General features: G+C 35.4%; 1 protein-coding gene across 7 annotated transcripts; it reads right to left on the reverse strand.

The window, feature by feature from the left end:
• Positions 1 to 20,145: 20,145 nt before the first annotated feature.
• PABPC4L (poly(A) binding protein cytoplasmic 4 like) lies at positions 20,146 to 118,160 on the reverse strand. Of its 7 annotated transcripts, XR_013766313.1 has the most exons (5): positions 116,499 to 118,160; positions 115,251 to 115,290; positions 110,218 to 110,282; positions 87,289 to 87,424; positions 83,757 to 85,063 (listed from the first exon to the last, which is right to left on the reverse strand). XR_013766313.1 is itself a non-coding variant. In XM_079154537.1 (3 exons), the coding sequence occupies exons 1-2, from the start codon at positions 117,468 to 117,470 to the stop codon at positions 115,273 to 115,275; spliced, it is 990 nt and encodes a 329-aa protein (XP_079010663.1). In that variant the 5' UTR covers positions 117,471 to 118,160; the 3' UTR covers positions 20,146 to 20,162; positions 115,251 to 115,272. The 7 variants fall into 7 exon arrangements, 4 of the variants coding, with proteins under 4 accessions (XP_079010663.1, XP_079010661.1, XP_079010662.1 ...); XR_013766312.1 differs by lacking the exon at positions 110,218 to 110,282; XR_013766314.1 differs by lacking the exons at positions 83,757 to 85,063; positions 87,289 to 87,424 and adding an exon at positions 106,308 to 107,172.
• Between the last annotated feature and the right edge of the window lie 26,019 nt (positions 118,161 to 144,179).

The raw sequence follows: 144,179 nt of genomic DNA on the forward strand, positions 1-144,179 counted from the left end.
TTCTCTGGTTCCTGCTTGAAGGCAGTTTGCAAGTGATTTGCTCCATCTTGGGAACCAGGGAAGGTCTAAGTTTCCATCTGGCCTTGTGGCACAGTTGGGCCATGATCACTTCTACGGTAATCTCTATGTACAGGATAATTGTGTAAAGTACTTGTTTTGCTAAGATGATAGCATAATGGTACTTTGCTTGCATGTACTTTTGCTTTGTGGCTGCTGTCTTCTTTAGCTCCAACTCTGAGACATATGAGACAAAAGGAATCCTAGGAAACTCACCACCACATTGCTCCTCAAACCCCAAGATATCCAATTCATCTGTATTCTCTCCACAATCCAGAGTCTCCTAATGATGTTTATAAACAAAACTGAGGGATTTCCACTATATTTTGGGGAAGAAAGGGGAAAATATATCTATTCTGCTATCTGGAAGTAAAAGGACTAGATTTCTTCTGTGGGGAAGTAAATCAAGTTATCCCTTATGAGACACAGAAAAAAAAAATAGTGTTTAATTTTAATCACATTAAACTTGTAACAAAAAATGTCATTTTCTAATATGAACTCAGGGAATGAAAAATACTAGGATTCAAGTATTCATCAAGGAATAGAAACATGTTGCTCAGAGAGTGGAATGAGACAGGGCACATTAACTCAAAAACTGCATAATGCTAACTAGCTAATTGTAGAAATGGTTGTGATTACAAGAAATGGACTTGGAAGAGGTAAAACAAGAAAAAATACAACATTTTGATGATAGTCTCTAGTGAAATTAACAAAGAAAAGCAAAATTATTTTTTTTCCAAATCTATGTAAAGATATGAAATCCTATTCTTTTACATTCTTCTGTGAACATACTTTCATAAACATGTAACAATTGATAAACACTTCTTTTGATGAACTAGGATCTTTGCTTTGAGAAACAATAGCCACCATATTTCTACTTATTAAAGAAAAAAAGATGCAATAAGCTTTATAAATGTTAGAAAGAAACCACACACACACACACACACACACGCACACACCACTCATATATTGTAATGACTGAAACAACATGGAAATAACTGGGTAGTCTATTTATCAATTGATTTTTATATTATGATGTGCTATTTAAGGCGTTTGATCACAAGACATCCTGAGTGTGAAGATAGATTAATTCATTTGAATATAAGATTCATTCAGCTAATTTTGAAAATTAACATGTTTACTCCATACATCAATAGCATGTAAGTATCCTTGGTCTTGCAACCAACTTTAATTCTCTAGATGAATAGATTGAGACCCATATTTAGTATTTCTTCTTCATGAAACTCCAGCCTGTTGCCAGGAAAGGCCCATCACACTATAAACCAACAACAATCAGATCAAGAGAGAGGATGACAGCAGATGGAAGATGTCACTGAAACGGTGGCAGACTGAAGTAGTGTAGAATGGTAACTAAGTTAGAAAAGGAAAGAACATTGAAATTTATGTGCTAAAGAAAAAGCTACAACCCCATGCAGCTTAAGAGATAGGGCGAAATAAATGGTAAGGATAGTAATGTTCCGTCCAGTGGTACCGGCGCGGAGAAAGGAGACACCACCAATCTTTAGTTGATCAGATTTATTGCATCCTCCCTGTTTTCCTGCCTCCTTTGTTCTGCCACTATCTCCCTTCTTCTACCCTCTCCCTCTCTCCTCCCCCAGGCTCCTAGCTTATCAGCCAATTATAGCAAAGCTTTCTCTCACCAGGAGAGCATGCAGAGGAATGTCAGCATAGCACTATGTGGATCTCCAGCTGTCCACGCGCGGCATGATATTAGATAGCCAATCCTAGAGCCTGGCGTTAACACGTCATAAGTCTCCAAGGAACTAGTAGGCAAGCAACCTTTTTGGGTACTTCCTTATTTTGGTATCCGGTGCCCTTTGGCTCACTGCCAGGCACCATCTTGTCTAAGACGGCCCTCAACATAGTAATGGGATAAATAGTCAAAAGCCAATATAAGAACAGTAGATATCCTAGCAATTCTTTTCTGTCTTCCAAAATGCAGAGAATTAGCACTCTTCAAACTAAAAGAATGATATCTGGGTTCTGTTCCAAGCTTTCCTATGCTGCCACTAGGTTGTTTACAATTTCATCTACACTTTTCCATGCAGATAAAACACCATGTTTTACTTAAAGACCCACTTGAAAGTTAAATTGTCTTCTATCATAAAGGCAAGGGATGAAAGAAAATAAACAAGAAAACAAAATTATCAGAAGAAGCATAAATAATGCAAGAAACATAATCTACACACACACAATTATTCAGAGAACGAGTAATTGTGTTCTCTTTATTATTATTCTCAGAGGATAGTAATAATGAGACTCATCATTATTCTCAGAGAACAGAACATATTGCAATCATGAAATATGAATAAGCAATAAAATTAAGAATAACCAGAACTAGAAAGAATTTGTGAAAAGTTAAAATCTGAGGGATTAATTTTAATAAAGTTTAATAAAATAGTTTAAAGGTGAAATTCAACAACAACAAAACAACAACCAAACAAATAGAGATCAAAGAAAAAAAGGAACGAAAAAAAGAAAAACTTAAAAAAAATAGAGTTCCGGACTTTAAGTAATAGGAATCTTAAGAAAAAAATACACAAAAATAGAACAAAGAAATGACAAAAGAAAGAATTCAAGAAAATTTTCCATGATCTCAAAATGCATTTTTATGCCCAAAGAACCACAAAAGCAGATCAACAAATGCTGAAAGGCACACTCCCAGGCTGTTGTGAAATCAAAATAGTGGAAAAAGGAAAAAATTCCAAAAGATAACAGAACAGGACAATATTAAAAATCAAAGAAATCTGAGAGAAACCGAAGGGTAAGCAAGAAACACACAACAGGTGTGCACACACACACACATACAAACACCTACACACACTCACGTCTTTAAGAAGAATCAAGAAGCAGAGTAGTACCAGTCTGCAATATACTAGAGAGAATGAGAAAGAAAGAGAAACAAATATAGAATATATTGAGCAATGTACTTTTCTCAAAGGTGGAGTAATTCCAGAGAATAGAACAAATGTGATTGAGTTAACCAGGATCCAAAACAGGAATAAGTAGAAGTGGTCATGCTTACTGATTATTGTCAAATACAGAATCAACAAGACGCTTTATAAAAAAGAAGACAAAAGTAGAAAAGAAGGAAGGAAAGAATCAAGAATAGAAAAGGATACAATTACATTTAAACAATTCTTAACAAATCTTAAATGTATGGAGTAATGAGTCCTTACAGGAAGACTGTTGTGCATCAGGATAAGTACAGTCAACTTCTGATTGTGAATGCAAGCCACAGAAGGTCAGTATAGTACTTATAATGCTAATGGGATATCATGAATCTCTTAAGGATTTGTATGACTTAAAATGAGAAGTATATGGAAAAGAAAAAATTGTATCAATTCTACCTTGATTTGAAAGTTTCAATCAAGGTCTAGCCAATAATACTTTCTAATATCTTAAGGCAAAAAATGATTAATCTGCATTAGAGCTTACATGGTTTTAGGTCATGGTCAGCTTTCTCAGACGCAGGCAATAATTATTTGGGGGCATATGTCATGGTTTTCCATGGAAACTCATATGTATACACTTTGCCAAATATTCAGTTCTGATCATCCATTATCACATTTATCTTCTAAATTGACCTGTCTAAAAATTTGCAGTAATGGTAGTAGTTTCCACCTCTTCTGCCAAAGTCCTTCTGCTTCCTTTGGAAAAGAAAGACAAGCCCCTCACTCATACTGAATTGTTAATAAGGTATATTGTGTTAGCATGTACAAACTTCAAGTTAGTAAGCAAAAGGGCATTTACAAACATGTTGCTAGTGTGAAAGCTAATGGCAGGGTAACAAAATCTGTTATAATTCAAGAGGACTCTGATTTTGAGATTTCAACAAAATCGATTAATGAAGTTGGCATATGGTATATCATGAAATCTATTTTTATGATATTTTACTATGCTACTTTGACTGCAAAACTTTAGTATAAAAATAATTGAGTGTATCACTGTAATGGAATTCTGACAAGTACTACCTATCTTTATATGTGAAAAGTAGTTCTTACAAATTCTATAAATTATAAAAAATAAAATTGATGACAAATCTTTATTATCCTACTAAAAGTAATCTTAATTCAAAGAGAGCATGTTACTTACAGAGGGGAGAAGGTAATGATAATATTTCCTGTTTTAAAGTAATCTATCAGGTTTCTACTTCTGGCAATGGTGGAGAAAGTAATTCAAATTAATTGTCTTATCATTGAACAACTGGATAAGGTAGACAAAATGTAATATTTTGAAGTATTTTCTTGAAGATTCCATTTGAAGTCTCTAGAGATCAACCAAGACTGTGACGAACTATCCAACCAAGTTCCAGAATGGGAAAAAAAAAAAATTCCCAGGGAAAAGAGATTAGCTTTTGTGGAGAATTTTCAACCACACACGTCTGTTTCTATATTGAAAGGAAAACTATGTGAGAAATGCTAAGCTTAGCAGAGTTTTAATAGACTCTCTGGTTAGAAAGATCAACATTTAGATTCCAGGGTCTGAGAAAGAAAGAAGAGGTTCCTTTTTAATAGCTTTCTTGAATCTCATCTTCTCTTAAACATTGAATTCTTTTTAATTTCTTGATGTGTACTGTCAACATAAAAAATCACAGGAAGTTATGCCAAGCCAGGACACCATATATTGAGGGAAAATAGAAATGATGAATAGATCGACAATTCTGGATTAATATATATTCTATGAAAGATAACAGTATGAACAGAAAGAAAATAGCAGATATAAAATACAGTCAACACATACAAACATTGACCAATATTGACTGGATACTTGGTCACAAAAGAGAACTTAACATTTGTCAAGGTTACAAATCATAGTAAAATGTATGTATCATTCATTTTTTTTTTTTTACAGACTGCATTTTGATTCATTTTACACAAATGAGGTACAACTTTTTTTTCTTATGGTTGTACACAATGTAGATTCCTATCATTCGTGTAATCATACATGTACATAAGGTGATGATGTCTGTCTCATTCCATTTTTTATAGCCCCACACCCTCCTCCCTCTCATTCTTCTCTCACCACCCCTCCCCCCATTATATATCATCTTCCACTTATCAGGGAAAACATTCAGCCTTCTGCTTTCTTTGGAATTAGCTTATTTCACTTAGCATGATATTCTCCAATTCCATCCATTTATCTGCAAATGCCATAATATTACTCTTCTTTAGGGCTCAATAATATTCCATTGTGTATATATTGTTAGTTTGGAATTTGGGCGACTATATGACTGAGAGTGGAGCAACTGAGAAAAATGGCAACACGCTACACACTGTCCAATCAAACAGGCAGGAAAACTCCACTGAACCCTTACCTCCACCTATCACTCAGCAGGACCCCGGCCCATTCCTGCCTATAAAGACCTTGGGCAGCCAGGGCCAAGAGCGATCGTCTCTGGTTCCCTAACCTGAACTGTACTCCCAGGGGCTGGGAATTTTCCCTGAGAGTCAAATTCCAATAAAACTTGCTTTGGCAGCTTTCTGTCTGATTTTATTTGGCCACTAGTCGTGCCTCTAAGCTTACATATATACCACCGTTTCTTTATCCATTCATCTGTTGAAGGCCATCCACTTTGGTTCCACACTCTGTCTATTGTGAATTGAGCTGCCATAAACATTGATGTGGCTGCATTTCTGTAGTATGCTAATTTGAAGAATTTTACATTCATTTAATATCTGAAATAATATTAAGATTTAATATTAAGTATTCAAAATGAGCATACTGGTAATTTCTACCTTTAAAAAATGAATGGGACATCACTGGAGACTTCACCCACCCACCCCCTGCCACTTCAGTCATTTTTTAAATGTAGAAATTACCAGGATGCTAATTTTCAATACTTAATATTAAATCTTAATATTATTTCAGATATTAGATGAGTGTAAAATTTTTACAATCTTGGTGATAAATGTAGATGTTATTTCAGAAAAAGAAAATAAAAATAAACACGTGGTTACTTATTTTTACTTACCATAACAAAATTTGCTAATTTTCTTACTATTAGATATGAAATAAAAATTTATCTGACAAGCTTTTTCTTCTACTTCAATCTTCATATCAGTGCTTAATCATGATATTATGAACCCAAAGACATCTGAAAATTCCTCTTAAAAATATGTGTGGGGCTAATCTTTGATTTGAGACACTAGTGCTCTAGCTGCTTAACTTATTCTGAGGAAAAAAAATAGATATTTAAAGAAAATAGCAGTTAGCAAATTTTTTTCTATTAATAGATATTTTGTAAATACTTAGGCTATATAATATAAATTTTGATGGGATAACATCTAAATCCATTGGGCATTGACTTGTCCAAATCTCAGTTGGACTTGTTTTCAGTGAAAGAGGTCAGGGGAAAATAAAATGCCTGGAAAGAAATTAGTCAAACAATTCCAGAGTCGGAGTTTTGAAATTTGAGCAAAGTGTTACAGAGAGGTTGGGGATACTTTATATTATGAAAGTCTAAACTGTCAAAACATAATTAAAAATTCTCACATATTTTTTTAAAAATTATTTATTGTGCATACATGGGGTAGAGCTCTTGTTTCTCTGGTTGAACACGATCACGTATTGTTTTATAGAGGGAAAGCAGGAAACCAAGATGAGCTCCACTTGGTTCATACTCATTGATAAACAGTTATATAACTGGCCTAGTTGGAGGGGCTTAGGGGACTGGTAACTCACCATGTAAGTACGGTTTCTTTAGAGAGATAAAGCCTCTCACCACTCTCAGCAGATGCCATTATTTCGATATTTCAGTATTTGTGATCATTTCCATAAAGTGGTGAGGACTTCCCCTTTCCCACATGCATTAAGGAGTTTACGTGAGTTAAGAATAACGTCATCACAAACCTATGAGGTTACTGCTACAGTCTCTATTTACAAAATGAAACCCGTAACAGGTAAGTGAATTATTTACTATCACACAGCTGCTGGGACAAGTGGCATTTGAATATTTTTTTAACCACCTCCAGAACGTACCTTATCTTCCTAAAAACGGCAGCACTGGAAACATGAACCAAGCATGTGGTCTCATCTCTCTGGTGGCAGCAACTGACCTTAAATATTGTCAGTCACCCTAGCCCCCAGCATTAGATATTACAGCACAGAACATTCAGAAATACCTACATGTATGCATAGATATATGCATATGAATATACACAGGTTTACGTATTAGCATGGACATGAAGTAGGTTAAAATAGAGGGTTTTATTTTTCTCAGTAATTTAGCAAATACAGTAATATGCAAAAATAAAAGCAAGGTGTTTGGGTCAGATATTTGAAGTTAATAAATATATTAAAAGAGTAAGTACAGAAAAATAGAGTAAAGCAATTTAGAGAAATGGTGGGAATTTTTGAGCAGCTTAATGAGCCCTGTTAAGTATAATGAGGATAACTTTATAGTTGCCTGGTTGAGTGATGATGTTTAGTAATCCTGGAAACCCAGATGCAAGTAAAGACAAAGTGAGCAGGAATTTCTTTAGGCTGCTCTGGGAATGGACAAATGGGTACAGAAGGTTCACATATTGATTTAAAAAAATACAATAAACGTTGAATAAATAAACATGAGTATATTCAAAACATTATTGTTCTAGGAGCTTCAAAATTAGATATCAAAATCTTATTTCTGTTGGAAAAACATGAAATGAATAAAGAATTGAGGGACAATGGCTGGCACGAAACACACAATGTCTTCCGGATTCTTTTTCTCCCTCTCAAGTTGATTGTCCCATAATAGTGAGGTCTTGTCCCCATTGGTTCCCACACTCTCTACAAGGATGCAGTTTTCCCAGTTTTTTGGCCTGAGTTGACAGACTTCTTCCTGAGCCTCTCAGCCACCTCACTGCATATTATCAGACCTGGGACCAGGAGCAGACTCAGTGTTCACATTCAGGTTATGCTTTCTTTCTGGACATAAAGTATATGGCTCCATGGGAATACCTTGTCCAACACTTTTATACCTTCTCAGAGTGCAAAGGTAAGTTTTGCATAACAACTGGGAAATTGGGGATGTACAGTTCACCCGAGCAAGAGTTTAGGCACAGAGGCATAAAGACCTTCCTGTGGTTCTCCTAGATTTTTCTCAGGAAGGAAACTCGTATATCTTTGTTAACCATATTTAAACAATTGGACGAATCATATCTGGTTGAGTTGTTTTGAATCAGGGAAATATCGTATCTTGTTTATGTGAAGCAGTATTAAACCCCATGTGGAAATTTAATGTTTCCTATAATGCATGGAAGACAAAAAGTGCCTAATGGACAGGAAAAATGGACAGATGAATGGATTGTGTTTTAGACAGCTTTCTCATTACTGTGGCCAAAGGACCTGAGAAGAACAATTTTAGAGGAGGCAAAGTTTATTTGGTGTCCGTGAGTCAGTCCAAAGATGGCCAACTTCATTGCTCTGGACCCAAAGCAAGGCAGAAGAGTGGGGTGGAGGAAAGCAGCTCAGAACATGGCACCAGGAAGCAGAGAGTCTGTAGAATAGGGACAAAATATAAAGACCAAAGACATGCCCTCCGCAATGACCCACCTCATCCAGCCACACCTTACCTGCCTATAGTTACCACCCAGTTCAGCTCTATCAGGGGGATAAAGCACCAATTAGGCTAAGACTCTCATGTCACAATTACTTCACCTATAAATTTTCTTGAATTGTCTCAATCATAAGATTTTGGGGGACCCCTCACATCTAATCCATAAAAGATTACACATTCCCTAAAGCAGCACAGTCTGTTGGGAGCTAACATGTCTCTATTAGTGCAGGGGCACTTTAAGGCGACTGTATCTCAGAGGGTGTGAATGTAAAAGTTGATGGCAGATGCAGAAGAAGAAGATATTCACAGTGGAAGAGAATGTCAAAGTGTTCAGAGGACAGAGTCTGTGATTCATCCCTGTCTTGTTTTCACACAGTCTATGGAAGCTCTTAAGTTAAAAAATTCTTTGACTGGTATCCTCAATGAGTATGAATGAATGAAGGGTTGAATTATTGATTCATTCAGAAAAGTCACTTGGATTGTAGTCTATTGAATCAACCTACTTTTTCTTTTTTATTACTGTTATTAATTATCTGAAAATTCAAATTATGTCCTAAGTATACTGTTCATCCTTTTAGCCTTTCCCCACAGTCTCCAAAGTTGCTACCTGTGTTCCTATTGTAATTTCTTATGATTTTACATTTTGAAAAGAACAAAAGTCAATGCCCTCAACAACCTGGTTCATTTTCAATTTTCCATTATCATTTTTCCCTTCCTTATGTCCCCATAAAATATCCGTTACTTTATTTTAATTCTGTGTAAATTAGGGAACATTTGTGTATTTCATAGCATTTTCTTTTATTGTTCTCTTAGTATTTCTAGAACATGGCTCTGCAAACATGCATCTATTCATCCAGAAATATGAATTATTAGTCTATAACATTCTTTGCTCAAACACTAGAGACAGATTGACTTAAAGAAGCATAATTTCCCAGGATAAAGGAGTTAAGAAATAAATAAGGCAATCATTAATTATGCTAGGGACTAACAAAAAATAAGTAAGTACAATGGAAGCACTGATATAGAATATAGTAATTTATGGAAGCATTTATCTACATATCTAATTTCAGTAGAGTTTTAAGAAATTCTTCTCCAAAAAGGCAAGTTAGTTGAACTATTAAGTCAAGGACATTTAGAGAATGAAATTAGAGCCATAAAATTCCAAAGAAGCTTTGAAGAAAAAAGAGAATCTGAGGAGAGAATCTGGTGGCTGAGGATGTAACATTTGAGTTCATGAGATAGGCTGGGTTAAGACAAGACAGTTTGGATGTTTAATAAAAGTGAACTCAAATGTACAAAGGCACTTTAACAAATGAGGTACTGATTCACTCGTTGCAGTCACGTCCCTTGGAGAGTAGAACGTGGATGGACGTGTGTGGCAGCAGTAGGACCAGCTATGTCGCAGTGAGGCCCACCAAACCTGCTGATGGGAATGGGCTCCAAGATGAAAGGCTCAGTTGTGCCTGCCTTGGCTTAGCGGGGGGTCTGTGAGAACACAGCAGTCAAGGAAATGAAGGTTCCAGTCTTAGAATGCTTAGTGGTAACTTTTGAGAACATGACATGAGGGAATCTTGGGGTAGGTAGTAAGTCAAAGGCTCATCTTCAGACATGCTAAATTTGAGATGTCTGTGAGATAATCAAGACTTCTTGCGAAAGTAAGTGGGCATGTGAGTCTAGGGCTTAGATGGAAAACCTGATATATGTATATATGAAACTACATATAACATAAATTTATATACATAGTTTCATACACACATGTAGATTTATGTATGTCTGTATGTATATACTTTGCAGAAACAATGTCATCATTCAGATGACATTTATATCCACAATAATGAGATTACCTGTGCTATCCATATAGCTCATCAAGTATCAGTGTTTTTTCCATTTATAACTTAATTTATTTTGGAGGGAGTACTGGGAATTGAACCCATGGCCTTGCACATGCTACACAAGTGTTTTGCCACTAACCTATATCCCCAGACCCTTTTGTAACAGTTTTATAGCACTAATACTTTATTAGTATTTTAGTTTTATTTTGTTAGTGTTGTTTTCTCACATGGTATCAAGTTTATAGGGAGAAGATTTGTTGTGTTATTATTTTCTATATCTTCCAATTTCCTAAATTGTGTGTGTATATGTGCATATATTTTGTGTCCTACGTGTGATTGGATTAAGTTTCCTGAAATTTCCGATCTTCTGCTTCTACATAGCTATGTATAATTTTTCTGCTCCATTCTTTGAATCTTGCCTTCTTTATATTCATACAGTCAATGTGGTCATAAATTTGGACAATCTGGACATGTACACTACTGTCTTCTCCCCATAAAAAAGATTTTTGATGAAAGCTTAAAAAGAGCATTTGTGATCTTTGCGCTATAAAAATAACCACTGATTCACTCAGTGCATTCGGGTTACAGAAGAGAGTAAAAGAAGTTTATATACATTATGCAAACCAAAGAGCCTTAGATAGAATTATTTGCCTGTGTTATAGGGATTAACATGTGGTGGGTGAGATAAATAAGATATCTTTCTTAGGGTAGTAGATTAGCAGCAATTCAGAAGTCGTAAGTACTGATACAGATTTAATCGATCGCCAAAGCATGATTAAATTCCATATTACATAGCTGTAAGCATGAGAAAAATCAACTTAAAAACTGTATGAAAATACATGGAAGAGTAGGTTGAATATAGTTAACAATAATTTGCTGCATATCTGCAAAGAGCTAGAGAAGATCCTGAATATACACACCAAAAAAAAAAAAAAAAAAAAGAAAGAAATTATCAGACTATGAGGTGACAATAATGTTAATTAACCTGATTTGATCATTACCAGTGTGTACATGAATGGAAACTCAGATTGTACAATTATTATCTAAAATATGTACAAATATTGTATGCCCTTCAAAAAAATAATTAGAACACAGACAACTGTAAGAAGTCCTGTGTTCTCTGGTGTTCTGTTGTCTTCACTGACTTCTGTGTGTCCCATGCGCCCCTCCATCACTCAGTTGATTTTCCTATTTCCTATATTCTCTTACCATATTATTCCCTTGGAAGGTTGTTTCTAAGGTAAAGCATCAATCTACTTTCACAGAGTTTTCACGTTCCTTTCCATCATACTTGCAACTATGTGACATGTGGAATTTGATCATGCTTTGGCAAACAATTATATCTCTAAGAGAATTACAAAGAACATCAGTATCTAGGTAAATACCCATGAGAAAAAGCAAAGCCAAACAAAACAGAAGTTCATAGGTTCATACTTTCCAGACCCAGAGACATAACAAACTAGGAGCATGAAACTAAAACAAAAATATATGCAAAAATTGCAGCAGGTGAAAACTAACTGAAGCCCAGCCTTTCGGCATGTAAAATGACCCCTTCTACTTTCAATAAGTGACACTAGAGGAACATCTTATGTAAATGTCACACTCACACCAAACTCAGGAATTATTTACATTAGTTCCACCGTCTTCACGAATCTGACTCTCCAAATCAAGGTATAACCTAGTCCCTGAAATTTTCCATAAACGGAATAATGAACACCAAATTCATGTGCATAAAAATAACAGACATGGGTTGCCTTCATTTCTGGTTAAGATCACCTGTGTCCCCACACACTGGGTATTTACAGGGATTGAAAATCCCTGCTTATTCTAATAGGAAATAATAAAACTACTATCACTAGACATGAGCTGGATTTATTGCTCAGCATTAAAAAAAATGTCAAACAAAACGGAAGGAGGGTGTGGTAACCTCATGTTGGTGAGTCTCCCAGAAAACAGAAAAATTTCAGTTATTACATTCTGATAAAATGAAGGCTCCATTGAAGGAAAATACTCATCGCAATACTAGCAGTACGTGGAATTTTCTGTATAGAGATACACTTTGTAGCATTCACCATTTACATATTTATATTTATGCATCTTTTCAAAGTGTTCATAAAAATGTATGGGTGTGTGTTGAGTGTGACATTTGCCCCAACTCATAAACAGATAAAATAGTTCTAGTGAACTGCTGGACAAAATAAATCTGGGGCCCATGGAACAGCACAGTAATTCTCAAATTTAATATCTGACAACTTTTATAAAATGCTGTTTATTTGTGATAGCTATGCCAGTGACAGGTTTTCAATAAAGTTAAACTATACAGAAAAAAAAATGAATTAACAAGAAAGATACAACTGACAATATGAATATAAAAGTGGGTATTAATTTTTCGATTTTTTCTTTTTATGATTTATGATTTGTTTTTCTTTTTGTCTGCACACGTTATGATCCTAATACTATAGTAAGATTATATACCACTGAGATTTCAGGAAATAATAGTTGCGAATATGAAAAAAGTTTAAGTGATTTAATCTTGTGTTCTAGAATATATTTGGAGAAATGTTCTTTGTTCTTAAACTTGTGTCTATTTTGAATTACAGGGTGTGAGTGAGAAATCAAAATTCGATCTCTTATTTGTACATCAACTGCTTTTGCAATGCCGTACTTCATCTGAGAGTATGGCATGAGTCTGTCACCTCTCAGATGCTGCCTTATGCAGCTTTGCTGTTACACCCAGAGAAATGTTTCCTTGTCAGTGGTAATTTGCATCTGGCACTTTATCAGACATTGATTTTCACTTCTCTTCCCAATGCAGCAGTAAGACTTGGAATGCCTGAGTTGTGTTTGATATTTCATTTGGGAGTTCTTATAGTCTTTCATTGCCACAAAAATCTATTTTCTAAAGGCCTAGAGTTAATTCTTCAAAGGTAAGTCTAAGGTTTTTATTGCTATTGCTTGGAAGTGAAAGGTACAGTCTCCTTCAATGTGGCTTCTGAAATAGGAAAGAGCCATCCAATACTTTTGACTGATAAAACAGCATTGTTCTATACTGAGGGAAGACTCAAAACTGGTATTTTCATAAGCATTGTAGGAAGTGACAAAGAAATAAAATTAAATTCTGAAAAAATCATGTTTTGTTTTAAGAAATACTTTCTCAATTTTCAGGAGTTAAAAAAATTAATATATTGAAAATGATTATAGATGATGAATAGTAGTCTGCTTAATCTACATAAAAGTGGGTCACAAACGCAAGATACATGGCATAGAATCGTGCCATAGCATACATCTGCATAACATCTGCAGACACTTGGTGAGTTCTAGGGCAGATTGAGGAACCACCAAAGTTTTGAGTTAGACTTCAAAGCAATCCCTTTCAGTCAAACTATAGTAAATTTAATATAAACAAATTTAAGCATTTAGTGTCCAATATTTATTTTAAAATGCATGTTCATTAAGGCTCAAACTCGAGTAATAAGGAAAATCTGAGAAGCAAAAATTGGCGTTAGGGAGGGCTGTTTCTATACACTTAAATGATGCTAAAGTCAAGACTTAAAAATCCAGAGAGAAGTAGAAACTGAACTTTTAAAAAATAGATATCTTGTAATAGTGTTTATATATGTACTTTTAAAACCTCGGTGCCACTCTACTACCACCTTCTTGATAGAAAAATGCCAATAAAATAAAATAAAGTTTATAAAATAAAAATAAACTTAAAAAAAAACCTGTATAAAATGACATACAGTTCTGATTCCCATTAGTCTCTAATGACCCTCATTACAACCCTAACTGCATTTTAATGCTGCAATGTAATGCCTCTATTCATCATCAGAATGGAAGTTGAATGGTGACAATTGACAAAACTTAATAATACTGAAGAGTTCACAAAATTCAAAACTCCTTGTGTATATTTTGAGCTTGAAAGTAAATTCATGATAGATGAGCCTCAGCCCAAGAAAAATGAAACAACGCTTTGCGAGAGAGGAAGTAAAGATAACGTGATCTAATGAAGCTAAGTGGCATTGCTTGCTTTAGCAAGTAAGCACAAGACAGAAAGCTTCTGAAAAAAAAAGTAAAAGGGATGAAAAGAATTTGAGATCAATTATTTTTCATCCTGAGGAGATTCTTATAAACAATGTTTTAATAGCCCTGAATCCTCAGGGATCCTCTAGCCTCTTTCATAAGCCCTATTATCTTCGTTTGTAACTGAATCTGTGAATGTTTGTGGGGTTGTTTTCTTTCTCGGAAAATGAAATTCTTTCTTCAGAGCATCTTGTGTAGAGAGACAAGATTCAGACATGGAGTCCAGTATGAGTCTCAGGCCCAGAGAAATCAAAGGTCAGTAAAGGTCAAGTGGTCCACAGGGGCAGTTGGTTTGCGCTCTCTGTTCTCATGGTTGAAGAACCGCCAACTGCCCTGAGAGCCATCCAGACACCAACTGTCCCATTTTTATTCTGTTGGTCAACTCAGAAGCTAAATTTTTAAAGCTTTTAAAAAATTGTACTTGCTGTTTATTATTGACAATTTTACGAATAGTAAAACTCTGCAGAACAAGATAAACATCCTGATGCTCTCATGTGCTGAGCTCTCCCTCGCGGAGACAGGAACACTTCCCTGGGCCCTCTGTTTTGTATTTAATGGGCTCATCCCTCTTTTCGTAGTGGTTTTTTTTTTTGTTTTGTTTTGTTTTGTTTTGTTTTGTTTTGTTCAACATTATATTGTGAACATATTTTTCTGTTCAGAATTCAAAAATAAACCCCATATTATTTAGTCATATCCTACTGAAACCAATACTGTTATTGAAAATATAAAACAGTCTATCCCCAAGTTTGTCCTCCTTAGTGTGCTGTGAGCGTCGCACAGCCTAGAAGTTGGCTGAGTCTTGTGAGACTGACCTAGGTTAGCGCAGCCCTGGGGGACTCTTGCTGGACTACAGGCCCTTGGCCTTCATGACCATTACCCCAGCTCACCAGAACATTCCTCTACCCCTCAGCCCAGCAATGAGTACTGGCAGAATTGATCTCACTCCATTTCTCCTTATAATCTCCATTTCCATTTATTCGTTCTGTAAATATTTCTTGAAAACCTAATATTTGCAAAACAATAATAACAAAGCAAAAACTCGCTTGCCTTTCCGCATGGATCACAGGACTCATATTCTGCATGACTTACATTGACTCCTGAATTGGAAGATCTGACACTCTTCCCTTTATCTTCTGCCTGTCCTTTGAAAGTAACTAATGCATTTTAACCTATACTCCTTAGACATAGCATCTCTTGACCACTAACTTTCCTAATTGAAGATTAGACCATATTTCAAATATACTTATGCATTTTTTTCTTAAGAAACACATGTTCAAAGCATCTTGTAAAAAATTAGCATTTTTTACAGGAGAAATAGATCCTCACATTCTTCTCACATACATTATTAAAATGAGGCATGTGGGACCATGAATACTTTGAGCTATACAAGATCATGTGTGAACACACACCAAGCAGGATGTCCATAAAGACAGGATTCTGTCGTTGTTTCTAGCCAGACGTATGATGTGCAACAACTGACATTCATTTGACCATATCAGGTGGAAGGAAGGAGGATACCAGTAGCCCAAGTGCTGCTGTGTTTGGCTGATTTGAATTCACCTGCAATATTCCAAAAAGTGCTGAAAGGCATTCAGACTGCTCTTCTAATTTTATCAATTTCTCCATGTAAAACTTAGTTTTTGAGAATAATCCTAAAAACACATCTACTTAGATTTCTTTATGTTCACAGGCAAATCCATGTTTCCAAATCAAAAGGTTATATCAAGAAGATAAGTGCATGTGATACGTTACAAAACTTAAAAAAGTATATTTTGATGTTTCCCATTCTAAATTTATTCATGTTGTATTTGTTAAATGTGTTCCTTAGGAAGCAGTGTACCTATTATTCCTTAAACTACTTATTTTATTTAAAAAGATTTTTAATTTGTTCCATTATGAGAATACTAGAAGTGATTTTGTCTGATGTTTTTGTCATTTAAATGTCATCATTGACAGATACAGCAGGGACGTTTTTCTGTTGATTTCCCAGTTTATTTGATTTTGACTTTCTTAGTTTCAGTATTCAAAGTCTTACAATCATCCTGTTGTGAGATAGCAAAAATGCCTTTTTAAATTTTTCACTTACAACATTGAATTATCTGAAAAGGCAAATCGCATGAAACTTATCCTTAAAGGAAATGGATCTACTAGATATGTTCCAGTTGCTGATTAATTACAGTAAGGGAGAAGGGTTAAGAAATAAAGACAAGGGACGGGAACGAAAGGAAAAGAAAGGCTTCAAGAAAAAATAGAGGGAAGAGCTCAGAAGGAGGCACTCCAGAATTCCAGTTTTTAACCCACACTTTATCCAGTGTCTCTGACTCTTCTTATACCACAGGACATGGTTTTTATAAACTTTTTTTTTAAATCAGACATATGTAACATATGGATATAGACACGCACACGCACATGTACTATATGTGTGTATATGCAACATTATACATACAGCTTATATATAAATAATATATAAACACAGTCACAAATCAAGTGCATCAAGGTGCATCGTTCTTCTATCTGACAAGGGAAACGTGCTATTGAAAGAGGCAAGGAACAGACCCCTGGGTCTGTCACACCCACTGCTGTCCTTCTCTCCTGCAGGAACCTGCTCCCTTACGTCTCACCCCCACCCCCGGAGCCCTTTGTGCCTTTTGTTCCCTGTGTCTGGAGCAGACCACACAGCAGGCTGCACCCTGCACTCCCCCCTTTCACTCACTCAGCATCACCTGTGAGAGCCACTGCTGTGTGTTCACCTGTTCACTCTCTGCCTCAAGCCCCTCTACTGAGTCATAAGTCACAATTCCTCTGTCCCACTTCCCATGCACATCTGGGATGGTTCCAGAAGGAGACTCTTTTGAATAACTGTGCCAGTGTTCCTATAGGGTTCCTTGGGTGCGGATATGTACGCGTTCCTGCTAAGTTCGTGACCAGGTGGCCTTTCTGTGTCATTGAGTAGAAGTATGTCTTGTTTTAAATCTTATTGGGGACGATTTCTTTCGAGTGATTATAATAATGTATAACCTCAACAATAGTGATATATTTAACTTTATCTCTAAACTCGCTAAAATATTATTGGTCTTCTTAAAATTTTTCATCATTCTTTGCATACATGGTAGCACTTCCTCAGGTTATTCCTAGTCATTTCCTGATAATTTAAGAAGTTGAGGATTTCTCTTGAATTTTTTCAACGTTATTGGCAATTTGAAAGGTAGATTTCTGCTCCCTTATTGAGTTACCTGTCTGCTGCCTATTTGTTGGTAAGCACTTTCCTTTCCATGCAGATGTGGCCTTTTATCATAGTTTTGCTGGGAAAATATTCTTTCCTACCTGGTGTCATTCATGGTTCTTCTTCTAAGGGCAGTGAGCTGCTCAAATGAATGCTTCATTTACTCTGTGGTTTTGCTGAGATTTAAACTTTCCTGCACTATAGGAGTGTTCTCTCTCTGAGGCCTTCGAGTTTCTCAGTGATACAATATATCAACACTTCAAATCTGTGTATTTAAAAAAGTAAACATTTTATTCAAAGAAAATTTTCCATGGGATTCAAAAAATGGACCAGATCTTTTGAAGTTGATTGTCCTGGAAGCATCTTGGCCAAGACTCACCCTAATCTCCTACCCCACCTGCCACCAACTACTGTCAGAGAGACCTGTGGGGCACCTCCATGAAACCTAAAGTTTCCCAGAGAAAAGCTTGGAAATCCTGTATTAGTCCTCAGTCCTTCTTTGATTAAGTTCTCAGAAGTACTTGACCCTATGAATTCTTTATTTCAAATATTTTTATCATTTGTTATTTAGGGATTTTCATGTCTATTATCATCTGCAAATCAAGATTAGATCCATCGAATATGTCTTAAAAATGGAGCTTTTCTTTTCTTTCTTTTTTTTTTGCCAAATTTTAAGCTTCTAATTGACATCTTCCTTCTTTTTGTATTAACCTAATACCCCAGAGCTGTAGCATAGATAAAATGGTAGAGGAGAGGGTGGGCATCCCTGAACATTCACTGGAAATATTTCTGTGTTTTCTTGTTAAGAAGATGTCCTGAACACTAACCTAAATAAATGATAGAAAAGTGAATACAGATATGTATACACACACAGTCATGCCAAAGAAAGACTCATCAATTCTTGAGTGTTCTTTTTTTTAACAAATTCAGAACTGATGGTAATTTTTGCTGAAGATATTTTCCATATCTATAGAAATAGTAACTTTATTGCATCTATTAAATCTGATTGTTACATTAATGTTTTTCTGATATTGAACCAGCCTTGAAATCATGGAAGAAATGCTACATAGTCATACAACACTACTTTCCTAATGTATCACTGCATTCATTTTGCTAATAATTATCTAGTACTTTTACAACAAAATGATATTGCTCTATGTTTGAGTCCTGTCTGTATGAGATTTAAGCATGAAGAGCATACTCACCTAATATTTTCAAGACTCTGGAGCAATTTATGGAATATTGGGACAATCTGGTCTTTGAAAGATTTAAAAAATTCCTCTATGAAATTATCTTGCCTTGGTTCTTTTTGTGGAGCAATTTCTTCATAACTTTGGTTTTTTTCTATGGAATGTGGGTATATAAGACTTCTGTGGAGCAGACACAGATAAACTGTATTTACTCTGCAGCTTATTTATTCAACTCTGTGACTAGACCTATAGAGTATTTGGATAATTTCTTTAAATACCCTCTATTTAAATGGAGGATTTTTTTTTTTTTTTTGCCATGTTTCTTTTTCTATTTTATGCTTTTTCTTTTTTTCTTGATCTCATTAACTAGTGGTTTGTTAGGGAAAAAATGGGACTTTTTAAGCAAGTTTGCCCTTTTTCCACTCTGATTCATTTATTTGTCTTTATCATTTCTTCTTTTGTGATTTCTTGCAATTTATTTTATTGTTCTATTTCTAATTTGGAGTTTAAGTATAACTTTTCATTTTGTTCTTTTACTTTTAATGACAAAATTCTTTAGAGCTATCCATTACTTTCTGATCTATTCAAATCCAATGAATTCTATTATTTTTGTTGTCCTGAAGTCAGCTAGCATTTTCCCTTTAATTCATGAATTGTTTCATAGAATCCATTTCTGTTTATGACATGGTTCTTCTAAATTGTTTTTCTTCGTGGTTTACCTGTATTTTATGGACTTTACAGAGAGATGTTAAGGCTGCTAAAGAGTAGAACTATTTATTTGTGATGATTTACGAGACCACCATCAGAATCACAGGAAGTTCAAATTGCTCCTGCACATGAGCTCATTTTAATTGGTTCAATGGTAAAATTCTTACTTTGTTTTGGAAGTGGGTTGCTATTTTCTCTCTTCATTGGCAACAATGTTTAGATCTGTTAAATATTGGAATCTATTTTTTCTGTTTCTATTGTCCTATATGTAAAAGATTTATTAATTTTGATATTTTGAAAGCTAGCAACAGTTCTCAGACCACATATATATTTTATATTTGTGTATTTATCTTTTAAAATACATAATTATGTAGTTACAATTGATACTTACATTTTGAAAAAAATCTTGTTGCATGGCACAGGGATTCAAATTGCTTTCCTTCTTCCTTTCAACATGACACTGTGCAAGTTGTCTCTTGGGAATTCATTCCTAAAGAACGGCTTCTCATCCACTAAATAAAAGTTATTTTAATTTTGATAATTTTACAGGCAATCAATTTTGGAAAATAGAAATTATAAAATAGCAGTTATGTCTTTTTAATGAGTTATTGACTGAAAAAAATGTTCAAGATAACTCATTTCTTTTTCTGTATACATATTATTTAATTTTTCCATATTTTTGTCAAAAGTCATCCTAAATTCCCAGGTCAGTCCATCATTTATAACTGCCCCACCTTACGTAACAATACATGATTTGCTACTAAAAAATACATAGGTGCAAATGTATCAAATATAAAAAAGTTTTGATATCAAAACTATTTTATTGGATATTTTGTTCCACCTTGGTCAATAAAGATACTATGGCTGTACTTACCCTTTCTATATAATTTTGAAGCAATAAATTCACTTAAGTCAAAATATTATGGTAATTGGAGGTATAAAGCACTTCATTTGAAATGTCAATTTAAATTATATTAGAAACATTGTTTTTTTCAGCTATAAAACATGATTATAGTGTTTCTAACCTAAAGATTCTATAAATATGATTTATGCTTGTGATAACAGATTTTTGTGCCATTTGCCAAATTACTAGAAAATATGTTTATATCACTTAAAAATACATACCAGGTATTTAAAAATTTTCTATTAAAAAAATCATAGTAAAGAGCATCTTTAAAAAAAATAATGATACCTATAAATTAAGCCATCTGATTCTGAACTAATATTCAAGAAGGTAAAATATTCCTTTAATTTAATTTAAAAAATGGGAAGTATAAATTACTTATGAGAAAACACTGTAATTTTTCTTCTGTAGCATCCTTTATTTCCTGGACACACACAAAAAATAGCTAACCTATTTAAGAAAACTGCTAAGTTAAACAATTTAGGGAATTATATATGAAAAACTAAGTTAACAGTTTGCATTAGAATTGCCAACATTATTTAAGAAAAGTCCATTAAAATTCACACTCTCCCCTAGTTTATTATTTCAAGGTAACACTTTTTTCTAAACAGATTGTTCTTGCAATTTTATCCATATTCTTGGTAATGTTATTTCAATAAACATGCTTTTTTCTTCTTTATCTCCTCTTCCTAATTGCCTCCTGATTTTAAGAGAGATCTGTAATATAGAGCTTGATAATACACTCCAGATGTCTTCCATCTGATGATATTGTTCTGAACGTGCAACATACTTAACAGTTCTCTGTAACCTCCGAAAAAATATTTGCCATAATGTAGTTCCATAAAATGAACTATTCACTGAAGTGTTACCCAATAACTATAGATTGAAAAGAAATTTAAAATGGTCATAACATGTTATCTTCATATAAACAGATGCATGTTTATCCTTATGCATATTTATTTTTTTGATCATAATAATCTCTTCCCTGCACAAAATAACACAAAAATAAAATAATGACGTTCAGACAGCCCATGAAATATTAAGTTGATCAAGTTGGATCCACAAGTTGTCTGCCCCCACCAAGGGTCACACATCGAATCCTTGGCCTACTGGAACTCTAATATCCAACTGCCATCTTCTAAGCCTCTTGAAGTTTTTCAACATCTTGGAAGAATTTCACTTTTCATAAATTACTCAATATTGATTCAACATTACTTCCTTTGGGTTGTTTTATTACCTTTTTGAGGTATTCATAGTCATTGTTATTAGGCCAATGTCTATATTATACAGAAAATAAAAATGTGAAAAGACTACTGCCGATACCGTAGAGGTGGGAGAGTATAGAGAAAGGATGAAATTCTCAGTGTTGTGGAGCATCAAACCAATGAATTGCAAGGTGGAGATCATATCCCTCCACCACAAAAATCTCTCCAAATTAATAATAACATTCAAATCCTTACCAAATCTGAGCCACAGTGCTGCATGGTTGTCTTAGAGCTACGCCTTCCACCGTTACTTCCCCTTCACCCACCCTCCTGCCTCCCTCTTTCCTAAACATCCACACGTGTTCCCATCTATACCTTTTCCACTTGCTCTTTCCTCGGGGGGAAATGCTCTTCCATAGGATGTGCCTTCAGCTACCTTGATTATAGTCAGGATAAGCATAAAAATCACCCCCTACTTCCAGAGAACTCCTTCAGATCACCTTCTTTAAAACAGCACTTCCAGTCACTCCCTATGGTTTTACTTTGAATATGTTTCTTAATTTCATTGACCACTAATTGATCTATTTTTTGAAATGCTTATTAACAGTCAGCCCCATGAGAAGGAACACGTCTTGAGGCCTGGGATTTTGTCAGTTTTGTTTATTATCATAACCTATTGTCATAAAGATATTCTTAGAAAAATATAAGCGCCCATTAATTTCTTTTCAAATAAATATTTGTATTACTCATTATTTATTTGCTGATTGTACTTCTAGGTAGAAAATATAATAAAGCAATCTGAAAAGAAGTAGGATATCTTCAGAGTTAGATACAGTGACTCAATTGAAGGTAAACTCCTGGGAACTCAAGATGTTGGTGGGGCACAGTACACTTTTATTTGGAGTTGTGAAATTGTTAATTTTATTTTGTAGAACTTTTGCTTTGATGGATCTCTCCTTGAAGCCTAAGGTCAACACTGGTCTAAATTTTGGACTTCTGGTTACGTATGGATAAGCAAATGCAAGAATCAAACTAGAGCCAAATCATTCTCGAAAATCTTGGAAGCCTGCACATTCTTATGCCTCTTGCCATTATGGAATAACAAACTCATTCTGGATATTACATATTTTCAGTAGTTCACTATTAAAAAGGAGAGATTAGAGAATAAAAATATATCTCCCATTTTCCAAAATGATATCTCATCTCTACCAATGCCACAAAGCATTATGAAGCCTCCCTTGAGATATCGGCATGCTTTTTGGTAAACATTTCATATACTTTATTATGTCCCTAAGTAGGGACTCTGCTTGGATTCAAGGAAAACAGGTTTTTAGAAACTATAAAATATATGCCAAGTCAGGAGAAAAGATGTGAAATATATTTTTGTCAAATTGAGCTTACATTTTTAATAACACATTTTACATCACATTTGGTTTCCAGCAACTTTCAGTGAAGCTCTATATTCTTAAGCAGATTATGTAAAAAGGCTGCTTGCATAACATTCTGGGAAGAAGATTTAGAAAGTGTTATCTTCTAAAGATCATTTAAATATAAGAGTATGAAGCAATTATCCATGGATGCTTAAAACATCAGATGGTGTAAAAACATCACCTCATCCTGTTCAATGGGAGCAATCTGGAGGCAAGCGGTGTGTGTTGTAATTGTTTTATTATTTTTAGTTGAGGAGAAAGTGCTTGTCAGAATTTGATTACCTGCCCAGGCCTATATAAGCAATTATCAAAAAAAAAAAAAAAAAAAAAAAAAAGAAAAGAAAAGAAAAAGAAAAAGAAAAAGAAAGAAAAAAGAAAACGCCATGGTGAATGTTGCCTATTAGTCAAAGAAATGCTTAATTAAAATTTTACATGATGTCGAAAGATGATTTAAAATTAGAATCTTAGAGATTCTTGACATACTTTTTAAGATCCAAAGATTACATGAAAGAAGATAACTCAAAAGAAACTCATGTTGCATCCACTTAACAGCTGAACATCCGACTTGAGAAAGAGAAAAAAAAGAAATTTTATTCTCAAGCTGCTTTATCTTACAATCACCAAATGGAAAACAATTTAGTCATATTTTACCCTCTGCAGACCAATCAAATATATCAGAGAGCAGAAAGAAAGAGAACCTAACCTTCCAAAAATGTTTTCTCCCTATAGATGCTATGTCATAACTTAGCTTTGGATTCTGGGTTCTGTTTCAACTACTCCAAAAGAACATAGAATGAATGGGCAATTGCATGCTTGGGGTTGAAATTCATCACTGCAATGTTTCATTCATTCAGCAATGCCTGAGTTCCTGTTAAATGTCTAAAATTTTTCTTAGTTCTGTAGATACAGCAGAATTCAAAACACCCAATGACATTATCCTAATGCAGTTTCCATTCCAAGAGGTTTTGATGCTCCGTCGTATCTAAACCACGATTCGCTTAATATTTCTATTACTTTTTCTTCTTTGTTTATCTAACTTCACAATTTATATTACTTCCATTTGCTACTGCTCTTATTTTTTGTATCACTGTTCCTGGGAAACTAGTTTGTACTTTCTATCATCTTTTTGTCATCAGAAATCTTGATGACTGATAATGGCTAGACTTACTTCTGCTTCTGATTTTGCCTGAAAGGGCAAATTTCAAAAATGCATTTAATTATCTCAAATGATGTTTTTCACTGTTTACCCTTCTACAGGATCTGAAGAATACATGTGCAACGTACACACTGGGGTTTTGTTGTACCTATAGCAGTCTTACATATGTTATGCTGTTAATAAAGGAGATCAAAGAATAGCAGAGGCTGGAGGATGTTCCTTCAAGTGTAACTACATTTGCCTATGGTCGGGACAAGAGGCATAGACATACATTGTGAGCATTATTTTATACCAATACAGTGTAATGCTTATTAAAGAAGTTTACTGGCAGGCATAATACTAGGTATGATTTGCTGACTTATGTGCAATCTGATTTTCTTCTGCAAATGAGTTAATAAGAGTTATTTCATGGACATAATATTTTATATTTTAAAATATACGTTAATTCTCAGAAAATAGAATCTTAAAATTATCCTGCAATTCTAAGATGATTCTTATTATTTTAATGCACTATTCCATTATGAATGTGTAATTATGGTGGGGACTTAACACTTTGACTCCCTGAATAGTGACAGCACTGATCTCTAAGTAGAATTGGTTTCTAATTCTATATGGATCTAATAAAATGTGTAAATATTTTTTTAAATAAAATATGCCTGAATATAATAGTCCATCATTTTCTTTTTACATTAATTTTGACCTGTGATGGGGAATAAGCAAAATATTAGTAGGGAAGAGAATGAAATTAAGATTTTGGTTGGGTCTTGAACATGTTAAGTTTGAATTACATATTTAGAATCCCAAACAGAATTTTCCGGCAGTTTGTCTCTTCACGCAAAACTCACCAGGGATACCCACATTTTAGATATCCTAAAGTTAGGACTTACGAACATAGAGACTGTATTTAAAGTTCCAAGAGCATCACTAAGGAGAGAATGCAGATGCATGTGGGGGTTCAGACTCCTGAAGGGTCTAGCAGGTGGAGAACCAGAGAGCAACTAACACCAGAAGAAGGAGAAAATGTTACTGTAATGGGGTAACTGTACCAACCAGGAGGTTGTTATGTCCTTAAAGGCACACGGAGAATTGTTTCAGAAGAAAAGAGAGAGTCACTGCATCAAAAATGTGAGATGAGACCTGAGGACTGACGTTGGCCACATGGGCTTTGTGATCATCCTGCAGAGAATATTTAGATATGTCTAGGAATAAAATAAAATAAAATAAAAAATAAAAGTGGGTTTTAGGAACGAGAAAAGGAAAGTTGAAGCCAGAGAGCACAGGCAACTCTTTCCACTATGAGGCACTGAAGGGAGATGGAGGAGAACAAGGTCATTTATACACAATCTGATTTTCCTCTCCAAACAGGAATTATAAGGACTGGACACAATACTCTATTAATATTTTAGAATATAACTGAGAATGATAGTCTGCATTTTTTTCTTATTTACCATGGAACTCACTTTTCTATTGCAGAAAAATAGAAGTTCTTTTCCTGAAATAAATACAAATGTTTTATATAGGTTTTATTTTAAAGCATCATTCAATACCAAATAGATTGTTGTCTCCAGAAACCACTAAGTTTTATAACTATAGGCTAACTAAGTGTGTGAATCTTGGAAAAAAATACACCTGACCTTTCTATATTTCATTTCCCACATTTACAAAAATCTGCTGACAAAATTACTTGCATAAAACTAGTATGTAAATACCAATTACTTGGCGCTCGCACAATCTTTCAAGAATTCCAAATGATACAAAAACACAGATTTTTTTCTGCTGCTTCTTTTATTTCCTCTGAGTTTTTTTATGCTTATTCTGAAAAAAAATGATTTTTCTATTCAAAACTTTTAAAAATCAATTACATAACCGAGATTTCAATTTCTAAGTCAACTCTACAATTGTAAAGGAATTTCATTTGGAAGTAAGCTTGACATTCAAACCTCATAGTATCGGTTCCAGTGCTGCTTACCACAGAGATGTAATCCTCTCAAAAATACTGTTTGATCCCAGGGAGGGGAAAAAAGCTAATGGATTGCCCCTCTGCAAGAAACCATAAAACAGAGTTCTGGGTTGCTGCCATTCAAATGAATAGAAACCGGCAGCAATTCCAACACCTATCCAGTTTCAATTTTGTAACATCTGCAGGCATCATTCTGGAAATGGTAAACATTTTAATGGTCAGGTCCTGTCCACTTATGCATTACTATTTCCATTATTATCCCCTATTTCTATCTGGAAAGAGAAACTAAAAGGTGACAGATTGCTGTGAATGAAATGAAGGGAGACGCCATTTGAATTCATTCCAGCAGTCACAAAGTTGCTACTTTCCCTTTCCTTTGCTGTCCTTCAGAGATCACTCTTATTGTTTTGGAAAATTCAAGAGCCAGACACTACATTTTAATAATGCAGCCGGAACTCTGAGCAACAGTACATGAATTAAGACCATCAAACAACTTTGTAATTACAGCCCACCTCTTCCCTTTAAATAGTAATTCATTCTGATTGAATTAGGATCGAAGCTCTGCCTTATCTGAAAATTAAATTTTTATAAGTATAAAAAACTCTGAAGTGTCTAGTGTGCACCCACCAAGATACATAAAATGAACAGCATGTTATTTGCTTTATAAACATTTGAGGTTTGATTAACAGAAACCCTCACATTTTGTTTGGATTACTTCATTAAAAAATAAGTTGCTTTCAGTCATTTAGCATCCATATCTAGAAGTGTCATATTTGGAAGATAGTTCAATGTGTCCAGTGAACATTTGAATATGATAACGCAGCCTGGATGCATATACACATACTCTAGCTTTCAAAGGGGCTAAAAATGAGAGAGCTGGATTTTTTACTATTTCTAAATGGACCTTCAAACATACATCAAATTTGACTCTGGATGTAAAAGTGCTGGGCACTTTGCTAAAGTATCTACTCTCATTTGGTTGACCAATTAAAGGTGAGCCCTTAACACAAAATCAAAACAAATGTGACTAGTTATAATGTCAGGTCATTACACTGTGGTTCAAATTGTTGTCTTGCAGAGTTTTCTTTTGCAATTTCAGAACAAGACAATTTGAGTATCTAAGTTATAGCAAATAAGCATTTGAGGAAGAAATAAACATGACAAAACCTTATTTGGGAGCTTATTTATAATCAAATTGAAGGAATAAAATAAGACTCTTACTGATATATATCCTTTAATCTGCCTTTTGTCTTCTAAGGAAAATAGGCATTTCCTGTCAAAAACAAATTTGTGTGAAGGAATCATTAGGAAACTAGTAATAGATGATCTATAGGATTAGCTTAGAAATATCATTATGATTCATATAGGAAGACCTATGTAAATAATTTTATAACAGACATTATATCATGATAGTTTCTAACTGCAGTTGAATATTCCTATTGGCTTATTAATGTATTTATAGATTCCCAAAATTGAAGTGTCCAAGTATGAAAGCAGAGGACTCTCAGGTATCCTGGTCAGTACGTGCAGTTTGAAGTGTTGGATTACAGGAAATTTTAGTACCAATGAGTACTCAGACATGGTCTCACTGAGATTTTTAACTTTACATAATTAACACAGTTCAGAATTATTTCCTCTGTGTTTGAGAAACTTGCCCAAAATTCTGCTTCCAAACTTCTCAAATTTTGATTGACAATCGGCTTTTTATTGGTTAAAAATTTTGGTTTGGATTATGTGAAATTGTCAGGGGTATTTTTCTCAAATAGGAAAAGTTAAAAAATCGCAGAGGCAAGGATCTTCCCTCACCTTTCTCTACACAACACAACGAGAACAAAAAACCCAGACTCTCTCGTGAAGCCCCAAAATGTCAATTTCTGATGATAGGCAACAGTCTTTCATTTTGTACAGCTCTGGGAATTAACAACCAACCAAGTCAGGGAAAGGAAAAGCAGCAGTAGCCACCTGTGTGGCAGGTCTCAGTCATTTGAGTATTTGAATTGATTGGTAGAATTATAATAGTGTCACTTATGCAGGATGTGTGTGCATACAGTATGAAACAAGGCCAATAATTCCTGTCCCAAATAAATATATGGTAAGACTTCTATCAGAGCTAAAAATAGAGCATTCCTTCAATTCACATTTGATTTTGTTATATAAAAAGTATATGTTTCATTCAATCTATATTTTAACTTAGAATGTGTCAACAATTGGTACCCAAATGAGCTTTTTTTTTCATTTTATAGAATTAAAAGTATTCCACTCCTCCAAAGTTGTGTTTAAATTGCTTTCAAATATGATTCAACCCATGCACACATAATTTCACTTAAAATTTTTATTTTTCCTGCAAAAACTAAGTAATGCTGTGCCATTTTAGTTAGGATATCAATAAACTCTCTAATCATCTGCATGTAAATTTATGTATATTATCAATGACTAAATAGCCAAGATCATTCTATGCTATTCAATTGTCCCCAAATCAAATGTATGTATCCTTCAAAATATATTTTATTTTACCTGAGTATGATGAAGCAAAATGACCTTTAAATGTATTAAAATGATGTTAATAAATTGATAACTTAACAAAGCTCATAAATATAACTAAAACCCCCAAATGATTCTTAAATTTTATAAAGTACAGTATTTGTTTATTCATTTGTTTTGTTTTCTCTTTAACTTTGGCTGAATAGAAGAATCACCTGGAACAGTTTAAAAAAAAAAAAACATGAATGTCAATGATAGAATACAGAAAAAATAAATCAGAACATAAACATAAGTGTGCATAGACGGAGAATTCCAATGCTTGCGGCATCCTCTGGGTAATTCTAGCATCCACCTGGTTGGAAAATCTGCCTCATGGGAGGAAGGATGGATTGGTTTACCTCAGTGACATCATCTGTTGGGAGCCACGGATGAATCGTGGGCCTGTCTGAGACATCTCTACTTGGAGGTGTGCCCCTCAACAGCTTTCCGTGTCATCTCACTGATCTGAGATGGCTTCATTGACTTGGCGATGTCCTGCTCAAAGAGAATTCTGTGATACTGGTGAATTTTTTGGTTCGGACAGCCATAGGTTCAAATGCAACACCCTGGAGGTGAAAAGAAATAGCAGTGCCCCCAAATAACCTTGAGGTGTCAGCTGCCTGAAGAAGAAAGAATTACTGTGCAACTGATGAGTCTCCAATCAGGCCAGTTTCCTACAGCCACTCCCTTCTCGTTTATGTAGAAAAAGTTTTTCTTACAATAAATCCCCCTTTGATGTGTTTCACTATAAATAAAGCATGCATGGGCTTTTTCCTTTGTTAGGATCAGATCCAGCCAGTCTTTTCCACCTGTCAAGCCCCCACACTGTATATTTCTTTTGTCCTTTGTTTTAATTTCTTAATACTATTCTTTCAGCCTTTTATTTTCAGATGGCCCACACCGCCATATGGTTTTCTGATTCCCTCTCTGTGCAGGTCAAGGTGAGAATCATGGACGTTAACAGTTGTAAAATAACAAGCAACCATAGGATAGCTCAAATAAATCAGTTAAGCATTTTTTCCTGAATTTTTAAGTGACCTGCTTCCTATATTACAGGATTTCAAATACTTTAAAGATACGAAATGTACGTTAAGTCTCTAAGAAGGCAATAGGCAGACTTACAAATTAATACACTATGTGTGTGTATACATATATGTATATGTGTGTGTGTTTAAATGTATTGATGAGCACATGTGTAAATAAAATCTATCTACCCATCTATTTATCTATCTGTATATGCAATCTCTCTATACATAGACTATGATGAGTCATCAGCGGACACATGAAACATATTTTTGGAAATATATTGAAACATATTCCTATCACTGCATTGTTTTTTTTTTTTACCACTATATTGATAAGATTTATAATAACTCTTGGAAACTGTTCTACACAGTTTATATTCCTCTAATTTGAGACATTTAGTCAGACCTGGAAGAATATTTAGGTTCTTCAGTTTCTACTGCAAGGTTGAACTCATAGATTATGATTTATCATACAATAGACTATTTTCTGCATCACTTTTGTATCCCTCAAAATCTCCAGATATATTTATTAGCTAAGATATCACTACTATAGAGTAGCAAAGAAAGCCAAAGTTTCATGAAATGATGTTTTTGTGAAATATTTTTTACACTGATGGGTGGTGTATTAATATTCTGAGACTGCCAAATTACCAAAGATTGGGTAGTTAAAAAAAAATGGGAAATTTGGTTTCTTGCAGTTCTGGAGACCAGTAACCTAAAATCAAGGAATTCTAGTTTTGATTTCTAAGGACTCTCCTGGGCATAAATGTGGCTATCTTTCCTTTTAGTCTTCATGTGTTTGCCCATGGGTCTGTGTATGATCTCTGCCCTAATTTTCTCATCTGATAAGACCAGCAATAATATACTACTTCATTTTATTTATTTATTTTTATTTTATTCTTTTTATTTTTTTTTTATTTCTGTGCATTGAACTCAGGGGCACTCAGTCACTGAGCCACATCCCCAGCCCTATTTTTGTTACTTTTTTTGTTTAGAGACAGGGTCTCAATGAGTTGCTTAGGATGTAGCTTTTGCTGAGGCTGTCTTTGAACTTGTGATTCTCCTGCCTCAGCCTCCCAAGCCACTGGGATTACAGGTATGCACACTGTACCTGGCAAGTACTTCATTTTAAATTAATTACCTCTTCAAAGAAACTATCCCTAAACACAGTCACATTCTGAGGTATTAGGGGTTAGGATTTTGTTTTAGTCAGTTTTTTGCAGCTTCAATCAGAAGATCTGACAAGAACAATTTTAGAGGAGGAAAAGTTTATTTGGTGCTCATGGTTTCAGAGATCTCCATGCATAGTCGGCTCTGTTGCTCAGAGCCCCAGTTGAAATAGAACATCACGGCAGAGGGAGGTGGAGGAAAGCACCTGAGGTCATGGCTCTGGGAAGCAGAGAGAGCTCTACTCACCAAGAACAAAATACATACATCAAAGACTCACCCTGCCCCTGAAGACCCACCTCCTCCAGCTATACCCTACCTGCTGACCATGCAGTTAATTCCCATTAGGGGATTCATGAAAACCACCCAATTAATTAGTATTAGGAGATTAATGCACTGATTAGAACCCTCTAAGAACCCAATCATTTCACCTCTAAACTTTCTTGCATTGTCTTATACCTGAGCATTAGGGGGACACCTTATAGCTGAACATTAACAGTGTTCAACACATAAATTTTAGGGGGGACAATTCAGCCCATAGGAGGTAAATTTATGGAGACAAACTACAAGAGCTATTCAGAGAGATGAAACTTAACCTGGTTTTCAGAAAAAGCAAGGTAATTGACTCTGAAAACAGTAGTTAGGTTTTTCTTAAAATATTTTCCTAAGCAAAGAATATAAAAACCTGAAACAGTTCAACAAATAATGAATCAAAAGTTAACTAGAGAGGAGAGGGTAAAAATTCGATAAGATAATGACAATTGGGGATAGTTTCAGGTGGGTGGATTTTTTTGTTTTTTTTTGTTTTTTTTTGGACCAATAATTACAGCCTGTGGCCTGTTGTCCTTGTCATTAAGAGTACTTTGGGAGATGTCAGAATAGGAGGGCAACATGCTTGATTTAGAGATGTTCTTACCTAAATCTGTTAGTACTACATATGAATGGAGCTAAACACCACAGAATGAAAAGATCCAATGTCTCACGTTCACTTAAACTGTTCATACTGTAGAATTGCAAATTACAAATGAATTTTGAAATATTTTTATATCAGTTAGGCAATGCCTGACTAACATCTATGAAAGGTAGATTGGCTCCACTGTTCCCAAAAATCCTAGTAGGTACTTAGCTGTGAAGCCATTTATTATGAAATTTATTTGGTCTGTTTTTAAGTACACTTAATTTTAAGCAAAGAATTTCCTATAGTGAATTGAATTTGCCTTTCTTCTATTTACTATTTTATTCTAAATTCTTCTGTTTCCATGACTACTTTTAAGGGATAAATTCCAACACCACATCAGGTAATAATATAATTCATTTAATAACCCAAAAGTGGCATTTATTAATAATCCAAAAGTGGAGAAAGAATTAATTATTTTTTTGGATGTTGCAAAATGTAAACCTTGCCTTTTGTTTTTTGTCTGGTGCAATTGCTCCCTGAGCTGCTGTCCACTCACGTGGTTTTCCACCCAAGACTGATATGCCACCTCACTGTTTTCTAGGATCATCTATATGTCTCATTTAGCTGGATGCTTTGGGCACTGCTGTTTTCCATATTTGTCTGGTCATCTGGCTTCTTTAAATCAGTGTTCTTCAAATTTAAACTGCAATTTTCTGCAAATTCCCAAAATAACCTTCATGAATTCTGATTCTAGTTACTACTCCAGTCTTATCAACTGGAATCAAACAAACCATTGGTTTTGTCTGGATTTGAATCTGTGTGCATCCTCAAACTCTGGTCCCTACCCACCTGCCCTGCAAGTGGACCTGTGGTTCTGGGCAGGCATCCACAGAACACTGAAATTAAAGTGCCTCCACCTCTTCTTTTCTGACCCTAACCACCATCAGGGAAACAAAGGCAGTAGGTAACTCTTTGGCAGTCTTTTAACTGTTGTCTCTGGGTCAGCAACCTTGATGTAATCTAAGAGTTTGTTAGAAATTTAGCATCTCCGGCCCCACTCTAAACCTACTGAGTCAGCATTCTCACTTTAACAAGGAGCCCAGACAATGTGTATGCACAGTAAAGTTTGGGAAACTCAAATCTGGAAGAACACCATGTCTCTCTGTAGCTAAGCACCTCCTATAAGTCTGGTAGTTAACCCATTGGGCGACCTACCTGTTTGCAATAGATCTTAAATGACATGCAAATATATTATGTAGATGCCAAGTGTGTGATGCTGAAATATTTGAAAATATTATTATGTATCTTCGATTATTCTCTTCTCAAGTCAAATTTGTGGAGTTCCTTCAACCCTTTTTCTTGAATAAATAATTTCAGATACCTTCAAACCTCAGCCATTTTCCCTTCCCCTATGGCTAACTTGTCAATATCTAAAGTACACTGTAAAACAGCATCTGAAGGAAATATCTACAGCAAAAGTAGCGCACAGAAGTAAACACAGAGAGATAAATGCAGATGGGAGACAGGCATGACCAAGTACACGTTATCCGTGTGCTCAAGTCTTATAAAAAAGTTAAGAAATCAATTCCATGTGTAGCTTTTCTGGGAGAAGTACTACCCCAAAAAAGTACAGAATGATGGATGTTGACCTCCTAAAATCACTAAGGTATGAAGTGTAACAAAAATTATTAATACAAGTTATGATTAAGTAGATGTTTATCAATGAATCACAGTGATGGGACTATGCTAGACTATCTGCAGGAGTGAAAAATTAGGTTGTTAGTGAAAACAAAATGCAAATATCATCAGATTTTGGAACATTTCTCTTTCCATATAAAAAAGAACCTTTTTGATTTGCAGAGCTATACACACTTCAGTTTTAAAATATTTCTCTATTGCAAATAAAGTTTTTTCATAAAAAATCATGGGATTTGAAATCTTGAAATTGTTTTGTTTAAAATTTGTTTGTATCACAAAGCAAGTGAAAAGGAGCCTAAAATAAAAATTTAAAACAAGACTATTAACACTATATTTTTCAATTATTTTAAATATGTTATTGATTAATTTGTAATAGTTCAACCAAGTTAAAATATTCCAGATTTCAAATATTGCTCTATTTTTGTCAAAAGTTGACTTTTTAAAATGCAAAGCTTTGCATATCAAAACTTCAATGTACTTTTCTGAAAGATTTGAATATCTGTGTGTCCTTTATACACATGCTTGATTTGAGAACCTATTGGGTTGAGTTGTTCACTTCCTTAATATGAGTAGAGATCCTTACTAGCAAAGTGCAGAGAAAGGGCAATTCTGGACACTTGTCTTTATGGGTAAAAGGATAGAGTAATAGATTAAAACCAGAAAGGCAGACTGGAAATTTGTTAGTGGTCTTTATTCCATAGTCAATGGTGAGTCTAAAAAGTTACTGAGAAGAAAAATTATATAACCTATATGCATTTTAAAATATTTTTTTCTTCCTTTGTCTCTTCCTCTTCCCCGTCCACCCCCGATACTGGGGAGTAAAGTGAGGTTGCTCTACCACTGAGATACATTTTCAGTGTGCTTCATCTTTTGCTTTGAGATATATTTTTACTAAATGACCCAGTCTGGCCTAGAACTTGTGATCCTCCTTCATGAGGTACCAGGATTACAGGTGTAAAATACCACCCCCAGGTGAAAAATTTAATCTCAAGGAAAAGATGAAGAGACTTTCAAATAAATGAGTCAGGAAGAAGACTTGCTAAGGACTGCTGTAGTAATACAGGTGAAGGAGTTCGCTCTTCCTCATATTTTCCTTCATATACACTTGTGTAGGTACTGACTCCATTTCTCTCTACAGTCTTGTTATCTCTACTCATTGCCTCTTTCAGATACATTATGTAGCTATTCATTGTTCCTGTTGTATCATGTTAAATATTGGCAGGTAGCCTAATTCTAAAATCTTTACTGAAAACCAGGATTATTCAAACCTTGTAATTTTGTTTATATTTAATTTGCTTAAGATATTTGTATGTTCTGATTTGATTCCTGTTAATCCAGCCTCACTCTGATGGAAATTGTTTACACAACTGTTAGATAATTGAGTATTCATATAGAATAACTCTGATAAATAAAGCTCAAATTAATTTCGAAAATGGAAAAGTAAAGGAAATCAGTCCATTATTCCATATACTAAAAATAAAAAGAAAGAAAGAAAGAAAAAGAAAAATGGAGTGCTTGATGCCAAAAATGTAATAGAACAGGAAAATAAAATTAAATATATATAAATAAAAATAAATATAAATATATATATAAATTAAAAATAAATATAAATATAAATATAAATAATATATTTAATTTAATAAATTAAATATATATATTACTTTATTTACTTTAAAAGATGGTATGGAAGGAAAGCATGAAAATAGGTTATTTAAAAAAACTTTAGGAAGTGCTTTAAGAATGGGAAATATGGAAGGAACTTCACTGTTGGTTAAGAAAATGTATCAAGAAAGAATTCTGAGGGAGAAAAAATGTGATGGGGCTTATAGAATAAGAAAGAATTTATGTGACATTATATTTTTTGTCTAATTCTTTCTTATCATCAAAAAAAAGAAAAATAGCCATAGTCCTTATTTATAGGTTTGTGGGGAGATTTCCTCTGCTTTGTTATAGTATCATCAAAGGAGTTTTCAATTTTATACCCTTCAAGTATAATAAGTTAGTGAGAGGGTTGGGGATGGTGATGAGATAAACAAAACGTACTGTGGATGTTGCTCCATCTCCTCAAAATACTATTTATAAGACAATGCTACTTAGCATTCTATTTATAAATACTAATTACTTACATGGACACTGTTGACACCCCACTGATTCTTCTTACATCCATAACATCACAACAGACTATGTCCTTTATTTGAGAATCAGCCTGAATGATTTTAGAAAGGATTTTGGTTCACTCATTGAAAAACATGTGACTTGACCCTGACTAGGGTTAATTTTTTTTTCTAATATTTCATGCAAATCAAATAAAACATCATTTACATTTAAAACATTTTATTAATGGTCAGAAAATTCATGTGGCAGAATATACTTTCTAGGTCAGAGAATTCTGAAGGAGAGTATTGGGTTGGGTCTTTAATGGCCCCAGGGCTTATCTTATCTATGGCTAACAGATGTTGGATACAGTTTGTATGATATGAAAAACAAGAAGGCTAAACATATTTGTCTCAGTTAAATTTAAAGCCCTTGAGTGTTAAAAATTTTAGTTGGGGCATTTGAGCTAAATACCACAGACTATCATGAAATAGGTGCATAGGAACAATATATGGGGTCATCTTTAACACATTTATATAACAAGCACATCACACATTGGCAAAGTTTTAACACTGCTTTTTGCAAGTCTAAATGACTTAGTCTAAGTGGAGAATATACCTGGTAGGAAAACCTACCATTTATTGATAGTAACATATTCATTTTGTGACTTATCTCTGATATTAAATAAGATTTGTTACCTCAACTTAAATTGTTTTAAGTATGCTTAACATGAAATATTAAATGGTTTTCATCTAAATATGTTCTCTAATATATTTTAAAATCTGTATAGACCTAAAGACATATGTATAATTTTCTTCCCATTTTGAAATCATGCTTTTATAACAAAAGTGATGCAATTTACATTAAGGAATTTATTATATTAGAGCTTAAAAGATCAATTTAGGTATTTCAAAGAACAAAGTAAAAGAGTACTTTCGTATGCACTTCTAACATTTTTATTCAGGTTCTATTAAGGTCTCAAGTTATATTCAACATTTAAATGCTTTTAAAAGAATATTCTACTTCACAGCTTATTCCATATTTTAAACTGCTTTGAAAAATCTGCATTTGTGGTACAAATAATTTGCCCTTCATCTCATCAGTTGTAGACACTGAAGTTTGTATGTGATATTTCACATACAATGAAATAATATCATTATTTTCACTTTTCCTAACCATTTGCAAATGTGAAAACATTCTTAACTTTCGAAACAGGAAAATATATAGCCAGCAAGATTAGACTACTAGATCATGGATATGAACTGTATAGAGCTGTAACTCTTCTGTGTCAGAGAATATTACTCATTTTTAGTCGAACCATCATTCTCCTTAGGTTAGTTTTCAATTATGAATGACAATTATTTTTGTTTTAAATATTACATGAGTTATAAGTACATAAAACTGATTTATTACAAATAACCACATGGTGTTATTAACATTTGACATCATGATCTAAATATGTGTGCATAAACACTGATTTCACTCTAGGACAAAAAAATTGTAAGGCAAATAATCCAAAAATGTGGATTTATTTTCCAACCTATAAAATTAACTTTTACAAAATTTTTGTTACTCTAGCCCAGTTGGAATGACATTAAATAAAACTGAAAAAATAGTTAATATATTATAAAAAGATACACTGGTATTATTTTTCTCTTCTCATAGGTCTTATTCATTTAAGCCCCTTTAAAAAAAAGAGGCACAGCTATGCATGGGGGTTCAGGCCTCTACTCCCAGCCACTCAGGAGGCTGAGGCAGGAAGTTCAAGTTCAGCCTCAGCAACTTAGGGAGACCCTGTCTCAAAATAAAAAAAATAAAAAAGGACTGTGGATGTGGCCCAGTGATTAAGCACCCCTGGGTTCAATCCCTGGTATCAAAAAACAGAAAACAAAAAACAAAAAGAGACACAGTAATTTTCATGCGCACAGGAATTGATAATTTTAATGTAGACTATTCCTCCTGATACTGCCTAATTTTTTCTCTTGTTTGTTTGACATTGGCAAAAACCAGTTGTCACATTTAATAAAAATGATAATCTAATGAAGTTGAACAGAAAATTGAATCCTTTATTTGGTCATAACCTTCACTCAGCTCCAAGTGTAGAAACAGAATTCACAATTGGCATCTGTAAATATTTTCAGCAGTTCCCTTTAAGAGCATGTAAGTTCAGGCTTTAGGTCTAAGAGCCCTTATTCCCCTGGAGCCTGTGTTTTCATGACTACCATGTATGAACTTTGATGGTCATTGGCTGGCTCTTGTTTTTACAGAGAGTAATTTTCTGGGCCTCCTCAATTGTCCTGAGCTAAATACTTAACTCTGACCTCCTTTTTTCCTTGATTTGGGGAGGGTGTTTCCAATTCTACTCATCTATAAATACTGATCACTTTGACATGATCACTTTTGTACAAGTTTAAAAGCAGTGAAGACAGTATTTTTACATAGCTGTTTAAATATTATGTTTTAATTTTCTAACAGTGCGTTCAGAAAAAAATTTCAACTGACTTCCAGGCCATATATGAACTTTACCTTACTGACATTTTCCTACTTGAAAAAAAAAAAAAATATATATATATATATAAATATATATATAAAAATCACAGTTGAGAAATAACCATGCTGAACAAGCAGTTCAGCATATTGAAGTTTATCTAAATCAAGTTTTATACAGCTCACAATCAAAATGTTTAAAGGTGTATACTAGTTGACTTGAAAAATTTATTAATTTCATGTACTTACATATTTCATGTAGATAGACATGTATGCACTTACATACAGAATGAGCATGTTAATGTATACATATATTGAAATATGATTTTCTTATAAAATAATTTGGTAACTGGTGGAGAATAATTAAAGTTGAACATGAATCGTAGTCATTGAGTGTCAAATAGAAGCAAGAAGTTGAAGAAAACAGGAGGGAAAAAAATAAAGACATGAGACTTAAAGAAGAAAAAATAAAACATAAATCCAGGAGATGCACTATTTAAACAACAGGAGAAAAATAAATAAATAGGGATGAGACAACAACTATTGCAAGAAAAAAAAAATAATATGCCCAAGATCTGAATGATCTGATTATGGGAATGACTGATATTGGTCTGGGTGAGATTTATGAGCTAACAAGACAAACAGAAATTCAAATTTTAAAAGAAAATCTTAAGGATTCCTACACAGAAAAAAAAATTATTAATAGTAATAACAATAATAATAAAGATTTCTCTTCATTAGTATTAAAATACAGAGAGTGCATGTAATATTGACAGCTACTGAAAAAAAGAGATTCCCCACAGATTCCTGCAAACAACAGAGGCATCATTCATTTGACAGGAGAAAGAAGTTAATTGTGTTTGTAATAAATACATAAAATACGTATTATATACATGGTATGCTGTGGCCTGCTCAGGGGGTGAACAGTTACCCAAATGCAGGCTGTGAACTCGATTGAGAAAATGAAAGTCAAAAGAAATATTAAGAAATAAAGACAAATGACACAAAAATGGAGATGCAGAATGATCCTGAGGGTGATCCAAGCTCTAATAGAGACTGGATCAAACAAAGGGGAAAAAAAAATCCCATGCATTTATTATGTAGGGATGAGCATTAAAGGGTTTCAGTGTGAAAAACCTCTGAGGTAAAAAGGAGGACGTTAAGAAAAACAACATGGTTGGGGCTTAGCAGGTTATGACCATCTCTTCTACCTCCAGGCAGCTGGGATTTGAAATCAAGGCTTTTGAACTAATGGATTCCATGACAAGCAGGAGCCACCTGGCATATGGGTGTTCACCTGGTACTCTTGCACAGCAGGGTTCCCAGAAGCAGCTTCTCACTGCCCAGGGTTAACATACTTCAAAGCAATGATTTATGTACTGCTCACAACAACAATATATATTATGTATTACCTGTATTACAGGTGCATCTATAATGTGTGTGTGTGTGTGTGTGTGTGAGTGTGTGTATGCATTACACACTCTCCTGAGAAAAAATATTTGACAAAGAACCATGGCAAGGTGAGGAGCATCTGTGCATGTGTGTGTATGTACACGGTTCTGTTATTCATGCTGCTACAATAGTGTACTTGAGACTGGTAGGAATCCAAGATCAAGGAAACTCCAAGACACCTGGAGTTTCAATTGTCTGGTGAGGGTCAAGTCTCTCCTTCCAAAACGGGTTCTCCAGTGCTGCGTCCTCCAGAGAGTAGGATTTCTCTGTTCTCATGTGGAAGAAGCGAGAAGAGCACAAAGCAGGAAAACTTCCTCTGCAAAGCCTTTTTATAAGGGCATCTAATGCCACCCATGAGGATAGTGGTCCCTTGACTCAATCACTTTGCAAAGACTATTCTACTCCCATATATTGTTTCATTGCAGTATAAGTTCCAAGATGAATATTTTTTTCCACAATGAATTTTTGAGGGGAGAAAAACATTGAAACCATAGAAATATCCTTTCTATATTTTAACATATGACATAGTAGTCATGGCTCTCCAGAGATACACAAACACATAAACACACACACACATACACACAGCCTACTTATTGGGTTTTTCAGGACAACCTCAACTAACACATTGGTCACAGAGAAAATCATGAAAAACAATTTAAATCAGCGCAATCTTAAAAAGTTGATCCCATAGTAGTTGAGAGCAGAATGGTAAATACCAGAGACTGAGCTTGTGGAGAGGTGTTCAGTGAATGATCATTGGATGCTACTAGAGTTAGAAAAGAGTCAGAAGCTCTGAGCACCACTGCAAGAAGGGTGACTATAGATATCAATTATGTCTGATGCATTTCAGAATGTTAGAAGAAATGATGTTGAAGGGTTTTGCCACAAAAAAGTGATAAACACTTGAGAAGGTAAGCATGTTGAACATTAAATATTATTTATATATATATCAAGCATTACAGGGCACCCCATTAGCATGCATACCTTCTGTTTTTGTGTATCTATTAAAAATAAAAATATACATTTAAAAATATTAAGTCCAAGATGTTATGATCCAAATCTCTAATATTTTAGATAATTAAGAAAAGTTAGCCAAAACACTATTTTAATGGCTTGGAAATATGGAAACAAAAAGGATCAAAAATAAAATGAAATATGAACTAGCAAATGATGCAAGACAATAGCTGTCAGTGTTTCATATAAAATGTTAACTCAGCAAATCAGCATCAAAGGAAGAATGGGAGAAGGTAGTGTGGTAGGGAGAAAGGAACAAATAAAAGTAATCTATGGAAATAGGAGATCCTATTATTTTATTTGATCATATTGGTTATTTTAATTGACTTCTAAAAAAATTAACATCAATATATATTTCTAGTGACCTATAGGACAGGATTTAAAATCATGTTTCCAACCCATTTTCTGTAGTGCACATGGTATGCTGGGTCCAGAATCAAGTATTCAAGAGTACATAAATAATAAGAGAAATGTCTACATCTTCAGTAAATATAAGAAAGGTATGAGTGGAACATTGAATTAAGAACCAAAAATATAATGCAGGCTATGAGACATATTTTGGAAAATTAAAGAGAGGAATCTGTTTCTGTTAAAAGGATTACAAAAGACTCCTGAACTGAGAAGACACTTGGGCGGCATGTTGGAATATAAGGTGGTATTTAACCAAGTGCAAAATGTGGGAGAAAGTCATGCCAGACAGCAAAACCTGAAAAAAAGCCCAGAGGAGTAAGAGAGAAGGTCATTTTCAAGCATCTATAAATAATCAAAAGTGTAGAGAGAAGAGGGAGGCATAATGGAAAAAGGAATATAAATAAGACAGGCAACAAATTATACTCAACCTTTCCTGAGTGTGATGAGGAGTCACAGAAAGATTTAAAGCTGGGTGTTATGATAAATTTTAAATTTTAAAAGAACACTCTGGAAGCACTTTGGAGGCTATGGAGTGGGTATGAAACAAGTACTACTTTTTGAAGTAGGTAAATAGGTTCGCAAAGCCCTGAAAACATGGCAGGAGATGGTGGATCCGAGAGGTCTCCAGAAGGGTGCTCCAGACATGGTGGCGGACACTCGCAAAGATGCTCTTTACATGTGTCACACAGGTAGAAAAGTGACCCTCATTCAGAATTCTGTTTGACAATGAATCAGATGTGTCCAAATACCTTGAAAAATTAAAAACTATCAACACATCTTTGGTACTAATCTTCTTAGTGTTAAACTGATTCCCATTAAAAGGAATTATCCCTTTTGCCTTGGTGCAGATGCTATCTCTCCGTCTTTTTAAAAATTAATTAATTAATTTTTATTTTTTTTTATTTTTACAGACTGCATTTTGATTCATTGTACATAAATGGGGTACATCTTTTCGTTTCTATGGTTGTGCGTGATGTGAATTCACACCATTCATGTAATCATACATGTACAAAGGGTAATGATGTCTGTCTCATTCCACCATCTTGCATACCCCCTTCTCATTTCCCTCTGGTATCTATCCTTTTGTTATCACCCATTGGAGTATATTTATTTCATAAAATTTTACAAGACACAGTCACATGGGTATGAGAACTGAGGGTTCCTTTCAATCACTCCAGCCTGACCCATTTCTGCTTTGTTGGGAGTCTACTCATGTCCACTGCCCCCACGGTTCTGACATCTCTGCTCTTTGTTCACTTGTGTTTTGCATTTCCCCTCTTTCCCATAGAACATTATTTAAAGGGTTGATACAGGTTAAGTTTAGTTCCAAGTTCAAAATGTATTCACTCATGGTTTACCGAACATTTACAATGCGTCAGTCACCATGTAAAATCCTAGTTACTCAAATAGTGTTGAAGCTAACTTAGTCTCTTCTTCATTAAGCTTATCATCTACCATGGAAGACAGTCAATTCAAGAAGTGATGAACTCCCTGTGTGTGTGTGTATTTTGTGTGTCTTTAAATTTCCATGGAATCGTACAACAGGAACCATAGAGGGATGTCTTCCTTTTTCAGAAGACATGATGTTTAGGGGGATCTAGAATATGAGGGGAGAGCATTCAGATACCAATGGGATTGGGGGATATAAATGACTTTGGAATAAAAAAAAGACTTCCTTGAATGTTCTAATGCCGAAGAGAACATGACAATATCCAAGAATAAAATTTAGTGTGTCTGGAAAACAACTGGTGAAAAGAGAAATAGTAAGAGAAGCTGCTGTCAGGGATGTGCGAATTAGCACTGTGACACTGGGTGAAGAATCTGCCCTGAGAATCACAGGGTGGTACAGAGACAAAGAAGCAAACCCCACCTTGGAAAGAACTTCTGAATTAGCAAAGTGTTACCAACTGCTGCACATCTCCGAATGCAGGCAATACGAAACTGACTTGAAAAGGAAGAAGAAAAAGTGGTATTTTGGAGAATTAAGTACGTATTATTTCTATGAAAGAATAATATTCTCTGATAAGATTACAAACAGACAACGTCCTAACTGAAAGCATCCTAACTGATTTGATACTTCCATAGGAAAGGGAGCATACTTGAAAAATAAAGGTATAATTGTAGCAGAAGTGAATTATCTGCTCATATACAGAGGATCAGACACTCAGGAATAAAGGCAGAGTGAACAATTGACAGGCAGACACCGTTGCGGACTGAGAAACAGGAGCACATCATCTCCACCTGGTGTGACCTCCATTATCTGCAGACCTGTCAGTCACACTCACTGCAGAAGCTCCTGGTAGCATTCAAAGAACTTTACAATTATAGGGACAACGATAAGAGTCACATCACATGTAAGTAAATTGCCCATCAGCCTACAACAGTAGAAGCTCTTCAAGAAATGATACAAAGGTCAAAAGAAAAATGATAAAAAACCCACTGGCCAACAATGCTATCAGACATATTATATATTTTAAGTTATAACTTTTCAAGTGCTTGAAAGGCACTCAAAAAGTATTATAAAATCCATAAACTTCTTTGTTTGGAAGCAAAGGTAACTGGAATCCCTAAAATATTGTCTAGTTTAGGGAAAAACCTTTAATTTCTGGACTAACTGAAATTGCAGATTGACACTGTTTATTCATCCATTGTTTATTCGTGTGCTTATGATAAGACAGCAATTTTGTTGTATTCAGAGTATTACTTGGTGTCATTCAGTGTTAAATAAAACTGAAATAATGCTACACTAAACGAACAATGACTAGAAAACATGACAATATTAAGATGTACAGATTTAATTTAGAACTAAGACATTGGTACCTTATTTTATGCTTAAATCATACAACGATTTCAATAAGATTTAGATATTTTTCTGAACTATTCATCCACTATTTCATTTGATGTCAACTGTTTGGCAATTGTAATATTGATACAAAAATTAAATGTATGCACTTAAGCTATCTGCTTTACGTTTTGCCTTGTTAACTGTATTTCTATCTTTGTGTTGTTAATGTTGTCCTCTTTTCTTCTTTCTTTCCTTGCTTCTCTGTTTTTCATTCTATCTTCCATTCCGTCAGCAATGATACCTTAAAAGTCTGTAACTTCAACACATAGCTATGGCAATCTCTCTTATTCCATATGCTGTCCTTAAAATGTAATCTTTACCCCCCTGCCATGATGTCCTGTGTCCTCTCCTGTATCTGAGCAGGTGGCTGAATGGGAAGTGGTTTCTAAGGCAAAGTAAGAGAGAGAAAGGATTCCTCTGCCTCAATTTCAGAGGTACTCGCCTTGGAAGTCCCGAGTCTAAACTTCTGAAGGCAGGCCAAAACACAAGCTTGTTCATGAGAAGAGACGACATGGAAACATGCTGATATGATGTGAGAGAACATCCCCCAAATCCCCCACACATGTGACTGTGACAGTCACACATGTGACTGTGACCATGTCTTGATCCAAAACTGCTCAGACAAACTCTTTTTGATGTCTTGATTATAGAGACCATGAGAATTAATCAATTAGGGTTGTTTCAAACTACTTTAACTTGGACAGCTCTCACTGATTCATTATGCAGTGATAGAGAAGCAGAGAAAGAATTAAGGTAACATTAGTGTTCACAGCTACTGAGGTCACAGATGTGAGTGGTTTCTCTCTGGACATTGTCACATGTACATATACATATTCTTCCAGCTAGAGAAACTTGCAGCAGAGAAAAGCACATTCTGCTTTGGAAGCACAGAGGGTGGCTGGGAGAGGCCATGGACCCTGAGCATCCCTGCAGATTCTTCTGGGTATGCCAGAAGAAAAATTTTTCTAGGATTGTCACTATGGTGAATGAAGTAATGACATATTCGCTTTTGCTTGCCATTAATCTGTCCGGGTTCAGCACCCCACCCTTCCTATCAGAGCCCACGATACATAGGCATTCACCCAGGCCAACCCATGCTGCTCCATTGGGACCCAGAGGACTTGAGGGAAATGGGGCTACCAGCTCCATGCTCATACTGTTTCCTCTGCCCTTAGTGATTCAGTCCTTTGTCTGCCCCCAGGCTGTCCTGCCTCCTGCTAACACCTGTTGAACAGGGTCATTCAGGTCTCTGGCTGTTAAGTAGGTTAAAATTTCAGACCTTCTGCAGTTTCTGTCAAGGCTGGTAGCTCAACCTTCGTAGAAAAGACAAAGAAGGATTCCTTGAGGAAGAATTCAGCAGCAAAGACAGGAACCATGCAAGAAACGGCAGAAAGAGCAATTTAATTTAGCCAGAGCTGAACTTTGGTGGTGCCAAGGCCAAGGTGGGAGGCACACCGCTTTCCATGGCTTTATAGCTGCCTATCTGATTAATTGGAAACTAAAATGAAATGACTTAAAATGTAATTTCCTGAATGATATGTTTATAATAGTGGAAAGTCATCATTAAGAGTTGTGGAAAGTCCAGGACAATACTTAGATCGCTAGGTTTTTGTTGTCGTTGTTGTTTTTAACTGATTTTCATCTTGTTTGATCAAGAGTTTCAAACAAATGGGAAAAAAAATCAATTTTCCCTTATTTCTGAAATTTTTCAAATCTGGTTTATATGCAGCTGGATTCCATCTGTTGGAGTCAGAATCCACTAAGGGTCTTCTCTTTGTTCTTTATCTCCTTAACTTCCACCTGCCATTTGAAAACTGTATTCCCTCCTTTGCTGCAGTAGACTGGCAAGTTCTCAATTAGTAATCGACAGTTACCATCTGCTTTTAAAAGAATGTGGTTGTCTCTTGTGTGCTGTAATATGATTCATCAAGTTAAATGTAGACTGGGGCAAAAACAGATAAAGACAATTTTATCAAGTAAATTACTTGTGTCCCCACACAATACATTGATGCTTTCTTGCTTTACAGCATTTTTTTTCCCAAAACTGGTACAGTTCCTCATAATTAAGGCACTATATAAATGCAATCATTGCTATCAGTGATGAGTCTTAATGTTATTAATCACTAGGCACCAAGACAATTTTTTTCTTGTTAGAAATATATGCTTGAGACAGGTGCAATGGAATTCCTATAATTCCAGTGGCTTGGGAGGTTGAGGCAGGGGGATAGGAAGTCCAAAGCCAGTCTCAGAAATTTAGTCAGGAAAACTTAGCAAGATCCTGTCTCAAAGTAAAAAGTTAAAAAGGGTTGAGGATGTGATTCAGTGGTTCAGCATTCCTAGGTTCAATCCTTGGTATAAAAAAAAAAAAATTGAAAAAGAAAGAAACATGTGCTTGAATCCTCAAATATCTGCTTATGAAGTTTGGTATATCATGTTTCTGAAGCAGACAGCATCATATCAAGATCTGCAGGATGTTAAAACATGTTAACATCGGAGGAGAACTGAGTGATTTTTATAGTACATTGTGCATTTCGCAAAGTGACCGTGATCGTTTCCCAGTATCAAAAAGCAAATAAAAAAGAAGAGCCATATTTAAAGGACCTTTCCTGAATACAAATCAATATACTTTTAGGTAATTTTTAAATAGAAATGTTGCTCTTTCTCTTGCACTCTTTTTTACATTGATCTCATGTATTCATTTTTTATTATTTCACTCTCTGCTAAGGACTGTGCCCTCATTGAGAAGGCATGTTACACGAAGGAAAAGAAAAAGTAGTTTTTCTTTTATTGAAGATTTACCTGAACTTATAGGAAAAGTGATTTACTCACAATATTACACCAGTTTATGTATGTAACATTTTATTTAAAATATAGAGTGCACAAAACACACATTTACACATCAATGCATTTTTACTCTGTATTCCCACCCAGTCAGCATTGCCTAAATCAACATATCAAACATGTCCAAGCACCCAGAAACCACCCATGTGCCCTCTTCCTCTCATTATTCTACCCAAAATATATTCACTATTCTGACTTCTGTCTCCAGAGATTAGTTTTGCTTTTATAATTAAAAAAAAAAGGTTATTTAAATGATGTCACATGGAGAATACTCTTTCATGTCTCATTTCTTTCTATTAAATTCATTGTGTTGGGAGATATATCTCGCTATTGCTTATGGCACTCTTTTATAAATTTCCATTGCTGCATTCTGAGTGAAGAGATCACATTTTCACTCTCTTTTAACCTTGATGGAAACTTAAACATTCTGAAATTCATAGAATCATTTGAATTTGGGGTGTTGTGAATAGTGCTAGGAACATTCTTTGATATGCACTTCTGTTGGTACTGTGTTTTGGAATGAAATTTCTGGGTCACAGGTATACATAAGCTCACTAACTCAACAGGATTAACACGTAGCGTTAATACAGTTACACACTAGTGCAGCAATACATCAGCACTATATGAGGACTCCACTTATTCCTTGACAACTCTTGCTACTGGTCTTTCTTTTCTTTTTCTACTTTTTGTTTTTTCTTTCTTTCTTTTCTCTTTCTTTTCTCTTTCTTTCTTTTCTTTCTCTCCTTATTTCCATTGTTTTTTCTTCTTTCTATTATATAATTATTATTATTATATATTGTTCTTTTATTTTCTAGAGGACTACTTTCCACTTATTCACTCCTTTTCACTACCTTAATATGCTGTTAAATGACATATGAAGAATTTAATTTCCACCCTTTTATTAACCTAATTTTAGAATTCTTAATTCTACAGTAATACTTCAGAAGCTTCAGTTCTGTCATAGTATTCTCAATTTATCATCACTTTTCTTTAACATTAATTGCAATTATTTTGTAAGTAAGTATGATGACTAATATCTGTATTATCTGTGGATATGTTTTGTACTCTTATTATTATTATTATTATTTAATACCAGAGATGCTTAATTACTCAGTCACATCCCCAGCTATTTTTATTTTATTTGTTTCTATTTTTGAATCAGGGTCTCACCAAGTTGCTAGGGCCTCACTAAGTTATTGAGGCTGACTTTGAACTGTGATCCTCCTACCTCAGCCTCCCAACTACTGGGATTACAGGCATGCACCACTGTTCCTGGGTCTTTTATGAAGTTTATCTGATTTGATTATATACTTATTTTTTAGTTCATGTTTTTTCTCATGTTTTGTAATTTTTATTGAATGCTGGACTTTTTTTATAATAACTTAAAGGGAATATGAGTGATGTTTACTTTCTCCAGAGGACACTTAATTTTTTATAAAAATTGTCCAATGTCAGATAGAGTAGGGGCTGAAAATAATTGATCCAAACAGGGACTGATGCTATTGAAAACCAAATTTAAAGTTTACATAGGTTTCTTTGCTGTTGTGAATTTTCGTAGGATCTGGATTTTATGGTACTCAATTGAATACCTGGGGCATTTCCAGGACCTATCTCCATGGTAGGACAATACTCTCCTTTTTGTTTGCTTCCAATAGTTTTAAATCTCTGCTTAACCTCCCAAATTCTCAGCAACCACCATTTTCCCATGTCTCCTCAACCTTTAGCTTTTGCACAAGTTAAATTCTTTCCTTGAGGAGAAAAGCCATGCCAAATACAGGCATCACTTCTTTACACTTCTCTTTTCACCTGGATTGTGAGCATTATGCTCATAGCATCTTTATCCTCTAATGTTTGTTTCCAAAGATGGTTTCGTTTTAGTCTCAAAGCACAGTGTATCAAACCAACCAATATCTCCTGGGGGAAATAGGACTAGAAAGACAGAGGCCTTTGGGTGTTCTCTGAATTGTTCAATCTTGGCTTCTATATACCATCTTACTATTTTCACTTTTTGGTAACTTCAAACTTACACACTTTTTTTATATTTTTATCAATTTTTAAAGTTCTCAAGCAGAAAGTTTGAATTGACCTAACTAGTCTGCCATTGTCAGAAGTGGAAATCACGTTCCCTGGCTTTTTATTGTCAAGGTCAAATGTCATATTTCATGCAGGATCAGTTAAGGTCCAATTCTGAAATAACAACTGAGAAAATAAAATGAAACTAGACCATGGAATCAAATTTAAATTAAAATTTTCTGACTCTGCCCTACGAAAATAATGTTTTCCCTTTGCATATTTTACATTTTTACTTCCTAATATGTCTGTCAAGTAGAGTTATTTTATCACTTATTGTTTTCTCATAAGCTTTTTCATACTTTAAGGAACCTGAAAAAATAAATAAGAAACTTAAAGGTAGTCCAATATCCTTATCCAGCATCATTTGTGAGTGTGTGAGTGTGTGTGTGTGTGTGTGTGTGTGTGTGTGTGTGGTGCTGAGGATCCAGCCCAGGCCACTGCTCACACTAAGCAGACACCCTACCACAGAGGCTTTATCAGTCACCACCATCATGTCTAGAGTAATTTAACCATATTAAATCTTACACTACATTTTCTGAAAACCTAAAAACAACAAACTGAGAGTATTAAAGATGTTTCTATTTCATTTTCACAGACTGTGTACACTCGATTCTGAGAAATCAGGAAACTGGATAAAAAGGAGTGATCACGTTTTTAATTACTTTTTAAAATTTTTTTAGTTCTACCTGACTGTAAGTTTAGTTATACATGACAGTAGAGTACATTTGTGCATTTTGATAAATCATACATAAATGGAGTATAATTTCTCATTTTGCTTTTTTAAAAATTATTTTTCCTTCCTTCCTCCATTCTTACCCCCCACCCTAACCCTAACTCTAACCCTAACACTAACCCCTCCCTCCCCCCATTATGTGTCATCACCTACTTATTAGCAATATCATTCGTCCTTTGGTTTTTTTGAGATTGGCTTATCTCACTTAGCATGATATTCTCCAATTTCATCCATTTATCTGCAAATGTCATAATTTTATCATTCTTTATGGTTGAGTAATATTCCATTGTATATATATACCACAGTTTCTTTATCCATTCATCAATTGAAGGACATCTAGGTTGGTTCCACAGTCTGGCTATTGTGAATTGAGCAGCTATGAACATTGATGTGGCTGTATCTCTGTAGTATGCTGATTTTAAGTCCTTTGGGTATAGGCCAAGGAGTGGGATAGCTGGGTCAAATGGTGGTTCCATTCCAAGTTTTCTAAAGAATCTCCACACTGCTTTCCAGAGTGGCTGCACTAATTTGCAGTCCCACCAGCAATGTATGAGTGTACCTTTCTCCCCGCATCCTCGCCAACATCTGTTGTTACTTGTATTCTTGATAATCGCCATTCTAATTGGGGTGAGATGGAATCTTAGGGTAGTTTTGATTTGCATTTCTCTTATTACTAGAGATGTTGAACATTTTTCCATAAGTTTGTTGATTGCTTGTAGATTTTCTTCTGTGAGGTGTCTGTTCATTTCCTTAGCCCATTTGTCCATTGGATTATTTGTATTCTTGGTGTAGAGGTTTTTGAGTTCTTTATAGATTCTGGAGATTAGTGCTCTATCTGAAGTATGATTGGCAAAGATTTTCTCCCACTCTGTAGGCTCTTTCTTCACATTGCTGATAGTTTCCTTTGCTGAGAGAAAGCTTTTTAGTTTGAATCTATCCCAGTGGTTGATTCTAGCTTTTATTTCTTATGCTATGGGAGTCCTGTTGAGGAAGTCTGGTCCTAAGCCGACATGTTGAAGATCTGGATCTACTTTTTCTTCTATAATCTGCAGGGTCTCTGGTCTGATTCCGAGGTCCTTAATCCATTTTGACTTTAGTTTTTTGCATGGTGAGAGATATGGGTTTAGTTTCATTCTGTTGCATATGGATTTCCAATTCTCCCAGCACCATTTGTTGAAGAGGCTATCTTTTCTCCATTGCATATTGTTGGCCCCTTTGTCTAGAATGAGAAAATTGTATTTATTTGGGTTTGTGTCCGTGTCCTCTATGCTGTACCATTGATCTCCCTTTCTATTTTGGTACCAATACCATGCCATTTTTGTTACTATTGCTTTGTAGTAGAGTTGATGATCTGCTATTGCGATACCCCCTGTTTTTATACATAAGTGATGAATCTTTGGAAAGAATAATCAGGAAAACTACCCCATTCACAATAGCCTCGAAAAAAATAAAATACTTGGGAATCAATCTCACAAAAGAGGTGAAAGACCTCTACAATGAGAACTACAGAACACTAAAGAAAGAAATCAAAGAAAACCTTAGAAGACGGAAAGCTCTCCCATGATCTTAGATAGGCAGAATTAATATTGTCAAAATGGCCATACTACCAAAAGTGCTATACAGATTCAATGCAATTTCAATTAAAATCCCAATGATGTACCTTACAGAAATAGAGCAAGCAATTATGAAATTCATCTCATTTTTCTGATTGCACATACTGTAGAATTACACCCGTCATGCAATCACATACGTACATGAGATAATAATGTCTATTTCACTCTATTATACCTTCCTACCTCCATATCACTTCCCCTCCTTTCACTCCCCACTACCTAATCTAATGTAACTCTGCTCTTCCTTAGCACTCCCCCTTCTTATGAATTAGCATCTGCATATCAGAGGAAACACTCAGCCTTTGTTTTTTGGGGTTTGGCTTATTTCACTTAGTATGATATTTTTCAGCTCCATCCATTCACCAGCAAATGCCATAGTTCATTCTTTTTTAAAGCTGAGTAACATTACATCGTGTGTGTGTGTGTGTGTGTGTGTGTGTGCGTATCACAATTTCTTTATCCATTCATCTGTTGAAGGACATCTAGATTGATTCCATACTTTAGCTATTGTGAGTTGAGCTGATATAAACATTGATGTGGCTGCATCAATGTAGTGTCTTATTTTAAGTCCTCTGAGTATAAACTGAGGAGTAAGATAGCCAGGTCAAATGGTGGTTCCATTCCAAGTTTTCTGAGGAATCTCCATTCTGCTTTCCAGAGTGGCTGCACCAATTTGCATTCCCACTAGTAATATATGAGTGTACCTTTTCCTCACATACTCACTAACACTTATTGTTGCTTGTATTCTTGATAATTGCCATTGCGATTGGAGTGAGATGAAATCTTACAGTAGTTTTGATTTGCGTTTCTCTAACTGCTAGAGATGGCCAACATTCTTTCATACATTTGTTGATCTACTGTATATCATCTGTGAAGTGTCAGTTCAGTTCCTTAGCCCATTTTTTGATTGGGTTATTTGATTTTTTGGTGTTAAGTTTTTTTGAGTTCTTTATACATCCTAGAGATTAACACTTTATCTGAGGCATGTGGTAAAGATTTTCTCCCAATCTGTAGGCTTCGTCTTCACATTACTGATTGTTTCTTTTGCTGAGAAGAAACTTTTTAGTTTGAATCCATCCCAATTATTGATTCTCAATTTTACTTCTTTAGGGGTCTTGTTAAGGAAGTAAGGTCCTAGACCAACATGGTAAAGATTTGGGTCTACTTTTTTCTACTAGTAGGCACAGGGTCTCTGTTTTATTGCCTAAATCTTTGATCCACTTTGAGTTGAGTTTTGTTCAAAATAATATCTATTTACCTCACTAGCAAGTATTTTACAATTAAAAAAAATACTTAATATTGCCAGATGTTATTATTAAAAGGAAACAATGTAAATTCTCCCCAAATCACTTTAATTTCCTTCTCTTTGATTACTCAGACTGATTAAAATCTTTCTTTATGTTTGTTTTGAATTTACATGTCTCTTTTGTGACTTGTTTATATGTTCCACTTATGCATTGATTTTTAGTCTAAACTATTAAGTCAATGTTTGAGTGTACATATTTTAACTGGTATAATTTTTTTATATTTACTCAGTAAATGCTTTTACATTTCCAAATACACCCACTTCATATTATTTGCAATAGTTATGCTCTACAATGCTGCCAAGAGTACTAAATTGGCCCATATAAATCATTGTTTTTAGAAGAAATACTAGGTTATGTGCCTGTGAGATTCTGGTCACAACATTCCCATTAATATAAACTTGTTTTATGTGTGCTTCTGTTTAAAGACACCTTATTTAATATATACTGTTGATTTAGTAACATTGAAGTGCAGGACCCACCACACTGGAAGTCATTCCTGAACAAAGCTGATCCAACACACATTTTCTGCACTGGGCACATCCTAGACTTGTACATGTAGGACCACTAAGCGCACTGGGAGCTATGCTTGGAGATCACTCTACATAGCGAGGTCACCAACAAAAAGCAAACAACTGAGTAAATCTCGGATTATCCAAGCCACACCAGGACACCTGTAGACAGCAGGAGAGCTGAAGCAGTGAGGCAGGCATGCCCTTGCTTGACCTCAGTCAGGAGCATGCCTCTGGGGACTCAAATCTTTCCTTGCTACTCCACGTCTGCACATGACTATGAACGTGCCACTGCATTGATCGACAATTTCAAATAAATATTAGTTAGTAGGCATATTCACAAATATGAAATTCGTGAAAAGTGAGGATAGGCTGTAGAGGGGACAGAAAACCCTGCATCTATTTAAATAACTACAGTCACAGTGGACAAACAAAAAGAGAAAGAGAAGGTCGAGGGAGAATCTTCATCAATATATCTTTGTATCTTTAGACTGCTGGAGAAAGCCTGACCACTGTTATTTTAAATCTTAACATAATAGTTTTAATTTCATTAGATGCCTGGGAAGAGGAAGACACAAAAGATGTCTTGGATGTGAACTTCTTTAATATTTGATAGTTCTTTAAAGATATTTGTCAAAAGAGATGTCAGTGATTTCCAGAGAAAGCGTGTGAATGCAACGTGCACTTGAACAGGCTGTGCTTTAGGTCTTGTTGCATTGAAGGCACTCACTCATGGGAATCATGTGATGGCTCAGGAAGAGGCGTTCAAACCTGGCTCAGTCATTTATGCTGGGCGATTTAGGGAGAGAAAATTTTAAGAATGTTTCTTTGCTCTGCAATGGATGCTGTAAGGAATCAGGGGAGATTCAGGGGTTGGCTACCTTACTAGATCTTATCCAAATCATGGGAGGAGTGTGGTGAGGTTAAGCTATGATGAGTCCGGAGGCAGCAGTCCCTCAGCTAAGGAAAGGAGGCGTCAGGTCGTCTTTGTGGTTTGGTTTGCACACGGTTCCTTCCTTAGCTAGCTTCAGTAATAATGACAGAGTAGACTTATTTTTGTCCTTACCCATTATGCTCACAGACTGGACTGATGTGATTCTGGAACTTTTCAAATTCATATATTCGTTTGGAAGGTACAGGTAATTGTGAGTTTCAAGTCACACCCTGGCAGCATCAAACACTCATGGAGAATTCTAGGCCAGTTGCTGATGGTGAGGTCCTACTTCCTGTTTCTCAGGGGACAACATGTTGAAAGCTTTTCAAATATTGTGTTGCTGTACATTGTCCTGAAGTCAGCACGGGCCGTCTCTTCCTGCATTTCTCTTCTGCACATATAGGAGAAGGTGGCATAAAGATTAAAGGACACAATCTGCTTTAATTCTAAAGTATTAAGATATGTTGTTGAATAAAAAAGCAGGCTTTTCAAAGAAATATTTCACAATCACAAAATTTCCAGTCTGCACTTTTTTAAAAAAATAAATGGAGAATATAAAGGAAAAGAAGAAAGATCTTGATAAAGAAACAAGAATTCTATGTTTGAACCTCAATATTCCATCTTGTTTTTGTTGTCTTTTTTCTGTTTGTATTTCTATATATTTTCCATAAAACTTCAATACATTCTTCCCCTTAAGAGGTAGAATAAGTTTCAAGTCTTTGCATGAATTTTCACTCTTTGCAAAAGAGTAGCATGGATTTTTACACTTTTTGTGGAAGCTTCTTGTCAAAATTCTTGGCCATGCATTTTTTCTATAAATCATGGTCTGGTTTAAGAAGCTATGTATGGATGGTACACTTTGCAGTGAGTGTTAAACAATTTTTTTAAAAATTGCTATTATATAAAACCAAAGAACAATCAGTTATGTTGATTTATCAGAGTCAAAATACTTTTATTAAATTTTAAATATAAAATTATTTTTTAATTAGGGAATATGTATCTACCATCATTTTTAATAATCATATTCAAAATACATCTTTAAGATGTGCATTTAAAAAAAGAACTGAATCTTGTATACTACTCCTAACTAATCATAAAATCACAGGTTTTAAAATGAACAGCTCAGTTGATACAGCCATTCATTGATACTCTAAAATCCTGCTGAATAATAATATTAATTCACACACAGGGACTCACACCCGAACTATTACATTTTCAAGTGCACGCAGGCTAAAACATGCACTTTAGATCCCAGGTGCAGCACCTCAAGGAATAGGAGAAAATTCTTAGGTTACAAGGATTTTGTAACTTTCGAATAGGTATTTGAATGCAGAGTCCTGAATATTGAAAAGATTGATATTTATAGGTTTTATTTTATAGATCAATTGATAAAAATTTTAATCACTCTCACACATGGAAAGGAGGGGGAGAGAGAGGCAAAGAGAGAAACACAAAAAAAATATGATGGTCTCAAATTCCCACCCTTGCTTCCTCTACCTACCTGCCATCCTCCCATGGGGAAGTTTGGTTATTCCGAGTAATTACTAACGCTTCTCTTCTACAAGCAAGTTGGTGTACTTTGGGGTGAAGTATGCATGCCCTTTGGACACTCATGTGAGTTCATCTTTTGAACTCCTTATCTGTTTCAGTGGTCAAACCTCACCTTCCAGTTCTCCCCAGGCTGAAGACTGGCTCTCAGCCTGGCTGCAGGAATCCATGGGCTTCCCATCAGTCCTCCTGATTATGTCTTGAGTCTATACTACTATGTCAAGGATCAAAACCTTTACCTGACACTAGACATCGTTGCCCATGGTCTATCCAAACATCACATTGCACCCCTTAAATATATAGTTATGATTTGTGTATCAAAAATGAAATAAATAAAAGCTAAGAAAAAAGAATCTTCCTCCTCAAGGTTTGATTCTACTTTCCATGCTGACTAAACATGTTCTGAGCGATTCTTTGTCAAATGAATTTAGATGCCTTTTAGTGATTTTCTGGTCATAGTCATCGTACTTCTATTCAGATTTTTAAATCTCTATCTTCTGAAAATATTTTTCAAATTTCCCTGCATCCAAAATTTTAGAATTTCTTTTGACTACTAGAGTTATGAATGTTCAAGAATCTTAGTGTAATTTTAGTGTGCTTTTTATTAAGGTTGTCAACTGAATTATTTTTGTATTTGTTTTACAATATAAAAAGATAATATTTTCAATTTTTAATTGAATGTTACCCTGAAATAAAATAGCTATATTTTCTATTTAAATCATCATGTAAGAGTTTTTCATATATTAAAAAAAGAGGTTTGATTGTCCTTTCTTTTGATCATCTGATTTTATTTCAAATTCTTAGGGAATAATAGGAGTTTAAAATTCTATCCATCTATTGAAACCCATAATTTAGTATTAGTTTTGGAATAAAAGCTATTTTAAATAAATTAGTCTGACTTTCATAACCCAAAAACAAATTCATCCTAACTTAAAAGTCAGTTCCAAACACATACCTTTATCTAAGAGCTTGAATAATATCACAGATTATTTCAACATTAAATGGCTTTATTTCAAAGATAATGTTAGATACATCCTGTAAAATTCTAGAAGTATTCCAATCTAAGACCTTCCACCTAAAGAAAGCAAAATGATTTTTAAGGATATTGCATTTTCTTAATGAAATCATAAGTGAAATTGTGGCATGTTTTGTTTTAGTAACCACCACGGAGGATGTTGACTAAGGTTCCAATGACCTGGGGAATATGAATAAAATGTATATGACACAATCTCTTTAATCTTGCCCATCTTTATAATCTCTTTAATCTAGATTGGGAAACTATTTTTCTTTGGAGAAACACCTAGAAAGAGGTTACTACTTGTTATATTTCAGTTCCTCCCTGTAATGTGACTGAGAAGGAACTCGATAAATTTTCTGAGTACCCAGAATGATAGGGTAGGCTCAAATTCTGGAGTAGAACCTGGAATTCCAAATATGCAGGACCAGAATTCACAGGAAGAGACAGCTGAGAGCTAGATTTATTAATCTAACAGTTCTTTTAGCAAAGAATGATATCCAGATTAAAATGACAGGTAGTGCTGCAATACAGATATTAAACAATAAACCATTTGCAGAAATGCACTTTCATGCCCAAAACATAGCAAATTAAACTTCAGTAAATTAGGCTTGTCTTTGGCAATACATAGTTACTTTGTAAAGAAGAAATAACATTCCCTAGATGCAGGAAATGCATATGCCATGTTTGGAAAGAAACATTCTTTATCTGTCTTTTGTTCTTATTTTGCTCATGATTTTCAGCCCCTTCACCAATTCCAAGAAGCAAATAGGCAAGCCTCCTGGTATTTTCATGAGCTCCTTAAAGGCAGTCATGCTTTCAGATAACTGTCCTCAGATACTAAGGCTGTACTTTGCTGAAACAATCTCCACTGTGTAGTTTTCACTGATGACTTCCAGTCAAATCTTTATCCAAAACTTTCAAATGTTTCTCAAAACTGTCAAAAGTTTCTCAAAACTTACTCTGCAGTATGTGTTCCCAAATGCCTGATGACCATCTCCACCACATAAAGCAACTCAATAAGGTTATCTTCCTTGACTACTAAATTTTCTTAATTATTGCATGTTCTTAAAAAGAAAGTGCGAGAAGGAAAAGAACAATATCTATGTTCCTATCATCTAATTTATTCTTTACTAGCATCAGGATATTGTAGCTAGTAATTTTTCCCTAATTATAGTAAAATTACTCAACTATTTTTATATAAAAGATATGTACTTGTAAAATTTTCAAAAAAAAAAATTAAAAAGGATGAGGATGAAAGTGGAATATTAGACCAAATCCCAGGACCCTAATTAGGAACATCATGTGTCCCTGAAGAAAACTTTTATTGATTCAAATCTTACCTACAGTACCTTAGTACAACCATAGCTTTATCATGTTCAATATTTAAATTCATCTTTTGTCTGAGTAGATGGAACCCTCAGGTAGGTGATCCCCCATGGCACCCAGAAGAGATCTAGGAACTGCAGTTAGTCTTTGTTTATACTGGGGCAGGTCTGTCTGTCCATCTGTTTTCTTGCTGGATTTACCACATGCTGGTTAAAATTTTTCAAAGCATTGTCTTCCTCAGATTTAGTAGACATCACTACATTGTCTGCTGACATTCGTTCTGTGTGTTTGTCTAATTCTTTGTTTTTGATTTTATTTTAAAGATATCTGAGACCATCTGATTATTTTCACCTTAAGGGTTACAATGTGCCTTCTTTATCTGGATTACCAAATAATTCTTGACTTTTTTTTACCTTACTGCCATCTTTGAAAAACAATTCCTCTATTGAAGTATGTTTTAGTTTTGTTAAGTTTCTTGAAATAGAATGTGTGTATGATTAAATATATATATGTATATATATATGTATATATTCATGTTACTTATTTCTTCCTTTGTTAATATATTTGCAACAGCTTAATATATTTACTCTGCCTCACTGTAAAGACCAAATCCTGTCTGACAATGGATTTTGCCCTGAAGACTGTGTGAGAATTCTTGTCATTCTCCCCACCATACCTAGGATGTCTTACTTTTTCCCTCTCAGTAGTCGTAGTTTGAGGTCTGGACTAGATGGTGAAAATCTCTGCTGAGTGGATAAAGCTAAAGTCTATTTAAGAATAAACAGCCTTTGCTTTTTTCCTTCAAAGAGTTTAAAAATATCCATGCCCAAGTTCATTCCCATAAGTGTCAAGGACGGGAAAGGGAGACCAATTTTATGTGATCTCCATTATTTAGCCACTAAGAATAGCCCTGGAGAATTTACCTAGGTCAGAAAGAGCTGTCTCCTTCCCATCCTTTCCCCAGCCTACCTCCTCATTCCCGGCAGCATTCCTGTTAATCCTTTTTTTTTTTTTTTTTTAAGGGAATTTATTAAGCAAACGGAGTGTCTCCCTGCAGGGTAAGAGAGAAAATGAGAGGAAAAGAGAAAGAGAAAGGGCGTGCGCTAGAGAGAGTGGAAAGCAAGGAAGAGAAAGTTCCAGTAATTCTTAACAAAAAAGGGAAAAGCAAATGATGTGTTTCCCCCAGATTCAGTAATATCAATAAGTATCACTAGGATATTGTGAATTCAATTCTCTGACGCCAGTGGGTGAAATTCTCTTCTACTTCAGAATCTTCCACCAATTTGATAATCAGTACTTAAAATACAAGACAGAGTATGTTGTTTATTTTCTTTGATTACCACTTGGATTGTTGTATTTTGTTTTGATTTTGCTATGCTTAGCTTATCACATTGAATATTAGCAAAGTCAATTTCTAAGACAGTTTCGAACTGCATTCTCACCTCAAATTTCTGAATATTAATTATTGGGTTTTTTTCTAGCTTGTTTTTTAGTTTTTCAGTTGTATCACTGTCCTTCCAGTTATAAAGTTTGAAACTTGGAGTTTCTTAAGTTCCTTTTTCTGATTCCTCTGCAATATCCAGTCCTCCATCAAGGTACATCAATAGCATCTCCAAAAGTAAATCAATGACACTTATGGTCTGGGCATGAGGTGTGTCTCAAAAGCTCCTGTGTTAATGCATGAATGTGCAGCGGTGACTTGAATATATCATGTGAGTTGTAACCGAATCAGTCCATCCTAGTCTGAATGGACTGCATGGGTGATAACTGTGGGCAGGTAAGGTGTGGCTGGAAGAGGTGGGTCACTGCAGTCCTACTGTGGAAGGACTCATCTTCCCTGATGCCCCTTTGGAGTCCTACAATCCTTCCTCCACCATTTATTAACTGCACTCCTTTCTAATATTCTCTGTCAACTTCAACAACTTCATCTCTGAAATATGGCTCTCTAGGTTTCGTTTTCCCCTTCTTTCTCTCTGCTTCCTGAGTGCCAAGTCCTGAGCAGCTTCCCTCCACCATGCCCTTCTACCGTGAGGTACTTACTACCTTACCTTAGGCCCAGAGCAATGGAGTCGGACCACCATGTACTAAATCTCTGCAACTGTGAACCAAAAAAAAAAAAAAATACAAAAAACCTTTCCTTCCCCTCCGTTGGTTTTGTTGGTTATTTTGGTCACAGCAATGAAAAGCTAACTAACATCATGATTAATATTTTTGGTCCCTGATTTGCATATTCTTAGCTTGATTTTACATTTTTTCTGTAACGGACAATGAGGCACACCTCCTAACCAAAATTTCAACCACTAATTCCCTGCCTTCTACAATAACATAGAAATAAGCCTTATTGAAATCTACTATGCAAAATACACTTTGTTTCCCTCTTCAGTCCTCAAATATTTTATGGCTTTCATGTTATTACTAGCATTTCCCAAATTATATAGCTAATTGGGGCAGATGTGTAATTTGACATTCATGACAGACTTCATTTCTGCTTCCATTCCACGACACTAAATGTATTTCCATAACTTCATATAATATCTAGATTAATGTATCTGTATATCATTCTATCTACCAGATGCTTTCTAATTTCTAAGATTATAACAACTGCATTATAAAAATATTCATCTAATAGAGAATTAAGAGTAAGAAGTTTTTTTAAAAATCACTTTCCCTCTTAGATGAAACTTCAATAACAATAATGGCAACCTTGCTATATAGTCTTCCTGACTTTATTATCAACAACTAATGTATTAGAACATGAGAAGGAAAATAAACACATTTACTAATTTGAAATGTTTAATGCTGAGACATCTGGGTCAGTTGGGGAAAAAAATGAAATTAAATTATCCTTATTGCTACAACTCAGAATTCCCACTGAAAGCCAAAATCATAGAATATCTAAGCATCATTGTCTAAGCAACCCTTTCCCTGTTGTGCTTCTCCTCAGTAGTAAGCAGCTCTAGAGATTACTTACTCACTTTATGCACAACAAAGGAGAGCCATTTTAGATTGTAGTATTGTGGAGTTTTGTTTTAGATTTTTGTACCATTGATGGAATTCTGCTGTTTTTCACCTAATATTTTTATTTCATACAAATTCCTTTTCAGTGAGGGGCAATATAAACTTTGCGTGTTTTAGAGTTATGTTTTCCGGTGTCCCAATAACATTTTATTTTATTTTTTTATCCTTACTTACAATGTACTTCTTTTGAAATTACACAGCTGTATTTCAGTCCTAATTGGAACTGATGTGTATAAGCAATGTGCTTAATGTAATCCAGTGATAATGTATAGCTTTTCATTTAAAAGAATAGAGGATAATTAAAGAATAGAAGAGACCTCTGAGCTATATCTTTCTTCAAAGGAAGGCATTATGACATAGTTATGAATAATCTTTTCCATAACACTACAAATTTGGCCAGAAATATTAAATATCAAATTTTTATTGTACAAATATCCAAACTGACCCATATCAGATGCTGGTGAAGGAATGTGAGAAAATCAGGTGTGACTCTCCGTGCTTTGTATAGCAAACAACATGTTGAGTCTATTTGATTTACAATCTCATTACATTCTAAATGAAACCTACAGAGTCATATTTTATAGATGAAGCTGTTGAAGTTGACAGAGAATATTAGAAAGGAATGTAGCTAAGCTAATAAAAGGTGAAGGAAGAATCGCAGGACTCCAAAGTACATGCTATCTCCATGACCATGCTCAGGTGGTATGAACAAACATCCATCCATCCTTAGACAGTTACTATCCTTAGATGTGCAGGGACTCTACTGAGCTCTACATGTCTCAGTAAAAATACACAAGTAGAGGTTGGGTAGTCAACATAAAGACAGGCAAATCTCCCAAAATAAGTTTTATTCATTCAACAAAAAATTTCAGGCTAATTTATAGTTAGCTTTAACATATGAGTAATTGATCCCTATCACAGACCAGGGCTTGCTTCCTAACCTTGAAGTGATACTAAGTGAATCTCAAATTAATCCAGTTAGAAAAATGGTAGACCATGATAATAAAAGAATTTCCAAGCAGTTGCTTTATGGTGGGAAAAAGAAATCAAATAAATATATACTAATTCATGACATGAAGCAATGAAGCATTGATGCTAACTGCTAGAAATTGACAATAATCAATCAATGTGACAGGCAGCAATTAGAAGGAAGGTAGCTATAATTGAACAAATGTGTCAACCAGTGTATAAATAAAGGGGCAGAGTCACTAATAGCAACAAGATTTAAAAACACTATGACTATTCATTAATCAAAAGTAGACTTCATAACTATACTCTAAAAAGACTTTCTTGTAAAGTCCTTGCTATTGTTCAAGTACCATCTTTTTAAAAAATTTATATATATATATATATATATTTTTGATTCATTGTACCACTTTTCATTTCTCTGGTTGTACTTGAAGTAGAGTCACACCATTTGTGTAATCATACATGTAAACAGGGTAATGATGTTTGTCTCATTCCATTATCTTTCCTTCCTCCCATCCACGCCCCACTCATTTCCCTCAACACAATCCATCCTTCCTCCATTCTTCTCTTACCCCCACCCCTCCTGTTAAGTATCATCATCCTGTTCAAGTATCATCTTCTTAAAGAGCTTTAGATATGTGTGGCATCCATGTAATCAAAATGTAAGGTTGTGTTTATAAGCAATGTTCTCTGAGATTAAATGTAATTCTTTGAAAGCATCATTAAAAACAGTATGCTGTTTCAGTCAGGTTTTTTTTGCTACTCTGATTAAAAGACCTGACAAGAAAATTATGGAGGAGAAAAAGTTTATTTGGGGGGCTCACACTTTCAGAATCCTTAGTCATAGACAGCCATCTCCATTCCCTGGGGCTAGAGATAAGGTAGAACATCCTGGCCGAAGACTGGTGGTGGAAGGAAGCAGTTCAGAAGATAATCAGGAAGCAGAAAGGGACTAATCTCTGCTCACAGAATATATACCCCAAAGGCATGCCCCAGGGACTCCCCTCTTCTAGCCACATCCTACACACCTTCAATTACCATTCAGTTAATTCCTATCAGGGATTAATTCACTGATTTGGTTAAGGCTCTCCTAGCCCAATTATTTCTCCTCTAAACCTTCCTGCATTTTCTCACACATGAGCTTTTGGGGGACACCTCACTTCCAAACCATAACAGTTGCTATGGTCTAAAGATTTTTTAAAAAATTAATCTAGTATTTTTGCATCATATCAAGTTGGTTCTCTTGAGAATATATTTTTTATAAAGCAAGACATTTAAAATCATAGTATAAAAATTATGAATTGTTTATTGTGATACCTTCAAGCAAGAAGTGTATGTTATTATACTGTATTTCCTTTTTTTCTTTAAGAGTTAAAAAGAAGATAATTTTCATAGAAGATGCAATTGTAGCCCATTTTAGTGCTTTTGTCTAAAGTGCTACTTTCACCTTAGAAGTCCAAAGATGAAAAGTATAAGTTCTGCAGGATAATAAGCCTAGATATCTAATATACAAAATAAAGACTTTAATATTTTGTTGTATGTTGTATGTTAACTGAGAATAGATAACAAGTACTTTTACCAGACCAAAAGGTAAACTCTTTGTGATGATTGGGATGGGCTGACAGATCTGGCTCCATGAGAACGTTACAGGCCAAACTCTAAGGGTAATGACTAAACAGACTCCATTTTGCTCTGAGACTCCAGGTTATGTAGGAAATAAGTTTCTCCCATGGAAACACCCGCCTCTGTGCCCATCATCAGTTACTTGGTGTGACATGTTTAACAATACAGAATGATAATTCCTATGTAAAGAAAAATTGCTCTCTTTTTATTCCTATCGCTCCTAAACAATGTGAATGGTGATTGTGTGGATGTTAGTATCCATTCTTTAGTTTGTACCTAGGTAAGGGTCATTTTGACCCACTTCCCCCTCTGTCGACGATCTCATGATGTTAATGTGTAATTTCAAATCATAGCAACAGACACTTATGATTAAAGTGATTTTTGGTATAAGAACTCCTACAACCCTGTGGTCAGGGTTCTCCCAATAGCCATTTTTTGGAGCATTGTATGAGAAAGTCAGCCAGCTGGCTTAATAAAGACTCAAATTTGGACTTCTCAGTGTTGATCAGTCTGTTCTTAAGTTGTGCTCCATAACAATGGTGGATATGTTAACTTACTTGATTATAGGAATCATCTACACACACACACACACACACACACACACACACCCTTAATTAAGAAAAATAAAAAATAAATTTAGAAACTTTGTAAGACTGAAGTCCAAGGTGAGATTTTAATATTTGAATAATAAAGAATCAGTTTACATGATACTTCAAATCAAACATCCATATATTAGACTGGAGGTGAAGCACACTGTAATGACTTTTGGCCATATTGGTTTTATTCTTTATATTGCTGCAATGTGTTCTACTGAAGTAGAAAGGTAATGTAGAGTGCAAGTCACTTAATCAGATACTCACAGGTGTGGGTTACCTGGTCCAGATGGGGCCCACTGAACAGCTGGCGACCAAGTCAAAGACCTCTGGAGACCAGTGTCAGAGAACTGGGTCTATTTTATTGTTACATAGGCAGGCTTATTTTGTCAGGCTGTCGCTGGGCAAAATATGTCTGAGAGTTGTATGACCCAATGGGCTCCCACCATGTGCAGGGATCATAACCAATGGGCTAAAAGCTCTCTAGCAGAAAAACAAGAGGAAAGGAACTTGCTGAGAGTGAAAGCGGGGCTAGGTTACCATAGCGATGGGTAGGCGTGGTTAGTGTGCCAACCACAGCATCCGGCTCAGTGTGCTGAGCCCTGAGAGTCTCTCACGTAAGCTCTATGAGCCTCTCTCCATTTCATGTTCCGACACACAGAAGCAGGGACATGAAGAAATTTCTAATGTTTGAATGTTTTCAAAACATGACGTTTGTTGTCTATATACATTTCAGAGGGTAAAGACACCATATTTAGATGCTTTTATTTATTTGCAAGGATAACCTTGCTGATTCAATATGCAGATCTATTGAATAGTTTAATACATAGTCTGACTGTGGAATTTGCTTCCAAGGGGCCTGGATGGTATTCTTGGATAACCACTCTAGATAAAATTTGTCCTTAGAAAAAAATACACTTTAGGCGCTGTGGTTTGACTGTGTACCTCCAAGAGCAACTTTTGAGAACTTAACTCTAGTAGGACAAAGTTAGGAGATGATACCTTTAAGGGTTAAGTAGGTCATGACCTATGCTTTCATGAATGGATTAATGCCATTATGAAAGGGATGAGTCTGATAACATGGGAGGGGTTTATTGAAAAAAGAGTGAGTTCGGCCCCCTTTCCTCTTTCTCTCCCTTGCCTTCTTCTGCTGTCTCATTTTGCACTCTGGGATGTTGAAGCAAGAAGGCCCTCCCCAGAGGCAGCCACCCTGAAATGGCAGTGTGAGAAATGAATTTCTCTTCTTATTAAATCATCCAGCCTGTGATCTTCTGAGATCGCATCACAAAATTGACTAAGACACTATGATATGACCCAAATTTTCAAAATACGCTAGAACTCATTGTATCTCCCCGTATGATAATTGGTTCTCATAAATATTGTACAAACTTTAATGTAGTAAAACAAATACCCCTAGAGTTAAGTTTTTGTTGTTTGAATTTTTTAGAATGAAATCATAAATTTCATCCTTCAAGGAAGCAGGGAATGAGCTAATGGAAAACCCACATTGTACCATCAGGGAAAAGTAGCCCCTAGAGTTAAATAATGTTCCTGAAAATGGTTGATAATGAAATACTCAAACTAGAGATCGCCCAAGACACATGGTCCAACAGAACCTGTAACCTGGACAGAGGCTCTAACACACTGACGAAGGCTTTTCTGAATTACGTCTGGCGGAAAAGAGAACTAGAGAACAAAACCCATGCCCTCTAATAAAGCTATCAACAACTTAAAGGCCAAAATAGGGGGCGGGAATTCGAATGCAAAGAGGTCCTGGTTTTTCTTCTTGTATATTAAAGTGCAATAGCTTTCAAGTAAATAAATAGAATTCTTTCTCACTCTCTTTCTTCCTGTGTGTGTGTGTGTGCGTGTGTGTGTGTGTGTATGCACCACTTGGCAAACCTACCATAAGAACCCATAATAGAAAAATAGAAAACTTTTTTTTTTTTTTTTTGGTACTAAGCATATAACCCAGGAGTGCTTTGCCACTGAACCACATCCCAGGCCTTCTTATTTTTTATTTGGGACAGGGTCTCACTAAGTTGCTTAGGGGTTTGCTACATTGCTGAGACTAACCTCAATTTGGGATCCTCTTGCCTCAACCTCTGAATTACTGGAATCAGAGACCAGAGCCCTCATTCCCAGAGAGAAAAGTAATGTTCCATTAATTGAATAAAGGCCTGTGTGTTCTAGAGAACCAAATTACTGTTAAACTTTAAATATCTGGTGAGTTTAGAAGTGGGTAATCTGTAAGTTTCAGGAAATGTTTTTGTGTTGTCATTTAATTTTTAAAAGTTGCCTAATTAATGCTCAGACCCTGAGTGAAAGCAATTAATCCTTCTGTGTTCATGTTATCGCCCCTTTTCTTAAATTCACTGCACACTCAATTTTCACTTTTATGTTCTCTGTGTTTCCATATATTTATAAATAGCAGTCAGTAGGGTGACAAAGAGGTTGAGAGCCTTTCCTTTAAGTCACGTAAAGGCCATGTCAAAAGGTCAACTGAGATGGGAAAGGCAGGCACATTCTGAAATACCGAGGACTACGTGCTCACCTGCTCTGATAGACACATCAGAAAATATCTCATAAATGCAAATGACATTCCAGAACAAAAGGCTGTCACTTCTTTCTTCAGAAAATAGCTGTCTAGCTTATCTGTCTTGCCTCACACTGACAATTGCCTTCATGGAAGCTAAAGTACACAATGTGGATTGAAAGGCACATTTCATGTTTATGGAAAAGGAAGAGTGAATTTATGAAAAAAATGGATATAGTGATACAAATGAGTAAAAATACTTACAAGACACATGGAGTTCTCAGAAGTATCAAATTAAGTATTTCCCGGTCTTTCCAAGACTGGTAGTTCTGGTCCAAGAGCAATAGCAGAGCATTGTTGTTTTGAAAACCACTATGAATATTTTTAAAAAATGACGACCACAATTCCTCCTTTTATGGATCTTTCTGAAAGATCTCCTTGACTGGTCATTTGTACAGGTGAATCCACCATGGAGTAATGAAAGCATAAGGAGAACATTTTATTCAGGGAAGAGGTGGTCTAAGCTGCTTAGACTCCAAACCAGCTCTGTAAGGGATATTCATAGTAATATAAATGGTTTGGCAGTTATCAAAACTGATGCTTACTTGATGTCTTTAGGATTCGTATGTAAGAATAGTACAAAGACACATCTGTTGGTCATCTATTATTATGTAAGTCAATAATGTGCACCCTGTTCAAAATAAAGATATATAGCAACACATTCTTCCTATTGTCAAGAAATTACAATTTAAAGGGAGATTCAGACATGTATTCAACCAGCAATGCTGCCTGCCTAGTATTCATTGGTATAATTAAGAGCTATAAGCTGGGTGTGGTAGTGCATGCCTGTAATCCCAGTGTCTAGGAAGGTTGAGGCAAGAGGATAGAAAGTTTAAGACCAGAGTGGAAAATTCAGTGAGAACCCATCTCAAAAGAAAAACTTAAAAAAGGCTGTGGATGTGACGCAGTGTTAAAGTATGCCCTGGTTCAATCCCCAGGACCACACAAAACAAAACAAAGTAAAACCAAACAAAACACCCATGCAAACAGGCGGGATACTTAGGAGAGGAAGTGATTTATAGTTCCTCTTAAATGGACAGCCACATGCCACATTATGCTGCAGTAAGAATTCCTTCAAGAGGAAATCTTTGGTGGCAACACAGAACACAGGGATGAAGAGACAGTTGTTCAAGAGCCACCACAAAGCTTGTGATAGCTCCTAATGTATTTCCGACTCTATTCTCCCAACCTCTGTGGGGCTTTGCTTGTTCCAGTCAGCGGCTCTCTGCTTACCAACCTGAGTCACGTTTTTGGCATGGTAATATTGAGCTCTTCAGATTGAGTGGGAATTAGGGAGTCTTCTACCATAAAATTCTACAAACCTCCTCCTACCTCAGAAACTGCTCCCATAGAAAAAAGGCCTGAGGTCTGTTTCCCTCAAAAGATGTACTGTAAAACTTCAGCATCTCTATGAGAAGTTGTACTCTGACATTATGTGATAGTTCTATTGTTTTTTTAAAAGTTTTATTTATTATCAGAATATTTTATTGATATCAACAATAAGCATTTTTGGTACATATCAGATAACATATAATATTACAGATGTGTGTGCATGTACACATAGGTACATGTATATCAGAATGAGGCATAGAGGGTATAGTATTCTTAGGTGAACTAAATTTTTAATTCTCACAGGTAGAACCATAGGAGTTATATGTGAGTATTCAATTACTTTAAAGACATTGACTGACTTCCATAGTTGCATAAAATTAGAAAATACCAATATTTGATTACATTCAGATTTAAAATGTAAAAACTTATAAATCTTTTCTAAGTAATGAAAAAGATCTATTATAGTCTGTGAAGACTTATTTAATAAATAAAAGTAAATTTGAATGAAAGATAAAATGAATGAAAGTGTCAGGACAATCATAGTTTATGCAGAATTCATTAAGCTGGAGACCTACTATATATAATATATTTAGAGTATTTATTTTTACTACATATCTTTCCATATAATACTTGTGGGCATATTCATTCTGAAATACCACAAGAGAACGAGAGAGCATTATATCTACAACAGAGAAAAGAAAAATCAGTTTACTGTGATTTAGCATTTTATATGTTTTTAATTTATTATCTGCCATCATGGGTTAAAAATCCAGAGGAACCCAATTTCCAGAGATTAAGAAATGAATTTTCTTCAAGGGTTCTGTAATTATAATTAGCTCTCTAGGGCATGAATAGCAATCTGGAAGTATATTCCTTCCTTAAGACCCGTGATACATCAGGAGGAGTGGAGATTCGTGATGTTCACTATGATGCTTAGATAGGACTCCAGATGACACATCCCAAGCTCCTCATGGGAATCAGGAGGCAACATTGTGGATATTTGGCTGATTGATTTCTAGAGAAATGATTTTCCTGGTAGATATTGGGCACTGAGTCAGCACCTGAACTTCCTTTATAGCAAGAAATGCAGATGGTGACATCCATGTTATGGTGCTGACCTGGTGGGAAGTGGTGAGGTGGAGTACAGAGGAGTGGCAGTCGGTGTCTTATGTAGTAATCAGGGAGGACCAACCTGGAAACAGAGCTGCAAAACGTGCCACCAGGTAAAAACAAAGCCTGGAGACTGAATTCAAGGTAGTAAGCAGGTGTTCAGGAATAGCAGGATGGAGCAGGGGATGTGGTTATCAGCACTTGCTAACCTATTTTTCCAGGTGCAAGTTAAGTGCCCTCCTTTAACTTTGTGATGGCCAGATGAACAAATTATAGATTCTAATCTGTCAAAAGAAAATACATGGTCAAGAGAATGACCAACATTCAGTTTGTCCTCACAATAGTGTTTATTTGGTTGTTTTTGTCTAGAATATGACTTGAAGAATTGACAAGCTCTGCCTTCTCTATCCCAGTCCTGTGGTGTGTAATGGACAGTGCTCTTCTGCACTCATTATTTGGTTGCCCTGACGTCCATCTGCACTGACACACTCTGCCAATCTCCCCCAGAAGCACAGGTGTTATGACCCAGTGCCCAGGTCTGTGCAGGAAATGACATGTTTACCAAGATCCTTCTGTTTTCTTCCCCTCCAATTTTGGACATTCATTTCTGAAAGTCAGCACTGAAAGGCAGACGTGGCAAGGTTTTTTGCGATGTTGCATGCACTGTAAATCATTCATTCTTCCATGTATTTTCAGGTTTTCATTTGCCATTCTTTACAATATGAGCACTAATCTGCAACCTTAAATCTCTAACCAATATTTTCCTCTCCTTTTGTTATGAATCATATTCAACAAGCCTCAAATCTACTTACCAATTGCGTTTCATGTCCCTTCCATGGACATGAAATTCTCCTGACGAGAATAATATTTCTCACGTCTCCTTTTGGAAGGCAAAAGCCAAAATGATGTCACAGAGGCCAAATGACTCTTGTTTCCGTTTTCCGGTGTACCCTTTGGAAGGAAGTCACTGTGCACAATCCCATTTAAGTCCTAGTTTTGGCTCGTGTTCTTAAGAATGGAATAGCTATATCAACTGTTTGGAATTCATCTGCATAGGAGATTTGTTTAAAATGTGTTTTAACCCTTCTTTTGAGACCTCTTATTTGACCTATGTGTTATTTAGAAGTATATTCCTTAATCAATAAGTATATTTTTATTTCTCAGCTATCATTCTATTATTGACTTATAGTTTATTTCAGTTGTGATTAGAAAACATAATTTGATCTATATTCTTTTAAATCTTTTAAGGTATTTCCTGGTCTAGAATGTGGTCTATCTTGATTTATGTTCAATGTGAGCTTGAGAAAAATATAGATTCAGCAGTTCTTGGATTGAGTAGTGAATGTGTCCTTCCAAATCATGTTTTTGTTTGTTTTGCAGTGCTGGGAATTGAACTCAGAGTCTCACAGATGCTAGTAGAGAACTTTACCACTGAGCTACAATGCAAGCTACCAAATCATGCTGACTAATGACAATTCAGGTCCACAATATGCTTATTAATTATTCTATCAATTACTGAGAGATTGTTGAATTTTTCAGTTATTACTGGATTTCTTTATTTTTTACTATAGTCCTATAACGTTTTGCCGCATGGATTTGAAGTTTTGTTAGTAGGTGCATATACACTGTAGACTTTCATGTATTCATGAGGAACCAACCTTATTATCACTTTGAATTATCCCTTTTTATCCCTGAAAATTTCTTCATTATAAAATTAACTTTGAGGTCAATACAAATCCTCCAGGTTTGTGACAATGATCATGGTACATCTTTCCACACTGCTTGAATTTTAACCTGTGCATTCATATTTTAAGTGGGTATTTTGTAGATAATGGGTGATTGGGTCAAATGTTTTCCCTATTTTGATAGTCTCTTTTAGTCTTTAGGCTGTGCACTTTTAGAACAATAATCAGCATAGTTGAGCTAGTCTCTACCATATTTGTGACTGGTTTGTAGTCCTTGCTCTTGTTCTTTCCATTATCTCATCCTCCTTGCATGCTTTTCAGGTTTTAACTTATGTTTATCATGATTCCGTTTTCTCTTCTTTCTTATTTCAATCATACATTTTTTAAACGTTTTATTGGTTTTCAGAGTCCATAGCATAGATTTATAACTTATCTAAGTCCCTTTTAAAAAGTAGTATGCCACTTTACGTGTAGTTCAGGTATCACATAGTATTCCCAATTTGTTCCTCCTGTTTCTCATAATATCATTGTCATTCATTTTAATATCCCTATGCTGATATCATTCAATGAGTTCTTATTTTTTTAATTTGAGTATAGAGTTGTCTATGAGGACATTTAAGGATTAAAAAACAATGGATTCCACTTTGTGCTCATTTGTTGTTTCTCCAGTGTTCCCTTTCTTTATGTAGATCTGAATTGATGACTTACATCATTTTCATTTTCCTTGTGATGGATTCCCTGAATTTTGTCTTGAGAAAGATCTTCATTTATTTTCCATTTTTGAAGTATAATTTTGCAAAACATTGAGTTTTAGGTTGGTGGATTTTTCTTTGTCTTTGGTTTTCTTCAGTTTGAAGAAGATATATTTAGTTATAGACTTTTACATATTATCCCGTTTCTTGTTCTTTGAGCTTCCTGGATCTCTGACTTAGTGTCTATTAGTAAATTTGGAAAGTTCTTGTATTTTTCATTCAAATATTTTTCTGCTTTATTTTCTTGTTTACCACCTTCCCATTATCTGATTAAGAATATTATGTATTTTAAAATTGCTCTACATATCATATTTATGTATGTATAATGACTATATGTCTTCTTTTGTAAAGGGCTTATTCTTTCTCTTGTCAAATTTTTATTTGAATATATGTCTTTGCTCCTTGTTTTATTTATTCAGGTTATTACTTACTTATTTGATGTTAGAATTACTTTTTCTAGTCAATATTCCCCAGTTCTTTAAATTTTCTTTGAATTTAAATACCATCATATAAAGTCTGTAACTAGTCAAATTTATCAATCACTGCCATCACCATCTTGTGTGTTTTATTGTTGATGATTCTTAGAAAAAACTTCCTTATAACACTTTTACACTGTTGATGGGATTGTAAATTAGTACAATCACTATGCAAATCAGTGTGGAGGTTCCTCAAAAGTCTAGAAGTGGAACCACCATATGACCCAACTATGCCACTCCTTGGTATTTATCCTGAAGTATTAAATTAAACAAGTACAGTGATACGGGCACATCCATGTTTATAGCAGCACAATTCACAAAGCTGAGCTAGGGAACCAGTCAAAGTGTACATCAATGGATGAATGGATAAAGAAAACGTGGTATATACACGATGGGGTTTTATTCAGTTGTTAAGAAGAATGAAACTGTATCATGTGTTATTTGCAGGGAAATGGATGAAACTTGAGAACATTATGTTAACCAAACTAAGCCAAACTCAGAAAGCCAAATATCATTTGTTTTCTCCCATATGTAGAAGCTAGAGAGGAAAAAGGAAAAGAAAGGGATGGGGGGAATGTCATGAAAATTAAAGGGATATTAGTAAAGTAGAGGAAAGATACCTGGGCGAGGGAAAGGTGAAGGAAAGGGAAAATACAGAGGAATGATATTGATCAATTATACTGTGTTCATGAATGGATATGTAACAAGTACCACCAGTATGTGCAGCTATGAAAATATGGACCAAAAGAATGATCTTCCTTATGTTAGAACTCTTACATATCCCTTCATATTTAATTCTTTTTTATCTCTGTCTTCAGTATTTAACTGTCTAACCTTTCTGGAAATATTATTTGCTGAAGTTACAAAGTAAAAATTTGAAATCATATTTTCCTCAAAATCATCCATTTGAGTCTTAAAACATTTGAGTCACATCTAGTCTTCTTGAAATTGTTTAAAAAATCACCTTTTTTAATAACATGTTAAATATATGTAATATAATAAAACTATAGTACATTCATGATTAAACCTCTATATTGTTTCAAATGTACCACAATCAAAAAGGAAACCTTGATGACCAGAGTTTTACTTGAAATTTTCTTAAAATTTTTTCTTATGAATCCCTTTGAACATCCTATTTATTCAGTTCTCTCAGTCTCTAAATGTTCCCTCTCAAGACAGATGCTAAAATAGGTCTCCTATTCCCTCTCGTTGCCTGCTGCTCATCTCCAACATACACCTCACAGTTCTCTCCAGAACATCACTCATCTGCCTAATGACAGTTTCTGGACACTCAATCTTCCTTCTCTATTTGTCAAGGGAAATGTTCAGAGCCTACTAGAAAGTATAAATCATTACTTGCTCTCATAAATTTTCTCCTCAAAAATGTCATGGATAATAAGCATCGTTTCTTTGTTTCCTATAATTTCTAACATTGCTGTTTGAGATTTCTGTTTGTTTCTATTGATCTAGCTATTCTTTACCTGCAGAATTTCATAACTACTGCACATTCAATAATATTTGGTAAAGGCAGGCATGGGGGGGGGGGCATGCCTGAAAATCCAGTAAATGAGGAGGCTGAGGCAGGAGGATAGAAAGATTGAGTGTGACCTCAGCAACTTAGTGAGACCCTATCTCAAAAAGAAAAAAAAAAAAAAAAAAAAAAAAAAGCAGCTGCAGATATAGTTTAGTAGTAGAGCACCCTAGGTTCAATCCCCAGTACAACAATATAAACAAATAATTAAATGATAAATAAATTAATGAGGTCATTTGATAAAGTATATTGTACCAGTTCTCTCATAGCTCTATTGCTTAAATTGTATGTAATTATTACTTTGTTATTATTGCAGATGGACTTTGAAAATGTTTGTGTTTAATAAATATGCATTTGGATTTTCAGAGAAATTATATTAGCACATAGCTTTGCAATAATTTTCCTCCAATGCATAGCTTTTTATAGAGTTGAATTTCATTTTCATGGAATAAATACAATTGAATAAAATGGATAGAAAAGATAAGAACTGGAAAGATATAAATTTGACAATATATTTTGAAGTAGAATTCAATGACACGATTCCCTTCACAGTGTGAAAAGATGAGCTCTTTTCTTTACTATTATTCTATTCAGAATATTGAGGTGTTATTATTTTTATCATCACCATTATTTTGGTATTCAGGATTGAACCCAGGGGTGCTTTTCCAGTGAGTTACATCCCCAGACATTTTTAGGTTTTTATTTTGAGATAGGGTCTTTCTAACTTGCTTGGTGCCTCATTCAGTTGCTGAGGTTGTCCTCAAATTTGCAATCCTATTTTTAAACAGCCCTTGCTCAGTAAAACAAAATGATCAAACTTTTCTGGAATGATCTTCATCAAAATTTTTTAGAAACACTTTCAGATATCTTACTACAGAAAACATCAGATAGAAATAGGAAACAGGAAACACATTGAGGGGGGAAATGTTGATTATTTTAAACATGAAATCATTAATAGAGATATTTAAATCCATTTTGCATGAAGACCAAGGAGTCTGGTGGCAGAAGTAAGTTAAAGGAAATCAAAAGAGGATTCGACACCAGCTGAATACTAACCATCTTTTTGAGATTTGGCAGTAGGTACAGCCTTATTTTACTTGTGTTCAATAAACAGTCGTGTTTTTCTTTTATTTGTAGGTTCAAAATGGAGAAGGAAGAGGAGAGAATCACTGTGGAATGAAATTGACCAAACAATGCTATGTATATATATGAATATACCACAGTGGAGTTCACCTTTATGTATAAAGCACCAACATAAAAAAAATCAGTAAATAAATGGAAGAAAGTAGAGAAGAGGAAGGGGAGAAAAAGAGGAAAGTACTAGAGACTGAAATGGAGCAAATTATATTCCATGAATGTATGATTATGTCAAAATGAACCCTAATACTATATATAGCTATAACACATTGATAAAACATTTTTAAAAAGAAAAAAAAAATGTTTCATTGATTAACTCTTTAGGAAATTTTTGTTTTGGAAGGAAAGACAGACAATATGTAAAGAAGGATATAAATAAATAATATAACTGCAGATTTAGAAACAGGGCTCTAAAGATAGTGATACCAGATAAATAAAAATTAGCAAGTAAAATTTGAATTTCAGATAAGCAACGAATAGGGCTTTTGTTTTTAAATCGTTTTGCATAAGTTTTATAAAATGTTTTGCATATGGATGACCCAAATATTGCATGGTATTTATTGCATTGTTTAAATGAAATTCTAATTAGGAAGTTGTCCCATATTTTCACTTGCTAAATCTGGCAACCCCATCTAAAAAGAATAAAGAAACTAGGAAGCAGCTACAGAGGGATAGAGGTGATAATTTAGGGATGGTTATGAGCCAGCTCTGCAAAGAACTAGGAAGGAACATGCCAGGCATTGTCCATGTGTGCACAGGCTCACAGGAGAAAAGGACCCATACATTCAGGAACAGGAAGCAGGCTAGTGTGGCCCCATGTCAATGAACATGAGGAAGATCTTGGAAAGAAATCCAAAATCCAGCTTCCTCTTCTGTGGCAAGAAAGAGATTGTTTCTGAAGGTACTTTATATGCCCCTATGGGTCTGGTTTACTTTTGTGTTCATCTCTGTCACTTCTATTTGGCAGAAATTGCTAACCATTGCTTTTTGCCATGATAATAGCATATTCAGGTAGGTACAAACAAATAGAGTGAAAAATACTTCCCCAGCACCTTTTCAGAAGGGTACTGCCATGTGCTTAATTTCAGGTCAAATCATAAATGGAGGTTGAGTAGCACTACTGAGAAGTTCCCTTTCCCATTTCATGCTCCTGCTTCCATGGATTTTGGCTGGATCATGAGTTGAAGAGTCATACAAAGAGATGATAAAACAGAAAGCTGGAAGGAGTTTGGGTCCCAAGCCTGCTGCAAAATAAATTCCATATCAGTCCTACATTTTCTACTTCCCGACTCTAAAGAAGTTGTGAAAGTAGCAGTGTTTTGAGTTTTAGTTTTTAAAAAGCCAATAACATTTTTATTCTGCATAACTCGTTTCCAAATAAAGCCTAACTCCTCACACACTATCCTATCTTTTGTTTCTTCTTTTATTTTGCTTTCAGCTTCATTTACTGGCTCTGCTCACTGCTCCCCTCCCTTCTTCTCTGCACATCATAATCTCACTTCATCTTTACCCTTATCTGTTTTAAAACTATTTTCAATGTGGTAAAATATGTACAATATAGTATTTAAAAATATTTTGCCATTTTTAAGTATACAGTCCTATCACTTCACTCACATGAAGGCGCCCATACCTTCATCTATCTCCATAACTCTATTTTACCTTTCAAAACTCAATTCTCTATGCATTAAAAAAAGAACTCCTGATTCTCCCTCCTCCCAGCCCCTCACAATGACCATTCTTCTTTCTGTTTCTTTGAATTTAACTACTCTGGGTATCTTATAGAAATGGAATCCTAAAATAGTTCTTCCTTTGTATCTGGCTTATTTCACTTAAAATAATGTCTACAAGGTCTACATATGCCGTAGCATGAGTGGGTATCTCCTTTTCAAGTCTAAATATATTTCATTGGTTGTAAAGACATATCTTATATATTTAATTTATGCTTTCATCCCGCAATGGACCCTTGTTTTATCTCTATCTTTTAGCTATTGTGAATAATATGGCTATGAATATTGGCATAAAATATCTTTTTCTTTTTTAAAAAAAATATACTGAACATCTCTACCAATTAGAGAAATGCAAATCAAAACTACTCCAGGATTTAATCTCACTTAAATAAGAATGGCAGTTATCAAGAATACAAGCAACAATAAATGTTGGCAAGGATGTGGGGCAAAAGGTACACTCCTAACATTGCTGATGGGAATGTAAATTGGTGCAACCATTATAGAAAAGCAGTGTGGAGATTCCTCAGAAAACTTGGAATGGAACCACCATTTGATCCGGCTATCCCATTCCTACAGCCTTTGGCTATAAAAATCAACATACTACAGTGACACAGCCACATCAATGTTTATAGCAGCTCAATTCACAATACAAATATCTCTCCATGTTCCTACCTTCAATTCTTTCAGATGTATATTAAGAGAGAGAATTGCCGGAATGCTAGCAATTTCATTTTTTTTCAGCAGTGACAATACTGTTTTTCACAACAGCTATACTATTCTACATTCTCTCTAGAAATTCAGAAGTGATTCAATTTCTCCCCTTCCTCTCTTCTGCTTCTTTTGGTACTATTCATCCAAATTTGTGACATAGAATCTCATTGTGATTTTACTTACATTTTCTAGAGGTTCAAGAGGTTGAGCAGCTTTCAAAGGTTGTTTTGAGTATTTGTATTTCCTTTAATATACCATGTGATTTTTGGAATGGCTTTTTCTATTTCTGCAATAAACAAAATCATTGGTGTTTTGATGGGCTTTGTGTGGAATCTGTACATCACTTTGAATATTGAAATTTTAAGAATATTAAGTCTTTTCATTCATGAAGAGGAAATATATTTCCATCTATTGGGGTCTTTTTAAATTATGTTCAGAAACATTTTATAGTTTTCAGTTTTCAATTTTTTTCCTATATTTGATTTAGTTTAGTCTTAAGTATTTTTATGGTATCATAAACAAAATTGTTTTCTTAATTTTCTTTTCCAATTGTCCCCTGTTAATATGCAGAAACAAATGATTTTTGTACAAGTGTTTTATCCTGCAAATTTGCTGATTTTGTTGATTAGTTCTAATCTTTTGGAGGAATCTTTAAGATTAAATGCTGTCATCTGTGAATAGAGATACTTTAACTTTTTCCTTTCCATATTGGATATGTTTTATTTATTTATTTTTTATTTGCCAAATTGCCCTGAATAGAATATCTAGAACCATACTGTATCAAAGGTAGGCATCCTTATCTTGCTCCTGACTTTACAGAAAGAAGGTTTAGCCTTTCACCTAATGGTAGCAGAGGATTTTTTTATATATATGACTTTTATTATGTTGAGGTAATTTTCTTCCATTCCCCATTGGTTTTGTGTTTTTATTATGAGAAATAGTTGAATTTTATCAAATGCTTTTTATGCATGAATTGAGATGATCATGCATTTCTTTATAACTTTGTTCCTTTAATTTATGCATTAAATTGATCCATTTTCATGTGTTGACCTACTCTTGCATTCTAAGAACAAGTGTACTCAATCATAGTATATTTTTCTTTGAATGTGCTGTAGAATTCATTTTGCTAGTATATTGTTGAGGATATTGGCATTAATATTCATCAAGGATACTGGTCTGTATTTTCTTCTCTTAAAAGTGTCCTTGTCTTCATTTGGTTTCAGGGTAATGATGATCTAATAGAATAAGTTAGGAAGTGTTCTATATCTTTAGTTATTTGGAAAATTTTGAGAAGAGTTGATGTGTTGCTTCTTCAAGTGCCTGGTATAATGCTAGTGACACCGTCTGCTCCTAAGCTTTTTTGGAAGTTATTGATAACTGACCCAACCTCCTTTATTACTGATAGGTCTATTGTGATTTTTTAATTTCATCACAATTTTGTTTTGGTAGTTTGTATGTTTCTAGAAAATTGGATCTCTCATCTTGGTTACCTATTTTGATGGCATAGAGATGCTCAGAGGACTTCCTTATATCTTTTATTCTTTATGAAAAATTAGAACAATATTCCCATTTACATTCTGATTTTAATAATTTGTCCTATCTCTTTTTATCTTAATCAATCTAACAAAAAGGTTATCAATATTGTTCATCTTTTTGAAAGACCAATTCTAGATTTTATTTATCTCTGTTCTAATCTTTAGGATTTTATTCTTCTGTTGACTTTGCTTTTTGGTTGTTCTTTACCTAGTTCCACAGGATATAAAGTTTGATTTTTGACTTGAGATTGTTTTTCTTATTTAGTAATAAAAAATCAGTTGTGTAAGTGTACATGTAAATTGCCCCCTTAACAATGCTTTCATTATTTCCTGAAGATTTTTGTATGTTGTGTTTTCCTTTTCATTTGTCTGCTTGTAGCAGAAACCTAGAACCTCCATGTTTCTGTAACAGTTGGTGCTATTTGGTGGGTTCTACAACCTGCTTCTCATGTGCGGTAATGTTCTATAATGGCTCACAGAACTCACATTTACTCACCAGTTTATCATACAGGATATTATAAAATGATACAAGTGAGCATAGGATGAACAACTATGTAAGATGAGGTCCAAAGAATCCCGAGCTCAGGAACTCATATCTCCCTATAGTTGGGGTGCACCACCCTGGCAGCACATGGATACATTCATCAAGGCAGCAGGGCTCTGAACCCCGCGTTGAGATTTTATGGAGACTTTGTCATGTAGGGATGATGGGCTCTTAACTCAATCTGAAGCCTGGTATCCTCCCCAGAGAGTGGCATGGAACTTGAAGTCCTGAGATTCTGATCATCTCAAGTTCTTTCTAATACATGAAGCGATGAAGAGCCACTGATAGAAAAAAAGACATCCCTATCACTCAGGAAATAAGAGGGATTAAGAATCTCTGTGTAAACTGTTCTTGGTAGGCCGATTACTCAAGAGATTACAAGGGCTTTAGAACCCCTGTGTCAGGAACCAGGGTTGGTAGAAGAGTAAATATTAGGAAAAAAAAAAAAAAAAAAAGATGTCTCCATAATTCCATTACAAATCTTCTTAGAAACCCTGTGCCAAAAACCAAGTGTAGAAATGAAGTACAAATTCTTATTGTATCATACTGTGCCAAAAAAAATCACTGCATCTAAATTTACTCATAAGTTTTGGTTTCTAAACAAATATATTGCTAGGCATAATTCTTTGTGTCTCCATCCGTTATAGTTTGAAATGATGTATCACAAATAAAACAGCTGAAAGAAAAAGATTTAAGCACTATAACTAATTCTGAATCAATCCAATTTCATAAGTAAGTTAAAAATACACAGTAATTTGCTAAAGGGTTAGGGAAACTCCAAAAGTTTTTAATATTAGATCATTATAATTAAATTTAAAAACTTGTTTAAAAGTCTGTTTAGTTGCTTTTATGAAATTTCACAAACATAGCTAAATTTCTGTTCTTTACCCTTTTGTATTTTCTAAAACTAGACAAATAGGAGGGTTTGGGCTTCTAAGATCTCTAGTTTTATTATGTATACATTTCACCTGCATATTTTATTCATGACAACTGAAACGTTTCAAAAGAAATATGCAAAATAGGTCTTCTGATAACAATTGATTATATTTGAAAAGATCATATGCCTTAATCCCTAAAGTAACCTCTCAGTCAAAGGCTGATCTAGTACAAGATTTGAATGTCATGTCACATCAGGATTCAACACTTATTTTAAAAACATGCTACGTTACCTTTTTCTTTGCAGTATTCAAGATCACTATAAAATTCCCCTGAAAATATTCATAAAATTCTCTGATCATCAAAATTACTTCACAGGTTAGCAAAAACTTTGCAAAAGAAAGAATTTAGTAGTCTTGCGTAATTGTGGTAGGCATTATCCCTGTATTCTCCAATTGTTAGCACATAAAATATAACTTCTACTTACATTTTTCATGGGTACCCTTAGCTAATAAATATTATCTGTGTATTTATTGCCATCAATATAATTGATTACAAATTACACTTTAAAAGATGCAAATTTACTTTTTATATATGTGTATCCATGTCACAATTCATCACATTCATAATTAAATTGTCATCCAACTGAGACAGGAACACAGAAAAATGAAACAGTCTAATGAGCTTGCTCTAAGCCATTGCCCACTGGCTTAAAAAGCAGTGAAGTCTTGTTTACTTGAAAGAAATACTTCTTCATACCCACTAAAAACTATGGATTTACAGTTATAATTATTTTTCTCATCGACTTCTCTATTATACTAAGGACCCTGCTGTGATTCAGGATCTGCTTTTAGATTCACTTTCATCAGACAGTTTTCAAAATATATTTGCATATCTCAATTCAATTATGTTAAAATTATTTTTAATCTAAATTGCATCTTTTAGTTTTTTTCCCTCTTCTAATCTGAATCATTCTGCGCTTGTTTGTGTAAAAATTCATGCTGACTCTTTTCATTTTTTTCATATTTATAATTTGAGAACCAACTTTGATCCATCTAATTAAAACTTCTGTGAAGAACAAAACATAAAATGCCTGATAGGAGGCAGTCTGAAGTTATTTGAAATGATTTTAACATCAATGCTTTAACTTTCCATAGTACCCTTGAGTGCTTGCAGAACCAAGTAAACAAATTGCTTGCTCTTTGCACAGTATAATTAGTATTTAGTTATAGTGCACTCTTGTGCCTTGACAAGCTCATCTGACAGTCAGTCACTTTAAATTGTTAGAAAATAATTCCAAAGATAGACTGTCTATAAAAAAATATTATTTGAATGGAACAAAGGGTTTCCAAAAAGAAAGGAAACAGGATGAAAGTGATCATAGACTTTACTTCTGTTTAGGGGGAAAGACGTGGAATTAAAATTTGAGGAGAAAAGTAGGCTAACATGAGCAATGAAAAAAGGAAAAGAGATAAGTCCCAGAAGGATACTGCCAGGAATGAAAATAGAGACATTTTTAAAAGCAAATCCAGAGCTATCGCTGAGTTTTTCTGTCTATATACAGCTTATTTCTCTCTGTGAGGTTCTGCAGTATTGCTGAGTGAGTAAGCCAAATGCAAATGAGGCTATTGAAGCATAAAAGGAGCCCTAAGAGGTGGGAAAATGTTATGCTAATAATCCCAGAGTTCTCTGAAGGTCATGGGAAAAAGTGTGAGGGTCATGGGAAAAAAATACGGGAGGACCAAGTAGTTTTACTTTTGGTCTCTGAGACTTGCTAGAAAATACACTAGCATTTAGAAAAAAAGATTTCTAGTACTTCTTGAAACGTCTATTTACATAAAAGAGTAACATTTTTCCACAATAGCATTTCACAGACAGTATAATTCTTTAGGCCTATAATAAATATCTATTATACCCATTATATGAAATGGGCATATCCTTGCTATTAGTTGAAAAGATGTGATCTTGGGAATTTAAATTGCTGATTGAAGAAATTATCTAAAAAGTTGTTCCCTGCAACAACAGCCATATCCCTTTGTATTGAACATGGTAGTGAATGCATGATAATATTTAGACAGCAATCAAGGGCTAGTTGATATCTCAACTTTCATGAGATGTGGTGATAGAGTTGTGGATTTGTTTTGTATTAAGAAAATATTTTAAACAATATTACTCTATGTAAATTTATGATTACACAAATGGTATGCCTTTATGCCATGTACAAACAGAGAAACAACATGTAAAATAAAAAAAAAAAGAAAATATTTTAATTTGGATATTAACATTAGTGACAAGTACATGCATGTTTCATCAGTTAAGTTATATCAGTCAAAATGAGGATAGCTTTATTTGGGGTCAATCTAAACTTCATTTATATTTTTATAACATTAATACAACTATAAAAATCACTAAATGATCATATTAATTAAATATAAATTACTAGAGAAAAAGATTTTGTGTAATCTTTTGAAATCCCTGATCACTAACATGGATCCATGGCATAGGTGACATAATGAGGACAAATGGATTTAAATTCCACTTAAAAGATTCTCAAGTTTAAAGTTCAAAATATTACATAAAATGAAAAAAATTAATATAATTAAATATTAATTTTAAATGCCATAAATGATTTTAAAAGTGTGAAAAAATTTTCTTGTCTACAAGAAACTTTTTGTGAAAGAAAAAGTGAAAGCCAGGAACATAATCAAATCAGTGAAGTTCACATTATTTTCATCTTGATAAAGAATACAAGGGAGGCATTATCATTACAAAAAAATGCACTTTCATCCCTCAGAAAAGCGCTTGTCATTTTAACTGCACTGTTTATTGCATTTGTATTTGAATTACAAATTCCAGCTTGTAACTGTTAGAAGGCAGTAACTTCTAATTCCACATTTTTAATTTCATGCTAGCAAAATCTAAAACTCTGTTCCAACGATTTTGTGACTAAAATTAATAAAATTAATGAAACATTAATACTTTGAAAAAACAGATGAAAAATATTCTTGCTTGGGTCTTATTCTCAGTTTGAATTTAAACCCAAACAATGTTCCTCAACAAATGTAACATGATATTTAAACTTTTAATTCCAAGAATTACTTTTGATCACATCCATTACTCGAGGATTAACAATGTAGCTGACACTAGAGATGGAAGAATGAAAATTGAGAAATTAATCTAGGCATCTATGGTCATGTAGATAATCGAGTAATATTTATGCTTTATAAAAGGCACACATTAACTACATATATTAATTAAAATAGATATAGGAAAGTTAAATTTACTCTGGATATACCATTCTATCAGGATCCTACAAAAAATTATACCGGTGACGGTGACTACCATTGTGCATAAAAGGGAGGTTGAGAAATTATACCCTCCTTTGGTCAGCTCTCAGAAATCATGAGGAGTGGTGTGTGCATGTGTGCACGTGTGTGTCCTAGAACTAGGTATTAAGATTAGAGTTTGAGTGTCAATAATTTTTGGAGTTCAGATGTCAATTGTGAGAAAACAATAGGAAAGAAAAAAATAATCACAAAGGTTATATTATAGTCATCTAGCATGATAGATAATTGAGATTTCCTCCCTTGAGGAAACCCTGGAAAAAAGGTTAATACACACACACACATACACATGTATGCATATATAATAAAATATGATTATATATATATAAAATCATATATAATATATTATACATAAATAGACACACACACACACACACACACACACACACACACACAGGCACATCTCACAATTAACTCATTTGAGAGCAAAGAACCTGGCATATTTATCCATAAAATCCCAAACTCATTAGTGGAGGACTGTTCCCAGATTGTTGTGAATTCTTTAGTCATTTTGGTCCTCAGAGTGCACAGAGATCAGTCTTCTTGATTTCCAGAAAAATAGGCCTCAGGTACAGACATGCAGAGACTGGCACTTGGAAATTCTCCCTGATATACTATTTGAATTATCTGGGCAAGGCTTTGGGATACATGCTCCTGTCTTTTTCTTACATTGTTTCCCCTAGGACTTAACAATAGATTCACAGTCCACTTGATGTCACTAATTCTTACATGTTGGTCTTAAAGCTTTTAAAACAAAAACTAAACCAATAAATTAGTAGCACCAACTTCAGTGCCTACGTTTGCGGTGGGTCTTGAGTTTGGCTATGGCTGACAGTTTTTATATCCCTCTTGTGCCTCTTGGCCTAGACTTCCATTAATTTGTCTCAGCAATTCGGCTACCCTTGAGGACTTGCCCAGTGAGAAATACTGTACTTGCATATCTGAAGATTCTTATCTTTTGGTAATCAGTTGCCTTTGTCAGATTGTGTAGACTGGAATTACCAGTTATTTATTTACCTACCTTGAGGGTGCCAGAGATGGAACTGAGGACCTCATGCATACTAGGCAATTGTTCTACCACTGAGCTATATTCCAAGTACTGCATTTAAAATTTTGACTCAGTGGAAGCAATAAGATGTACCTCAAGAAATTTCTTTAGCTCCAGACATACCTACCTTTACCTCCAGTACACAGCAGTGACCTTACCATCTCATGACAGTGTGGCCAGTTGTTCCTACCAGGATACTAACATTTCTTTCGCTTATTGTTTTACTTGTTTTACTGGAATGAGGAGCCCAAAATAAGTAAGTTGAGTTAAAAATTTTACGTTGAATGGGATTCTTAGTATGTTCCTGCATAAAGGGACCTCTAGTCCAAAGTCAAATCATACTACAAAAGCAAGATTTACTTAACTGCATCACAGGGATCAATAGTGAGAAGTTACTCAGCCATAGCATTCTGCTTATCAGAAATATTATTAGTATTCACTCCATTTTTTTATCAGAAGTATTATAGGTATTGGTGCCAAAGAATTCCACTGACCTTGTGTTCATTATTGCACCACCGTACTCTTGTTCCAAAGCACTGAGCCTGGTTCTGATATAATAAATAATTGATTTGTTTCCCATTGAATAGAATTGCTGCTTGTGGTACTACAGACCCAGAGGGATAATACATACTTGCACCCTGTGAAAGCAAAAGTTGTCCTAGATAAAGTTAAAGTGGCAAGACAGGAGAGAGAACTCAGCTCCACATTGAGTTATTCTGAATTTGCAGTTGCTTTTCTTTGTGATCATGCTATTGAGTTTGCTAAATGTTTCCGTTGAGCTTGGGCTTCTATCCCCCCCTGGAGACTGGGAAATAGGGGTAAGCATCCTTTGATGTTTATATTTCAAATGAATTATTCCAGGTCTTTCTTCACAAAGACCTTCCCTTGGAAATAAATCTGACAGGTGTCTGGGAGAAGATTTACATGCATTTCAAAGAAGCAGAAAAATAATCTATGATTGAAAGTCTCCTAAAGCAGTTACTCCAAGAAAAGGCAGACCAGGTACCTCTAACCAGGAAGAACAAGTCTAAAGTGTAGTCAAGCTGAAGGAAGAATTAAAACTTTCTTGCTCATTCAGAATTATCAATCCAGAAGAGATGAACTATGTATCATCCAAGGATTTAATGTAGTTTTCTTTTTCTGGTAACACCTTCTTTTACTATTTTTTACAATGCAAGTTTGCTGGCAATATTTTTTCTTTTGTCAGAAGTAATATTCATTTCACTTTTTTAAAATGTTACTTTAATTGGGTATATTCATTCAGTTATTAAAAAGAAAGTTCTTTTGTTCTTTTGAAGTTATTTTGCCTCCTACCTGGGTGCTTTTGAGATTTTTTTTTTCTCTTTGTACTTCAATTTGAGCAGTCTTACCCTCAACTTGTTTCTTTCTTTCTTTCTTTCTTTCTTTCTCCCTCCTCCCTCCTCTCTTCTTCTCTCCCTCCTTTCTTCTTTCCTTCCTTTCTCTTCTCCTCTCTCTTTTTTTATGTTCTTCTGTTTTATAGATTTTTAAATATGTTTTCATTTCTCCTGGGCATATGCCCATACATCATAGTATCATAGTACGACTGTGTTTTCATGTGGTTTTTTTTTTTTTTTAATCTCAACCCCCTTTCCACCGTGGCTATTCCATCCACATTAAATGAGAATGTTACTATCTCCACATCCTTGTCAAGAGTTGCTATTAGCTTTCCTTTTATAATAGCTATTACAGTGGATGTGATTTTGCCACTATAGTTTGTTTTGATTGCTAAAGATTAATGCATAACATGAATGACTCATATTTAGTCTACAGTTACCTCAAACCTTTAATATTATTAGTTCATTGAAACGAAATTTCTTTTTTCCTTTTACAGTATGTTTTTGACCTATATGAATAACTCAGTTTGAAAAATTTAAATACTATCATTTTATAATTGTTTCATCAGCATTAGTTTGCTGAAACTTTTTACAGCTAATTTTCAAAATTAATTTGATCACTGAATATATTCATAATGTCATTAAGTCTCCATTAACCTAAGAACTTGTTCAATGTACAACATCTACCCTTGGGAAAATGGTTGATGTAAATGTGTTACAGAAAACCTTTGCATGACTTCATTCCATACTGTTCTTGAACCATTTTTAATTTCACCCAAAAATTATAAAACAGTGTCACCAGCATCCAATAATGTGCATAAAAACATCATGATACGTGTTTAGGTATTTTTTTCTTGTTGATATTATTCCTCTGCTTTATAAATGTAGTAAATGCATCAAACATTTTTAAATGGTAATTGGAATATATTGAATACTGTCCCTTCAAAATTCATGTCTGGAACCTCATTTGGAATTAAGCTCATTGCAGATGTGACTAAGATGGAGTCATGCTAGATTAGGGTGGGCCCTAAATTCAGTGATTGACTTCCCTAGAAGTGTAGAAGAGGACATACACATAGACATGCGGAGTGGAGATGGCCACCGGCAGGCAGAGGTAGACACTGGAATGATATGCCTGCAGGCCAAGAGAGACCAGGCACTGCTGGGGTTACCTGAAGCTAGGAAGACACAGTGAATGATTAGTCCCTACTGCCTCCAGAGGAAGCACAGCCCTACAGACAGCTTGGCTTTACATTTTAGGCCTCCATAACTCTGACAGTGTGCACTCTTAATGCTTTAAGCAACCATATTTGCAGGATTTTGCTACAGCATCTGTAGGAATCTGATAGAGCAATATTTTTTAATGTGCCTTTTAATATCTTCAATCTTTTTAGAATTAATGTAAATGAGAAAATCTACAGAATCCAAGGCAAAATATTGTCGTTGTTATAAGAGGGTTTGCTCATTGTGATGTTACACCTACATTTATTCACAAAATGGTTATTCACCTGCCTATATTTAGGCTTTGATGTTTTAGAGCAAAAGTATTATCAAAGAAAGTAGTGCTTTCACAAAAGAAATTGATAATTCCATCAAAATCAAAGGTTGTAATTTTCACCTCTCCATCCAGAGTCCCTCACATCACTGCACAAACAAGGAGAAAGAAAAAGAGTTATTTAATATACTGGAAAAGTTTTGTATTAGTCTTGATAATCGAAAGTTACTATGCGACATATGAATATTGTTACACTACAGGGGCAGAAGCTAGGATGTCTGGACGACGAGGTATTTTATCTGACATTTAGTTTGCTATTTGTAGTGTAGCTTCACAAGTGGTTCAAAGATTTCCTAAGGAGGAAAGAAGAGTAAAGCTGTTTGCTGTTTTATATTTAAGCTAATTCAAGATCTTGAATACAAGTTAAAGTAGATGGTTCACACAACAGCTTTGGAGCATTAAGAAAATACATGCAGGAATTAAAACTATAATGAAATATGATTGTTATTTTCCTGGTTGAGGTTTTTAATAGCATGTAACATTTTTCAGGAAATAGCTAAAAAGGTTACCTTTGTTATTGGGAGATGTACTAGGTAAGTGCCACACAAACATTATTATACAGAGATACAGTAAAAAAAGACAGGAATGAAGGTGGATGTAAGAGAAGCAACGATCCCTACTTTTTCTCACATAATGAGGTCTCTTTTAAGTAATTTGTATTACACTTTGTTTTGCATTTTTGCGTATAACGTTTTCAGCATCAGATATAAATAAAGTACCAATTTCAACATGAAACTTGTTCTTTTCACATTCTGCTTAGTGTTTTAATATACTGAGTCATCACTCTTCACACTTGGAGGGAAAGGGCTGGCCTTGATCTTCAAACATTCTTTATAAATATGCTTTGTAGACAGTGTCCTCAATAGCACAGACCAAGAATATTGTCCATGCAAACTTTCATTAAGACTGCAGAAAAAATTGGCAATTAGTACAAGAGATAAAATATGAATCATGATTTTTGAACTCAACTAGCATTCAAATGTTATGTTTATGTTCCATTAAATTAATTATGTGATGATATCAATTTAATGTAAATATAAATCACCTTAACTGAAGGCCACATAGTTTTAGAAACCTCCTCATTGTTTCCTAGCTTACTTGAATATATATTTCTTTTTTTTTTATTGTAAACAAATGGGATACATGTTGTTTCTCTGTTTGTACATGGTGTAAAGGCATACCATTTGCATAATCATACGTTTACATAGGGTAATGATGTTTGATTCATTCTGTTATTCTTTCACTTCCCCCCACCTCTCCCACCCCTCTTTTCCCTCTATAGAGTCCTTCCTTCCTCCATTCTTGCCGTCCTCCTTAACCCTAACACTAACCCTAACACTAACCCCTCCCTCCCCCATTATGTGTCATCATCCACTTATTAGCGATATCATTCGTCCTTTGGTTTTTTGAGATTGGCTTATCTCACTTAGCATGATATTCTCCAATTTCATCCATTTGCCTGCAAATGCCATAATTTTATCATTCATCATGGCTGAGTAATATTCCATTGTATATATATACCACAGTTTCTTTATCCATTCATCAACTGAAGGGCATCTAGGTTGGTTCCAAAATCTGGCTATGGTGAATTGAGCAGCTATGAACATTGATGTGGCTGTATCTCTGTAGTATGCCGATTTTAAGTCCTTTGGGTATAGGCCAAGGAGTGGGATAGCTGGGTCAAATGGTGGTTCCATTCCAAGCTTTCTGAGGAATCTCCACACTGCTTTCCAGAGTGGCTGCACTAATTTGCACCCCCACCAGCAATGTATGAGTGTACCTTTCTCCCCACATCCTCGCCAACGCCTGTTGTTGCTCGTATTCTTGAATAATCGCCATTCTAATTGGAGTGAGATGAAATCTTAGAGTGGTTTTGATTTGCATTTCTCTTATTACTAGAGATGTTGAACATTTTTCCATAAGTTTGTTGATTGCTTGTAGATCTTCTTCTGTGAAGTGTCTATTCATTTCCTTAGCCCATTTGTCGATTGGATTATTTGTATTCTTGGTGTAGAGGTTTTTGAGTTCTTTATAGATTCTGGAAATTAGTGCTCTATCTGAAGTATGATTGGCAAAGATTTTCTCCCACTCTGTAGGCTCTTTCTTCGCATTGCTGATAGTTTCCTTTGCTGAGAGAAAGCTTTTTAGTTTGAATCTATCCCAGTTATTGATTCTTGCTTTTATTTCTTATGCTATGGGAGTCCTGTTGAGGAAGTCTGATCCTAAGGCAACATGTTGAAGATCTGGACCTACTTTTTCTTCTATAAGATGCAGGGTCTCTGGTCTGATTCCAAGGTCCTAGATCCATTTTGAGTTTAGTTTCATGCACGGTGAGAGATATGGGTTTAGTTTCATTCTGTTGCATATGCATTTCCAATTCTCCCAGCACCATTTGTTGAAGAGGCTATCTTTTCTTCATTGTATATTTTTGGCCCCTTTGTCTAGTATGAAAAAATTGTATTTATTTGGGTTTTTGTCCATGTCCTCTATTCTGTACCATTGATTTACCTTTCTATTTTGGTACCAATACCATGCCGTTTTTGTTACTATTGCTTTGTAGTAGAGTTGAAGATCTGGTATTGCGATACCCCCTGCTTCACTCTTTCTGCTAAGGATTGCTATAGCTATTCTGGGTTTCTTATTCTTCCAGATGAATTTCATAATTGCTTGCTCTATTTCTGTAAGGTACGTCATTGGGATTTTAATTGGAATTGCATTGAATCTGTATAGCACTTTAGGTAGTATGGCCATTTTGACAATATTAATTCTGCCTATCCAAGAACATGGGAGATCTTTCCATCTTCTAAGGTTTTCTTTAATTTCTTCCTTTAGTGTTCTGTAGTTCTCATTTTAGAGGTCTTTCACCTCTTTTATGAGACTAATTCCCAAGTATTTTATTTTTTTTCGAGGCTATTGTGAATGGGATAGTTTTCCTAATTATTCTTTCCAAAGATTCATCACTTATGTATAAAAATGCATTAGATTTATGTGCATTGATCTTAAATGCCGCTACTTTACTGAATTCACTTATGAGTTCTAAAAGTTTTCTGGTGGAATTTCCTGGTTCCTCTAAGTATATAACCATATCATCAGCAAATAGGGATAGTTTGAGTTCTTCTTTTCCTATTTGCATCCCTTCAATTTCCTTGGTCTGTCTCATTGCTCTGGCTAGAGTTTTTTGGACGATGTTGAATAGAAGTGGTGAAAGAGGGCATCCCTGCCTTGTTCCAGTTTTTAGGGGGAACGCTTTCAGTTTTTCACCATTTAGAATGATATTAGCCATGGGCTTAGCGTAGATGGCCTTTACAATGTTAAGGAATGTTCCCACTATCCCTATTTTTTCTAGTGTTTTGAGCATGAAGGGGTGCTGTATTTTATCAAATGCTTTTTCTGCATCTATTGAAATAATCATGTGATTCTTGACTTTAAGTCTATTGATATGTTGAATTACATTTATTGATTTACAGATGTTGAACCCACCTTGCATCCCCGGGATGAAACCCACTTGATCATGGTGCACTATCTTTTTAATATATTTTTGTATGCGATTTGCTAAAATTTTGTTGAAAATTTTTGCGTCGATGTTCATTAAGGATATTGGTCTGAAATTTTCTTTCCTTGATGAGTCTCTGTCTGGTTTAGGTATCAGTGTGATATTGGCTTCATAGAATGAGTTTGGGAGGGTTCCCTCCTCTTCTATTTTATGGAATACTTTGAGAAGTATTGGAATGAGCTCTTTTGTAAAGGTTTTGTAGAACTCGGCTGAGAACCCATCTGGTCCCGGACTTTTCTTTGTTGGTAGGCTTTTGATGACCTCTTCTACTTCATTACTTGAAATTGATCTATTTAAATTTTGTATGTCCTCCTCGTTCAATTTAGGCAATTCATATGTCTCTAGAAACCTATTGATGTCTTCGAAATTTTCTATTTTGTTGGAGTATAGATTTTCAAAATAGCTTCTAATTATATTTTGTATTTCAATCCTGTCTGTTGTGATATTTCCTTGTTCATTCCAAATTTTAGTGATTTGGGTTTTCTCTCATCTTTTCTTTGTTAGTGTGGCTAAAGGTTGATCAATTTTGTTTATTTTTTCGAAGAACCAACTATTTATTTTGTCAAGTTTTTGTATTGTTTCTTTTGTTTCAATTTCGTTGATTTCAGCTCAGAGTTTAACTATTTCCTGTCTTCTACTACTTTTGGTGCTGGTCTGTTCTTCTTTTTCTAAGGCTTTGAGCTGTAGTGTTAGGTTTTTTATTTGTTGAGTTTTACTTCTTTTATTAAATGCGCTCCATGAAATAAATTTTCCTCTAAGTACTGCTTTCATAGTGTCTCAAGATTTTGATATGATGTTTCTTTGTTCTCATTTACCTCTAAGAATTTTTTAATTTCCTTCCTAATATCTTCTGTTATCCATTCATCATATAATAGCATATTGTTTAGTCTCCAGGTGTTGGAGTAGTTTCTGTGTTTTACTCTTTCATTTATTTCTAACTTCAATCCATTATGATCTGATAGAATACAAGGTAGTTTCTCTATCTTCTTGTATTTGCTAACATTTGCTTTGTGGCATAATATATGGTGTATTTTACAGAAGGATCCATGTGCTGCTGAGAAAAAAGTGTATTCGCTCTTGGTTGGATGGTATACTCTATAAATATCTGTTAAGTCTAAATTATTGATTGTGTTATTGAGATCTATGGTTTCTTTGTTCAATTTTTGTCTGGAAGATCTGTCCAGTGGTGAGAGAGGCATGTTAAAATCACCTAGTATTGTTGTGTTGTGGTCTATTTGGTTTCTGAAATTAAGAAGGATTTGTTTGACATACATGGATGAGCCACTGTTTGGGGCATAGATGTTTATGATTGTTATATCTTGCTGATTTATGCTTCCCTTAAGCAGTATGAAATGACCTTCTTTATCCCTTCTGACTAACTTTGGCTTGAAGTCCACATTATCTGAAATGAGGATGGATACTCCAGCTTTTTTGCTGATTCCATGTGCATGGTATGTTTTTCCCCATCCTTTCACCTTTAGACTGTGGGTATCTTTTTCTATGAGGTGAGTCTCTTTCAGGCAACATATTATTGGATCTTTCTTTTTAATCCAATCTGCCAGTCTATGTCTTTTGATTGATGGATTCAGGCCATTAACATTCAGGGTTATTATTGATATATGATTTGTATTCCCGGTCATTTGGTTCATTTTTTAATTTTATTTATTTATTTATTTATTTATTTATTTATTTATTTATTTATATATTTATTTATTTGACACGACTTGGTTCTTCCTTTATTTGACAATTGCTTTAGGATAATTCCTCCCTTTGCTGATTTGCTTCTTTGTTTTTCATCTCTTCCTCATGGAATATTTTGCTTAGAATGTTCTGTAATGCTGGCTTTCTTTTTGTAAATTCTTTTAGCTTTTGTTTATCATGGAAGGATTTTATTTCATCGTCAAATTTGAAGGTAAGTTTTGCTGGGTATAAGATTCTTGGTTGTCATCCATTTTCTTTCAGGGCTTGAAAAATGTTTTTCCAGGCCCTTCTATCTTTTAGGGTCTGGATTGAAAAATCTGCTGATATCCGTATTGGTTTCCCCTGAATGTAATTTGGTTCTTTTCTCTCACAGCCTTTAAAATTCTGTCTTTATTTTGTATGTTAGGTATTTTCATTATAATGTGCCTTGGTGTGGGTCTGTTGTAATTTTGTGTATTTGGAGTCCCATAAGCTTCTTGAACTTGATTTTCCATTTCATTCTTCAGATTTGGGAAATTTTCTGATATTATTTCATTGAATAGATTGTTCATTCCTTTGGTTTGTTTCTCTAAGCCTTCCTCAATCCCAATAATTCTTAAATTTGGCCTTTTCATGGTATCCCCTAGTTCTTGTAGATTCTGTTCATGATTTCTTACCATCTTCTCTGTTTGTTCAACTTTGTTTTCAAGGTTAAATATTTTGTCTTCAATGTCTGAGGTTCTGTCTTCCAGGTGTTCCATCCTATTGGATATGCTTTCTATGGAGTTCTTAATTTGGTTTATTGTTTCCTTCATTTCAAGAATTTCTGTTTGTTTTTTTTTAATATCTCTAACTCTTTATTGAAATGATCTTTTGCTTCCTGTATTTGCTTTTAATTGATTGGTGTGATCATTCAGTGCCTACATTTGCTCTTTCATCTCATCATTCAGTGCCTGCATTTGCTCTTTCTTCTCATCGTTTGCTTCCCTGATCATTTTAATTATGTACATTCTGAACTCCTTTTCTGTCATTTCTTCTGCCATGCTGTCATTGGGTTTTATTGATGTAACATCTAGATTTGTTTGGGGCATTTTCTTCCCTTGTTTTCTCATATTATTCAGGTATCAGTGCACTGCTGAGATATTGCAGATTTCCTCTATTGACTTATAATATCCCTGAAGATTTCTATATATCCCCTCTTAGCCTTCAGTAGGCTGAAGTCTTGGAGGAAGTCAATAGTGTGGTACTCCACAAGGAAGCTGCCTCTCTAGGGGTGGTGGCCTTCAGGTGGGGTATATTCCCTGCTAGTGGGCAGTGGTGCCTCCACTTGTTGACCAATGGTCATCCAAAGGGGAACTTGCTGTGGGCTGAGGCAAGGCCTGATTGGGCCTGTGTCTCTGGTTTTACTGTCCTTGTGGGAAAACCTCACCCGGCAGGGAAGACTCACCCGGTGGGGAGGTCTCGCTGGTCAGTTCCCTCCTAGAGGTTCCCCTCAATCTACAACTACCGCCTGGGCTGGGCTGCCTTCCTCTGCAACATTCCCAGGGGCCCGTACCTGCCTCCTGGGCCTGGGAGCCTCACCCTTTGCAGACGAGTCTCCTTAGCCTGCCTCTCCTCAGAGAATCTGCCTGTAGTCCTGGAACCTTTGCTCCGCCCCTAAGCGTGTCTCTGTGTGGCTCTTCCACCAAGAAGCCTCCTAGGTCCTGGGACCCTGCTGTGCACCTAATCGCCTGGCTATGCGGCCCCTCCTCTGAGCAGCCACCTGGGGCCCTGTATAATCGCTCCTAGTCCCAGCGTCCCGCCGCACACCTCTTCCTCCGGACAGCCGCCCGGTGTTCCGAAGCGGTCACTAGGAGTCCCAGCAACTCACTGTGTGCCTCCTCTTCCCATCAACTGCCTGTATCCCTGGGCAGTCACTCCGAGTCCAAGTGACCCACCCCGTTCCTCTTCCTCCTCCTCTTCCAGGTAGCCCCCCCAGGTGTTCAGGAGCGGTCACTCTGAGTTGCTGTGAGTCCAAGCCACCCGCTGCATGCCTCCTCCGGCAGCCGCCCGAAGCTCTGGTGCGGCCACTCTGAGACCAAGCGACCCACCGTGCTCCTCCTCCGGGCTGCCCCCCAGTGTTCAGGAGCGGTTGCTTTGAGTCCAAAGAACTCACCACTCACCTCCTCCTATGAGCAGCTGCCTGGAGCTCTGATGCAGTCACTCCCAGTCCAAGCAACCCACTGCGCTCCTCCTCCTCCTCCTCCTTCTCCTCCTCCTCCAGGCAGGCCCAGGCATTCAGTAGCAGTCGCTTTGCGTCCAAACAGCTCTTCGCACAGCTCCTCCTCTGGCAACCATGTTTAGCTCTTGTGCAAGTCACTCTGAGTCCAAGCGTCTTACCACACTCCTCCTCCTCCTCCGGGCAGGCCCCCGGTGTTCAGAAGTGGTCGCTCTGAGTCCAAACAGCTCTCCTCGCAGCCCCTCCTCTGGGCAGCCACCAGAGCCCCAGTGGTTGCTCCGAGTCCCAGCGCTGTGCTGAGCGGCCTCCTCTATGATGTTCCCAGTTGTCGGAGTTCACTGCTCCAGTGGGGGAGGGGTGTCTCGCCGGGCAGCTCTACTTCACAAAGTTCCCTGCCCCATATGGGACACCTCCCCAACGGGAGAGACTCACCCGACTGCTTTTAGTTGGTCCCAAGTCTCTCAATATCTCCTCTTTTGAATCCTCTGTCCTGGAGCAACATGAAATGCAGCCACCCTCTAGTCCGCCATCTTGAAAAACCTCTGAATATATATTTCTTTATTTAAAATGTGTCTTTGAAACTTTCTGCATATTACATAGATTTCATAGAAAAAAATATCAGTGCTGCAAGAACTAAAAGAGGATTTGAAAATTTTAGCCAGTTCCCAACAGGGAAAAGGAAGGTAGTGAATTGTGTTTTGTCTTGAAAAAATGAACCAGGTCCCTGAAGTAGCAAAGTTATCTTCCAGGATAAAGGAAAATTGTCTATGTGAATGATTAAAATGATTTGTATATAAAAATATAACAGGAGGAGATCAAGTTACCCCTGTTTACAGATGACATGATTCTCTACTAAGAAAGACACTTAGAACTGAAACAAAATCAGTCAAGTAGCAGGATATGAAATCAACATACCATCATTTGTAAACTTTCTATACACAAATAATGAACGTGCTGACGATAAATCATTAACATTGACCACAGCCCCCCAAAAAATCAAAGAAACAAAACACAAAAACAGAAACAAACAAACAAACAAACAAAAACTAGGAATAAACCTAATCTTGGAGGAGAATGACTTCTACAACAAAAATCACTAATGATTAAAGGAAAAAATTGAGGAAGAGTCTGGAAGATAGTAAAACCTCCCATGTTCATTGCTTGGGAGAATCTCTGTTGTTCAAATAGCCATATTACCATAAGCAATCTACAAATTCAATGCTGTCTTCAATCAAATATCAAAAATATTGGAAGAGCCAGAGAAAACAGAATAACAATACTAAGTATCATTTGGAAGAGCAAAGGATCCAGAATAGCCTGAACAACAAAAAAGCAAAGTTAGAGGCATCACAATATCCAACTTCAAATTATACTACAAAACTATAGTAAAAAGAAAAAAAAAAAAAAGCATGGTACTGGAGTAAAAACATATGTAGAGCAACAATGAAACAGAATAGAGGACCCAGAAAAATCCCATCCATCTATAGTCACCTGGTTCTTGATGAATGTGACAAAAACGTACAGTACAGAGAAGAGAGCTGCTTCAACTCTGGTGCTGGGGAAACGAGATATGGAGATGTTGTGAGCTGAAAATAGAACCCTATTTCTCATCATGGACAAAAGAATAATAATAATAAAAAATAGATCAAGGGTCTTTGTGTAAGACCTGAAAGTTTGAAACTAGAAGTGGAAATACAGGGGAACTACTTCAGGATATCAGCATTGGCAATGGTTTCCCAAAAGAGAACCCACTAACTCAGGAAATGACAGATGCTCATGCCTGCGTGAGGGCAGAGGGAACTCTTAATACACTGTTGGGCACATAAATTAAAACAACCACTGTGCAACACAGCATGAAAGTCCTCAAAAAAACAAAAACCAAACTACAAGATGATACAGCTACACTACTTCTGGGTTTATACCCAAAGGAAATGAGGTTAGCCTACCAAAGATACACCTGCATACTCATTTTTATTATAGTTCTGTTCACAGTAGCCAAGTTATGGATCTGTCTAGCCTCCCATCCACGGGTGAATGGACAAAACAAAATAGGGCATATATATATATACACACAATGTAATATTAGTCAGCCATAAAAAATGAAATTATAATATGGGCATGAAAACTGTAGGTCACTGTGTTAAGTGAAACAAGCTAGACAAAGACTAGCAGGGCATGTTTTAACTCATAGGTGGATGTTAAACACAATAAAAGAAAACTGACATTAGAAGAGGGAGTAGTAGGGAAGGGAGGAGGGCCAGGGTGAGGGGATAGAGCAGCGGGCAAGGAAGGATCAGAGAGTAGACAGGATTAAAGTACAGAATGTGCATATCAGAATGCCACAGTCAAACACACTGATTTGTGATGTTAATATACACTGATGATTATAATAAAATAAATTAAAAGTAGAAAGAAAACTAGAAAAGATGGAAAAGATACAGAAAATATTGATTCTATTATGAACAGTTTCTAATATGAAACTATTGTTTGAATAAAATTCCACGGCATATGCTCTATGGGAGACTGCAATTACCTCTATTTATGCATTATAATTCTTTTTTGTCTTTATTTATATCAAACATATATAGTATTTCTATTATTTAAGTTTGTTGATTTTACAACAAACTTAAATGAAATAAAAAGGCTATTATATAGATAACATAACAATATAAGTAAATTAACATCTTCATTGCTTATTCTCCTCAGGAAATCCCAGTCATTTAATAACCAAAGCTCTGAATTATATATTCAGCCACATTTTCCCACCTTTCACATGAACTTATCACCAACTCAACTGAACTACGTGCTCTTCTTGATACATGTTGCACATCTTTTAAGACAAAACTCCCTAATAAGATGTGGTAAGCTTGCAACTTCTTACTCGTTTGGTTCAAACACACCCCTGTTTAGACATTTGATCTCAGCTAAATACCATTTAGAAACATACTTTCTCACTCAGATTCAATAACTGAAAAAATTATCTCTGTTGATAAAAATGTTGAGATTGTCCACAGTCTTACAATGCTCTTACCAGTATTTTTTCTGAATGGATATGATTCTTCTTGGATTACTCACAAAATGTTAATTCAATCAAGGGAAAAATCACATTATATAAAAACTATCCATAGATATTGTTAAAAAGCAGCATGTGGGATCAAACAAGAGAAAGATTAATTAAGTCTTCAAGTTGATATATATACACAGCAGATAATATATGTAATCAGCTACATTTACTTGACCAACATCTTTGGAATTAATATTATGAGTTATATAAAAATTTACAAAATTGTCTCATATAATTTGTGCTAAATATATGAGATCATGGGTGCCACAAACTGAATTGGCAAGATTAGGGATTAAGAAGACTTGGCTACACGAAGCGCATTTAAATATTTATGATATTTATTTTATTGGACCAAACAATTTCTAACTTTTGTTTAGAATCTTCTTCTTTCAAGCCCTCACAACATATTTCAATGCCAAACACAGAAAAGTCACACTGATTTAGGAGAATAAATGAAAAGATGAATGAATATCAAGAGATGTTTATCAGCATAAAATTGGCTTTATATTACCAAGAGTTGAGTAATTAGGGGTCTCATTTTCTTTGGTCTTCATCTATTGAAAGATTGAAGATGTTTAGGAAAGAAATTTCAAGATTATGAGGGATGTATGTATTAGTACACTTAAGATATGAGTATAAATGTTTTATCCCATTAAATATGTAAACATACATTAGTCTAATAAAAGCATGTACATTGTGTTTCTGTACAAAATAATTCGATCTTGTGGGATTTCTTAAATAGGCTAGAGAAAACAATTGTGCTGTGGATAAAGATAAAACTCTTCAATGCATGTTTTATGATAAAGGAATTATTTTGTTGCAGAATGTATTGTCTTCTTATTCTCACAGACATAAAGTGTGATATCTTGTACCTATCCTAGGACAAGAAAAATACCTTCTCTAAAACTACTCTTAAAAATTTTCCTCTCCATACACTTATCAAGCAAAAAAAAAAACAAAAACCTGTTTTAATACTTCAGCTAAGCTGAAATGCTGTATTCACTTCATTTCTTCCAGAATTCCTCTCACTGGATTTTGTTTTAATGACATTCTTGATATTTGGATAACAAAAATGTATAAGACCCATCACTGTGTTAACCGATACTTTGAAAGGCAAATTTTTTTTCTTAATGTGCAGAACATTTCTTTAAAATACAAGAGGACCTATATTTATTATACAATACTGATATATATGTCTTTGTTTCTATCTCATATTGAGAATTATGTAAATGATAGTCTCTTTCCAGTTTGGGCTGCCATTAACTTCAGAAACAAATTAGGATTTCAACTCTAGAAAATATTTAAGGTCTCACAATAGAAAATATTTATATTACTTTTCCCTGACCTTGATGTAATTTTTTTTTCTTTGTGATGCTGGGGATAAAACTTAGGGCCTCAGGTATGCCTGGCAAGTAAGTACTATACCACTGATCCACATCCCGAGCTCTTAATCAATTTTTTAAAGAACATTTTCTGGGTCACAAAATTGAATATGAAAATAAATAATGAATAAAGGAATTTATAAGTGAGTGAGAGTTTTCTCTCCTGAAGGCTCCACTGTCTTTCCTCTCTGTGTGCTGCTCCTTTCTCAAGGAATTCCTATTTCTGTCACCTTTTTCTGTCTAAATCTCATTCAGTATTCATTCTACATCAGATTCCATGTCCCTCTTGAAGTTGGTAATGATTCTCTAAAGGGGATAAAATCTGCCTTTTGATATCTGATCATAAATTTCTACTGCCTAAGACCATTTATTGTTTTCTTCTAAAATCTGTTATCTCTGATTTAACCTTAAGTTTCCTGATGTATCATTTCTGTTACCTCTTGTGGTTTTTTTTTTTTTTTTTTTTTTTTTTAAAGTTGTTAGCTGAATAACATGGTGTTCCATGGTAAGGGAATCGATTTGGTTAAATAAGCTTGAAAAATACTCCATCCTGAATCCAAATGCCATAGGTTTAAGAGTTTGCACACTTCAATTATTTGTTAAAAAAAAAAGTTGAAAATCCCACAAAGATGACAATACCTAGTCATCCTCAAATGGAAGTCACCAAAACATGAACAAAATGACTTGTCCAATTTTAACCAAACTACAGAGGATGCAACCAAATTATATGATAAACTGGAACAGAGAAAGGTTAGCCCCTAACGAGAGCTGTGATAGAACCCTAAGTTGTTCTTTCCCTGAGTATCTCACAAATTCTCCAAGCCAAGGGTATTTGAACAAATAAAGAGATGAGAACCAGTTTCTGGAAAGTGATGGGGCCAGTAAGTGTGAAGCTACATGTGCTGCAATACATTTAGGTGTTTTTCCAACACCTTCATTCTTGGGGACACGGAGCAGAGAGACTTTGGTACAAAATGGACTAAAAGGAAGGAGGAAAGGAAGGAAGAAAGGGAGAAAGAAAAGGAGGGAAGGAAGGAAGAGGATGTAATTAGATTTTAACAAACACTTGTGTTAGGATAAGTAAACACCAGACATTTTAAATCAATAAAAAGGGAAATAATAGAACTAAGGTAGCATGCCAAGAAATTCACAAACAAGAAGTGGAGCAAATAAGGAAATATGATAATGAAGATATGAAGTTCCCTTTATTTTGAAGTGTGGCTTGGCATTTGTTGATGTCTCTTACCTTCAGCTATTCTGACGTTTCCAGATTTATAATACTTAAGTACTATAGTACTTAAAATTAAAGAAAAAAAAACTTGCAGGAAACATGATTATTAATATGTGAGCAAATAAAAAACATTTTGAAAAATTAAAATTAATGAAACAAGGACCTTTAAAAGAGCCACTAGACACACCTAGTATGTAATAAGATTATAGTTGTAAAAGTAGAAAAAATAAAGCAATAAATAATTTCAACCTGTAATTGTCATTTAAGGATTTAAATAGTACTAAATTCAAACATCTATGGGAAGAAAATGATGTGAAATACTTAAAAAAATAATCTTAATGAATTTCCATATGATCCCTATTTTCCATGAGTCTCTGTTAATTTGATAGTGTTCATATTTCCTTATAATTGAAAAAAAAATCTCAAATTTCCTCTTTTGGATGTTTTTCTACAGTAATTATACAAACAAATTAAAATTATTTTAAACTAGTTTGTAGCTGCAAATGTAATTGTAATTTAGCTTCTTTCCAAAGAAATGAGCATGAAACTCTTAACTGGATCCAAAATGCTTTATAACTCAATTAATTATATGATTCTTAAGCTTCAAAGTCATCTTCTAGATCAATGACTTCTTCTTCCAAATTGTTGATTAACATAGTCCATATTCATTACTGACAAATTAGTCACTCAATTTGATATTTCAAGTTTGCAATGACTTGAAATCATAATTATTTTTAATAGAAACAAAATAATGGCAACATATTTCCAAATGTTATATTTAAATTTATCATTAGCAAGTTTCAACCAACCTAGGAAACTAAAATTTCTCATGATTAGGGATTTTTTGTATCATGTACAGTTTTGTAAAAATCTCTACACTAGATTTAACATTATACAATGCTACCTGTATTGAAACCCTTCTACTCTGCCAATATGGATGATTTTTACATTTTTATGTATGTTAATATATTAGAAAAATTTCTACTATTTGTCATACTTTTCAATCTTTTCTTTTATGAAATAGGAAAAAAACTCAAAACAAGTTTCTTTGGAGCATCAGTTTAGGTCAATGTGTAAAATATAAGTCTACCAAATCATATATCATTCCAGAAATGGCTATGCATTTTACATTAATTTCTATATTTTATGTATTAATAGCCCACTGATTTCATTGTTTGTGGTCTTTTTCAAAGATTCTTGGCAACTCAGTGATGTTGATGAATGTAATGCAATAATTTGCTGAAATACCTGCTGTTTCCTTTTTGGGTTGGCCATAAACCTATGTTACCATTAACACAAGTCAGTGCTTTATCTGTTAGAGAAGCAGTGTAAGCAATGTCTTTAGAAGAGGGAATACCTGTCCCTGTGAACTATTGTATTTGTTTCTTTGCTTGTCTGTTTATTTTTGGTACCAGGAATTGAACCCAGGGACCCTTAACCACTGAGACACATCCCTAGCTCTTTTTATTTTGAGCAGGGTCTTGCTAAGTTGCTCAGGCTCTTAATAAGTTTTTGAGACTGCCTTTGAACTTGCAATCCTCTTGCCTCAGCCTCCCCAGTAGCTGGGCATATAGGTGTATGCCACCATGCCTGAATCCCCTGTGAACTAATTTTAAAGTTTTTGAATATTGATAAACTCTGTGCATTACAGTTTTTCTAAAAGTCATTTTCTAAAAGTCATTTCCTCTGTGATGTTTTTCATTTCTTTTGAAGTTTATATATGGCATCTGCAGTTTTTATATATCTAATTTTCTTTTACTTTCTCACTAATTCATCTAAAAATGATCTTTGTTCAATGAAAGGAATAAATGATTTCATTTAAATCTCCTTTCATCCTAATCCAAATAACTTTACACACATTTGATAAGATTACTTATTCTCCAATATTGTTTAAAGTTATTTTGCATTATTTGTTTCTCGTATGAAAAAAATATTGTGATTATTTTGGATTTAGAAGCTTTTAAACATTCCAATGTTAGACCATACAAAACTTTTCAAACATCTTTTTAAAGTCACGATGATGTAGTTACTGTTTCTTTTTAAAATTTGAATTAAATGGATGTTCACCCAACTCCTACAATGATACACTTCTATTAATTGTGATTGTATAAGAATGTTGAGGTAGACACTACTTAAAATTTTTAAAAATCAATTACAATATTGGGTTGAATTTTTGCTGAGGTGGGGATTGAATGCAGGGGTGCTAAAACTCTGAGCCACATCTCTAGTCCTTTTTTATATTTTTCTTAAAGACAGTTTCTCGCTGAGATGCTTAAGGCCTCCCTAAATTGCTGAGGCTGACCTTGAACTTCTGGTCCTCCTGCCTTAGTCTCCTGAGTCACTGGAATCACAGGCGAGTGTCACTGTGCCCAATAGCCCAGCTACTATTGTGTTTTATCTTTTTACATAAAATATCCAGATCAAGTATTCATAATACCATAAGTGATATGAAAGTGCCATGATTTTCCAAAATGATAAATCACTTTTTATTAAGTTACAAACAAAATAAAATACAATCTCCACATAATTTACCTAAGTGTTAAGATAGATAGATAGATGTGAAGCTGTGTAAAATGATTGGATATATATGTATAAAGTGGCGGGTGATTCTAGACTCTTTAAAGTAGACACCTACTCCAGACATCCTCTGTCAAATAACCCTGCTTATCTCCTATAAACTCTGGTAATATTTTATTTTTGTCACTCTAGTCATTATCCATTTCTCTTCTTCTTCGACACACCTTTAAATACATTTGCACACAGAGTTCACGCCCATGTACACAAGTAATTTGGAGGTACAGTCCTGGGGAAAGAAAACTTCGTCTTCCTCCCTCTCTGCTCCATTCCCATGCAGTATATGAACACGAAAGTATGTGTTAAACAAATAACTCTTGTTTTTGTCTTTTTATTTGAACTAAATTACTGTCCCTCTGAGTAAATTCTATGTAATAGCTTAAGAATCAAAGTAAATTATGACAAGATTAAAACAATTCAAGGGCATTGCAGTTTGATTGACAGCAGCTATGTCTTACATGTTACCTTAACACTTACCAGAAAGGAATTTTTAGATCAAACATTAAATATTTTTGCAATTTAAATTTTTAGACAAAAGCCCAGTGACACTAGCAATTGTGTAATATGTTACCCACTTACAAACTTCAAAATATTGACAATTTTAATTCTCTCATGTAAGAAACAACAAGTTAAGAAGTATAGCATCCAGAATGAGCCAAGGTACCCGTTAGCAGAAAGGCTGGATTATGGTTTGCCTAAGGAATACCAGAATCACGCATGTTTGCATAGTTAGATTAATAGCACACTTGTACAAGGTTTGTGCTGTAATTGGGACTTAAGTAACATTTGTAGAGTGTTATCTGTGGGAGACTGAAGAGACCCAAAGAGAATGTATGTCATTATGCAAAATTACTAATTAAGTACAAGTAATTTAGCAGATAATTTACATGTTCATTTTATAATAGAAATTATTTAGTTTTAGGGTCCTCTTTGTATTTCTAAAGTAATCTTGACCCAAGGGATCACATACTGTAAGAAGAAGTATAAATTATAGAATGAAACATATGTTTAGCTGACTGGTAGAGCTTTTGTTATAGTTAATGATTCCTCTAACAGTAATTGCATAAGGGAAAACATTCTCTTTTTAAGTAAATAATGTTCATTACCTCTCAAATCTACTGTCACTTGACAACTTTAATGTGGAAATTTTTCTACCTTCTTGATTAGCTCTCTGAGGATATTCAGCAGGTTTAAATTAATATTGATCAAACAAAACCATCATATCTATCAAAGTGTTCTTATCAATGTAGATACACAGAAAAAAAATCTCGCAATAAACTGTCTAAAGAGAAAAAAAATTGCACTCCTTAAATATACTTCAAGTTACTGTAGATGTATGGTAAAACACCATTCTAAGGAACCTACATTGTAATAGAGCATTTATTTGTGGCAATTGATAAGTAACAGCACTTTCTAAAACTCGAGAGTATTTCACTATTAAAGTTGTGTATTTGTATAGTCTAATGGTGGTCATACTTTATTAAGAATTGTTATCCAAATACTGCTACTTTAGAGAGGAAAAAAATCAACCTTTTTTTTTTTTTTTTTTTTTTTTTGCAAGCTGATGGTTTCTAAAATTCCAATCATTTGAAAAGTCCCGGAGAGCAGGGATTTTTCTTATCCACGTTTTAGTTCAACAACCTAAAACAGCACTCAGGGTCTCTTAATTCAGATGACAATTCCCTCAACTACTCTCTGTTCCAACTTTAAATGTATTGTTGGTTTGAAATAACCTTTTAAAAATTTGTTGCTTATATTATTTTTCTAATTTTTAATGATGCATTTATTTAATGCTATTACATTTCCTTATAGTTTAATTATATCTCATAGATTCCAATAAGTCCAACCTTAATTTTGAAGAAAAGCTTTCAGTTTTGTTTGTATTTTCATTTTGCTCTAAGAGATGTTTAACAGTTTTATGTCCAAGAGGACGAACATTTTTTTTTTCAATTTTGCTATAATTTCTAGTTTTATTAAAAGGAATTTAGAGGACGTTGTTTTTGTTATTCATATTTTTTAGAAAGTCTTAAGATTTCCTTTGTGCCATGAATGAACATTTTGGTTGTACTAAAGAAAAAAAGTGTGGTATCATTATCAGGGTTAAGATTTCAATATAAAAAGTCTAAATTATTAATGGCAAGTGTTCAGTATTTTAAGATTTTTATGAAAGTTTTGTCATTTTGATTTACCTTGGATTAAAATAGGTGTATTAAATTTCACTTTTATTAATTTCTTTGTATAGTTCTTCTTGTAGCTGTTGTTGTCTAATGAAAGTCACTGCCGTTTTTTGCATAAAAATTAATGACAATTGAAGCATCCCAGAGAAATGTTGTTTACAACTTAATACGTTCTTCATTTCATACTTTATTTGCACTACAATTCATCTTTCTAGATATCAAGATTTTAACTCCTAATTTCCACTGCATTTGAGCAGGACATTGGTGGATCCTTTTATTTTTTTCATCTTTGAAGATGGTGGTGTTGTTTTAAGGTTTCTTACTTAGATCTGGGATCTTTATTTTTAGCCAAAGAAAATATTTTCTTTTGCTTGATGGCTTAAATACATTTAATTATCCTACAAATAATGTATTGGTCAAGTATCTTACACTTTTTATATTTTATTCACACAGTCATATCATTATATAGGTATTTGTTCTTTTCCAACAGACATTTTGGTATTTATAAAGGTTTGCAGTTTTAGGATAGTGGTTACCATTGTATTCTTGCTATTTAGAATAGTCCTGTCACTTATGGATTGAGGACTATTTTCCTCTATGAGTGTTGTTGAATTTTACTAGCAAATATTTCTTTCTCTTCCTTTTTCTCTCTCCCTTCAAATCTGATTCGAAGTAATATCTTACTCCCAATTAATATTTTGATGAGTCAGTTAGTGGACTGGTTCTATTGCATACCATTTTCCAAATTTCCAAGCCATTTTTGATCATGTGGCTTTATGTAAAATATGTTTTTAACTTAAAAACATTTTGTCTTCTGTATATCTATCTTCCTATTTTAAATATATATGCATATAAATATGCACTATATATGTATATATATATTCAATGTTTATTACCAGATTTTAAGCTAATATAGTTGATTGTTTTCATTTTCTTGTAGAAACAATATTCTCTGAGTTCATTCAAGTCTGAGTTCTTCAAGTCTGCCTTTATGCAGGTATAATAATTTATAATGACTACATGATAACTTACATGATAATTATTTGTGGAAGAATAATGAATACATAATAATACATTATTTATTATCTAATAATATATTATGTCATGGAAATAAAGTCCTTTGGTCATGCCAAATTTCCTGAGAAACTTAAATGTATTATTACATGGTTTTCTGGCACTAAACACTACTACAGAAAAGGCTGATATCAATCTGATTTTATTTCCTTTGAAGATAATTTACACTTCTTCTCTGGATGCTCAAAGGTTGCCTCTCCTTCAGCTTTACTAGAATATACCCAGGCACTAGGTGACTTCTACTACAGGTTGATTGTACCAGGTACCAGAATATGAAAAATCTACCTTTATATGTCTTTATACATGACAGTTTGGCTTTTTTCCCTTTTGCCATTGTTTCATATTTCATTATATTTCCCTTCCTGTTGAGTGTCATTATCAAATTTTTCCTTTAGAGTTCACTAATTTTTAGGATGATTAGAGTCTTTTCATATCATCTCATCCCATCTTGTTTATATTTTCTAAAGGTATTGGTAATGGTTTTCATAGTTCCTAAGATCTTCTGATTTTCATAGAGTAGTATATTTTCACATCCTCTGGGCTTTCATGACAAGAGTGTCATCTTGCTTTCTAGTGTTAGGGCTGAAATGTCTCTTCCCAAATTCATGCGTTCAAGTTCTAATCTCCAGTACTGAAAGAGACGGTATTCATGAATCAGGTCTTTAATGCTAAACAAGGTCATTACGATGAGTTTTATCCCATATGGCTGGTATCCGCATAGGAAGAGGAAGTTCGGACACATTGAGAGACATTGGAGGTGTGCATGCACAGAGGGAGGACTGTGCGGTGACACAGAAAGAAGATGGCCTTCTCCCAGGCAGACGGAGTCCTCAAAAGAAAAACAACCTTGTGACAACTGGATCTTGAACTTGAAGCCTCCACAACTGTGAGAAAACAAATATTTGCTCTTTAAGACACCCATTCTGTTTTTCACTATGTTATGACATCCTAGAGAACAAATATTATTATTACTCAGGTTTTTTTCTTCTGGGAAAGAAATTGTGTGGGACTAATGTTAATTTATTCATTACTCATAGGAAACGGGTTTTCCTTTTCTATTTCTATGGGAGCTAGATTGGAATAGTTTTCCCATTTTGATGGTTCTAGCATTTCCTGCCATATCATCATAGGAAAATATTTTCTAGCATCCACCTCCAAAGCACCTTCCCTCATTTTTGTGACTGCTCTTCTGCTACCTTGGTGCCCCTATCTTGCTCAGTTCACTTTCTAGTCACAAGAGTTTCTCCTCCATGTGCAGTTCTGCCACAAAGGATGTTTTTTGTTGTTATTTTGGTGCTGGGTTTTGAACTCTGTGTGACAAGCATGTCCTGCACCGCCAAGCTATACCCCAGTCTGGGAGTTTATTTATTGATTTTCAAGAGACATAGGCCCCAGAGCAAACCATCTGGCTTTCAGTAGTGCCCATACTCAGCTATCACTTGGAACTGGAGCTGACCACCACCACCTCTTCATCAAGCACACACCGTAAAGACCCCCATTGCTTTTCTTTTGGGGTCTGATGAATTCCAGAAAACAGATATTTTCACTTCCTACTTCAAGGTTGTCAGAATTCCCTTTATGTCTTTTCTCACTTGCTCCTGCACAGACGTGATACTACATGTCACTTATGGGCAATAATTACTGTTTTCATTGGATATTAAGGAAACTAAGAAATAATTCTGCCACCACCATCCTGCTACCAGTGTCTCCATCCAGCTATTTCAATTGACATTCACACAACCAGTGGAGATGGATAATAAGTAAGTGGACCCCATCAATCATTTGTAAGATTATGTTTAAGATTATTATTTATTTTGCCGATTCTTTGAAAATACATCTTTCTCCTCCATTTTCATCTTTGGCATAATTTGAACTTTCTATGCTTTCAACCCCATGCACGGGCAACATAATGGTGGCATTTTCAAGTGTGTGTCCCTGTCAGCTCCATTGTTTATCACTTGAGCAGTTCTGGCTTATACATTGCTCATCCGCTTTTCTATGTGGCTGGACATTTGTTTTGGAGACTTATAACTCAGATCTAGTTCCCAGTATTTGCAATTATTCCCTATCGGTTACCATGGTTAGTATAGCCTAATGTCTTGAGCTACTCTCATGGATTGGGTTCACTTGTAGTGTTTCAGAATGATTTGAAAAAGTGCTGGTCTCATAATCTATAAAGTCTATGGCATTTCATTTTTATTTAATTCTACAGTGTTCTGTTCATTCTACAACTTATGTGTTCCAAAACTCTAAAACATACGTTATATTAAACTGTATCAGAAAAATAGATCATTAATAGTAGGAGCAACAACAACAACAAAAAAATGTTGACTCTAGCCTGCATATAGTCTGCAAGTACAGAAGCATAGCAATGTGGGAATCTTGCATGAACACCTCTCCTCTCCACAATGTCCCCGGGAAAGACAAGAAGAAACATTATTTTAAAGGAAGGGAAATACTTATCTGTTATTAGCACAAATGTCAGATGACATAAATTTTAGAGGCATGATACAGACGTAAAAACTGTCCCTTAGTTCTTCAAACCTAAGAAAGTCCTTCTTTCATTATCAGAGCTGAACTTCTGGGGTCTCATGATCTTATGATCACTTGTACAGTGAAAGGGAATTGAAAAGAGCTAGAACTTCCTGGGCTATGTATCAGATTCCCAGCCCAGACACATGTAGTGAGGAGTAGCAAAGAGCAGATAATTATGTGTAATAAGTTTATTAACTGGTTAATGAGTACTGACTAACCGGCCTTCTATTGAGCAACTGAAGTATGTAATGTTGCATTCCTTGGCAGGGGTGGGTAGGATCTGAAAGTCTTCCTTGGCTCCTTTAGTAAGGGTTATGCATGCAAAATGAGTGAAAATGGAGTATAGAACTTTCTGCATAAAAATAGCATTTAAGCTTGGACCGGAAGGAAAAGCAAGGGTCAGATTAAAATTAGAGTATTCTAGACACAGGAATCGTTAAAACAGCTCACTCGTAGATCTTGGTGATATGAATGTGTGGATGGGTACTCTACATTAATCCATGCTTTTCCTGGCACTTATACCTCATATTTCCTTGGAACACAAAAAACCTCCATCCCTCTCAGCCAAGGCTATTTTTGCTCAATATTGGAACATGTTACCTAATCCAAGAGAGTCAGTAAATTTAATTACCTTGGCGATAGTGACTGGTTAAGGGAAAAAAAAAATATATCACTCAAAGAGAGGTAATGAAAATTTCCCCCAGAAATCAAGAAAACTGTTTCTTGCCACCTATACCCAGAATATTTAGTTTCTAACAAGCAATACATGTTTTGATCTTTCTGTTTGTTTCACAAACTAGTTGAAAAAATATTCCCCCTTGCAACCCACACAATACCATCTGCTAAAAGGTTAAGAGCACTGAGTGCAGCAGGTATTTTCTTGACATTTTAAAGAAGCTGAGACTAGATCAGTTTATTCCTAGTATGCCGACCAAGGGAAAGAGTAGCATGAGAGGAAAAAGAATGTTAAAAGATACTAGGACCAGACAACATAAGACTTGTCTTAGGCCCTGGGTAACGAGTCTTCGCCTGACTTTAAGTGTAACAGAAAGATTTTTAAGCAGGAGAATGACTTGATCAAATTCTGTTTACCGATATAATTTAAGTTAAAAACCACAAAATTAGTAAAAAGATGACTGTATAATTGCAGTGCTCATGACTTTTGCCTACTGCAATCTCTGCAATGTAAATATCACTACACAGCACTATAAATGGAACATTCGTGAAGAGAGTGGTGAATAACAGTAGATTATAATTTCCATGCCTCTCTCATGGTGAGTGAAATAAACAGAGGAATGAAAGCATTGTAATTATAATTCTAGGATTTGGCTGGTCCTCAGATTGAGACATTTGTTCAACAAAGATTTGCTGGCATTACTAATATAAACACTTACTTTGACTTCAGGGAATTCACATCGGCAATATGTCAATATCTGTGGTGCATTGGCATGCCACTGGCCTGTGTACAAAGATGAACTGCAACTAAAATCAAAACTGTAATGCATTACAGGCTGTCAGATACGGCTTCCCAAAATAAGGAAATCCCACTGGGAATGCCGATTTAAAAACCTAAAACAACAAAATCATGGCCAATGTTCACTACTTAGGAAAAAAAAGTCAATAATAATCTCCACCATTTTGGTGACATTAGCTTCGGAATTCAAATGTGCTGTCAGTACTTGGTGGACTTCACAATGGGAACCTCTACGATATCTAGGTGGAGTTACATAACCTAAGATAACAAAGTCTGATGTAATGCTATTGTCCAAACTGCCAATCTCTCTTAGGAGCTAAGCATTTTCTCTTGTATAGTAATGAATGACAAGAATTGAATACTTTTTTTTTAATCCTGTTTGATGGATTAATCTCATTTCCTTGAGAGAATTAAGTTGAGGAGCACTCTAACCTCTAAGATAATACGTGACCATAAAATATATCTTCTAAGGAAATTTTCACAATAATTTGACCTTAACAAATTCGAATTCAAGTGCATTTGTAACTCAGAATTTAGTATGGTTGTGTTTATAGAATTTTACACAGTGGTGCTACTTTGTAGGTGTATAAGAATTAGAGTTTTCTCAAGAAATATTCATTGCACTACCAGAAGAAACTGTTCTTTATTCTTTATACAGAATTTTACAATAGATTTTGGTGTATATACTACGTGGAGTTCCTTCCCTGAGTAGTAAAATTCTAAGACATTACTATGTTAGATTAGACCACACTGAATTAAAACTCGAGAACCAAAAACTTATTAAATGTGGGTTTATATTAAAACATTCCTGACCATTTACAACCTGTTGATATTGTTTTTGGTAGAATCTATAAAGGAGACTAAATTGAATTTGATCTTTTCAGTTATAATTTTTATTAGGCTCCTAATTTAGACCTAACAGAGTATGAGATCATGTAACATGACTCCTATTACCAAAGCCAAATTTAATTTTAACATAATATTGACATATATTTGCATAATTTATTCTCTAGGATTGTGTAAAATGAGACTGAGGAAAACCACAAGCTTGATTCAGTGTTGAGAACAGAAGAACGAAAATTAATTTGAGGACTGATTTGTAAGCAAGGCTTAAAAAGATCAAATAAATACTGAAATTCCAAATTAGATATAAATAATGAAAAATATCCAGGCTTTACTGTATGCAATTCCCTACATACATTTTTCAGTACTATTTCTTCCCTTCATAATTCCACTCCACATATAACCTGTAAAGTTGATTCCCTTCCCCAATTCTGTTGGCAGAACTTGTTGAACCCATGTACCAATATTGGACAATAAGAACAGAGGTGGCAAGTTTTCAAGGGGTTCCTAGTAAAGACGTCAGTTTCTGCACGGAGCTGTCTGAGTGTGAGGACAGGAAGTCCTACAACCATCCTGAAGCCTGGCTGAACGTGAAGCCCAGATTCAGAGAGGAAAGAGCCCGGAGACCACAGAAGAGATGCAGAAACCCTGATCGACAGGTCTGGGGCTGAGAGAATTCTGAACATTTTCTTAGGTCAAATTTCCTTTCCTAATTTGAGTTCTATTACTTGAAGCCAAAACTATCCTGAGGGCATATGATATTTTTATTTTTAAAAAATATAAATTTAAAAATTATTTTTCTCTCTTATTATCCATTTTAAAAAATATGACACCATAAGGCATATTTCCAAAAATAATGCAAATCAACAAATTCTACATACTCAACATGTCAGGTAAAGTTTACTTTAAGAATTATTATGGCTGAGGTATGGCTCGAGTGTGTCCCCAAGGGTTCATGTGTCAAGATTTACCCCCATTTTGAAGTATTAAAAGGATGGCAACTTAGCCTAACTCTGGGACTTAGAAGCAGAGCTTGGGAGTGATTGTATCAGATACAGTGGTCGGGTGGGATTCCTGTGGTTGAATACCAGTGGTGTTATAGGAAGAGGAACCAGAGGGGACACACACATGTGCTCCTGGTCTCTTGCCACGTGTGCACCGTACCACCTTGGGGCCCTGCCAAAAACATCCATACTGTAAACCGAAATAAACCATCTTCCTTTACAAGGTAGTCTGACTCATGTATTTCGTTTTGGTACTGAAAAATAAACAAATACAATAATCAAATTCATAGTGTCTTTAAAACACTCAATTATTTCCTAGTGAAAACTTGGTTCAAAGTAGTATTTCCTTATATGTTAAAAAAAATGCTAGTTCACATAGGTATTGTTCTTTTAAAACATGATATGAGGATCTTCTTGAAAAAGTAGCTGTCAGTTTGGTCTTAAGAGTAATAAACCTTTAGAAAATTAGAAGTACTAATGAAATTAGTATAAATCATTTTCAGACATGTCTTCATCTTTGAAATGTTAAATTTTATTTAATATATTCTCCATAGATGTAAAAAAATATTAAGAACATTAAAATGTCAATATTATATATTGCTACAAAAACTGTATACATAACCAAAAATTTCCACTTAAAAAGTAAAAAAATAAAACATTAAAAGGCACATATATAATAATTCATGCTAATAGGCAGCTATACAACAGAGTTGGCAATGTATAGAAAGAGACAAGAGTGGACACAGTGGCTCAAAACACAGCTATGTAAGTTACCTTTACTGCAATCGTCACAAATATGGAGGATCTATTTAGTCATCAAGGCACTTGGGAACTAAAGATTTAATTTTCTTTAAGAAGGAATTCTACTGTGGACTAGTATGACTTGGACACACACATACACAAAAATAGAATTAACAAAATTTAAATACATTAGTGAAGGAAATCCACAGTCATATATTTTAGTAAGGTGATAGTCATTTTATGGTAAAGCCTGGAAATAAGCAAATTCTACTAAGATGGTAGATGATGGTGTCATTAAGCTGTAGCTATAATTTATGTAGGCATCTGATATGTCCTACCAATTCCTTGTGCACAGAAAACAGGAGTATTTGGTTTCTTGGAACCTTGCATCAAACATCATTCAACTATTTGAACATTTTTATAATTAGATTATCCAGAAAGGGATGTCAAGGCCTGACACACCCACTGCACTGCCCTGTGCTGTTGCCTGGGAGCCTTCCTTAAGAATGCTTCACTTCTGAGGTAAAAACCCTTTCAACACAGTCATACTGAGAGCCAATCAATAAGTTTCATATGAGTTAAACATGAATTCTTACACTAGATAATATTTACTAAAATACATGCCATGAAATTCAGAATAATCAGACACATCCAAAAATTTTGTTAGACTTTTTATACAAGATAGTCTATAGACAAAAGGTCTTATAAGGAAGTACTGAGATATGAAACTGCGGTGAAAGTAATAGAAGACAATATATATAAACTGTGTATATATAAGTATGTATATGTGCGTTCATGTATATGTATATTTGTATATATATTTCAGATGTTCAAAACATTTTGAAGCACGATATCATAGGCATCTAAAAATTGAACGTTTTGAGGTTAAAATTTAAATTTGGAACTATCAAAACTATAAACAAAGTGAGCACGTTTGGGCGGGATTTAAAATGAATTAAAATGGAAATTTCACAAATCCGTGTAAATAAAAAATACTCCAATAAGAAAATAGTTTAGCACTATGAAATAGTTAATGAGTATGAAAATACAAATGGACAATAATTATAAGAAATGCTATTTAACTTTTGTGATAAAATGTAAAGAAAATGATATAAAGCAATATTAAAGTACTCTGTTTTACATATCATGCTGAATTGGCCACAGAATCCCTTGTTCCTTGGAGTACATGAAATGGGTACTCCATTACATTAAGAATTTAATATAAGTGGCACAATTTTCCTGGACAATATTTGTGCAATATTTATCAAAATAATTTTGTTCCTCTTTTAATCCTTAATTCTAAATCTATTCATTTTCCTAAGAAAATAATTAGATATATCTGCATAATGAGTTTGCAAGGATGTTTATCTCCAAGTTGTTTATGATAGTTTGAAAAAGAAGAAAAGGAGGACATAAACTAGCAGCATACATTTATCAACATGAAATTAGTTGCAGTGTGAAATAGTCATTGAACAAAACATAAAAGTCATTACAATTATAATCATTCAAAGTATATTGAAATGATTATGGACATGAAAGTTGACCAAGTATATTGAAATGATTATGGACATGAAAGTTGACCATAGCATATAGTCAAATTTAAAAAGTAACTTAAAACAAAATTTGTATAATTTTACATTTCTCAAATTATGTGTACACAAATAGAAAAAAGTGGGGAGAATATGCGACAAATTTTAATATATCTGATCTATCAGCATGGTAGTTTACAAATTACTCTTCAATTTTTCCATTGTCCATTATTTTTTCATTGACTAAGAGATTTTTAACTTAGAAAATGTTCAATGAATGTATATATATATGTCTATGTCTATGTATTTCTCATTCATTCATAAAGTATTGTCAAAGAAAACTATTTTAATATTACTTCTCTACTAGTTAAATATGAAATAAAATATTTGAATACAAAGTTATAAGAAATAACACAGCAAAAAAAAATGAAAACAACAATAACAACAAAATCATTTTCTAGATTATCTTTGGTAAGAGCAATTCAGTATTTTTAAAGAAATTATTTAAATATAAATAAATACCTCTTGCTGCTTTATCCAAATGGGTTTGAAGCATTTGGAGTATGAATAGAAATAAAAAGGCCAATTACTAAATGCCTTTTTAAAAAGTATAAAAAGAAGATGAGTAATTTAGTTGAAAGGAGAGAAAAGATCTAGAGATGAAACTAAAATAAAACTTATTCTAGAAATCAATCCAAGCAATATAACTTCAATTTATCAGGAAATCAATTAGTGAATTTCTGATCAATAAATGTTAAAAGTGAATATTAATGGGTGGCATAGTTCTCACAGTTTAATAAAAAGAGGCATACATTTATGAAAATAAAGGAACTTACTTTTTGGAACCCTGAGAGAGTATCAGTAACATGGATCATTCTAAAACAGAGATTAAAAACACGGATTTTAAGCATATTTTCTATGTTCTATACATATGACATTCATGCTACTTGTATATGACCAAAACTTATGATGTGATCCTATAATACATATAATCAGAAAAATGAGAGATTACACTTCATATATGTATTAGCTATCAAAATGTATAAATGCATTCTACTGTCATATACAACTAATTAGAACAAATAAATTTTCTTTTTAAAAAACAAACTTATGGTGTAACATTAAGCTGCATAGGAAATGTAAGAGGAAATTTGAGAGCAGGCCGCCTTTGGGTCACCTGAACTGATACAGAACTATAATTTACGGAATGTATAAAGTTTTACTATGCAAGCAACAATTTAGAAAACTAGAAAGGACCTGAATTACAGTAAACCAATAGAAGTAACAAAATATCTCATAAAGCCTGTTTGTAGGTAACATTAAAAACTTCCATCATTTTAAACCATTATAAAAACAACCCTGTCAGTAAATAAATTTAAAAGAAATTCAGCTATTTCCTGATATTCAGAACATTACTTAAAAATGAAATTAGATATTTAAATGAATGTGAACTACTAATTTCTAAACTTTTGATTTCTCAAAAAAATTTTGGTAAGAACATTACAAAATTTGTTGATAAAAATAAATTGCTTTGAAATCCTTATTTTGAGTATATTTTCACAGAAGAAATTAAAGCTAATCATATTATTCAAGGAAGAATAAAAATGCAATAAACTCACACAACTACTTTAGTTGGTTCAAAGAGTATTAAGATCTATCTAACCACACTTATTGCTCTGAATACTATATCAAAATTTAAAAAGTCTGCAATTTTAAAATTAATAGGTGTGCTTCTGTAAAATGAACCAAGTTACAAAGATGCGTTAATTTTTTCCCAAAAAGATTTTTAAAAATTGCTTTTGTGTTAAAAAAAAAAAAAAAAAATCACAAAGTTCATTAACTTAAGCAGCCATCAGTGGGCTCTGAAATTTACTGAGTGCAATCCAGGCAGAGATCGCGATGGTTCTGCCACCTGCAATAACTGCTGGCTGGTGAGGTCAGTTGTGCCTCTGGGCCAGGGCAATGTTCAAGGCTTTGGAGCCCAAGATGCGGCCATTCATCTCAGCCATGGCTTTGGTGGCCTCCTCGGAAGAGGAGAAGCAGACCAGGCCAAACCCCTTGCTCTGCCCTTCCTCCTGCATTACCTTAACTCTGCTAATGGATCCAAATGAAGAAAACTCCTTTCGTAATTTCTCATCATCAATGGTGTCATCGAGATTCTTAATGTAGAGTTTTACACCCTGGCGCCCACGGATCCTTTCCTTTTTCATCTGCTCAAACATTTGCTTTAACTCAGCCTGTCGCTCTCCTTTCTTCTGTGCCCTGCCCACAAAAATCGGCTGCCCGTTGATGGCCTTTCCATTCATTTCTTCAACAGCCTTCTTGGCAGCCTCGTGGCTATCAAAGCTCACAAAGCCGAAGCCTTTGGATTTCCCGCTGGAATCTGTCATCACCTTCACACTCAGGGTGTTGCCGTACTTGCTGAAAACTTCCTTCAGCCTCTCATCATCCATGTGGTCCCCAAAGTTTTTGATGTAGACATTGGTGAATGCGCTGGAGGCTTTGCTTCTGAGCTCAGCTTCCCGGTCCTTGCGGTTTTTGAATCTACCCACAAACACCCTGCAGTCCTTGAACAGCTTCCCGTTCATCTCCTCGATGGCCCGATCGGCCGCACTCTGGTTCTGAAAGTGCACAAAGCCATAACCCTTGGAGCCTTGGTCATCACTCATCACCTTGGAAGAAAGGATCTTTCCAAAAGCTGAAAAATGTTCGTGGAGGATTTTGTTATCTATGGATTTGTCCAGGTTTTTGATGAACACATTCCCAACTCCAGATTTCCTTAGGTGGGCATCCCGTTGGGACCACATGAGACGGATGGATTTACCTTTCATCATGTCAAAGTTCATGGTGTCCAGGGCCTTCTGGGCATCGGCCAGCTTCAGGAAGTTCACGTAGGCATAGCCTAGAGAGCGGCGGGTGACCACGTCCCTGCAGATGCGGATGGAGAGCACTGGCCCCGCCGCGCTGAACTTCTTGAACAATAGGTCCTCGGTGACATCTGCGTGCAGGTCACCCACATACAAGGAGGCCATGCGATACTTGGCTTCTATATCCATCTCGGCACCAGCTCAAGCCCGTTTCCAGGAACTGGGGCAATTCCTGCAAGAGGGAGGCCAGGCCACAGGCAGGGCGGGCTCAAGCTTGGTGGCCTCAGGACCACCGCTTCAGGCCAGGCAATAGGGTTCAGGTAGAGCACCCCAGACCCAGGCAACAGCCTCATCAGAAAGCTCCTCTGCAACCCATTATCCCTCCTAGGACTTGGCAATAGCACGCTGAAATCTCCCAGAAAGGACAGCAGGACAAGACTCCCCATTCCCACCAATTTACGAGAAACCTTCCAGAGTCGGGCTGGCCCTCCATCTGAGCGATCTCGACAGGAGCCCTGGTCGCTGGTTTCTGAATAAAAATAGGCCTCACTCGGACCGGTTTAGAGTTACGGCCGCTCGGGGAGGGACTCAGCAAGTGGTGTCCCAGGCAGAGCCGTGCAGGGCGGCCTGGTCGCGGTGAGCGAGACCCGCGCCCGCCGGGCCCCGGTTCCGCGGAGCCCTCCGGGCCCACGCGGCCGCGCGCTCTCCAGCCCAGCTCCTTCGGACCCCTGCGCGCGGGCGGCGGGGCGCGGGGACCGGGCGCTGGGGCCGCGCTCACCCGCAGCTCCGGCCGCGGCGGGAAACCCGGAACTCGCGCGCCCAACTTCCCGCGCACTGGCTGCCAAGTGGGCTGTTTTTCAATATTTCCCGAGAACGTTTTTCCTCCCCCGCCCCTTGACACACTTCCCACCGCGCTCGGGCGGCGGGGCCAGGAAACAGGGGGCGGTGACCTGGGTGGAGAAGGGCGGCCCCGGGGAGTGGCCAAGCCCGCCCACCCGCCCGCTGGCCGCGCGGGGCGGCCACCTGCTCACCTCCAGCCCTGCGACGGCGACCGGCCACCCGCTGCTGAGTCCCGATCTCCGCGCCCGCCACGCCCGGGTGCCGCGGGTCCCGCGCGCTGCAGCCTCGTCTCCTGCCCGGGACCCCAGATAAAAGCCAGGGCCCGCTGCCTTTCCTAACAGGGCTTCGCAAAAATGCGCCCCACAGAAATCAACTAAGGGCTGTCTCTGAATTGAAGTTTTCCTAGACACTTTCGGAAAGTTTAGGTTTCTCTTTTAGAAACCTTCACGCTTCCCTGTGCTTTCCCATATTTACAATATAGCGCGCATTCCAGGACCTGAGGCCAGGCCCACTGTCTTCTCAGGGATTCTCACAAATGATCTACACGATGATTATTAAATAAATCAACTCCGTGGAGCAGAGTTACTTAGCCCGAGGCTAAGTAACATTTAGAGATGCGGAGATAGCAGCCCTTCTCAGAGAGTACTGTACCTATTACATTAATTAGTGGATTCGGAAATGTCTAACACAATACCAGGCCTGAAGTAGATTTCATGTAACATTAGTCTCATTCTTCTACCACTAAACAAAACGATTTAATATCGTTCCCATAAAACCTTAAAATTTTAATCATAATATAGAAAGTCAAAGTCAGTTATCTGCAAATCTGAACGCGGTGAATCAGTTTGTGTAAGGAAAATTCAGTGCTTTGCAAACTTTAATGGACATACTTTGGGATCTTGTTTAAAAGCAGATTCTGACTCAGTATGTTAGGATAGACCTGAGATTCTACATTTCTAACAAGTTCCTGAGTGATACAAAATCTCTTGGTCTCTGATGTATGCTCTAAATATCAATAATTCACAACTAAATGAGTCCTGATTTAGTTGAAGAAAAAATACATATTTCTGTCTTAGAGAGTAATGATACTTTAGCAAAAATCATTATTAATACACGTAAAAGTAGCAAGATTTTCACTAGAGAACTGTATTAGCTATTTCTTGCTTTGATCAAAATACTCAACAAGAATAACTTAGAGGAGAAAAAGTTTCTTGGCTCACAGTTTAGTGGTTATTCCATGGGAGACCAACTCCAAAGCTCTGGGCCCAACATGAGTCAGAACATCATGGTAGAAAGGTGTGGAGGAGGAGGGCTACTCATTTCTTGGCAGCCTGAAATCAAAGAGCCCCACCCACACGAAAGGAATACCTCCAGGCCCTGTCTCCAGTGACCCACCTCCTTCAGTCCTGCCCCACGAGCCTGGAGTTACCATCCAGTGGGTCTATTCAAACCAGTATGAACTGCATAGGTTATAGTCCTCACACTCCCAATTCTTTCGCCTCCAAACGTTTCTGCAATAACACAGGAGCTTATGTGGTACACTTCATATCGAAACTACAATGAGAAGCTAAATTTCTGTTAACCTATTTAAAATTTAATATGTGGGAGACCATAATATGCTGTGCCAAAATATGAAGAATTGTTGAGCTGAAGACAATTAAGAAGCAGATGCAGACTCTCTGACGTCTCTCAATTTGCGTAGAAGGAAGACATAAATTTACAAACACAAAAGATACCCTGACCAACAAAGAGTGACCACTAAATGCTTTTGTTTGTGAAATTTATTCTGATGTGAGCTGCTCCCATAGGATCATTTACAGAAATAAATAAGTGAAGTCATCTTTTCTTCCACTACATTCTGTAACCTAAAATTTTGAAAAAGGACAGGAAAAAAAAAATCCTGATGTAGATAGTGAATAATGTTAATGGATATGGGCAATACTCCAGCTCATACTTGAAAAATTAAGACACTGTTTGACACTGTGGAAAGTAATCATGCTCAATATTAGGAAATGTTTTAAAAAAGAAAGGTCCTGAGTGTGTAATTCCTAAGAATTTTGTCTCCAGACATTTAATTTTAGGAAGTGGGACGAAGACTACATGAATTCATGGTACATCAGTAATGTCCCTGTTTTGGTTTGAATGTGAGGTGTCCCTCAAAAGCTCCTGTGTTAATGCATGAATATTCAGAGATGAAATGATTCGGTTATGAGAGTTGTAAATAAATCAGTCCATCCTAGTTTAAATGGAGTGACCGTAGGCAGGTGGGGTGTGACTGGAGGCGGTGAGTCACAAGTGGGGAACATGCCCTGGAAAGAGCATCTTCCCTGCGGCCCCACCCCTCATTATATCTGTTTCTGAATACCAGGAGCTGAACAGCTGTCCTCCACCTAAGCCATGATGCTCCAACTCACCCAGAGCAGTGTAACAACTGACTATGAACTGAACCTCTGAAACTGTGAGCCATGAATAGGTTTTTCCTCCTCTAAGTTGTTCTTGTCAAGTATTTAGGTCACAGCAACAAAAAGCTGGTAGATACATCACATTTACATGATACTTGTGAGTTTTTTTGTCTCAATTTTGTGTAATTTTCCACACAACATTTTAGGAAAAGTGAGAAAGAGTGTTCAAATTCTTATTTTGGTCCTATCTTCCAATCTCTACTAAGTCTGTACAACTGATGCTAACCCCAGTTTAGTAAATGACCAACAATGTCGCCCCTGCTTATTTATTTTCCTCCTTGTACTCATTTCAGTTTCAGTTTTATAGTTTAAAAAAGCAGCATTTTAAGGCATCTATGATTTCTCTTCTTTAGTTCTCTGCATCTCATCTATGTTTTAGTTATGTTCACTCAGCAATTTCTCACTTGGAGATGTCTTCTGCACCTGCCCCTTTGCTGTTGCCTTGGCTTTACTGCCTTGTGGGGACTGCATCAGCCTTCATTCCTACTCAATTATTCCGTCTGTCTCTATACCAGTCTATCTTGCATTTTGCTGCCAGAATAATGTCACTAACATCTTCTCCATAAAACTTTAGTAAAAATTAACAAATGACTTTCCAGGCTATGCAAAATCAATCCTATCCTAACTACATTTAGTTTCTGTCAAGTTGATCCTGCATCTATTTTATATGTAAATGTAGTTAATTATTTTAAAATATTCCTTTTCTCAGTGATTATCCAAATTCTACCACCATTGAGCCCTGTTTTCTTTAATACTTTTTTCTCAATAATTCGCCTGACACTGATTACTTTTCTTTTTTCCAAAGCAATTTATCTACTATATGAATTGTATTATGAAACTAATTTTGGTATGAGTTTGTCAGATTTGATTCACATTGACTTAAAATTCAAGTTGCTTATGATGGTAATTGCATTGTGTTTGTCTTAGCCAGTTGTTATAACTATATATGTCTGTCTTTTTACTTTCTAAATGTTCTGGAAACATTTCACTTAAAATCCGGTATTTTGGCTCATTTTGAGAAACATTGTAATTTTACCAACTCTTGTGTCACTTAATTCAGTTGACTTTCAAAGTACAAGTTTGTTTCTTGTTTGGCTCTCAAAATTACTGATTTGCTTAGATGGCAGTAAAATTGTCAGTGTCTCCATTTAATGATATTGATGATAGTGGAAGTCATTGCTTACTTACCATTGTAGTTATTATGCTTAAATGAATAAATAGCTATTCGGGGTATGGAAAAGCCTTGTAAAATAAAAAATTGTCATATTAATTCTATCAAAGGAATTCCTGAAGTCTGCTTGCACCATTACTCTGATGTAGTCAACTGTTATTACATTTTTAAAATTTATTCAAAAGTCTCTATTATTTTAATAGAAAATAATCAAATGAATGAAACATGCTTTCGTTGCACTATAAAATAGCCATGTTCAATATTTACTGCAAAATATAATATTGCATCATTCAAATTATATGTTTCAATTTTATTTTACAACAATTATAGTCTCTTTCCAATTGCAATGTTTTCTGACATTTTAACCCATTTTAACTTTTTCAGAGGAGTATGATTTACATTTCAGAATTGAATTCTCTATATGGAGCACATCAAAATTTATCTGTAAGAAATGCTTGCTTACTAGTGGATCTTGAAGAAAGACTCAGCTCAGTAAATGATGTTTGCCAGTAGAATGTTAGGCATTAACAGATATAAAACTAAAATAAGACATAGTATCTTTCCACAAAATTTTCATGGACCATTATTGGCAAGACAAAGCAAAAACAACAAATTTTTGAAAATATGAAATCAATAACCAAGAATATATCAGGTGGAAATTTAGCGTGGAAGAGAATTTTTAAAAACAACTTTTAGAGAGAAGATGGTACTAAATAAGACTTGAATGTATTTTGGTGAATTGCAGCAGAAATTTAGGGACAAGCAATATTGGTATCATCTAATATTCAATATTGTTGGAATTGAAAGTATGATTAGGAATCATTTTTTTTCACAAAGATAATTATAATGAGAAATTAATATAAAAGGCGACTGTTGGAAACATGGAATCTTGGGGAAAAAATAAGTAGAAATTATTTAGGGATCCCAAACTGCAATTTTGTCCAATGACCACTCCACAGAAGTGAAATCCCTTTCTGCTACAGCAAAAACTGTTTGTTACTTACAGCTAATCATTAACCATTTCATGGATAAAAAGGATTTTCAAACAAAACATCTGCTATATTAATTAGACCAAAGTAGTTTCTGAAGTCTGTGGAGTCAGATGTAGTCAACTACTGATGAAAATAGTTCCAGGTATGGAGAACATGGTTTTTACCAAGTCAGATAAAAATGGTAATGGAAAACACTCATTTAATGTTCCAATCTCTATGCTCAGATGGGTGCTCAGAAAACCTTGGATTTATCAGGTTATCCTCTCCACTTCACATATGTCCTGCCCACCTGTTCCACACCTGACTTCCCCTGGCTGTTTGCTCTGCGTCTCCAAAGCCAGGGAAACTGTTCACTCTAAGAATCTTCAGTTAGTTTCTGTAAAGCAATTGGACTTCTCCATGGCCAATACTGAATAACTTTCAAGATACACACTCATTGTGTTAGAATGCCCCAAAGCATCAACCTCATTGGTAATAAATTCCAGGTAGAACAAAGGGAGATAGAGATATCACAGAATTCCCTTCCTTCTCAACTATCTCTTATTAAAGGAATACAGTGCTTGTCATTTTAGCCTTTATTTGTCTACACTAAGCTAAGAGCAATTGTAAGTGAAATTCCTTTCTAGAAAGCAGTGTCCTAGGTTCCACAAGATGAACCTCAAAGGCCTGTGGATTAAGATCTGTGAGAGTCAGTCCAGAAAAGGCAGCAGCACAGGTTGGCAGAGCTGCTGGAAACGGATCCCTTAGATGTCATGGGTATCCTGTTCTCACTTTCCTCCACCTTTCACTCATTTCCCCCAAGAGGAGTCTTACTCAATAGCTTAAATAGGCTGTTACCAGTTTAGAGTGGGTAATTACCTTCTCCATGCACTGCCCCAGGCCCATTTCTGTAATGGGTAAAAAGATTTTAAGATGCCCCAATTTTTCAAAGTTTTTGAATGCAACTAGCCAACTCCAAACAGACAAAAAGTTGTACCATACATGAAGTCCTTTTCCTAAAGTTTGATAGCTTCTGTCTTCAAAGCAAAATCCTTTCTTCCAGTGGCAAGTCCTGGGATCTTTGATGTGTAGCTGCATGATTTGATGCTAGCTGTTATGCTAAGTTGACAGAATCACTAGTAAACTGGTGGGAAGGGAGAAAGACTTGTCCTTCCTCTTAGCTTTTTGCTATTTATATTCTCTCTACCAGTGACACCACCACATATATAAATATGGACACATTTGCTATTTTTTTATTATTCATCATCCCCATCACCACATGCACAAACACAAACACCACCAACAATATCTCTAAAATGTAAGATCCAGCAAAGCAAGAATTGTTCTAACTTAATTACCAGTTTATTTCAAATGCTTTGAACAAGCATTCTAGTACAATGGGTCCTTAAAGCTTATGCTTTAGCAGTTGGAAGGTAATTCTTCATAAGTCTTTCATGTTTCTTTCATCTGGCAAATGGAGGCATGGAGTACTTCTTGTGAAGTGTGGTTTAAAGGATGTGTGTACAGCAAATGACTTCAGAAGACAGAGGTAGGGTTTTTCTCTGAAGCAAGGTGCAATGTTGTCTATAGCATTGCAAGTTAGAGACATCATCTCTCTTTGGAGCACTGAGCAGTTACAACTCCTGCCCATGCTAAAAGAACCAAGCTTTCTAAGTTCTGGGTTATTCTGTTAGGCAACCCATTGCAGGGAAAGAAATCTCCTGAACTAATGCATATAATCCTGATGCAATGTGAATTTGGGGTATTCGCACAAGAAAATGCTAGTATACTGGGAGTTGCTATTGCTGTAAGAAATTCCTTGTCTCTGACCCAGAAACACTGTTTTTTATACTAGCATCTGTGAAACTATGGCAAGTAATTTCTAACTGGTAAGTAGGGCAAAATCTCAGACCCTTCAGAGTCCTTGGCATTAGTAATGAGGATGGGATGATGACATAGACATTGTTTTCTGGAAGAGAACGATTAAGGGCCTTACACAGAGATTTATGGGATTTGAACAAAATTTATGGGATTTGGTAGCAAAAACATTGCCCATTCAGTATCATTGATTGGGCAGAAAATAAAGCTTCCCAGTTCCCAGCAGGAAGTGAGATCCTAGAAACCCATTCAAACATGTTGAGATAGTTCCAGGAATGGAGCAAATCAAATTTCAAGGCTTTGTTGGATACTAATGCCAAAGTTATGATTCTGTCCCTCCCCTGGTAGAAGAAAGTTTCCGAAATCAGATTTGGCAAATTCACAGGTCCCTTAAGAGCTAAGTGGACCTGTGGGCAGACCTGATGGGCCCATTCTATGTATCTAATTTTGTTGATTTTAAAACTGAATTGACAACTGATTTCACAACTAAATTTATATTAGGGCTTAAGTGTTAGCCGAGATTATCACCCGTAGGACGGTTTCTGTAGCAAAGAAGGCAACACTGCATTGAGTCCTGCTCACTTCCAGCAACCTCCTCTGGGTGACATCTCCTGGGACTCTCAGTTCTGCCCCATCACCACTGACTGGTTTTCCACCTACAGTGTTGCTCACTGTTCGAGTTCAGCCAGCCCACTGTGACTGCATTGTTGTCTTTGGAGCTAAACCATTACACCCTTTGGCTTTTGGAACCAAGAATATTTGTAGTTGACCATGAGATACTTTATCCCTAAACGTACTCAGCCGTGGTCTGATGATCAAGTAATTCAGTGAACTTTCCATACTCCATGTTATACACTGATATCTGGTATCCTTGAGGGTTAGAATCTCCATTCCAAAAGTAAAAAGAAAAAAAAAAAAAAAAAGATTCTGACTCAACTTTCCTTGACATCTCCTGGTCCACACTTCTAGTAAGCAAGTTTAGTCAGTTTAGTCAGTGAATGTAGCTGTCCCCAGTCAGAGACCATCTCACTTAGCTACTTCCTGGGTAATAGTCAGGAAGAAAAGAGCAGATTACATAGGCCTATAATAGTCAGCCTTCTACTCTGTTCATTCTTGAGCCTCAAGCCTTTTGTTTGCCTTAATAGCATCACCATGCTAAACCAGTTGGTCTGCTCTCCAAGAGTCTGCCTGGCCAAATGGTGCCCAGTGGGTTTAAACTAGATTCTCATTCAGCCAGCTGGATACTCTTATTGGATTAGCATATTTCTATGTCATAATTATAAAGACTATTTGTTCAGTACACTATTCACCACATCCCTTGATTGTATTCTATGCTGCTTAAAATAGGAGACAGATGGATGTCTTAAGTCTCATAAAATACCCTTGTGTCCCATGGACCTGTCCCTTATGGACAAAAGTCTGGGTGTAAGTAGGGATGATTGGGAAAACTGTGAAGTTATAGCTTATGAAATGGTGCTGTCAGTTGTGGGTTGGCCTCTCGGGAAGGGAAGGAGTGTGACGGTGTCCCTCAACTCAGACGCCAGGAGCAGTTCTGTGACGCAGACTTGATTTATTCAGGAAGTGCAATAGTTTATATATGGAGTGAGAACCACTCATTTTAATGAGATAGCCAGGCCACTGCTCAGGTCGCATGTTTACAATACCGTACTACAGGGAAGAGCAGACTTCTACCGGGGATCAGGAAGGCCCAAGAGGCATTGGGTCATCACAGAGTGTTCTCATGTGACATGAAGAGAGCCCACGTTCTGTGCTCAAGCCCAATCCATACCTTGGATCCATGCCTGGTACACCCCAGGATTCTCCTCAAAATGGGACACAGCAATTCTACTGTACACAAGAGCACTGTCCTAAGTATCCAGGGACTATCTTAGACTTTAAGAAGTATGGTGCAGAGGGGAAGGTTAATGATCTTTGTCTCTTAGAATCACCCCAGAAAGTTGCTCATGAAGAAAAGCACAATGTGTGCCTCTCCCAAACTGTGGAAAGCACTTTAAATTTAAGTAACTGCTGAATTTCCTTTCTCTACCACATGGAATCCTGACCATTATATTCCCCTAAACCCTGCTGGGAAGCCTATTGGAAACACCAGGGGATGGCCTCAGCTCCTGCACTTCCCATGCAAAACTACTGTCAGTGCCTCACATGTTTTACCCCCATCCCATTTTCCATAGTTATTATTAAGTTATTCAATAGAATAGATGAATGGGGCCCAGCTATTGGCACAACAAAGAGAGCGTGGGTTGGCCTGACTGGTGTCAGGAAATACAGTCAACTCACATTCTATTTGAACTTGACTGGGAATGTTAAGATGTACCAGTTGTTGGCAGGACACATGAAAGTCACCACCAACCTGCAACCCTGAGATGGTAGGTCCCTCGTGGAGTATTGTACCCCAGATGGTTGATTGAATCTGGAGTACTACATGGATCTGCTTAGAAGCCAGGCATTGACTTGCCTTCAAGTTGTAAATATAGTAATTTGAATCTTAGAAATGATCACAAGAGACCTTCAAGTGTTTAAGGAAATGATACTAGGTTATTATGGTGGTCTCAAATGACTGTGCAGAGTTCTTTAAAACAAAGCAATCCTTGGGTGATCTTTCCAGATTTATTATTTAGGTACAGCCTCTATACAATTATCTCCATAATGGGAAGATTCCAATTAGTAGTGACGATAAGAGATTTGATCCTAACTTTACTGTGAATGGCCCTGAAAGGCATTCACACCTCACCTCACCATTCAAGTTGGATGTGAATGATAGAATTATCCCAGATTGTCCTTGCAATTCAAAGCAGTTTCTGTGCTATCAAAAATATATCCTACTGAAACTTGATTAGTGACTGAGGTCAGATGGAAAGATAAACATGGAAAAATATGAAGAAAGTCATTCTCCATCTCAGGAAGAGCCTGATAGTTCATAGCAGTTGCTCAGTCCTGGGTCTAGCTCCCCCATGCACATGGCTGAGTTCAATATCACAGATGTGCCTCATTCTTTTGCTTGGAGTTTCTTTGATAGTAGTGTTGCTATCAACCATAGATATGGAACAAATTGAGGGGATTTGCTTCTCCCAACAGTATATACTCTGATGGTAAATTTTTCTAGAAGAGAAGGTGGTATAGAAATCAGAGAGAGATAATGACAGAGGAGAATTCTCCATCCATCTTTTTGTTTCTGTGTGATTTGCAAGCAGGGTCACTGACTGTTATATTTCCAAACTACATTTTCTGAGATGTTTACATGGTGAAGAGCCATGGACAATAAGTGTATTCTTCCACAATAAAAAGGGAAGTATTCCAACTGTCTTTTATAGAAGACCTCCATTCCCTGATCTCAGAATCCCCTCATTTAGTGTAACCTGCTAAACACATAGATGGCATCTGACTTTCTTCATTTAGTCCTTGGGGATCTGGGCTCAGGGAATGGACAAGAAAATGGTTATATACTGGCTGTGAGAGATAATATTCTTTTTTTCTAACTCAGGAGTCTCATGGCTTCTGCCAATATCCATGAAACTCTAGCATACTGACTGGGTAGATAGGAAGTGGAGGAAAATATCCAAGTCTTCATAGTTTTGACATTGAACAAATAAATGAGTTGATTATGGATAATCTTTGTCATGTATGAATTAAGAACTCTTGTGGTTTTGGAAGCTCACACTTACCCTACAGGCATTGTTTTCTCCATTACTGGTGCTTTCCCACGTCCCTATATTGTACTCTGCACCACTCAATTAGTGAAGCGGTCATGGACATAAGGTTGAATCAGTTGGACTGGAAGCTGCTTGGTGTATAGACTTTAGTCCCTTTTTCTTCTAAGATCCATTAAGTCCCTAGTTTACAATTCTGTGAACACTTCAACAAAATTGATAGAGGTGTATTAAAATCGGTTGAAAATCATAATCTAGAGCTTATATATGTCTTCATATATTCATGTGTACATATTTGTTTTTCAAATATTTACCTATCACTTTTCTCAAAAAAAAAAATAGAACTTCAAAAAAACAGTATTTATCTCAAAGTGGTCATAAGTGACATATTTGTTGCTCAGTTTAAATCTTTTCATAGATGACTTATATGTGGACTTACGGGACATCCCCAGTTGAGTTCCTGATTTCCAATTCAGAATGGGTAGTTTTAATCCTCTTTGTTCCTATTGCCATTAGTAAAATTATCTTTCAGCCTCACAACACAATTGAAAACAACTTGGATTTAGAGATTTTGGCATTTTCTACTCCATCAAAAATTTATTTTAGAGCAGTCAGATATGTTGCTTATTCTGTCCACAACCACCTCAGAGAGGTCTTCAAAGTCTTTGAAATCTTTTTGTTTTTCAGACTCTGGAATACTTCATTTTAATCTTTAAGGCCAAGGGCCTGCTCCATACACTCTCTATATATAATCATGACTTTTAAAACCTGCTGATGCATAGGGTGGCCTGGGTTAGCTGTCCTGTTTCTCTCCTATCACTGATAACCCAGGACTCCTTGGTGGGCAGGTTGCAATTCAGGCTTCACTGGGGGTTGGGGGTTTCTTCCATCAGCCTATGTGGCACTTCTTTCTTTCTTCAAGGATGAGATATTGACATCTCTAATTTCTTTAGCCCAAATTCCTCACCACGGCCTCCTTAAGATCTTACATTGAGAGGCATAGTCTTGAATGGCTTTCTAGTTAGAAAAAAAATTTCTGTTTTGAAATGTTCGTACACCCTAACTTAGGTGCTATCCTAGAGGTACCTGTTTTCAGTCTTATCTCTCCCAAAGAGTCAAGCATTTTAACATCTCAGGCTGATGGACACCATGCACCATTCTGTTAGGAGGTGCTAACAATTGTAAATGATTCCAGGTAATTAGTTGCTGCATTAGAATTTAAAAATCTCTACAGAGAGATTGACCTTACAAATGCAAGCCTGCCTTGTGTCCTGCAAAGTCTCCAACTTTATGCAAATTTAGTGCATTATCAAAATGCACTCAGTACTAGGTGGTCACCTAGAACTGTGATCACCTTTCAGGACACAAGGGGTCAGCTTGAGATGGAAAGCCTGCAGTTCTTTCTCAACGATTTATTTTTTTCTGTTCAATATGTAGCTCTCTCTCTTCCCCAACTTCCTGAATCACTGCTTGTGGAAAAGAGTAGCAAAATTTGTTGAACCTGGATCCCGATGTCTGTCCAAGAGGAGAAACATATAAAACAGCAGGCATTTTATTCATGTTGGTGTTGATTGCTTCTTTATGCCATATAATTTTTTAGACAAGCTTATCATAATGAATGCTATTTTGGAATAATATTCATTTTTGAAGATCCTGCCTTACCCTTGGTGGAGCCAAGACCACAGAAAGAGAAGCTGGTTCAGCCACAGCATCATTCTGATTATTAGTGACGAGACTGTGTATTAAGATAGTGACATCAGGAATTAAAATAATTTTGAGTTGCAATATATGCTTGAGTTGAAACTGGTATATTATCTGAAGTTATGCTTTATGTTTTACAGTTATTCTTTTACATTCCAGTGTATAACTTTTTTTGGTGGGGTACTGGGAATTGAACTCAAGAGCACTCAACCTCTGAGCCATATTCCCAGCCTTATTTTCTATTTTATTTAGAGACAGGGTCTCACTGAGTTGCTTAGCATCTCACTTTAATTGAGGCTGACTTTGAATTTGCAATCCTCCTGCCTCAGCTCTCAAGCTGCTGGGATTATAGGCATACACCACAAAGCCCTGCAATTTCAGTGTATAACTGTTAAGAACAACTATCTAACATCACTTAAGTCTCAGTTACTTTATATAAAGTATTAAGCACAGAGTATTTGATGAAAACTACTTAAAATTTAGATTAGGATTATTGGTTTTACTTAGTCTTGGCTAATTATTTTTGACAATAAAATTAAGATGAAAATTAAATTCCCATTTTCTTAGATTTAGATGTCACACAAAGGAATCTTAATTTGTCCAAGTAACTGGAATAAGAAAGAAAGTGAGGATTTTAATCTATGTCTCTCTAATATCCAAAGTATGCGCTTACCATTGTTTATTCTATATTCACTTTAAATATGCTTTCTGATATCAGTGAATGTGGTGGTATCTATTTTTTTAAAACAGCATCTAGGGAGATCCAAGATGGCGGACTAGAGGGAGGCTGCCTTCCTTGTTGCTCCATAACTCCGGTTTCAAGCAGAGATGTCTGTTTCTTAGTGAGGCAGTTGTTGCTGCTTTTCGATCCCCTGCTGTTTACCCCATTTGTCTACTGTGATCACCTGGTCTGCCAGCATATTAGCACCTTTTTTGAGTGCAGGTTGCTCACTGTCAGGTGCCTATCACCCACCATTTGCCTGCCTCTTGCCTATCCATCGCCTGCCTTTCACCTACCCATCACCCACCACCCAAGGTTCCTCCCGATCCTCTGACAGCTGCCAGCAGACTGACCGCAGACCACCAGTGAAGCACCAGCTGCCTGCCTTTGCCTGGGTTCTCTGCCACAGTACCTGCAAGTTTGGTTACACGTGGCTGCCGCCATTTTGCAACAACAGCCAGGCCCCATGGGACCCCTGGCCAGACTGACTGAGCCCCATCTCCAGGATCCCTCAGTCCAACTGATCACTCCCTGCCTCTGGGGCCCTCACACTGACTGATGCTCCCTGGAACAGGACCCCCAGACCAACTGACTGCATCCTATAACCAGGGACCCAGACAGACTGACTGCACCTGGCCTCCAGGATCCCACAACCACACCAAACACACTCGACCTCCAGGACCCCTGCCTGACCAACTGCACCCCGCCTCCAGGACCTCCAGCTGACCACGCCCACACCCTGAGGTGCAGCTCCCCATTTGCCAAAACATTTCAAAGCCAGAGCGGCCATCTTGAATAATCCTGGAAGCTGGAGCTCTAGTCTTTAGGTGGGGCAAATTCCATCCTGAGACACCTGCTGGAGACTTGAAGCTCAATGTCAGGTACCTCTCATGCATCAGGCTACTGAAGACTGGGAGGTTTGAATACTGTATGACTATTATACTGTAGATTTTCTTTCTTCTCCTTATTGGACAATTTTAAGTTTTTATTTCTTTACTTTTTTTGGCTCTCTTTTCCTTTTCTTTATCTGTTCCCTCAGAGTCTCTCTCTCCCTTTTTGCATGCTAACATCCAAGTTCTTTTGATTACACTCTCACCCTCTCTTTTATCTAGAACTTCTGTATATTCTTTTCTTATCCCATTAACAGCTACATCCTACATCCCTCTGCATCCTCTTTGTCCTCCATTAGAAACTGCAGACCTTATTGTAAATCTGTTTGTTATACTGAAGATAATATTTGAACTCATTCTGTTTATTATGACAATTTTGTTATTGTCCTCATAGGAGCTATTTGGTCTAGGACTGCATAGTGTCTGAACTGGGTACGCTAATATTGATCTCCCCTTGAAGAAAAGGTTTTGGAAACCTATAGGGCCACTATAAGCCTATAAGCCTATAGGGGGAAATCTGCAATACCCCAGATCTACACTGCTAGAGGGGAAGATACATGAACAACATGAAAAAACAAGGGAAGAAAATGATCCAAACAAGTCTAGATTCTATATTAATAGAATCCAATGACAGTATGGTAGAAGAAATGTCAGAAAAGGACTTCAGATTATACATGATTAAGATGATACGTGAAGAAAAGGATGAGATAAGAGAGCAAAGAATGATAATACCAATAAGCTGACAGAGCAACTGCAGGAAGCAAAAAATCATTTCAACAAAGAGATAGGGATTCTCAAAACAAAAAACAACAACAACAACAACAACAAATGGAAATCCTTGAAATGGAGGAAACAATAAAACAAATAAAAAACTCAATGGAAAGCATCACCGAAAGACTAGACCACGTGGAAGACAGAACCTCAGACATTGAAGACAAAATATTTAATCTTGAAAATAAAGTTGCCCAAATAGAGAAGATGGTAAGAAATCATAAACAGAATCTCCAAGAACTATGGGACATCATGAAAAGACCAAATTAAAGAATTATTGGGATTGAGGAAGGCACAGAGATACAAACCAAAGGAATGAGCAACATATTCAATGAAATAATATCAGAAAATTTCCCAAACCTGAAGAATGAAATGGAAAATCAAATACAAGAGGCTTACAGAACACCAAATGCACAGAATCACAACAGATCTACACCAAGGCACATTATAATGAAAATGCCTAACATTCAAAATAAAGATAGGATTTTGAAGGCCGTGAGAGAAAAGCATCAGATTACACATAGGGGGAAACAAATATGGATAACAGCGGACTTCTCAACCCAGACTCTAAAAGCTAGAAGAGCCTGGAACAACATATTTCAAGCTCTGGAAGAACATGGTTGCCAACCAAGAATCCTATACCCCACAAAACTAACCTTCAGATTTGAAGAATAAAATCCTTCCATGATAAACAAAAGTCAAAAGAATTTACAAATAGAAAGCCTGCGCTACAGAATGTTCTCAACAAAATATTCCACGAGGAGGAAATGAAAAACAGTAATGTAGGTCAGCAAAGGGAGGAACTACCTTAGAGAAAAACCACTCAAAGGAGAAACCAAGCCAAGTTAAAAACCAAAAATAAGCCCAAATGACTGGGAATACAAATCATATCTCAATAATAACCCTGAATGTTAATGGCCTAAACTCATCAATCAAAAGACATAGACTGGCAGAATGGATTAAAAAGAAAGACCCAACAATATGCTGCCTGCAAGAGACTCATCTCATAGAAAAAGACATCCACAGACTAAAGGTGAAAGGATGGGAAAAACTTACCATGCACATGGACTCAGTAAAAAAGTGGGGGTTTCCATTCTTATATCAGATAAAGTGAACTTCAAGTCAAAGTTAGTCATAAGGGATAAAGAAGGACATTTCATACCGCTTAAGGGAACCATAAATCAGGAAGACATAATGATAGTAAATATTTATGCCCCAAACAATGGTGCATCCCTGTACATCAAACAAATCCCTCTCAATTTCAGGAATCAAATAAACCACAACACAATAATTCTGGGTGACTTTAACACACTGTTGTCACCTCTAGATAGATCTTCCAAACAAAAACCAACCAAAGAAAACATAGAACTCAATAACACAATCAATAACCTAGAATTAATAGACATATATAGATTATTCCATCCCATCAATGAGTGGATTCACTTTCTGTTCAGCAGCACATGGAACCTTCCCGAAAACAGACCACATGTTATGCCACAAAGCAGCCCTTAAGATCTGCAAAAAAATAGAGATACTGCCTTGTGTTCTATCAGATCATAATGGACTAAGAGTAGAAATCAATGACAAAATAAAAAACAGAAATTACTCCAACACCTGGGGACTAAATAATATGCTATTGAATGAAACATGGATAACAGAAAACATCAGGGAGGAGATTAAAAAAATTCTTAGAGAACCAACAATGCAACATATCAAAATCTCTGGAACACTATGAAAGCAGTACTAAGAGAAAAATTAATTGCATGGAGCGCATTCCAGAAGAGTATGAAAAGTCAACAACTAAATGACCTAACATTACAGCTCAAAGCCCTAGAAAAAGAAGAACAGAATAACAGCAAAAGTAGTAGAAGACAAGAAATAATTAAAATCAGAGCTGAAATCAATGAAATTGAAACAAAAGAAACAATTCAAAAAATTGACAAAACAAAAAGTTGGTTCTTTGAAAAAGTAAAAATAGACAAACCCTTAACCACACTAACAAAGAGAAGGAAAGAGAAAACTCAAATTACTAAAATTCATGATGAAAAAGAAAATATCACAACAGACACCACTGAGATAGGTAACATAATGAGAAGCTACTTTGAAAATCTGTATTCCAACAAAATAGAAACTACCGAAGACATAGACAAATTTCTAGAGACGTATGCTCCTCCCAAACTGAACCAGGAGGACATACACAATTTAAACAGATCAATATCAAGCAATGAAATAGAAGAAGCCATTAAAAACCTACCATCCAAGAAAAGCCCAGGACCAGACAGATTCTCAGCTGAGTTCTACAAGACTTTCAAAAAAGAACTCATTCCAATACTTCTCAAAATATTCCAGGAAATAGAAAAGGAGGGTACCCTATCAAACTCATTCTATGAAGCTAATATCACCCACATACCCAAACCAGGAAAAGACACATCAAGGAAAGAAAATTTTAGATCAATATCCTTGATATAGATACAAAGATCCTTAACAAAATATTGGCAAACCATATGCAAAAACATATTAAGAAAATTGTGCACCACGATCAAGTGGGGTTCATCCCTGGAATGCAAGGATGGTTTAACATCTGTAAATCAATGAACATAATCCATCATGTCAATAAACTTAAGGATAAGAATCATATGGTTATTTAAATTGATGCAGAAAAAGTGATCGACAAAATACAACACCCCTTCATGGTCAAAACACTAGAAAAAATAGGGATAGTAGGAATATACCTGAACATTGTAAAGGCTATTTATGCTAAGCCCATAGCCAAAATCATTCTTAATGGAGAAAAACTGAAACCATTCCCTTTAAAAATGGGAACAAGACAGGGATGTCCTCTTTCACCACTTCTATTCAACATTGTCCTCGAAACTCTAGCCAGAAGAATTAGACAGACTAAAGAAATTAAAGTGATATGAATAGGAAAAGAGGAACTTAAGCTGTCACTATTTGCTGATGACATGATTCTATACTTAGAGGATCCAAAATACTCCTCCAGAAAACTTCTAGACCTAATCAATGAATTCAGCAAAATAGCAGGCTATAAAAACAACACAGATAAATCTAAAGTATTTTTATATGCAAATGATGAAACCTCTGAAAGGGAAGTGAGGAAAACAACTCCGTTTGCAATAGCCTCAAAAAAAATAAAATACTTGGGAATTAATCTAACCAAAGAGGTAAAAGATCTCTACAATGAAAACTACAAAACATTGAAGAAAGGAATTGAGGAAGACCTTAGAAGATGGAAAGATCATTCGTATTCTTGGATAGACAGAATTAGTATCATCAAAATGGCCATACTGACGAAAGTCCTATACAGATTCAATGCAATTTCAATTAAAATCCCAATGATGTACCTTACAGAAATAGAGGATGCAATCATGAAATTCATCTGTAAGAATAAGAAACCCAGAATAGCTAAAGCAATCTTTAGCAGGAAGAATGAAACAGGGGGTATCGCAAAACCAGAACTTCAACTATACTACAAAGCAATAGTAACAAAAACAGCATGGTATTGGCACCAAATTAGACAGGTAGATCAATGGTACAGAATAGAGGACATGGATACAAACCCAAATAAATACAATTTTCTCATACTAGACAAAGATGCCAAAAATATGCAATAGAGAAAAGATAGCCTCTTCAACAAATGGTGCTGGGAAAACTGGAAATTCATATGCAACAGAATGAAATTAAACCCCTATCTCTCACCTTGCACAAAAATCAACTCAAAATGGATCAAGGACTTTGAAATCAGACCAGAGACCCTGCATCTTATAGAAGAAAAAGTAGGTCCAAATCTTCAACTTGTTGGCTTAGGATCAGACTTCCTTAAAAGGACTCCCATAGCACAAGAAATCAAAGCAAGAATCAATAACTGGGATAGATTCAATCTAAATAGCTTTCTCTCAGCAAAGGAAACTATCAGCAATGAGAAGAGAGTGCCTACAGAGTGGGAGAAAATCTTTGCCACTCATACTTCAGATAGAGCACTAATTTCCAGAATATATAAAGAACTCAAAAAACTCTACACAAAGAATACAAATAACCCAATCAACAAATGGGCTAAGGAAATGAACAGACACCTCACAGAAGTAGATCTACAAGCAATCAACAAACATATGAAAAAATGTTCACCCCTCTTTAGTAATAAGAGAAATGCAAATCAGAACCACCCTAAGATTCCATCTCACCTCAATTAGAATGGCGATTATCAAGAATACAAGCAACAATAGATGTTGGGGAGGATGTGGGGAAAAAGGTACACTCATACATTGCTGTTGGGGTTGCAAATTAGTGCAGCCACTCTGGAAAGCAGTGTGGAGATTCCTTAGAAAACTTGGAATGGAACCACCATTTGACCCAGCTATCCCACTCCTTGGCCTATACCCAAAGGACTTAAAATCAGCATACTACAGAGATACAGCCACATCAATGTTCATAGCCGCACAATTCACAATAGTCAGATTGTGGAACCAACCTAGATGTCCTTCAATTGATGAATGGATAAAGAAACTGTGGTGTATATATATATATATATATGTATATATATATACATATATATATATATAATGGAATATTACTCAGCTATAAAGAATAATAAAATTATGGCATTTGCAGGCAAATGGATGAAATTGGAGAATATCATGCTAAGTGAGATAAGCCAATCTCAAGAGACCAAAGGATGAATGATCTCTATGATAAGCGGATGAGGACACAAAATTGGGGATTTAAAAGGGCAAGAATGAATCAAACACCATTACCCTATGTAAATGTATGGTTATGCAGATAGTATGCTGCTACTCCATGTACAAACAGAAACAACATGTATCCCATTTTTCAATAAATATAAATTAAATTAAATGAAGAAGAAGAAAAACAGCATCTAAGTAACTTAGGAGACATTTTAGCAAAAGAGCAATTAAAAACAAACTTCATGAAAATTTTATGTTTTCTATCATCACTTTAATTTATATTTCCACTTTCTGACTCAATCTAGGAACTATTTAAAATGTACCATCTTTATTAACTGCATCTTTATTCCTGTTCTTTCTTTATTTTCCCTTTATGTCTTGTTAGCACAATAGTCCTCCTCTAAGTTAGCTTATTAAGAAATTTACAAGACTGTATGGTGTGAATTCTCAACAAACAGCTTTTCAAGAAGGTATTAGAGAGTCATCCATCCACAGGCTATGAAAGAGGTGTTGGGAGACTCCTGGAGAAAATGCTATTTTGATGGACAGGAATTTTGAGTTAACAAAGCCCTTAGGGATCTCCTGACCAAATGGAATTTGCACAGAGACACAACTGAAATCCTCTCCAGCTGTTCTGTTCCCAGAAGAGAAATGGGCTAATTTTAAATCACCCACAAAAAGCCCACTACTCAGGAAAATATCAGGGATGATGATACAGAAGGAAAAAACTGGGAGGTAAGGGATGTAGGGCAAAAGACCATGTCGCAGAGATGCAATAAATGAACATGGAGTCACATTTCAGGACAAAATAAAGAATAGCTGGTGACATAAGGCTGACTTTATAAACTCTCTGGGATTGTTTTTTTTTTTTTCCCCGTTTGTGAAAGGGTCACTGTGAATATAAAATTATTTGATGTAATAATGAAAGTCAACAATTACTAATGAGGCCTATTGGATTGAGCATGTGAACTCTTCAATTTTTAATAAAACTCTATGTAGCAAATACTATCATTCACTCCATTTTCAGAGACATAGAGTTTTAAGAACTTACCCAAGGTCATGTGGAAACAAACCTAGAGAGTCTGATTCCATGGTTGGCTTTTTTCTCTGTATCATTTGTTGGATATGCCTCAGAAGTCAACCTCTCACTTCAGACACTGTGAAAGGGCCAGTCTTGAAGGCTGTTTCTAGAGAAGTGATGGGGATGTGGCTGCATCCATAGTGTCCCTAGCTTCTCAAACATGGTACCCAGTATTACCTACCAACCTCTGACTCAGACCCTCCTGGTTTACCACCTACTTGCCAACTAAACTCTTGATGACTCTGATCCTCTATCCCCATTTCTGGACTGGAGTCTTCCTCTTTGCACTGGCAAACCATTGAATATTTTCCCCTGGCCTTGTGGACACTGGTAGTTTTCTCCATCTCTTCTGCCCTTTGCCCACTTCACCTTCTTCCAGCCCAACTTCATATACTGCTTTCCCTAATTTTCAGTCCTACCAACATCAACCTCATCCCTACCCCTGTCCCCCTACAAATGCAAACCAGGTTAGGGCAGGCATCCAGTTCCTTTTACAGTGCAGGAAAAAATAATTTTTTTTAGGTAGCTGGGAAGTTTTAGAAAAACAATTTCTGTTGCCAGTCAATGTAAGCTATGAAAACTAGGTTGATATTTTTTTTTTTATTAAACTGGCTCTTGTATCGATTTTTTATGTCATATGCATTCTAAAATGTCATCAACAACCCTTCGTCTAGTCTTTCACTGATGTATTTTATCTTTAAAACCATTTCAACTTCCTATTTTTCCTTCAGGAAACCACAATTTATTTTCTCTTCCTCTATCGATTATTAGTTGGGACCTTTTTGTTTTATTGATGCTTTAATCTTTTATGACTATTAGAGCATTCATTCTAAAAGGTTGTTCACTTCCACTCATAGAAAAGAAAAAAATACCTACTGGACAGACACAAAAAGATGCATTCCTTGATCACTGACCTACCTCTTCCTGCATGCTACAGACCCATTTGGGGTAAAGATGTAAAACCCTCAGTCATTTAATCCCCAGTGAGAAATTCTCTAGTGTTCCATCACATTTCTGTTTAGCTTACAGTGTTAACAATAGCTTTTCTTCCTCTGTCTCTGAAATATAAAGTATTACATAATTGGTTTTCACAATAATAATTCATGACCATTAATGAAGTTTACAAGTACTACAGGAAAGCACCATTTGGACATCACAGTCTAATTATTGTAGTTGATATTTGCCTTTCTTTTAGCATTAAATAGCTATAGGTTTGCCTTATTTTATTTTCTTCTTTGTGATGTGTTTTTGAGAGTACAAAAAGCTGAAAAATAGAACTCATTATAAGATATGTATTTGTAGAGGCAAGGGATTTTAGCTTGGAAAACAAGATTCATGGAGAATCTTGTAATTCTTGAGAAAGCGAGTTAATCTCTGTGTGGATGAGCAGAACTAGTTACATTTATATGAAGAACATTTTAGCATAATTTAAGGAATGACTAAAGATTAGAAGAGTTTAAACATGAAAATTGGCTGACTATTTTATAGTGCAAGTTTAGGGATTAAGGAAGAGCTAGCCAAACACCACAGAAGTGATAGGGAATTCCCTGTGGAGACTGAAATACAAGATCTCTGGGGTGGAATCCTACCTTATGATTCACGAGTTGTACCTTTTTATGTAGAAATGATGGGAAACAATTAGAATCAGAGATCAGAGTTTGTGACAGCTCAACAAAACTATATACAGGAATATTTCATTTCCATTGGATATTTTGAGTAATCATACTAGAACGATATTTTTAAGAAAGTGTTAGGTAGGTAATCAGTATGTATTATTCTTTGTTAATTCCACATTTTTTCTGTGTTTATAGTCTTTTCAGCAAAGATGAACTATGGATGCATATTCATAGGACAATTTCTTTAAAATATTGATAAAAGCAATAGAATTAATAACTATAATTAAAATTAAAATATGGCAGAAAAATTTTATTTCTGCTTTTTTCTTCACTTTCACACATAGCAGGGAAGAATACCTATAATTTTCAGAAACTACATTTAAATATTTTCCGATTACTTGAGTAAATATTCTTAGATTTTACAAGGACAATTAGTAGAATTCTTTCCTCAATAAGAGTTTAGGAGAGTAATAAGTACATGCATGCATTTTTATGTATGGCTGTTTATGTGTTATGTTGTTATAGCTAGATGTTGGTGTGTATATTTTTTACACTGAACAGAAAATAAACATATAGGATATATGCAATGTTACCTGAATGACAGATTGTCCTTGATGTAAGAATATGGTATTTTAGGTGGTTTTTAATACATATGGGAAATCATATTGACTCAGATATGCTTCTAAGAAACATTTGTTTGGTACTTGACAGATATGCTAAATTCTGGAGGAAAATTGTTCTGGTCATGGTTCTTACCCATGGGTGCTTAACTTAATGGAAGGAGGGAAACAGATACCAAACTATATACATAAATGAGTTAAAATAAATTATTAATGAATGCTTTTTCAATTTTAGTTTTTAATCACTCATTTAAGAATGGCTTTAGATGACTTTGTTTCTTTTTATCTATTATAATTATACCCAGTGCTTTATATATTTTGATGAGAAGAAGATCTAAGAAATAATATTGTATCATTTTATAACAGCTAAGTTACTAAAACACTATCATTGCACTCAGCAAGGCTGCTAAAGAGTATTAGTCAATCAAAATAAATAAATAACAGTGATTGCTTAATCTGTTGTTAAGCAACAATTTCTGACAGGTGATCTTTAAATACTTTAAGTTCTCCATCTAAGAAATTTTGCTTCAAAATACTAAATGATTACCATAAGCTAAGATTTGTTAGTTGAAAGAAATGGTGACAGTTTATCTTATACACAAATAAATAATGAAAACTCTTTATATTACCAGAGACACATAAATTCATTTGTCTTATTGGTCTAGAGAACTTAACATTGATTGAAAAATACATAATATTTCAAATATTATTATTGCAATTGGACGGAAATCTATTATTCTCAAGCAACCTTCCCCAATACAATCTTCTAAAATTATCTCATCTTAGCACTCTAATATCTATTTTATGAAAACATTAAAAATCCCAGGTACTCACATAAACATAAGTAGTTAAAAATAATATACTTGAGATATGATGAATCTTTGATAATAAATATTTGTGACTTACCAAGCAAATTAACTAAAAATGCTTGTTTTTTTTTTGTTTGTTTGTTTGTTTTTGGTTTTTTTGTTTGTTTGTTTGTTTTTTGTTTTTTCCCTAAATGACAAATTTGATTCAGAAAGGCAGGCTTCAAAAATATCTGGGGAATGGCCAGCATCAATAAATTAATTTGTGTTTTTCTCAACTACTAACTTAACATATATCAACTAATTTAACTTTCCGTTTCCTACCAGAAACATAAAAAATTATACGGAATTTAAAAATTGCTTTGGAAACAATAATTAGATTTTTCTCACAGAAAAGCAGAGTGTGTGGAATTTCTAGAGTCCCATGTGGAAGATCAGAGCATGGGCGCCCAGAAGTCATTGGTTTGAAACCCAGATTGCAAGCTACATAATCATATGCTGGCCAATTTCCTTTTTTAGGACTTCCTTTCTCAATTTGCAAAATTAAGTGGTTTTCAACTCTTCCTAGCTCATACAATATTCATGCATATAAAAAAAAAGTTGCACATACACATACACATGCCCAGACACACATATGTACAAAATGTTTAATCTTTTTTCTTAAAATGTACCTCCCACTGCATACGCTCACTGAAAATCTAGGTACAGAGCACTAGGGTACAAAGCCTCACATCCTGTCAGATGCCTGGTACAAGGAACTTTTTATTAGAACAAAAGTGAGATAATTTCATAAATGTCCATCCATTTATCCTCCTGCATTTCTAAGGAGTGAATTAGAACTTGGATTTACTGGAGAAATGGAAAGGGAATGTGTTCGGCAATCTACCTTTTATCTGTTCTGCTAGAAGGAATTAGTTGAAAAGAAAGGTGGAAGTCTGTGTTTGCAGAGGAAAAAAAATATGAGAAAGGAAAGTTTACAAGAAGAAGATCAAGAGGAAACAGGGAGGAAGAAGAAGAGAAGGAAGAGGGAGAGGAAGAAAAACAACGGGAGAACCCTGAGAGCCCCTGTGATCTGCTGGGGTCTCACAGGAGCGACAGCTATTGGGACAAAGTGGGGCAATGCAGGTGTACAGCTGAGTGTGTGACCGGGAGGAGAAAGTGACATTTTTCCTCCTGTTAGCCCTAAGGATTCTGAGTCTAGGTATCCATCCCACAGGTTATGCAGAACTCCCATCCCTGTTTTATGAAAATCCAGTGCACACATAAACATTGGGTCTGTATGTGCATCTGACATTGATTATTCTAATGATAACTGGAAAGTACTGCTATGTGGCCACAAGTTTCCTGGAAAACCTCAACTTGCAGAGCATGTTATTTCATCTTAGAGCAGTGAAGACTTCAAAGAAGAGCTATCCCTATCTTGAACCCATTATTGGCCCTTGTGTCAACGAGTTTGAGATTATGCTGTGCTCAATGGCACATGCCTCTAGTCCCAGTGGCTCAGGACGCTGAGGCAGGAGGACTACAAATTCAAGGCCAGCTCAGACTTCTTAGAGAGACCCTGTCTCAAAATAACAAGGTAACAAGGGATGGGGATTGACACCCAGTACTGTAAGAAGACATGAGATACAGAGCTAGAGACAGAGAGAGAGAGAAAGAGAGAGAGAGAGAGAGAGAGAGAGAGAGAGAGAGAGAGATGATAGAGATAGAGATATATTTATAGAGAGAAAGAAACAAGAGTATAGGTAACCCCCCCCCCCAATTCAAACACACAGAAACTGATATTAATATATCAGTTACTCAAACCAGAATATTAAGGTAGAAAATAGACCTGTTTGAAGGGACTTTGGGAAAAGAAAATGAATTGTAATGTGAACTCCAGTTTTCTCTCTTCTCACTTTTGTTTCTAGGGAAAAAAAAAATGTTCTGGGGGCCTCGGCATTCTTCAACCAGGCAGAATTGCCAGGGAAACATTTCCATGGCAATATGTATATGACCAATAAGATTTGGCTTTGCTTGATCATCATGGAATCTCCATGATAAGGCGAAATCAGAAAAGTGGAGATATATTTCTAAGCATCAATGGAAAGCGGAAGGTATCATGCCAGCCACTGTGGCAATGTTATGTGACAACCTTTCAATGTGCTCACAACAGTTCCTTCTTGCATGTATTGTGAAAGAGATCTATTTCTCGTCAGCCCATTTTCTCTGTTGTTTTCCCTCTCAAAAGTGTAGACGTAATTTAATATTGACTCAAAACCTTTAGGTTTCATAAGATGCTGGATATTAATTAAATTTTATTACAGTTCTTTCTTGCCTTCTACAAGTTATTTGTTGCTTTTATTTTTCTATCATAGCAACTTCACTTCATCAATAAACTTTAAAAACACTTTCTTGTTTCATCTATTAAGGTAAGAAAATCCAAATCAAAACCGGAAGACAAGTTTTATGTACCATGCAAGTGCATTCACCAATAGACAAAAATACTCTGTAAGTTTCAAAACAGAAAACCTTGTTTTTTCAAGGCTTTCTCTAGTTACCATATCTTCTTTCTATTTCATGGAAAACATTATCAAACCTGTGGTCTGGTCTTACTGTTGTCTCTCCCAGGTCTCTGCTCAAAACACTTGATTGCAGCAAAATTGCTTTTTATTTGGGGGCGGGGGAGGGTAACCAGGAATTAAACTCAGAGGCACTCAACCACTGAGCTACAACCCCAGCCCTATTTTATATTTTAGTTACAAACAAGGTCTCACTGAGTTGCTTATTGCTTATTGCCTTACCTTGTTGAGGCTGCCTTTGAACTCGCAATCCTCCAGAGTCTCTGGGATTACAGGCTTGTGCCACCATGCCTGGTGCACAGTTGCTCTTTTCAAGGAATTTATACTTCCATTCTCAGTGGCCAGTCTTTAATTTTACTTTTCCTCAGCCTCTCAGTGGTTTTTCAAATGCACTGCTTTCTAATTCTTCCCATTCAAATACCTTTATTCACTACTCCTTTG

Source organism: Sciurus vulgaris (genome assembly GCF_902686455.1).
Source record: "Sciurus vulgaris genome assembly, chromosome: 9".
Lineage (NCBI taxonomy): Eukaryota > Metazoa > Chordata > Mammalia > Rodentia > Sciuridae > Sciurus > Sciurus vulgaris.

Excerpts from the sequence above, each read along its gene's own strand:
- PABPC4L (XM_079154534.1), bottom strand. The coding sequence starts at position 117,470 with ATGGATATAGAAGCCAAGTATCGCATGGCCTCCTTGTATGTGGGTGAC.